The sequence below is a fragment of the Pelmatolapia mariae genome, linkage group LG1, assembly GCF_036321145.2.
Source record: "Pelmatolapia mariae isolate MD_Pm_ZW linkage group LG1, Pm_UMD_F_2, whole genome shotgun sequence".
NCBI classification, from domain to species: domain Eukaryota; kingdom Metazoa; phylum Chordata; class Actinopteri; order Cichliformes; family Cichlidae; genus Pelmatolapia; species Pelmatolapia mariae.
This window is the reverse complement of record NC_086227.1, coordinates 25,712,265-25,821,691: the sequence shown is the minus strand read 5'-3', so window position 1 is coordinate 25,821,691 and position 109,427 is coordinate 25,712,265. Positions and strand designations below refer to the sequence as shown.

The 109,427-nt window shown below is 39.4% G+C and overlaps 6 protein-coding genes and 1 long non-coding RNA gene across 9 annotated transcripts; 1 reads left to right on the top strand and 6 right to left on the bottom strand.

The window, feature by feature from the left end:
- Positions 1-16,964: 16,964 nt before the first annotated feature.
- Positions 16,965-18,929, bottom strand: LOC134615800 (uncharacterized). Of its 2 annotated transcripts, none has more exons than XR_010091363.1 (3): positions 18,651-18,929; positions 17,292-17,387; positions 16,965-17,067 (listed from the first exon to the last, which is right to left on the bottom strand). It is a non-coding gene; the product is annotated as an uncharacterized LOC134615800 (long non-coding RNA). The 2 variants fall into 2 exon arrangements; XR_010091357.1 differs by having other exon boundaries at positions 18,713-18,929.
- Positions 18,930-20,728: 1,799 nt separating this feature from the next.
- Positions 20,729-29,633, bottom strand: vps26a (VPS26, retromer complex component A). Its single transcript, XM_063477195.1, has 9 exons — positions 29,547-29,633; positions 28,354-28,503; positions 27,622-27,697; positions 27,192-27,348; positions 26,379-26,543; positions 26,158-26,264; positions 25,829-25,930; positions 25,530-25,639; positions 20,729-23,696 (listed from the first exon to the last, which is right to left on the bottom strand). The coding sequence occupies exons 1-9, from the start codon at positions 29,547-29,549 to the stop codon at positions 23,580-23,582; spliced, it is 987 nt and encodes a 328-aa protein (XP_063333265.1). The 5' UTR covers positions 29,550-29,633; the 3' UTR covers positions 20,729-23,579.
- A 2,863-nt stretch (positions 29,634-32,496) lies between these two features.
- srgn (serglycin) lies at positions 32,497-38,768 on the bottom strand. Of its 2 annotated transcripts, none has more exons than XM_063460301.1 (4): positions 38,609-38,768; positions 36,914-37,055; positions 33,334-33,569; positions 32,497-33,222 (listed from the first exon to the last, which is right to left on the bottom strand). In XM_063460301.1, the coding sequence occupies exons 1-4, from the start codon at positions 38,661-38,663 to the stop codon at positions 33,122-33,124; spliced, it is 534 nt and encodes a 177-aa protein (XP_063316371.1). In that variant the 5' UTR covers positions 38,664-38,768; the 3' UTR covers positions 32,497-33,121. The 2 variants fall into 2 exon arrangements, with proteins under 2 accessions (XP_063316371.1, XP_063316456.1); XM_063460386.1 differs by having other exon boundaries at positions 33,373-33,569; positions 38,609-38,767.
- Positions 38,769-44,144: 5,376 nt separating this feature from the next.
- kifbp (kinesin family binding protein) lies at positions 44,145-52,982 on the bottom strand. Its single transcript, XM_063477185.1, has 13 exons — positions 52,503-52,982; positions 52,117-52,215; positions 51,886-51,965; positions 51,740-51,798; positions 51,467-51,591; positions 48,728-48,821; positions 48,366-48,478; positions 47,954-48,103; positions 47,613-47,687; positions 46,240-46,402; positions 45,958-46,132; positions 45,695-45,880; positions 44,145-45,530 (listed from the first exon to the last, which is right to left on the bottom strand). The coding sequence occupies exons 1-13, from the start codon at positions 52,956-52,958 to the stop codon at positions 45,392-45,394; spliced, it is 1,914 nt and encodes a 637-aa protein (XP_063333255.1). The 5' UTR covers positions 52,959-52,982; the 3' UTR covers positions 44,145-45,391.
- Positions 52,983-55,203: 2,221 nt separating this feature from the next.
- On the bottom strand, positions 55,204-58,614 carry mpc1 (mitochondrial pyruvate carrier 1). The gene is made up of 4 exons (XM_063460190.1): positions 58,416-58,614; positions 56,913-57,009; positions 56,491-56,623; positions 55,204-56,140 (listed from the first exon to the last, which is right to left on the bottom strand). Exons 1-4 carry the CDS (start codon positions 58,488-58,490, stop codon positions 56,116-56,118), a joined length of 330 nt encoding a protein of 109 aa, XP_063316260.1. The 5' UTR covers positions 58,491-58,614; the 3' UTR covers positions 55,204-56,115.
- A 14,361-nt stretch (positions 58,615-72,975) lies between these two features.
- ddx21 (DEAD (Asp-Glu-Ala-Asp) box helicase 21) lies at positions 72,976-82,360 on the top strand. Its single transcript, XM_063477171.1, has 16 exons — positions 72,976-73,125; positions 74,422-74,655; positions 74,883-75,011; positions 75,111-75,186; positions 75,542-75,720; positions 75,812-75,929; positions 76,430-76,615; positions 76,951-77,096; positions 77,445-77,594; positions 77,708-77,869; positions 78,778-78,897; positions 79,277-79,350; positions 79,613-79,772; positions 80,048-80,182; positions 80,713-80,757; positions 80,889-82,360. The coding sequence occupies exons 1-16, from the start codon at positions 73,042-73,044 to the stop codon at positions 81,144-81,146; spliced, it is 2,256 nt and encodes a 751-aa protein (XP_063333241.1). The 5' UTR covers positions 72,976-73,041; the 3' UTR covers positions 81,147-82,360.
- A 2,029-nt stretch (positions 82,361-84,389) lies between these two features.
- Positions 84,390-106,989, bottom strand: chs1 (chitin synthase 1). The gene is made up of 34 exons (XM_063501391.1): positions 106,943-106,989; positions 101,407-101,542; positions 100,466-100,651; positions 99,783-99,984; positions 98,706-98,866; positions 98,502-98,577; positions 97,585-97,697; positions 96,880-97,060; positions 96,463-96,556; positions 96,116-96,212; positions 95,778-95,899; positions 95,186-95,281; positions 94,351-94,515; positions 94,108-94,255; positions 93,330-93,395; positions 93,066-93,241; positions 92,791-92,849; positions 92,245-92,445; positions 91,943-92,111; positions 91,626-91,741; positions 90,241-90,420; positions 90,041-90,145; positions 89,819-89,936; positions 89,204-89,285; positions 88,889-89,124; positions 88,486-88,592; positions 88,250-88,331; positions 87,930-88,083; positions 87,668-87,772; positions 87,200-87,310; positions 86,893-87,030; positions 86,676-86,755; positions 86,295-86,361; positions 84,390-84,769 (listed from the first exon to the last, which is right to left on the bottom strand). The coding sequence occupies exons 1-34, from the start codon at positions 106,987-106,989 to the stop codon at positions 84,692-84,694; spliced, it is 4,254 nt and encodes a 1,417-aa protein (XP_063357461.1). The 3' UTR covers positions 84,390-84,691.
- Positions 106,990-109,427: the final 2,438 nt, after the last annotated feature.

Here is a 109,427-nt window from a genome sequence, read left to right as displayed (position 1 = left end):
TGAATTTTAAGTTAATAAGTTGTGTGTTTAAGTGAATATGTTACGTGCTTAAAGTTAATGTGTTATATTTGCCGACTGTGACGCCAGCCAAGCAGGCATTTAGATTAGGGTATTTGGCTGAGGGATTTTATCCCCGTTTTGACCAGCAGGATCGCGGATCCGGGCATCATATAACGAGTTGACAAGTGAGGTCCGCTTTGATGCTTTTAAAAAGTATATAAATTAGTCTAGGACCGGAGTTGGACTCCGCGGAGCGCAGTTGCTCAGCGTGTGGCAACGACCGGTAACCGTGGACGCACGGTTATCTCTGGCGGCGTCCAGTTAGCTCGGGGTGGCCTCCCGCGGGACTTCGGGCACCCGTTAAAAGGCTAGGTAGTCTAGGATTACCTTTTACTGCGCTGATTGAATGACAGGTTGGACCGGCCGTGACCATTCAACGTGGGTGACTTATGAGCTTTAAGTATAGCTGAAGGCGTGAGTGTGAGACTAGACGCCGGAGGTGGAGTTCTCTGTCAAGCTGCAGGAAGCGGTTATAAATTAATTAGGGCCTAGAAATCTGGCCGCTGTCGGCGACGGCGTTCCCGAAGCGGAATCAATTGGGCAGTAAGGTCAAGGTGGACCTGGGCTTAGAGGCTTTTAAATTGGTCAAAAAGTTAGGTGTGATGCTACAGAGGTTTTAAAGAAGTAATAAGGATAAGAAGTGACAAGAGTAAAAATAAGAGTACAAGAGTAAGAAGAAGAAGAAGAAGAAACTGTTGAATAACCTGTCTTGGCATCTGGCGTTTTTTCGTGTCTATACAGGCCTGTGTATATAAAATAAAGTGTAAATTAGCTGTGTAAATTGCTTATACTGATTATAACGGGGTGTGGTGTGAAAGTGATTTACCATAGAGGCTGAATGTATGAGGATTAAACGTAATAGTGTGTGAAAAGTGTGGTGTGAAATCTGCTGGTGAAAAGAAAAAGGCTTAATATTATGTGGCTGGACTGTTTTAAAGAGTGGTGAAGTGTTCAAGTGTTTCTAGAGGTGAAGCTGTGTAGTGGGGAAGCATTGAAGAGGGAGAGTGTGAGAGATTTGGATGTTGTTTAGTGAAGAAAAGAGCATAATAGAGCTTTTGGTGATTTTCTCAGAGGTTGTGTGTATTGTTTGAGTATATTGAATAAACCTCTAGTCTGGTGTCTGAGATTTTGCATTGTGAGCATGGGTGTGGTTATATTTCATGAGGAGGTCAGTAAGAGGCCTCCTGGAAAACTCCTGTAAAATAGAGTTGTTGTTTTGTTGTTCAGTACATAAAGTGCAAAAGAATTAATTGTGTGATTTGTGGTTGATATTTCTGTTTAGCCTAAGGAGGCAGAAGTGTGTGGGTTATTTTTTGACATTTTATTAAGTGTGAGCTGGTTGATGTATGTTTTCTCCCTATTAAGAGTGGGAGAAGTGGAGTTATTTTTGTTTTAAATTTTGTTATTGCTGGGTGAGGTGAATGTGAGAGTGAGCTTTTGCTGGCTTCGCGTGCTTAATTAGTTGCAGTGGGTTTTTTGAGAAGCTTTGTGTTTTTGTGGTTTAGGAGAAGTGGTGCAGTTGACGCACCGACTGCGTGTGTGTGTGTGTGGAGAGAGAGAGAGTCTGTGGGTGTGTGAGGCGGCTGTGAGAGCTTAGAGGAGGTGCAGCTTAGGCAGACAGGGCGCCTCTGACTGTAGAAAGGGAAGTACGGCGAGGCAACCCAAAAGGAGGAGCTCAAGAGCGGCCATTTTGTGGGTGAGGTTAAATACAGAATGGCTGACAGCGAAAGGGCGACCCCCAGTGGGGAGAAGAAGTATAAGCCACTGAGGGAGCAGATTCTACAACTTAAGAAGGCCATCAAAATTACCTCTGAGGGAACTCCTAAGGAGATTGCCCGAGAGTGTAAGAACATGGAAAATGAAGTGAAGAAATTATGTGAGAATCAACAAAAAACTTTGGAGGACAGAGTACCCCTCCATTTGATTTTTCAGATTGGAGGTGAATGGTGTGAAAAGAGGATAAAGCAGTTGGAAGATGAGCCGGAGGGACGCTTTCTGGGGAGAAAAGTGATGGCAGAAAAGAAGTTGATGATGGAAAGACAAGGTAAGTGTTGTAAGTTCATGATTATGTGTCAGGGGGTGTCTCATTGGATGAAGGAAGAGGAAGTGGTCGAGACCAGTCCAACACTGACAAAGGAAGCCATGGCTGAGGGGACATCAACGTCAGTTTATCCCAGCCTGACACAGTTCTCGAGTGCCCCTCCCCCTCCGTACGCCTTTCCAATCTTGGCTGTGGAGGGTGGTACTCTGTGTGGACGAGGAGGAAAAACAGGAACAGTGAAGGGAGGAATTGTGGATTTCCAGGAGGACAGCAGGCAAGCGACCCCTACCCAGCAGGCAGAGGGAGTCAACACAGGAGTGACACAGCCTAAATCAGCGGCAGCTACATCAGAGGTGACTCCGCCAGTTGCGGGGACATCACGAGGTAGCATAACTACACCACGTGTGACTTTGCTTCCTGCCTCGCACTTCAGCCCAGAAGAAGCTGTGGAAGAAGCTCAACCTGTGGCTCCTAAGAGTGCAGATAAGGTGACACCAGAGCAGGTCAGCCAGGAAGCGATAACCCTGGATTCATGGACCTCAGAGGAGGATACGCCTGCACCACAACCTCAGAGTTTGCCGGCAAAGGTGAAGCAAAAGGCCTGTCGGAAGCTAGATGTCGGCGACCTGGAGGAAAATCAGTGGCAGGGGGAGGTCCTTGGGAGGATATCTACCAATCAGGAAGCCGTGACAAAGTTGGAAGAGAAGTTGAAAGAGCTGGAAGAGGGGATAGTTGCACAAAGGATCGAAACATTGGAGAAGGAGATTGAGGTGTCAGCAAGAAGAGGACGGAAACCACGGGAAGTGCTGGCTTTGGGGATTGAAGGGTTTGCCCCAAAGTTTAACGCTGACTTGGGTCTGAGGACTCTTCGCTCTGGAAGGGCTTTGGGGGAACCAGAAGACAAGAGACAGTCGATTTTTAAGACAAAGCAGACCCACAGCATCGCCCTGCAAACCAATGAGGGGGAGCTTGACCCAGAAGATGTGGTGCCACTCACTATGCCTTTGTTGAAGGGGCTGAAGGGAGAACCAGACTATCTTCCCTATAATATCAGAGACTTGGAGGCACTGGTGAAGCAATTGCCCCCGATCACAGAGGGAGGAGCCGCTTGGCTGAGAAGGCTGGGCAGTCTCACAGAAGGGGAGGAGCTTGCTCTGGGTGATTTTAGAGCGGTTTCTGGACGAGCCATGAGGGGGTGTGGCTTGGCTGACGTGGAAAAGATAGCAGGCACCACATGTGCTCCAAATGATGTCCCCTATGAAACGGTGCGAAATGCTCTCGCTGACGCAGTGCGTGACAAATATCCAACCCCTAACACTGGCACCACACCTAAAATAGTGTGGAGCCCAGAACACACTCCTAGAGAGTTTATAGAGCATGCAAAAGAACAGTGGATTATGCAGACTGGGGAGCATCCTGGACAAGAAGGGGAACATAGGGCGTGGTTCCGTTCTGCGCTGCTGGCAGGTTTACCAGAACGTGTAAGAGCTGACCTGGAGAAGAATCCAGACTTTGCGGTTGCAAATTCTACAAAATGGGAGCGACATGTCATACACAGACTTGGGTTGGAGAAGGACGAGGCGACCAAAAAGGAAAAGGAGTTGGAGGAGGCGCAAGGGCAGCTGGTGAAATTGCAACTGGCTGAGGCCAGAGAGAAACTAAATGAAAAGAGAAAAGAAAGTAAGGAGGGAGCTAAGAAAATGCTGGTGGCAAAGCCTCAGGGCGATCCGATGCCTGACTGGCCAGATCTGGACCCCGTCTTGTACCCTGATGACCGATGGCCTGCCAATGGACCAAGGCAAGGACGACCCGCGGGGAATTGGGGGGCTAGTAGGTCGCTGAGGGGGCGTGGTGGATCTCAAAGAGGAGGAGGACTAAGGGGCCGTGGTCTGGGGGGACCTATGCTGGACCCCAACATGTGCCGAAAATGTGGAGGACAAGGACACTGGGCTCGTGACTGTCCTACACCATGGCCACAAGAACCGTATTATCCACCCCAAGCACGTGGAGCTCCTCGAGGCAGAGCAGTCCAAACGAGAGGACATCAAGCTCCAAACCCAGGCATGGCGCCGGTGGCTCAGTATCCCCTGACCGACTGGGCCAGGGAGGAGGAGCAGTACTGACGGGACCCACAGAGATCCGGCAGCATGGGAATGGCAGATCATATGTTGTCGATGACCGTGGAAGGGACTGAAATGACCTTCCTAGTGGACACTGGAGCAACTTACTCAATGCTGAGACAAAGACCAAGCAGTGCAACACTTTCCAATCACACGGTTAGTGTAGTTGGTTTCTCTGGGGTTCCGATGACTCTGCCAATGACCAATCCAGCCCTGACAGAGCTGGGAAAACAGACATTGAAGCACAAATATGTGGTGTCTCCTCACGTGCCAGTGAATCTGATGGGCAGGGACCTGCTCATTAAACTGGGAGCCACTATCATGTGTTCGGCTGATGGATTAACAGTTACGCTTCCGGGAGGAAAACAGTTCCTGTGCCTGGGGTCACATTCAAAGAACCAGTATTTGCTACAAGACTGTGAACAATCGACAGCTGACATATACTGGGGTCGGTTGGTGGACGAAGGCATTCTAAGACAATACCAGCAGTGGAAACCTTGGATTATGGCCTTGGCTGTCTATTCTCCTCCGAGAGATCCCTACCATGTCACCCTCTATTATGACAGGGACGATGATGAAATCTACAGGGACCATTTCCAGTCTGAGCTTGAAGGTCAGACGTGGAATGTGTGCTCTCAAAATATCTATGTCGGTCCTGAAGGCGTCGCGGCAGCTGTTAAATTAACCGAAGAACAACGGCCTTGGTTCAATATGGGACCTGATTCAGTGCCCCACATTACGTTGGCGGTCCATGAGGGTCACCAGGCAAAGGAGATGGGAACGATGGTCAAGAGAGCCCTGGACGAACCCTGTTGGCAAGCCACTCAGATTCCAGATGTTTGGTATTCGCCAAAATGTAAAATTTATCGTATCACCTGCCTGTCCAATGACGCAGTGATATTGGAGCATGAACAAGTCTCAAGAATTCATGGAAGAGAAAGAATAGACCATGCTGATGCAGTGGCCGCACTTGCGACTCTTCCTGACACTTTGTGGTCAGCAGGTTCCACAGATGTGGGCCTGGCAACTTGCTCGCCTGTTTTGTTCCAACTGAAGTCTGATGCACCAATCTGGAAACCGCAGTACAGACACAAACGAGAAGCTGAGGAGGGAATTGCAGAAACCATTGAAGGGCTATTGAGAGTGGGAGTGCTGGAGCCCTCACAATCCAACTGGAACACTCCCATTTTGCCAGTAGAGAAGCATGGGACAGGAAAGTACAGGATGGCACATGACTTAAGAGCCATAAATGCCGTTCTACGTACTGACACTGTGCCTGTTCCAAATCCTTACACAGCACTAACAGCACTAACACCAGACCAAAAGTGGTTCACGTGCATTGATCTAGCTAATGCATTCTTCTGTCTCCCACTGCATGAGTCCCTTAGGGACATTTTTTCATTCACATACAGGGGGCAACAGTACAGATACACACGGTTACCACAAGGGTTTGCATTATCACCTGGGATTTTCAACCAAGTGTTGAAAGAGGCTCTCTCACCGTGTCACCTACCAGAGGGGTGCACACTGGTGCAGTATGTTGATGACTTATTAATCGCGGCTCCGTCTGCTTCGGCATGTACGGCAGCCTCACTCACCATACTGGAGAGACTTGCTGAGTGCGGGTTCAAAGTGAGTAAAGAAAAGTTACAGTTGGTCCGACCAGAGGTAACATTTCTGGGTCGTGTCATTGCTCACAAATCAGTGGGATTGCTTAACACACACAGGGATCAGATCCTAACACATCCAAAACCGCGCACGGTTAAGGAACTGCTCTCATTCTTAGGCTTAACGGGATATAGCCGGCAGTTCATACCAAATTACGCGGGCAAAACAGCTCCCTTGAGAGATTTGGTGAAAGAGGTGGGTGTCCGTAACCTTAAGGCTGAGCTGCCATGGACATCGGCGTCCACGGCGAGTCGGCGTTTATCACACTAAAACAAGACCTGTCAAGATCTGCTGATCTTGCCATGCCTAACTATGATGAACCCTTCTATCTTGATGTTTCAGAAACACACGGGATAGTTAATGGGGTGTTGTTTCAGAAAAGGAGGGGAGGAAGAGATGTACTTATGTATGTCAGCATCAGACTGAATCCATTGGAGACAAGGCACCCTGTATGCACACAGCATGCAATTGGGGTGGCAAAAATCATACAAAAGACAGCACATATAGTGAGGGAGCATCCATTGAAAGTACTGACCACACACAGTGTAGTGGCATATGTTAACTCGCAAACCTTCACTATGACACCATTGACACAGCAGAGAGTGAGCAAAGTCTTAGACGCTCCAAATCTGACATTCACACATGAGGGAATCAACATGGCAGATTTAATGGGGTCAGGAGAGCCGCACGACTGCGCAAAGAAAGCTGAAGTTGAAGAGAAAATCAGAGAAGATTTGAAGGCGGAGCCTATTGTGGGAGCTGAAGATTGGTTCACCGATGGATGTTGTCACAGAGATGAAGAAGGATTAAAGGCAGGCTATGCTGTAGTCTGCAGAAATGGGACTGAATTTGAAGTAAAAGAGTCCAGAAGACTTGAAGGGCAGCAGTCGGCTCAGAGAGCAGAAGTAATTGCTTTAAGCCGAGCCCTGAGACTTGCCAAAGGGAAAAGAGTCAACATTTACACGGATTCAGCTTATGCCTTTGGAGCAGCTCATGTGGAGCTAGCCCAATGGAGAAGAGCAGGATTTAGAACAGCAGACAATGCACCAATCTGCCACAAGAGGGAAATGGAGGAACTTGAACAGGCCTTGGAAGATCCGGAAGAGGTGAGTATTATAAAATGTAAAGGTCACTCTTCTGGGACTGGCATGGTGGCCAGGGGAAATGAAGAAGCCGATCGAGCCGCAAAGGAGGCTGCAGGATACAAAGGACCAAGGCAGATGGTGCAAATAAGTGTGGAGGAAGAATCAGGAGTCAACATGTTGGAGGAGGCCAGGAAGGCCCAAGAGGAGGAGGCCCCAGAGGAGAAGGGGGTCTGGAAGAGCCGAGGAGCATGGGAAGAAGGAGGTCTCTGGCGAGGACCCGACGGACGACCTGTGCTGACTGCAAACCTGGCAAAACAGAAGATCACCGAAGCACATGGACTCGGTCATGTGGGTGTGGCCCAGATGGAGAGACATCTGTGTCATTGGTGGCACCCATTCTTGAAAGATATGATTAAAGAGAAAGCCAGGACGTGCCTGATCTGTGGGAGGCACAATCCAAAGCCAGTGATAAAGCTAGAAGCAGGTAAGTTTCCCATTCCAGAGAGACCAGGAGAAGAGATTGTCATCGACTTCACCGACATGATCGACGTGGGTCCAGGAGGAGTCAGGTATTTATTGGTAAGTGTAGATGCTCTGACCGGCTGGCCAGAGGCGTGGCCTACAAAAAGAGAAGATGCGAAGAGTGTAATTAAGTGTCTGATTAATCATTACATTCCGAGGTATGGGTTTCCTAAACGAATTCGGTCAGACAATGGAACGCATTTCAAAAACAAAGATTTGGCAGAAGTAGAACAGAGGCTGGGGGTGCAACACAGGTTTGGAACTGTGTATCATCCTCAGTCCCAAGGGAAGGTAGAAAGAATGAACCTAAATTTGAAAAACAAAATAGCCAAAATTTCTGCTCAAACGGGGCTAAATTGGGTTGCCGCTCTGCCCATTGCATTAATGATTATAAGATGTTCTGTTAACCATTCAACAGGTTTCACACCGTACGAGCTGCTGACAGGACGGCAGTTTCCAGGTCCCTGGACGGCAGTCCCGGCGGAAGAAAGTATAAAAAGTAACAGAACGCATGCAGAATATTGGAAAGAATTAAAAGCTCTTGTGTCTAGTTTCACACAACAGGTTGCAGCAGGAGTGAGCCCGGTGGACAGGACCATCCCAGACGCCAAGGTGGTGTGGTTGAAGGTCATCAAGCGAAAGTGGAAGGAGCCTAGATGGACGGGGCCATTTGAGGTGACGGCTCGTACCACAACAGCGGTCCAGCTGAAGGGGAAAGGCGAGACCTGGTTCCATTGGTCTCAGTGTGCAGTGGCAGACGAGAGCTTGGTGGAAACGAGCTCATCTCCAGAAAACACGGGTGGTAAAAAAGAGGCAGAATAATCCTCTCACCCGTGCAACGACTGACCAGTAGTCTACCTGGTAAGTCGAAGAAAGAAGAGGAGGATCGCAGACCATCACGGCGCTCAAAGAGGAGGTGCCAAAGAGGCGTGGAGTTTGAGAGGCTGGGGCTCCAGTCTAAAGTTACAAGGAGAGTATGGGGATTAGAACCATGAGGTTGTGGGGAAATTGGAAGATAATCAGAGTGTTGGCATGTGTGAATGTTCTAATATGTTTGTTTATCTTTTGGCAGACCGGTGAATTGCCCAGACGCAGAGGTCCAGCCGCTCCAGAGTCCAAATTGATTGAGTCGCGAAGAAAATTCAAGCGTGACGTCTCGAGTGAAGGTGATGAGTGCCTCAGCACCTCTGGCGGGATCGAGTTAGATTATGTTAACGGGTCCACAACATCATTCACGTTCGATTTGTGTGATGTCATTAAGTGTACAGGAGCTAGTAGCAGCTGGAGAGCATATGATGTGTGGGTTTGTAATCACCCCATGATATGCTTTCGTAAGTCGGTTTGGGGCCCTTCGTGGAGCGAACAAGTTTACACCTACATAACAGATCAGTGGTGTGCGTGGGGAGATATGGTAGGTTGGACAGGAATAGGATGGCAGCCAGCGGTGCCGCAGGCCCTTAAGGGGATAGCCATTCAAAGGGATTATTCTGTTTCACATAACCCTGTCACTCTTTCCTTAGGACCGTGGAGTGAACTCCCTGAATCGGGGATTTCAGGAGGCGCGTTCTATCTGGTAATTGGGGTAGATGTGATAGGGTCAGATCCAACAGGGGTAATTCGGGTGAACTTAGTTGATCCAAAGTCTAAATCGCTCGGAAAAAGTGCAGTCACAAATCTGACGGAGCAAACAGTCACTTCAGGTACTCACAAGGAGCAGGAACCGGAAGAGAGATGGCTTGTTACAACAGATTACACTAGACTAAAACCTCAGGATTTAATTGAGCGTGCCACCGGTTTCAGTGACAGTAATCTCTGGCTTGATTGGGTGGCTCAAAATGCTAAAGAACAGGAGGTGTCTGACTGTGTTGCCTGTGCTACAGCTAGACCTCGGTTGTTTACTGAGCCTGCGCCTCTGTATCCAGAGGATGAGTGGGGTTATAATTGTATGCTGAGACTAACTAGAGAAGCTGTGGACACCGGTAACTGCACCACCTTGTCAAGTTTATATCCACCAATTGATAAGCATACGCAAACAGGTTCATTCACACCTAAACGAGATAATTACACATGTTTTGAGTTTTCTACGGACAGCGTGAAATACACTTTGGGAAAAATTGACCCAAGTTGGTGTGCAAGGACGCTCACGGGAAGGACCACCAATAATGTAAGTAACCCAAACACAATAATAGGTACATGGGCTAGAGGTGGATTGTATTATTACTGTGGACATTACACCCTTTTGGTGCAGGTTCCTTTGGGGAGTGTGGGGACATGTGCTATGGTGCGGTTAGGAGCACCATTAATGCTGATAGGGAGTAAGGTTAAAGCCATGCCACAACGTGACACACGTACATTGACAGTCAGACGGAGGAGACACATGTTGAGGGTAAGAAGCACAACGGGTACACATCGTTATGACCCGAGAACGGACTCGCCAACCTGGATTGACTCAATAGGAGTTCCCAGGGGAGTTCCTGATGAATATAAATTAGTTAACCAAATAGCGGCAGGTTTTGAAAGTGTGTTTATATGGATAACTCCAAATAAAAATGTTGATCGCATTAATTATGTTCATTATAATTTGCTGAGGCTCTCTAACCTTACCAGAGACGCGGTGGAGGGGTTTGCGGAACAATTAGGTCCGACGTCTTTGATGGGGGTGCAAAATCGCATGGCTCTGGACATGTTGCTGGCCGAAAAAGGAGGTGTATGCTCTATGTTTGGTGACATGTGTTGTACTTTCATTCCCAACAACACTGCTCCTGATGGCACGGTAACCAGGGCGCTGGAGAGTCTGAAAACTTTATCCAAAACTATGCATGAACAATCAGGTGTGAATAATGTGCTGGGGGACTGGATGACGTCTGTTTTTGGGCAATGGAAGGGTGTGTTTATGTCTGCCATGTTTTCTTTTGTTACTTTTATAGGTATTTTGGTTATAGGTTGTTGTCTCATCCCTCTGACCAGACGAGTTTTGATGAAGCTGGTGGAGAGGGCTATGGATTCGGAACCAGTTGGTTTAACTGGTCCTGGGTCTATGATGCCATTGCGAGAGGTGGCTAACTGGTCTGAGGAGTGAGACAATCATGATGAGTGTTGGCCTTTTCCAAAGGCCAAAGAGGAGGAATGTGGGGAGGAAATTATTTTTTCTGTTACTATTCATAACCAGTATATATGAGTGTGCATCATTTACCATTATCATTTCATTAAAGCATTAATTGAATCTGTTGATGTTATATTACAGTTTGTATTCCAGGTGATAATAATTGCATAATAATCTTCCATTGCAGGTTAAACTGTATTTATGTTATCCACATTGCATTTTTGCTTACAATACACCACATATAACTCTGAAACAGAATAGAGACCTGTGTGTGTATGTGAAGCTGACTAGGAGAAGGTTAACTGAGGACAACACACATCGGGGGCCTGCTCATACACACACTCTATCTAGACTTGTTTTGTTCAGAAGTTGATACGTGACTTGTCCGGCGTAGAAGACTGTTGAGCAATAATGGGAAACATCTGGTGTGGGGTCTTCAGGGTCCACTGTGCTGGAACGTTCTTAGATTACAAGAATTGATACTTTCATTTCCAGGAAATCTAAGTGTTTGACGCCTGTTCTCCGTCATCAACTGTTATATATACCACTCCTTATTATTGTTCGGGGAAGACTGATGCTGTTTTGGTGATCGTGCTCGGCTTCCCACATATATATATGTGTAATAAAATCATTGTTTTGACACATCACTGGGCTCTGTAGTCGTTTGTCCCTCACCTCAAACTACGAATTCAGGACACGGGGTTCAAGCTTTCTCTTCAATTACTATTGATCATTAATAGGACCCACAAAAGATTTGTTACATTATGCCCATAAACAACATGCTTTTATAGAAATCATTGTGACACAAAATATTTACATTCTTGTTTCACAATGTGCATGAACTAAAAATCTTTAGAGTTTCATATTTATAAAGTGTCGCAAAGAATACATTTATACCATTGTATGAGCTACACTTCTTTTAAAAAATAAACTGATTGGTAATGCGTTTGAGAAAAGCTCCTGCTGTGACCTTCCTTCTGTGAGGGCACACACACTCACACTCACACACACACGCACACACACACACACACACACACACTCACACTCACACACCCACACCCACACACTCACACACGCACTCACACACAGAGAGAGAGAGAGAGAGAGAGGGAGATCATTAATACAAAGGATTGGAGCCGGTTTTTGGATTTTCACTTGTTGTTGGCTTAAATATGAACATTCACATAAAATTCACTCCAATTTTATGCCTTTGCTTCAATTAGGATGTTTCTTTAAATCTACAACAGCTTCCTTTTCAAAAAGTTTACTGACATAGTAAGGAAGTAGCTAGGGAACTCAGTAAGTATGAGCAACAATAGCTTAGGGACAGTTTCTACAATAAAGAGGAATTCATCATCTGCAGTTCATCAAAAAGTGGCATTAAAAACAATTCAGCAGACCCTCAGAGTATGGATACAAACTGTTTTCAGCTGTAGAGGTTAACTTTATGCACTTATCAACATGTAGTTTAGAGGCTTGCATTAGAGTGCATTGGTGCTTGGGCATCTTTTATATAGCACGGTTATACCATTGTGAATGTAGCTATATAAATATGCTCAATAGTCTATGGTATGTTTGTCATGGAATTACAAATTCAAAAATTAAATTTTTAAATCAGTAACTTTGTAAAATTTAGAGGAAATGTTTTTGGATAACAAATGTGTCACATTTTAAACAGGGTTTGAATAATCAGCGCTAACACACAGACATTTATGCGCTGGGTATAACAGACATGCTTACCGTGTGAAAGGCCCTCGGATTTCTTGGAGCAGAGAAACATGCTGTATTGTTGCTTTTCTCTATTGTATAAGCAGCGCCCGTAGGTCAGAAACGCGTTGTGCGGGTAGCAAAGTGGGCTCCAACACACATCCAGGAATCCGTGTGAAAGAAAGGTGTCGCTGCAGCTAGGCTCTCAGGATAGTCAGGCTTTTATTTATATTTGCATTCTGGTGTGTTAAAACTAGCAGCGTCTGTGTCCCGCTTGGATCCTCATTCTGAAAATTCTGATATTTAAATAATATGGATGGTAAATTGGCTAGTGATGAGGAGCCACTTAGATCCGTAAAATGAGGTTTGATTAAATTAAACTCTTATGAACAGCTATGAATTCTACCTTTCTGCTGATGTGTTCCAAACAAACGATGTTTTCTACATGTCCAGACTGTGTGCTAACTACCTCACACCGCTGTGTCTGGGATCCGAAAAAATAAAAAGTTAAAACGCTATACCTTGCGGCAGTTGTGAAGTGCTGAGGAAAATACTGTGTATCTGATGGGGTGTTTTTATATAGGCGGATTTGGTTTCAGTTGGCCTCTGAGATGCATATATAAAGGCGTGGGGGTGTAAGCAAAAGGTGAAACCTGTTTGCAGGATCTGTTGGTCAGTAGAAAGTGTAATGGACAGCTAAAAGGTGAAAAACCTTTGGAGGCTTTGTTGGTCAGTTGACCTCTGACATGAAGGACACTGTTTGTAGTGAAAACTATGGAAGTACAGTTGAGATGCTCTTGATAAGGATGACCTCTTCTGCTGACTGTAGGGGGTCTAACTGTAACCCACCTCTGTCTAACTGTTGCAGAATTAAGAATCTGAAGTATCAGAGTTTATTTCTAAAGGAATACCTGCTGTTTGTGGTATTCTGTTTGAAACTATTACCCCCTGTGTGTTTCAGAGCACTAAAGAAAAAGCAAAACGCTCCTAACTAGTTGAATTAAATGTGTGGGAATACATGGTTTTAGAAGGTGAAAAAACGTTCTGTTTAAAAACTATTTGCTCCTGTGACTGTTCGAAGCACTAAAGAAAAAGCAAAATACCCCTAAACTAGTTAAATTAAATCATCTGTCTAAATAACAGTGCTGAGACCTATACAATCCTTTAAAAAAAGAGTGTAATTAAAACATGGAGGTACAGTTGAGATGCTCTTGATAAGGATGACCTCTTCTGCTGACTGTAGGGGTTCTAACTGTAACCCCCCCCCCTGTCTAACTGTTGCAGAATTAAGAATCTGAAGTATCAGAGTTTATTTCTAAAGGAATACCTGCTGTTTGTGGTATTCTGTTTGAAACTATTACACCCTGTGTGTTTCAGAGCACTAAAGAAAAAACAAAATGCAGCAAAATGCTCCTAACTAGTTGAATTAAATGATGTGTGGGAATACATGGTTTTAGAAGGTGAAAAAACTTTCTGTTTAAAAACTATTTGCTCTTGCGACTGTTCAAAGCACTAAAGAAAATACCCCTAAACTAGTTAAATTAAATCATCTACAGTGGGGCAAAAAAGTATTTAGTCAGCCACCGATTGTGCAAGTTCCCCCACTTAAAATGATGACAGAGGTCAGTAATTTGCACCAGAGGTACACTTCAACTGTGAGAGACAGAATGTGAAAAAAAAAAAAAATCCATGAATACACATGGTAGGATTTGTAAAGAATTTATTCGTAAATCAGGGTGGCAAATAAGTATTTGGTCAATAACAAAAATACAACTCAATACTTTGTAACATAACCTTTGTTGGCAATAACAGAGGTCAAACGTTTACTATAGGTCTTTACCAGGTTTGCACACACAGTAGCTGGTATTTTGGCCCATTCCTCCATGCAGATCTTCTCGAGAGCAGTGATGTTTTGGGGCTGTCGCCGAGCAACACGGACTTTTAACTCCCGCCACAGATTTTCTATGGGGTTGAGGTCTGGAGACTGGCTAGGCCACTCCAGGACTTTCAAATGCTTCTTACGGAGCCACTCCTTTGTTGCCCGGGCGGTGTGTTTTGGATCATTGTCATGTTGGAAGACCCAGCCGCGTTTCATCTTCAAAGTTCTCACTGATGGAAGGAGGTTTTGGCTCAAAATCTCACGATACATGGCCCCATTCATTCTGTCCTTAACACGGATCAGTCGTCCTGTCCCCTTGGCAGAAAAACAGCCCCATAGCATGATGTTTCCACCCCCATGCTTCACAGTAGGTATGGTGTTCTTGGGATGCAACTCAGTATTCTTCGTCCTCCAAACACGACGGGTTGAGTTTATACCAAAAAGTTCTACTTTGGTTTCATCTGACCACATGACATTCTCCCAATCCTCTGCTGTATCATCCATGTGCTCTCTGGCAAACTTCAGACGGGCCTGGACATGCACTGGCTTCAGCAGCGGAACACGTCTGGCACTGCGGGATTTGATTCCCTGCCGTTTTAGTGTGTTACTGATGGTGACATTTGTTACTTTGGTCCCAGCTCTCTGCAGGTCATTCACCAGGTCCCCCCGTGTGGTTCTGGGATCTTTGCTCACCGTTCTCATGATCATTTTGACCCCACGGGATGAGATCTTGCGTGGAGCCCCAGATCGTGGGAGATTATCAGTGGTCTTGTATGTCTTCCATTTTCTGATGATTGCTCCCACAGTTGATTTTTTCACACCAAGCTGCTTGCCTATTGTAGATTCACTCTTCCCAGCCTGGTGCAGGTCTACAATACTTTTCCTGGTGTCCTTCGAGAGTTCTTTGGTCTTGGCCATGGCGGAGTTTGGAGTCTGACTGTTTGAGGCTGTGGACAGGTGTCTTTTATACAGATGATGAGTTCAAACAGGTGCCATTCATACAGGTAACGAGTGGGGGACAGAAAAGCGTCTTACAGAAGACGTTACAGGTCTGTGAGAGCCAGAGATTTACAGTAAAAAAGTACAGGTATATTACTACTTATATTATTAAAATGTATATTACTGTCTCTTGATTACCTTATGCCAAATAAAACACACTATTACAAAACACTGTTCTACATTAAAGTTTTTAGTTCAACATACAAGTGAAGACCTTTGACTGTCTATCAGATTTTATTTAATGTCGTCAGAGAAAAATATCATTTCATTTTCATGAAGGGGACTACATTTCAGTGTTAAAAGCAGAAGCCGCCTGTGATCAACAGCTATCTTATACACCAAATTCAGTTACTGTTTATGGTCCTGAATGTAAAGAGCAGCGTGTAAATGGTCAAAGTAAAGGATATATACACTATTATTGCCAAAGTTATTTGCCTTCACACACATATGAACTTGAGTCCCATCCCATTCTTAATCCATTGGGTTTAATATGAAGTTGGCCCACCCTTTGCAGCTATAACAGCTTCAATTCTTCTGGGAAGGTTTTCCACAAGGTTTAGGAGTGTGTTTATGGGAATTTCTGACCATTCCTCCAGAAGTGCATTTGTGAGGTCAGACACTGATGTCGGACGAGAAGGCCTGGCTCGCAGTCTCCGCTCTAACTCATCCCAGAGGTGTTCTATTGGGTTGAGGTCAGGGCTCTGTGCAGGCCAGTCAAGTTCTTCTACACCAAACTCATTCATCCACGTCTTTATGGACCTTGATTTGTGCACTGGGGTGCAGTCATGTTGAAGCAGGAATGGGCTATCCCCAAACTGTTCCCACAAAGTTGGGAGCATAAAATTGTCCAAAATGTCTTGGTATGCTGAAGAATTAAGAGTTTCGTTCACTGGAACCAAGGGGCCAAGCCCAACTCCTGAAAAACAACCCCACACCATAACTCCTCCTCCACCAAACTTCACACTGGGTACAATACAGTCAGACAAGTACTGTTCTCCTGGCAACCGCCAAACCCAGACTTGTCCATCAGGTTGCCAGACAGAGAAGCATGATTCACCACTCCAGAGAACACGTTTCCACTGCTCTAGAGTCCAGTGGCGGTGTGCTTTACACCACTGCATCCGGCACTTCGCATTACGGTTGGTGATGTAAGGCTTGGGTGCAGCTGCACGGCCATAGAAACCCATTCCATGAAGCTCTCTACGCACTGTTCTTGAGCTGATCTGAAGGCCACATAAAGTTTGGAGGTCTGTAGCAATTGACTCTGCAGAAAGTTGGCTACCTCTGCGCAGTATGTGCTTCAGCATCCGCTTCCCCCGTTTTGTGATTTTACGTGGCCTCCCACTTCGTGGCTGAGTTGCTGTTGTTCCCAATCGCTTCCACTTTGTTATAATACTACTAACAGTTGACTGTGGAATATTTAGTAGCGAGGAAATTTCACGACTAGACCTGCTGGACAGATGGCATCCTATCACAGTACCACGCTGGAATTCACTGAGCTCCTGAGAGCGACCCATTCCTTACAAATGTTTGTAGAAGCAGTCTGCAGGCATAGGTGCTTGATTCTTTTTTTTCCAATCACTTCCTGTGGCCATGGAAGTGATTGGAACACACAAATTCAATGATTTGGATGAGTGAATACATTTGGCAATAGAGTGTATAATGATACCAGTTACATTGTTACATCATTCCTTTGTTTGTTTGTTTTTTTGTCTTTAACTTTCTCATTGAAACAGCCTTTGTTCTTTTTTATCAGTTAATTTTGGATTTACAGTAAATTCACTACAATATTAAATGAGTGTATTCAGCATTAACGGTTAAAATATGGGAAGATTTGTCTGCTGTCACTGGATCGTGCTGAAGTCTGAATTTGAGGGCAGCTCCTGTAATCACAAACAGAAAAGAATCATCAATCATATGTGAAGTTTATTCCTCAAAGCTGAAATGAAGTTTGATCCTTCTCAGTCCTCACACACTTCAGGTTCAGAAGTTCTGATCTTACATTTTTTTCAGTCTACAGTTTTGCTGACAGCTAACATGTGAACTGTTTGTCAAAAAAAGACAAAGCTCTATAAATATAAACAGATTATCAAGTATAATATTTCACCTTCGAGTTGTTGGAGATTTACAAAGATGAGATGATGGGACAGGTTTCCAATCCTGGTTTAGTTGTGTTGCTGCATCAGGGTCATCTGCAGGAAAACTGAAAGAAACATATTGCGGTTTTATGACCATGTTTGCGCTGTTGCTTTTGCATTGAACAATCAGAATCAGAATCAAAATCAGAATATATATTAATGATTCATATTATTTCTCTCAAAGGATGTAAGCTGTAGAGAGTACGGCACATGTAACTGTGTTAGCAACAAACTGAGATATTAGCTACAGACTCGAGCTGATATTACAGGCAGTTTGTGAATGAATTAATACCGTGAGAATATTTTCAATCCCCTCAATAATTCATCTTTGGTGATTACAGCGTTTAATCTGTTCATGTGGGGTTGTAGAAGTGCATGACACGTTTGTTGTGTTTTAGTGTTACTGTTTGGAGAGAGAAAGCTGTAGAAGAGTCCAGCTCACTAATGTCACAGTAATGCCTGATTTAGACTTCCGCAGGGAGTCTGCAGAACTAAGGGAAACACTGGTTTGTGACTGAGCAGTAGTGGTGTGCAGGATTGGAAATTTTGGTATTGATCTGATACCAAGTAATACAGGGTCAGTATTGCTGATACCAATACAGATATGTTTTTAGCCTATAAATGCAACTTATGCAGGGGAGAACAATGTATAATGATTTATGAGCTAAATCATCATTGATTTTCAAATTCCGAACCCCTTTTTTAATACCACTAAATTGCTGTCATTTTTACTTTGCACAATAATTACTTAATACAACAGGGTTTTTTGTAGACTTGGAATGTAAACGTCACTGTTGATAAAATGGGATATATGCTGTAAATAAAGGAGACAATCAACACAAAAAAGTTCAGACATTTGCATAGTGCATGTCAGATGTATATTTTTCCATTTCCAAAAAGATTTATGCTTTAAACACAGTTCTGTGGGCTACATACTGAACTTAATAGAAACAAAGTATCCATTGCATTAGTATCGATCCGATACCAATACTAGCACCAATACCATCGATATTTGGATCGATCCTTCTCCATCCGCCAGTAAAGGCCCAAAGACTTTTCTGTGTTTCTCATATAAACCGGTTCAATGCCTCATCTTAAACTACCTGCAGCCGGTTTGATCATCCTTCAGCTCCGTACAGTCATGTCTGGACTACAGCAGATACTTTAATTAACATCAAAGCACAAGAGAGTGATTTCTGTATTCAGGGTAAATTCATTCATGTGCACAGATTAACTACCGAACAACAGCTTTCTCCCAACTGCTCTTCTTAGCTAGCTAAAGGCGTTTATTACTGATTAGCGTACAAACACACATTTAATTCACCCACAAAGTGCAACTACGCCTCAGGGCCTTCTGTCGGTTAGTCCGGTTTACTGCAGACCGCCTCACCTCAGTTTGAACTGCCGTCGTTATGGTAAGTAAACGCTGAAGCATCCCTGCTCTAGCTTCTTCTTCGTTGGAGGTCAATGGTGGTTGGCAAACCACACTTACAAGTGCATTACCGCCACCTACATGAGTGGATGGTGGACCGGCTGGGTGTTTCCCTCTTCAGTGCAGTGTATAGTATAAACCTGTATGTCCTATTCTCAAGCGAGTAAATAACATCTCTTCCTCTGGGTTCCTTCCATATCCATAGAGTTAAATTTATTAAGAAAAATGTTTTCCCAACAAGTTTTATGCATCAATTTCTCCAAAGACGGAAACCTAAAACAGGGCTCTAGACTAACTTTTTGCCATGGGCGTACCGGCACAAAAGTTAGGCGCACTCAAATTTTTCAACTGTATCGCTTAACACCGCAGTTTTACATGTGCACTTTCTTTGGGGGAAGTCCATACAGACAATATTCATTTCTAAATTATTAACTAACAAACTTGTGCTTAAAGTGCTTTGTCAATATTGTAGAAAATGTTAAACTTAATCATCATCTTGGCCTGACGACCTGTTTGCTGCTGCCTGCTGCTGAAAGGCAGTGGGGAGAGGGGACACTTGGGCAGTGCATTTATCACAGCATATAATGTGTTTTCTGGATACACTGTGCTTTTTCAGCGTTCAAAGATTGATGGCCCGTGTCAGAGCACTGGCTATGAATTTCAGACGAATCAGGCCTTAACTTAACACAAAAGTTATCAATAGTTCTTTTCATCTTTTCTTATTACCCACAGCTACATCCACTTCTGTCAGGCCTAGGCTGATCACTAGGACTGGGTATCATCACTGATTTCTAAATCCATTTGATTCCAGTTCTTAAAGTCCTGATTCGATTCAATTTAGCCTCAGACAGTCAGAAATATTATAATTCTGATCATTTATCAGTACTGATACACATATACTTCATCAGAATTGTGAACATCACAGCAGGTGCCTTTGTGTCAAAGTAACTGAGAATAAAACACAGAAAAACACGAAGGAGATTTTCCTGGTCTGGCGTTTTATAGCAGATAACCTTAAGAATATTCTGCAATATTCTGTAATTTTGCACAATTTTAAGAAGTTTAAATTTCTTCAGTATTGAACAGCAGAAATTAGGCTTTCTTGTCCGAGGTCATTTAAGTGAAAAAAGAAAAAGACAGCGCTGTAAACAACGGTAGACTGGTGGGTAATAAGCGAATGAATAATCCAGAAAACAGAGATTTGAGACGGGAAACTGTTCTTGAAGTACACAGAGAGAGAGAGAGAGAGAGCTGTGCATGAAGTGTGATTTTTATCGTGGTGGAAGCAAAACAGCAAAACTCAGAGCGAATTCATGACGACATTGATCAAATGTGAAGCGCAGTTTGCTGCTTCTTTTTGGCTTGGCGAATTTTGGTTGGAGAGAGACAAAACCTGCAGCTCAGAATCAGCGCAAAAAGACGGAAACACAGCGCGGACCCGACGCATCAGAATCGCTGAGCTCCGACAGCGTGTCCGTGTTCGGGCCGTGGGGTGAGAAAGCCGAGAAAGACAAAGCTGATTCTGATGCGTCGGGTCCGCTCTGTGTTTACGTCTTTGTGTGGAATCCGTTAATGAATCGATATCGCTTTATTCAAGCTATTCACCTCTCTCTTCCACCTGCTCTTTCAACTGGACCACGGCCAATCAGAGAGGTCCCGCCCCTGACTATCTCTGATTGGTTTAGTCCACGATAGGGGCATAATGTGTGTCTGTTGTTGACCACACGGAGAGTTGCAGAGATTTTTTTTTTTTTTTGTTACCCGAAAATATTTGGTCGCACTATATTTTTTTTTAGTCGCACCACTGAAAAATTTGGTCGCATTTGCGACCAAATTGGTCGCACTCTAGAGCCCTGACTAAAAGAATATTCATTTTGTTTTATGGTATTTGGGAAATCAAGTATACTTTTAGCCATTATCAACCTACCTGCAGACAGAATTGAAGAATTTATTATTACACTAAATTGATCACAAAGACAGCCCACAGCATGACTTTGATTTTTCGAAGCTTTATTTTCTTATGTTCTCAACCATCCTATCCTTTTTTCAAACAGATGTGGCCCCACAGGCCTGTCAGATGAACTCAGGTACTCTTTCATCATCTCTCTGCAGAAATGCACTGGGTTAAAGTAATTTAAAACTGAATCCATTACTTGTTTAATAGTATTTAACAGAATTACTTTTAGCGGTTTTAACTGTGCCGGGACTACTGCTGAGCAATTACATTGACAGTAACCTAGCATTTTGATCACTGTAAAAGCTACTGATTGATCCTGTAAATTACCCCCTGGTATATTTGTACCCTTGGTTGGAATTCATTGGTCTAAATGCACTTTCTGTCATCCTAAAAAAAAAAAAAAAAAGTTCAGTATAAATCAACTTTATTTATGATTCCTTTTTAGCTATATATCTGTGTTTAGTGTATATATTTATATATGTATATATATACACATATACACACACACATTATCATACACACGCACACGCGCGCACACACACACACAATGGCATGATCAGACATTGTGTAAAGATAAACATGCAGTAGATAAGACAGGGGCCGAGAGTTTTGGCTTTTAAGTGTTTCTCCTCGTGACCTTGGACAGTCTTTAAAGAAAACCAATGAAACCCTATTTATACAGTATTCAGAAAGACAAAATATTTCTGCCAAGCAAAAAGAAGTGAAGAGAGGATTTTTTGCAAATAAATTACAGTTTTCAGACAAGAGAGAACCAGACTCCAAGGCTGGACAACGAAGAGCTGGAGTGCAGATCAGCATTCAGACTTTTCTGAAGTGAAAAGCAGCACAGCTTCATGATCCATATATGAAAAATGTGGAACTAAAGCTACAAGTATTTTACATATAAAGTCAAACAAAGCAAACAAAAAAAATGTAGTGAAGTATAAATGTGTGTATAGTTTATGTTACAGACTCAGGATATCTCTGAGGTGAAGTTGTCCTTGAGTGATGTTTGCTTTCAGCGTCCATGCCTCTTTAGTACAAAGGTAAGCATGACAGGGGAAAAGTGCAAATGGATCAAAGCTGAAGGGCAAAAATCACCCAACGCATGGGACTGAACAGTGTCTTTAAAGCAGGACCTAGACTACAGGTCTGAGCATCACAGTGGAACATTGTTGGATTTGACAGTATAACCATACCGCAACTCTTCCAGTGCTTACAACAGCTGACGCGAGCCATTCATCACATTAGTATTTCAAGCACACTAAACCAACAGGTTCAGTAAAACAGCATGAAAAAAAGAAGAACAGCAAGTCTACAGGCTGCTGACCATCATTAACCACTTTGTTTCTAATGAATCAAGATGTAAACACAAAAAGTGTCTTTTGATGTAACAGAACTGGTTTTTTTTTTTCAGTCATTTTTTTCAATCCTTGCTTAAAAGTTCAATTCACCCAATATTCAAATAGACATATCTTCTTTAAATTTAACAAGTCTGACTTTTGAGCTTTTTTCCTCTAATAAAGGAGGTCAGAGGAATTTCCTTATAGTGCTAAAGTACTAAAGAGAAAAGACAAAGCTTTTCTTATTTGGAACATGGGTGAACCAAACTTTGAGTTATCTAAGATTACAAGTTAATGATAGAAAGTGCAGTAAAAATTCAAACTGAACGGGTGTCGTAGCAGCCAAAGACATGAACAGAGAAACTACACCTTCAGATATTTGTGGAGGAATTCCTGATGCAAGTTGTTGAAAACTGACATCTTCATTGAAATCTGCATATGTTACACCTGAAATGTGTGAAATGATGTATTGATGATGCTTGTGGCATTAGTCCATTAATCAATGAGAGAATCAAAATCAAAGATAATCAATTCTCCTTCTCCAGTGTGAGGATTTGTTGCATTTTTCTCCACTGTATGATTGTATATTGACCATCTGGCACTTTGTAGTCTTACAAATAAATAACTGCTAGCTGAGGTTCAAAATGATGATTTTATGAACCTGATGTCCACGGTGAATGACGTTTTCCTTAATGAAATGTGTTTTGGACTGGAGTTAGAAATGTGTAAAACATCAAACAAAGGGTAACATTTCTGTTGGGCTGGAAGCAGTTACAGTAACGAAAATGTTTAACTGAGAAATTCCTTCTTTTCCCAGCTCCATGGATGAATAACACCTGATATCATGAATAAATACAGAGCTTGGGTGCTGACTCACATTCTTTGTTCGGGCTGATCCCACCCCACATCATGAATACCTTCACTTACTGGGTCCATCGAGACTCTAGAAAGTGACACTTTGTAGAGTATCTGGGCGAGATGCAAGAGGAAGTCCAAGAGCAGTGCTGTTCAGTAAGCAAACAAAAAGAAGCTCCTGCTGCAGAAGAACAAGATAAAATGGTGCGGCGGTCTGTAGCGCTCTCCTCTTTTCCGTCTTTGCTCCTGTTTTACTCCGCATGAAACCCGACTGTATGGCTTCAGTTGTGTGTGCTTGAGTGTGTTTGCAGTCCGAGACGTCAGGATGATAAAAAGGCTGTCTCATTGTTCGTTACTTGGGTTGGTTTGTTTTGCACGCTTGCCTTGACATGTAGCATTCAGCAGACTCTGACTGTGTGCATCTGTATGCGAGTGTGTCTACGTCCTGGGGCGGGGCGCGAAAGAGAGTGATGATGGGCCGCTCACACCTGAAGCTGTGAAGTGGTGCAGGGGGCGGGGAAGGGGATGCCTGAAGGTGTGTTACGTGTATTTATGAATACAGACATTTCTCAGTCCAGGAAGAGAGTCGGTGCAGGCCTCACATCTCTGGCTGTTCAGCAGTGACGAGCTGTGGTGCGTCTGCATGTATTATCAGTTCTTAGCCCGGCCCTCACATCTCTGGCTGCTCTGCAGTTACCGGCTGGGTTCGGGGCTCGGGAGACTCGTAGCGCTGGTGGAAGTTTCTTTTCCTCAGCTTCTCTGGAGCTTTTCTCCACAAAACAATCTCCTAAACACAGACACAGAGCAGCAAAAATAAAAATACGGTAATGCATGTTTTTAATGTAGAACTATTCATGTACTTATCATATGGAAAAGTTAAGCAAGCTGGAGGTCAGGGTGGAGCTGCATATTGCACATCGGCACAGAGCCACACGCCACAATTAAATTACATTAAACTAAAAACAGCAGTCGCTGAGATTATAACGGCTGCAGGCAGTTCAACTTAATGTAATTTTAATTATGTCAAAATGATCCATCAAAGAGATAATTAATAAATGTGCCTAAGACACTATACGTCCTTTATCCCTTGCGCCCCCCCCCCCATATTAATTTGTGCAGGAATCATATTTTGCCTTGTCTGATAAACCTGCTTCCACTTGCGTGAGTAATGCTGCTGGAAGTCATTACATCAGTTCATGCCAAGTTCAGAGTGTCGTCATTTTCCTCTGCTAACACACACACACACACACACACACACACACACACAAACTATTCAAAGAAGTATTGCTTTTAGAAACGAAATCTAGATGTAATCAAGCACAACTGAAATCCAGTTCATCTTTTTATGCATGATTTAATTGGAGAATTACACTATTCAAGAAAACATGATACATTTGCTGCGAGTCTTAGATTTCTTTACGGCATTCATAGCTCTTTTAGCTCAGTGACCTACCAGCCAATCAGATAACAGTATTCCCGTAACAAAAGGGTTTGAAACAAACAAAAAAAAACAATTACCTTGAAGCTGCATGAAAACAAATCATTTATTAAAAATAAAGTAATTTACGTTTTTCAAACACATTTTGTTTTAAATATCAAAATAATTTCAGTTTCTAATCACTTTTTCAAATCAATGAAACTTTGGACCCTGATTTAGCTCCACAGTCCACAGTCATCTCTAAGAGAAAATATCCAGTGAGCAACAGCTGGTCTGTAAATGGCTCGTTGAAGTCAGAGGAGAACAGACTGACTGCTTTGAAAGGATCAGAAGCAGTAACTTAAATAACCACTTGTCACAACCAATGTATGCAGAGGGACATCCGTGAACACACAACACGTTGAATCTTGAAGCAGATGGGTTACAGCAGAAAGATCGCATTGGATGCCACTCCTGTCAGCTAAGAATAGGAAACTGCAGCTACAATTCAGAGAGACTCACTAAAAATAGTACTAGCAAGGTGCACCTAATAAAGTGGCCAGTGGCTTTAAATACATTAATCACTTTTTGTGATAAAAGCAGGATTTAAAGGTTCCTAGTGTTGTTCTCTGGCCCACTTCTGTTTTCCTTTGTGCACTGCACATCCACAGCCCTGCTGTTCTGTCTAAGGTTACCACTCATTTAGCAATTAGCGTTACAGCATTAGGAATCAAGTGCATCATTATTTTGGTACCGGATCCCCTCAGTTTCCTGATGGAACTACAGATTCTAATAACAAAAATCAAAAACCCTACACCTCTCTCCAGAAATAAATAAATATACACAATATAATTTCACAATCACACATATATAAATGATAAATCATTTTGGGGGGGAAATGTTTTTCAAGAATAAATCTCCTGAGTGCAGTGCTAATGAGCGCATCATCGGGACACACAGTAACACCATGTCTATGCATAAAAATAAAAAAAATAATTCTATGAAATAAACAATATTTTCAGCTATATAAACGCAATGCCCAATGCCTGATATGACAGTAAGTAAAACACAAACTAGCTACAGTAAGTCCAAGTATCTGGGTAGACTTTGATGTGAAATGTTTCCTAATTACGAGCTAGAAGAAAGACACAGATATCAGCTCAGTGATACAGAGCCTGTTTACTTGGAGTGGTGGTGACTTACCTGTTGTTTAAAGTATCTCCTGTCCTCTTCGTCCACCAGCACCAGATTAAGGAAGTAGCGTACAGAGAACTTCTTGTTAACATCCCTCATGGTGGGTGTCAAGTCATATCCTGTAAGGAAACATGAGAGACGATTAGATGTCACGAACAAAAAACAAAACAAAACAAAAAAACAAACAAAAACTGGCCTGTTTGAATGTTTTATGACGAGGGAAGTTAACAGGAAAAGTGATATCCTGATGATAGGAGTCTGGACCAGCACTCAACATAATAGCTGCCAAAGAGGAGATGAGCTCTTACCAGCCAAGAACAGTCTGATGGGAATTGATTCCCCTTTAACTGGGGCTCCATCCATGATCTCGTATTTAGCAACCGTCTCCGTCTCTGTGGTAGTACTGGGACCTGAAAAGGAGGACAAGGACTTTACTACCTGAGATGAAACATTAAAGTGGAGCAAAGTTTCCAGTACTCTTAGTGGGACACAGTTGGTTTACAGAGAAGAAAAGAAACCAGGTTTAAAAGCTGAGAGGAGATGAACTAGAGAGTTAATCCAAGTCCACAATGACTTGTCATTTATGTGCTCTATCTAGGTTACTTTATTTTTATATGTGGCTGCCCTGGATTCTCACCTATGCCTGTTATCTCCTTCTTAATGAGCTGCAGCTCCATGTGTTGGATCTTGATTCTGACCAGCAGGAAATAAATCTTCCCAACAATCACATCCTTGAGGTGGTACCTATGAGAAAGCCATAAATGCAAGTAAAGACAGCTCTTATTTAGATTTGGGATTTTCTGCAGTGACAGAGCATTAACTTGTTCATTTGATAAGTTAAAGTCACATTGCTCTTACTTGGATTTATTGTATTCAAACTCGATGTGGAGACAGTCTTCTATGCCGACCTCCATTTTGATCGAATTGTTAACATCAGGGTAGGTGGCTAACTGATGGACAATTAACTCGTATTCCTTCACCAAGTCAGACAGGCGCCGAACTATTGTCACCCTGAGGAAGTATCTGCAAGTCGAACATGACAACACACCAAGCTATAAAAGTCAGACTGAAATCATACAGATTTTTTTTCTCTATTAGAAATAAAATGCATTTAAAAAAAAAGAAGTAGCTGAACAAAATAAGCTTGATGGATACCATTAGTGCACAAGAGTGATGGCCAGCTGAGGCATCACTTAGTATGTTTTATATCCTGTTAACAATTGTCCATGAAAGCTTCACCTCAAACAAACAAACTTGTGCCTGAACATTTTAACGTAAGTGTTCATGTGTGTCATGTTCACACTCTATCTCAATATCAGGGAAAACAGACAAAGGTTGTTTCTGTCTGCTTAATTTTTAATTAAATCTTATACAGGGTCATTAGTTTCTCTCTTCTGCACGATGTGTGTGTGCCTTTTAATTAAATAGTCTCTGAGTCACACTTGCATGTGGAGAGTACAGTGTGCAGTGGAGGAGAGACAGGCAAACTGAAAATAACACAATTTGAATTGAATTGACATTTGATGACTTAACTGTAAATTAAGAAAAAACAAAAACATCCAAAATCGGTAATCTGTGTCACAGCGAGCTCACAAGCCCTGCACCTACTCAGTAGTAAAGACTATTGAGAAATCTGACAGAAAATAAACATTACATAAAAGGTTGTGTCACCTTAGCCTAACGTTGGCTCCAGTATAGGACTCATAGGGCTTCTCCACCTGCATGAACTCAAAGTCGTAGCTTCTGTTCTGGGTGAGCTCTCCCGGTAAAGCCAACTCTTTGACCAGGTCCACAAACTCATGGGTGTTGCTCTTATCAGAGAAAAGCTCTGAAATATAGCAGAGAGGATTCAGACTGGCTGAAGGTCTGATAGCTTTGAATTCACTTAAAGAAAAAAACCCAAATCTGTATTTATTAGTTTTATTTGAGCATTTCATTCTCTTTCAACACACTGCACTCATTATCCTTGTCCCAAGGCAAATACAGTTGGAGGCGGGGGTTAGCGGTACTAAGGCAGACCTGCACATGATAACCACATGCCCTGTTAAACCTTTCAGTCATGTGATAAAGCCACATTAACATTAGCATCAACCATGCTCACCTATCTGTCCAACAAACTCGATGCGGATGCCCTGGTGCTCCAGCCGCTTTCCTCCCTGCTTCACATTTAGATTCACCTGAAGAGGAAACATTTGTTGAGAACAAGTTTCTTCTCGCTTGCATGAATTGGTGCTATATGAATAAAAGCAGATTGAACAGAAAGATAAGATTCTGACATGCTACCAGGATGATGTTCCTTTAAAGGGTTTTTCTTTTATGATTATTGTGACTATTTCTTTACAACTAGCATATATTCCTATTTGCTTGCCAACTTCCAACAAACCTGTAATAATTTCTTCTCCAAACATAAATCTCCTCACATTTCTCTGCCTGAAACTGTTCATTACAATAAACATCAATGTTGAATATCTTTCTGCTGCTACCACACTAACTGACCTTTTACTTGAGTGTGAGTTGTGCTGGATAACAGAAGAAGTCAACAGTGAACAAGGCACATATCAGACTGCTCAATAGAGCTGATGCACAGCAACAGCAGACGCACATGTGTTAGTCAGTTCTTCCCGAAGCCAAAGCAAGTCTTGCACGCTCATCAAAAGAATCGTAATTTCCCACTGGACTTAAAGCAATGAACCCAAAATAGACTGAGAAGTCCATTATACACTGACTGACTGAAACTATCTGCTGCGCAGAAAATGAGAACAAATTTAAGCTATGCTTCATATGTGTAGGACCCACATTGTGACACGTGATAAATGACGCAAACACAGTTTACCTTTCCAGAAACCGACTCTCCATCGTAGAACAGGTAGTGTTTCTCCACTTTCCCATCTTCTGTTTTCAGCTCGGCTGTCTTTCTGTTCTCTGCATCATTCAGCAGTACATCTATCTCACAAACCGGCCCGAACAATCCTCCCAGGAAACTCTAGAAACGCAAAAACATTCAGAGGATGAAATTCAGAGCAATCAACATGCTATGTGATCAAACATATGCTGCTTTTAAAACAACTAAAGAGAAATTGCAGCTAGCTGTAATAAGAAGCCCTGAGCTGTGTTGTAGCTTCCACCAACATGAATCTGCCCTAAAGACAAATGACTTTGTTTACACACAACCCCAACAAAATGTTGCAGCGATAACAATGACAGTTATAGAGAGAGATGCCAGGTTAGTCCTCAGCTGTGATGGAAGCTCTGACATGAATATCACATGTTAAAACCCACTATCTCACCTCCTACTCATTTACACGAGGAAGACGACATCTGTTATTGCCATAACAACCCATTCACCAGTCAGTATCTGCACAGTCGCATTATTTTCCTCTGAGCTGGCACAAAGTCACAAACAAATGCTTCAAAATGCAGAAGCAGCAAATCACCAAGAATCAGCTCAGTCATCAAGTATTTATATAAGATGAGAATCAACACTGAAGTAAACTCTTCATAGAAACCCCCCTACCCCCAAATAAAACAAACTATCAGCTACCCAATCACTATTGCAAGCCGACCCTCGAATCGATAAGCGAACAACCCTTTGCCCTTAATTAGAAAATTAATTGGCTTAATTTCTACGGTTATTGCAGTAATTCAACATGCATGTGACGGCACAACTTCACTGAGCTAACGATCAGCAACGTCTGCTAACAGTGACATTTGTTTGAACCACTCATCTACCCGACTTTTTGACCGAACTCAAATACTTGCCTTATCAATCAACACGTTTAACTGCTGGCATCATGCTGCTGGGCCATTAGCTAACCAAAACATCACGATCATTGAGAAAGACGGCCTCCTAGCGATGCTAATTCGACCAGCCCAGCTAGCTTTCTTTCAGGGTTGAGTATTAAAATAAATGCTTCCGCAGAAAAACGGAAACTCGTGCTAATGTTATGTTTTTATGAACAACAAACACCAAACACCGCCTCTCATTTTACTGTAGCCTGACCAGCCAATGCTTGTTTTTACACTTACCATCTCGGCCGTCTAGACAGTTTTGCTAACAGCTAGCCTCGCTTCGTGTAGCCAGTCTGTCACTGAACTAGGGCTAACCGTCATGTGACCCGAATCATGTGTTTGTGGGCGGTCACGGGTATGGAGGATTGGGGGTGGAAGGCACTCATGAATACCGGTACCTCCTAACAATTAGGAAAAAATAGCCATTACCTGTATAGGTAAGGCTACTGGTTGAGTTCATGTATTTGCTGTTGGTGCAGACTTTAAAGGTAGTTTTTGTATTTACTTTCTGCACCTTTTAACTAAAACTTTCACCACCAGGGGGCAGCATAATTCTAGTTTGGTTTTTTGTTGTTTTTTTTTTTGTTACCTCAATTTCCTCTATAGATTTAGCTTTATTGCCCAACCCCCATTGTAAATAAAAAACTATTCTTAAAGGTTTGCCTGATTAATTAAAGATTATCCTGACTTACTATAGCTTCTTGTCGTACAAGGCGTTTGCAAAACGTCTAGTTCAGCTATACATAATTGGAAAAAACCCTGAAGTGTGTAAGTCAGTATCAGTGGTGTAAAGCGAGGTGTGGATTTGTTGGCAAATATGAGGCATGTTTTGTAAGGGCAAAACCATCCAAACGATAATGCAACCTTAGAAACCAAGCAGGCCACGTGGCGTGGACATGGCAGAAGCACTGACACAGCCAGTAGCAAGTCTACAGGAAGGCAAAATTTAAATGCGCTACATAGACAAAAGCATTGGCTCGTTAGCTCTGTTGTGGACAATGACACAGACAACTGGAGACTGGATGACCAACTCATTCCTGTTATACTTATACTCATCATGTTTAGTTGGAATGCAATTTCTCGTCAGACAACTCCATGACATCTCAAAAAAAACAAAAAAAACAGAGATGTTGTGGTACCCACCTGTCCACACGGATCTTAGCCGTCTTTGTCTGATGATGAAAACTATGTCTCGATTTTATCCACTACAAACCTCAGCATTCATAATTTGGCATGGTCTGCCACTTCATGGCTGAGGAAATGCTTGTACTTTCCAATAATACCACTTAGAATTTATCGTGGCATATCCAGAAGGGAAGAAATAAACGGCTTAGTGCAAAGGTGGCATTTTAGTACAGTATAAAGCTAGAATTCAGTGAGCTTTTTAGAACAACCAATTTTTTCACAATTATTTGTAAAGGTAGCCTGCATGGCAAGGAAATTGATTTCTGCATTGAGACTAAAAACATATGAATTCATATGAAACATATGAAAATATGAGGAAGCCGTTTTACAGCTGCAAATTAAGTTCAGTGCCACTTGGTGGGCGAATAAATAATTTCAACAGTGTTCTAATATTGGCCACAAACTTATCAGTGGAAAATCTGAAGACAACCTACAACAGAAGCTTGTTTCTGCAACTGAAAAAAATGAATAGAAATGAATAGAAATTTCAGGCTATTTTCTCAAAACGAATAAAGTTAGAGTTTCAAGATATTTCTCCATTTTGATTATTTTCTCACAAGTCTGAAATTTTGAGATAGTAAACTTAATTTTTAATTATGGATGGCAAATGTGTACTTTTTTTTTCTAGTGGAAATAGCTCCTGATGTTGCTCGCAAGTACCGTATAAAAAATAAAACGCTTCAATAATAGAAGGTACCTCAGTTTAAATTACTGAGGAACAATGTTCCCTCTAATTTTCCATGTGTCTGAGCGAACACACAAACTCCCTGAGTGGTCCCTTGGACCACTGTGAGCAACATTAGACGTGTGCACTGTGGTCACGCCAGCATCGAATCCATCCAAGTTACATGGTTTATTAAAATAATCAAATTACAGCATTTACATTTATGTTAGACTACTTTTAATTAACTGCTTTAGCCCACTTACAATGAAATTTAAAAAAAAATCTTGTTCATGACCTGTGTAGTATGTTAACACTATTGGAAGTAAAAATAACTTGAACTCCAATTTTGAAAACACAACTTTCTTTTTTTTTTTTACTTTCTTTTTTTTTATAAATCTCTGACTTGTATTATGAGTCTGTGGTCTGGGAGAGAGTCCTGTAACTCTGTCTGCAAAATACAGTATATAATGACCAATGTTGGGCAATTAATTATATAGTTACTTCTTCAAAAAGTAACTGAGTTATGCAAACAACAAAGTTTTTTGCAGCTGTTTACCTAAAAATACAGCCAAGGCGTTTTTTTTAAATAAACATTTCAAACTATTTACAGAACAATCAGGTGTTCTGAATCAAATCTGATGCCACACAAATTATTTGTGCCACTCCAAAAAAGAATTTCTGTCCACTATGAGATAAAGGAGAACAACAGCCTGATACCTGCAGGCCTGACAACAGGAGATGTATCACTCCTGTAACACCTGTAACATTCAGTGGTCGCCTCATTGTTCTGACACACACAAGAAAACTATTGACTACACTACACACTAACTACACAAGATTTGCGCCAAACGTCGCAAATCTCTCACATCTCAAAACACCGCCGTCACTCCTAAAACTTCCCCCCTTCCTAAACAACTAAATGCCATGTCGCCATATCATTTTTTGATTGGTCGGTGGCTTCACTCCACATCAGCCACGCCGCTTTGCTAGCTAAAACACCGGTGTCGGCACATAAGGACGCTGTCATAGCCTGTCAACGACGTTGATTAGCTGCGTATATACGAATCGCATTATTGGCTGGACTATGGGATAAGGTGGCATCGTTCTAATCCCATAGTGGAGCAGCCAGTCACTTACTGACTACCACTGCAAAACAGAATTGTTAAAGTATTAATTTTAATTTCAATTCAGGTTAGATTTTTTTTTGTGAGCAACGCAGATTTGCTGCGCGCAGAGACCGTGCCAGCAGTGCGCAATTGCGCATGCGCAGCTTAGAGGGAACATTGCTGAGGAACTTGACATATATGAAAGCAGTTATGAGAACAGATAACACAGTAGTAGGGATAAAATAAACACTTTATTGGTAGAAGTTTTTTCAAATCGAAATTACAGAGTCTGTTAAAATGCATGTGTGTTTATAGTACATATTTCGAATATGTTCCAACTCTGGTTAGGACTTTCTGAACCCATTTCTGAGGGGTTTGCGTCTTAAAGATGATCTTGTTCAAATCTTGAGCCGGAATATTTTTCAACATTCTCAGGTTAGGCATAAAATGTTGCAGGATTTGTGAATAAAGGGATCAAATAATTTAAACAAGTGTTTCGAAGGAGCACGTTCCTTAAAGCTCCAAAAGAAATGGCTGGAGTAATGCAATGCATGGACAAAGGCATGTTTTTATTGCACTGGTATTGCAATGATTTAAACAAATATTTTTTGTTATATTTAAAAAAGCATTTGAAAGCTTTTTTCCATAGGAAAGCACAATACTGGCACAATTATTTTCACATTGTTTATAGTCGTTGTTTTGGCCTTTCTGAAAATAATTAATAACAATAACACAGAGAGTACAAAAAAATGGCATTTGTTTTTTCCCAGCAGGTGGAGTTTTACTATCAGCCCAGACAGGGAATCAAATTAGATGCCAGCCTTGTTTATGTGCTTCAGAGTGGGTGGCGGTCCAGTCTACAGCTGCAGAAGGTGGTCTTCTTTGTAATCACTCTCATCGGGTTTTACCTCATCGCTGGTATGCCTGCTGGCGAACAGCCTCCTCAGGTCACTCATATCTTCAGAGGAGAAAGATAAACAAAGAGAAAGACCAAATTACATGGAGCAAACAAAAGAGAAAGCACATGGATTCTACTGAATCCATGCAAATCCTGTCCTACAAAAAATACCTCCACTTTCTTTCCAGAGCATGCCAGAACCAGTCTCACCAAGGTTGCTCTTGTCCGCCATGTATGGACCTTCAGCTGCAGAGCCTTCGTAACCACCAGAACCTTCCTCGCCCAGGAATATTCCGGTTGACTCGCTCAGTTTCGATTCCTCCTCCTCTGCCTCCTCCTCGTCTTCCTGCTCTTCCTCATCGTTCTCCTCCATTGGTGAATTCTCATCCTCCACAGGCTCTGCCTCCCTGAAAACACATAAGAAGTGAGATAGAGAGATTAGCTGATAAACGTCTCTTCTTTCTCTTTCTGCTGCTCCTTTTACGGGTCGCCACAACAGATCATCTGCCTCCACACGTCTAAACCATCTCAGCCTTCCTGCATTTACTTTGCAGGCAGGCTGAATTTTGTGAAGCACTTTGGCCACCTCTGGTTTTAAATGTGCTATACAAATAAAGTTGTACTTTGTCTCCCAGCTCCTCTCCCTGAGCTGTCCCTCTGATGTACTCCTTTCTAATCCTGCCCAATGGAAACCTTCACCTCTTCAACTGTGCCTCCTGTTTTTTTGTTAGTGCCAGCATCTCCAAAACATATATAATAGTAGGTCTCTCTACGTTTTGGTAAGCCTTCTCTTTTGCTCTTGTGGCTGTCTTTGCATCTCCAAAATTTGCTCTGATTTGAGACTTTAATATTTGTGTGCATGATAACAACTCCATGAATAGGGATTGAACTGTACTAAAACATCCACATTTTTTTTCCTGGCTAAAAGTTTGGGATTTTACTCTATTCTTTATTTTTTTCCTTACAAGCAGTACAGAACGTGGGAAGCTGTTTGGCAGCAGAGAGTGTGAAAAGCATTTGAGATCTCTAAGACAGCAAAGTGTCTGATAACAAAACTATCGACTTTACGACTTTGAGCTGCTGTTGTTAACTTGCTAACTATATCTCCACCACTTCACTCGTGTTATTTCCTGTCCTCTTCTGCTTTTACACACCTACCAACAACTTGAGTTTCATTCTGATTGCATCATTAAGAAAGTATCTACAGTCTTGTAGAGCTTGAGCTTGCTTTGTGTATATCTTTATCAAATGAAATTTACAGACCTCACATTTTTCACCATGCTAGCAAGTATAGGTGAAAACTCCTTTGTGTGTCCATTTTTAGGATGAAACACTAACGACGACTTCACAGTAGTAAAAGGTATAAGTGTATTTTTTCTAGAAAAAGTCTATAATTCAGTTTGAGAATCTGACTTGAACTGCTTCGTCAGTGGGCTTTCTTTTCCGGGTTGTTGAAATAAATAACTTCAAGATTAACTAATGATATAAGTAATACATATATAATCCTGTGCTTCTCAGATAGGATTATCCAAAGAGCTTGGCACATACAAAAATACAAAACAATAGACCAGAAGCAACAGCCCACTTCCTCTGTGCACTTCCTCGTGACTTCCCGTTCAAGGCGTGCTGTAAAAAGGACGGCTGCTGCGGAAGCTCCGGTGATTATAAGCAAGCTTCAGCGAAAAGACTCAAACAAGCCAGACGCTGTTCATATTTAGAGGTTTTTCATATTTTATCACAATGTTAACAGCTGAACCTTTTTACCTGCTACCCTCTAACTCTTGTTTTTGTGTGTCTGTAATGAGTTTATAGCATGTTTTCTATACACATCTGTGAAATCGCGGAACATGTGAAATTCATCCCAAGTTATCTGAAGGTTTGTGTTGTCATAGACGTTTCAGTAACACGGTAGAAGGACTCTTACTGAAAAAAATGTAATCTGGGATGTTCACTTCTGAAAGATTTCCTTTATTTTTTAATATAATTTTGTTAACTGAAAGGATTGACATTAAGAGGAACTTTAAAAGAGGAAACTGAGGGCGAAGACCAAGATTGTGATACTCTTACTTTTTTTTTTAGAGGTCAAGCATATTAAAATATCAGTTTTTTCACAGACACATTATAAGCTAAACAGAAATACATACACATGCTGCTTTTTTACCAGCTCATTAATTAATTTCTAAAGTTTAGTAAAATTTCACTAAGTAGATTTTTAATGTATGTTTTAGAATCTTTATACATAAGCATATGTCCTCCTAGGATACACAGTATACACACATATTACACACGAAAAATGAATAGTTTTAACAAAGCAGCAGCAAAGATTATAGTACCTGCCAGATAATTTATACAGAAAGTGCAACAATGTAGCAACTGAACTGTTAAAATGTTTAAAAATTAATTTGATACTAAACTATTTAGCTCACTATAAAATTGTGACAATCGTGAAAGAAAATCTTCGTGTGTTAATGTAGCAATCCATTGTGGACCTTGTGAGAGGAGCACAGCTGAGACTTTTTATGTTTGTATTTTTTTAAAAGCATAACAAATAATATTTGATACGATTATATCGGAAACTGTAAATATGGAAACTTATTTATTTACTTTTTAAAGTCACAAAAGTGGTAAACCTATCCTATCACACACCAAGTGAACGGGAAGCTAATCCACACAGAAGTAAATCACAGACAACCTTAAATTTCAATTTTTGATGCTTTTCTGCCATTTTACATTTTTAAGTCTATCATCATACAACACATTTAAAACCATTGATGCCACCAGTCAGAGGAACAAGTCACTGAGGACATTAGCGATTTTCATTTTTAATAAAAAAGACTATAAAGTGTGGGCTGAAATCCTGCTGAAATATGAAATTCATCATAAAAATGATGAAATGAGCCATTTTTCCTCCGAAAACTACCCACAGTGTCTCCGCATCTGTCTTAATACCCTGTTGCAACAAGCGATGCACTTCCTCTGTGCTGAAGTCTGCAGTAAGCAGAGCTCAAGACTACCTCATGTTTGGAGTCTCTTTTATGATCAAATATATATGAGTTACTATGTTGATATAATGCAGAATGCATTTTTATTAAAATGTATCTCTTTATACCATAAAATACAATTTATCTGGAAGTGTCTTAATGTTTTGTGCACTTGGCAACTCTGTCTTCTCCAGGGTATGTACATTTTCAAGATATGTATACTTTGGGTAAAGTTAAAATAATCTAAATTATTTCCTGTGCAGAGAAGGAACCAACATTCCTTGCATTCATTTCAGACTATCAGACATCAGCTCATTTAAGTTCTAAATATTTCTGTCTTGTGAAGAAAAAGATCATCAACTATTCTGTTGTTTTTTTTTCTTTACTCCAGCTGTAACCTCCCTGCCCTTTCTCTGGTTACTCTCTTTCTTTATCCCTCCACGTTGTCTTCTATTTTGGCTTTTCTTGGCCACCTACCTCACACTTATATACTCTCAAACGCACAAGACAAGAAAACACACAGGCAAGCATGCAGAGAGAGCCTGCACTGCTCACCAAGGTGACAAAGCCAGTGCAGCATCAGCATTTTTCATATTTAAAGTCAGCTTTTGTCTAAAATCAGCACTCTCTTGTTTTTTTCAGACCCAACTGAACATTGACGTGAACTCGCCGCCACCTCCATCCTCTGAGCAGCTCACAAATCAAAAAAAAAAAATTAATAAAATCTTCACATACCAGATGTGAACAGACTACGACACATGACTACTTACAGATACTCTACAGTAGAAGCAGGCAGTTTTGATGGCAGATCTGGACTCCACTCCATCTCTGGGCTTTGTTGAGTCACACAGTTGGCCTGGTCACCATCAGGGTTACATCTCACAAACTTATACACAGCAGTCCTTGGTGCTCCTGGAGACAGACAAGTGTAGATAACATTTTATTATTTTGCCCCGTTAATAGTACATTTTACCTTTATTCACACAGCTCTTGGGGAACATTTCTGGATATATTTAGTGTTCGTGATCTCCACGTTTGGACGTTTTTAAGATTACAACATTAGTCTGTGACAGAGTAAAGTAACGGTTTTCTCAAAGGCCTTCAGAGCTGTTTATTTTCTTAAGAAATTAGTTAAAACAGGAAGTACGAGTATTGCAACTTTTTCTCCACGCATTGCAGCACGTTGATCATGGAGGTTGTGTGATGCTAAAACCATTAAGAGTTGTGTCATTCCAAATATTAAGTATTTGAGAAACTGTAACAAGTATTTGGTTGGTCTGACGATTTGTTTGCCCTCTCTAATTCTTTTTGTAAATTTTTATTAGAAAAGTACCTGTGCTGCTGAAGCTGTACTGATAATTATTTATTACATCTATACTACTGGCAAAGATAATCTATCACTATCTGTTATTCAGGCAATTAAGATGTGGAAGTTAGACAGCTGGGTTTTTTGCACCACAGGCTTCCTGTCATAAGGCTGTCACAGTAAATATACATGTGAACACTCAGTAGCCACTAATGATAATCTGATGAGTATAAGTGATGGTGTCAGTGCACATAGTGCTTTTGGGTGTGTTACTATTGAACACCCATAATAAAATAAAGTCTAGTGGGGGGGGAGGGGGGGTTATAATCATGCAGCCAAAAGAAAGAAATCAAATTCTTAGACGATCAACACGTGAAAATCTGCTATGACTGTAAAATTACTTATCAAACTGTTAAAGTATTTCCTTCAGGGGATAAAAACATGAAAAGTATTATTGCTATCATAAATACTATACAATCACGTGTACACAGGAAAATATCTAATAGTGTCTGATTAATTGGGGCCTCAGGGGGGTTAAAATGTGGCTATTTAGTATCGGATATATTTTACGCAAAAGGGTTTCTCCATTCCGTTTCACTATTCTCTCTCTCTGTCTCCACATTTATATTTAAAAAGTGTTCAAGAAGTATCGTCGAAACTTAACTCGGAAAATGAAACGCCTTTGTTTTTTTTTTCCGATACCTGGAGTCCTACCATTACATCATGGCCTGTTACTGTAAAGCACGCAGCATCTAAGTTATGTATATGTATTTTCTTTTATATATACATATATTCGATTTTATAGGGGTTTTGAAGTCTAATGCTCAACTCTAGGGGATGCTGATCGACTCTGAGAACCCTGGATTGATTAAATGAGTCATAGAGACTTACGGTAATCACAGTATGCTGACGCAGAGTTGTATACCAGTGAAGTGGAACAGTTCCTATTTTTTTGCTTGTCAATCAGAAACCCCCGAGGGCCCTGGGATTCCCAGTGACTTTCTATGTGAGGTTCCCGGAAAGCACTTAAGCTGTCAGGATGGTAAACATGTCCACTTGTTGTTTCCACAACAACCTGACCAGATAAAGTATACTGCGACATCAATCCCGGTAAAAAAAGAAAAAAAGATCCACAAAGTAGATTTAATTGTCGACTTACCCTTTGTGCTATGTAAGGCGAGGCAGGAGATGATGAGGAGAAGAATCAGTTTCATCTTGTTCAATTTGTCTCTCTTTAGTAAAACAGGAAAATGTCCTCCTGAACGCAGTCCCTTTCTGAGCTCAAGCTTCTTTGCGTTGTGAAGTATAGCTGTAAACTGCCTCAGACAGCCAAACTCCCCCTGAAGAGGCTCAGCCCTCCGTGTGCGTCATGGTTTCCTGAGTCTTCTTGTGTAGAAAATAAGTGGCTGAAACATCTTCCTGAGTGGAAACTTTTGCATTAGCATCAGATATGAGGTCTGAGTTTGCGCAACTGCAAACTTGGACGAAGGAAATGCCAAATGATAGCAGCAAACATTCAGATCTGTACGATTTTTTATAATGTGAAAGGAAGCGATATTTTGCCCTAATTGACTGCCGAGTCACTTCATGTAGAGATAAGGACAAGATAGCATCAGAGGGATCTTCTTCTTTCAGATTAACTCCCTCCACTTCAGTTGACTCTGTTCTTTTTACTTCTCTCAGTTCAGTTCACCTCCAAAAAAGTAATTTTACGCTACCTTGGCGCGCCTATGTGCGCGTGTGTGTTTGTGTAAGTGTGTGAGAGATGTTAGTGCATCACCCCTTTTCTTTCTCACTTTTTATTTCACCCACCTTACTTAGCTTCACCTAATTTCGCAGAAGCGGAGAAATGGAAAGGGAGACAGAGGTATCATTCAGCAGCTTTAAACCATTAACAGAACCTTTGCTGTGTTAAATTATTTACACTCCAAATGCCACAGCAACAGCCTCATCTCCCGAGATACCAACAGTACTCCCATTATCACTGACCTGTCTGCTCTTCATATGTTTAGCTTGGCTCCTTCAGTGTGAGTTAATGTGGCCTGCCATTCTTTTGATTCTGTGCCTTTTATGTGCCTCCACATGTCCGGCAGATGCTTATGTTTGTCAGTAATGCAATTAAATGCATTCACTGTTTTGTTTTTTCTTCTACAATTTCATGGACAATTTTCCAGAGGAGGAGAATTTGCTCCATTGTATGTCAGAGGTGTTACATACATGTTTTATTCAAATAAAATATATTTTTTAAATGATGTAGTCCCGATAACATGTGGATGATCATTATAACACTGAATTGAGCTACTTGTTGAACTTTAAGGATCCACTCTATGTGTTTCTCTTTACTACGGAAGACTGTACAGGTTGAGACAGTTTTGGTTGCTAACACCTGGTGCATTTCTTAGCCTCAAGCATATAAGGGGATGACTCAGAAGCTAATCAGAGCTGCAGGTAAGACATATATAAAAAGTTTGTGTCACAAGCTTGTGAGGAGAACACACGTGATTTTAAGAAAGAGTTGTTTCTTTTGAACAAGCTGACATCACTGAACAAATTTTGGATCAGGACGTCATGTCATATTTCAGGACTGATGAACAGCAAAGATAAGTTAAGATAAGATAGATCTTTATTGTCACTGTTACCAGAACAATGAAACACAGATTAGTAAACACAAGATTAGTAAAAAATGTTAGAACATTAGTGAGAAATGTGCAAGTCCGGTGACTCTAATGCAGGTATTTTGGGGGAATCCAGGTATTAAAATCACGAATAGTAATTGAATTAGAGCTCTCAGACCATACACGTTTGTTGGATGAGCTTTACCTTTGTCAGAAAATAAAAGAAGTGAGAGTTGAGAAGAGTTTAGTTGTGGCTACTCTAAATGTGAAATGAACCAGGGATTGTTAACATTTAAAATTACTTAATCATTTTAAACTGGTAACAAATCATTAAATATCAGTTTTAGTTAAAAGGCAATATTCAAACACATTCCAAAGGTTGACCGTAACACAAAGAAGAAATGTAAGCTTTATTTAAGTCATACTATACTCTACATGTACTGCATGTTTTGAGTACTTAACCTAAATGTAAAAGCAAATTCTGTGTTTTTTTCATGCTGTGCTTGAATTCTGGGGAAATTATTGAGGGTTTCATGGAAGTTTATTGTAGCTTCAAATTGTTCTTGATGAAACAAACTGATAACATGATTGTGGTATCATTAGTGACACAACATCAGCATGTTACCCCGCCTTACTGCATCAGATGGTGTTCTAATCCCATACACGTTTTCTTCTAAATTAAAAACCGTCCTCAGTTGTATCTGAGAAAAGAAAATAATGAAGAGACTGGATTTCTGCCATTAACAAAAAAAAAGGGGGGTATTTCTTCATCTTCCTTGACTATGCTGACTTAAAGATTTGATTTCCTCATGTGGGTTATATGGAACATCACACCGGGTTGAATTTGTGACGTCTGGATGGGTGTTTTGTGGAACAGCCTAACCCAGTGACCCAATGCGCATCTGTGTGGGTACATCCGTTCATGTTACTGTCAGCAGTCTCACTCAAATATTTGTTAAGTTCTTAGACAAAGGCAGAAGTGGCTCAGTGGGACAAAGACTGCATTCCTTTCTTTGACTTTGTTGTGTCAAAAAACAAGGGATCAATCATTTTAATTCAGTTCAGTTTAGTGTATACAGTCGTCAGCTTTACAGCAGTTTACTCTTTCCTTCTTCTCTCTCTTCTTTTTCTGCCTGTTTCAGCTGACACATCAGTAGGAAGTGGTAACATCAGTTGCTATCATTTTCTTCAGGAAATGACACACTAGCCTGCCCAGCCTTGCCTCAAACACACACATACGCACAGGCAGACATGAACTTATTTATGAGGCTCATATATCCGCTTATACACAATCCTTCCCTTCTCTGCAATACTAAATATTTGAGTTATTTGAAACAAACCACTGTCTATACATTCACTAACATTTGTTGCAGTGCATGTGTTCCCCTGCACTAGCCAGTATGAACTATATCTATAAACAGTCATATTTTACAGTCAGCTTGGTTTCTATCCCCACCACTATTGCACTGTGTGGGATTCGAGTCTATTGTCTGGGTGACAAGAGTTTATGGCAACACAGACTGTCTTATTTTTACACTCTCAAACACAGACAGACAGCAAATGCAAACACAGCCATTAACATATGCGCAAATCGACCAGGATCATTTTACCAGTCCAAGTCGGGGTTTGCGTAGTTACTGATAACCATAAGAACCGATTAACCCATTTTCTTTATAGAAATGCTTCTGCTTCTGGATTCGTGAACCATCTCTGTGTCGTAGACAGTCAAAGACAAGAATCTGCAGCGCCATATTGCCTTCCTCTCCTCCTGCTTTGTCTGATCCCAGGAGCATACGTCAGGTCTGTGAATGCAAACTGAAACTTAACAGTTTAAAAGAAAGAAAACAAAAACAGTCCTCATCAGTTTTGCAAGTTCACACACACATATTAAAACACACTCATTGGCTTTTGTTTGCTTTTTTTTGCAGTGTCGCCAGTCTCAAGCTCAAGCTTCAATCGCACCAATAGAACCAGAGAAAAACATCAGAATGAATCAAATGTTAAAAAAATAGAGGTTTAAGGCATTCACTGGGATGATACATTTGAATTATAAATAAATGAAACTTACTTAATTTTTGTGCATCACATTTTTTTTAATTGTATGAATGTTTAACCATTAACTAAAATTATTTTCACAGAAATTCTTTCCACTTCACAAAAAGTGAACAATCTTTCAGACTTCTTTAGGTGTCTTAATTTATATTCGAATGCTTGGCAATCCTACAAATATATAGTCATGTGAAAAAAAATGTTTCCACAGCACTCTTTGCAGTCCTGTGGAAACTAAATACACCCCATGATTCAGTAGCTTATAAAACCACCTGCAGCAACAATAATTTCAAGTAACTGTTTTCTATGTGACTTAATCAGCCTCTCACATTGCTGTGGAGAAGTTTTAGCCCGCACTGTTGCTTCAGATCATTGAGGTTTGTGGGCATTTGTTTATGTACAGCACTCTTAAGGTCCCACCACAGCATTTCAATCAGTCTGAGGTCTGGACTTTGCAACATTTTGATTCTTTTCTTTTTCAGCTACTCTGTTTTAGATTTGCTGCTGTGATCTTCGTGCTGTTGCAGTTTCAGCCAAGCTTTAACTGAATACTTTGGTACACAGAGGAGTTCATAATCGACCGGGTCCCGTGGCTGCAAAACAAGCTCAAATCATCTGCCCTGCATCGTGTTTGACCTTTGCTATGTGTGCCGTTTGGTTCTCACCAAATGTTGCATTAACTGTGCATTATAGCCAAACAAACATCCGCACTTTGGTCTCACCTGTCTAAAGGACATTTTTCCAGAAGTCCTTAGCTTTGTTTAGAGTCAACATTGCACACAAAAGTCATATTCTGCTTAGAGAGAAGAAGCTTCCAAACAAGTAATACATGCTCCCAAAAGGTTGATTCTGTTCATCTGGATGTAGCGTTTTCAGTGGGGAAAATGTTTCGTCACTCATCCAAGTGACTTCTTCAGTCTCAGCTGACTGCAGGTTTCCCCAACCTTATAAACAGTACATTTACAAATAACTGAAACTAGCCAACTGAATGAACAATGGACTGTGAGGTCAGTTCCTTGACCATGATCGTTGATCACCTCACAGTCCATTGCTCTTGTCTACATTTGATTAGCAGCACCTTGCTACTCCTGACCCTCTTGATTCCTCTGAAAACAATCTTGTAAAAACTTTCTTTTCACATGAATGTAAACAAGAACCTGGAATTTCTATAAGCCTGAATATTTCTCCGTAAGTGTGCAGCATTTTCCGCTAAGCGCTCTTGAACAGGTTCTTGCTCACAGTCTATTAGTGGTAATTGTGTGATGCTGAGCAGGTTTGCCAGTGCATGTTTTGACAAGTATTAAATGGGGAGCATGAAATCACAAATTGGGCTGTGGTATGCTTTTACATAATGTGATAAAATCACAAATACTCTCTTATGGCAAAGTATTTTTATTTGCATGCTTGTGTACGTGGGTTTGTATAAGGAGCTGACGCAGAGGGTAAGGGATGTAACGATGTTTGTTATTTCCCAAAATAAATGTGGTAAATAGATGTTGGTTCTTTGGAAATATTACGACATGGATTTGTGATACATAACTTTGTGAGGAAACCTATTCGTTGTGTTTCTTTCCATTTGTCTGAAACTATGTAGAGTAATGACAAGATATTTGATGACTTAGTTAAACTCAGATTAACAGTTTAAACAAAAAAGTTAGTCATCAGTTCTGTGACTGCCATATCGCTTCACTGCTAGGGAAGATACATAACTGCATATCTAGTTGGCAATCAGTGGTTTGACGGCCCACACATCTGACCTCTGTTGCAACACATTCTAAGGATTCAGCTAACTTCAGTTAACCCCAAATCCATCATGTTTACTGTAAATAGCTTCTAGGAATGAAGCTGTGTCGCCTAACACACTTCAGTTTAGCTGCACATAGTGGTAAATATGTAGCCCTGTAACATGTATAGAATGTAAAACCTCTTGAGGTAAATTGGTAATATTGAGGTATAAACTGACTGGAGTGCAAATGACAGGCGGAAGAACAAAGAAAGAAGAAATACGAACTCGACAAAAAGAAGAGCACATGCACTTTTCTTTTTTTATAGGCCATCACATAGTCACAGTGAAGTCAAGACATTTTAACAGACACAGCTTTAGACATTTCTCTGCATTAAGCAATTGAATAATCTGGCTTAATAGTATAGTCCTTAAAGTCATCGACACCCAAAATTGAGATAATTTTAGTTTGTTACTCAGAGCCCCACCTTGTGTTAAAGCAGCCTTGTGTTACATGAAGGCATACCAGAAAAAAAGTCGGTTTAACACTTAGGTTCTCACTGCAAGTAAAAAAAAAAAAGGAACCCAAAACTCCCCCAAAAACTCAAAAAACAAGAACATGTTGCTAATGTGGTACAAGTGTGAATTAGCTCATTGGTTTTATATCACTAATCGCTATAGGTTGTGCATAAAAACTGGGTGATAAGGTTCCTCAGACAGGAAGAAAAATGAACCTCACATTATGCAAATTATAATGTCTACTAAGCTAACACCAGTGTGATCAAGTCCACTCATTAATGGTCGTCTTGTCAGTCAGTAGCACAAAATAGATGAACTCTCTTAACGTGACCTCAGGCTGGTCGCAGTACGCCATCACACTTATTTCACCATCAGACACTTGTAGTGCACTGAGTGCTTTATAGAAAATAAAGCCACAATAAATTAAAACCAATATGATTAACATTAGAAAGCGTGTATTAATCAGACTAGGGTCAGAGGCCAGAGGGTGCTGGAATAGTAAAAATTTAAAACAAATTACAATTTAACAAAATAAAAAAACAAAACACTGTTTTGCAATAGCAGCATCTGATATTTTAGTTTTAAACCTACAAAGGCTGCGGCTGTTTGGTTTGTTGTACTCTCTTCCACTGCAGTTAGGAGGAGAGAAATGAACTAGAGTGAAAAATGAGATCAGATTGTCACCCATTTGATCCAAAGATGTTGTTTTCATAACATACCCATCAGTTTCAACTTATTAGTAATACAAAAGAGACACTTGTGTTTTCTTATTAATGTTTAACAGGATGCATTTTCTTTGTAATAAGAGTTAAAGGTAAATTAACCACAAAGGTTACTTCACAGCGGCGAGCAGGTATTTACAGCCGGGTATGTATTCAACAGTGAAAGCAGCATGCCCACTGCACAAAAAGAAGCCAATATAAACACAGAAATCAGTCAGTTTCCATTCAGTTTTTAGATGGGAGTGTCCGATGAGCGCCTCAAAATGATGACTTTAACCGGATTAGTAAGCAAGTGACGTAAAGAGTGGAGTCTTTCAGTTGTTTGAGGCCATCCTTGCTTTGAGGCGGTTGATTTTGAGAGGGAGGAGCCCGACCATCTCCTTACTCAGCTCCAGCTCTGTCTCCACGGCGGCTCCTGCCTCAGGGTTGGCCTCACAATACTGCACCACATACCTACACAACAGGTGGAAGATGGAAAATCAAACATCATGGCAACTAGCAGGATGCAGTTGATCTAAATAAGTCTTATTTTCTATTTTATGTTTTTTGCTCTAATCTTAAAGTCCTGCCAACTAATTTTATATCTGACTGCCAAAGTGCTGGATGAATAATCATACTTGTAGTTTTCTAGAGATTTGTTTAGGTTGTCCAGTTGAACAGTAGGTGAGGTGCTGATGAGTCGGCTGTGTAGTCGAGCCACTCTGAAGCGTGCGACCAGAGCTGGTCTGAGAACCTCCTCCTCCAGGCGCTCTGGAAATTTCCCTTCTGGGGAACACAGAGAGTCTAAGAACATCTGGAAGTACCTGAAGAGAAGAAGATACAGAAATTACTCAGACATGAGTAATACAGACCCACAGAGAACGAATAAAAAAGTACTTACTTGGCAGAGGCAGAGCAGAGATGGTTAAATTTCTTAATGGTGTGGTTATCTAGAGACTGCGTGTCTGCTTGTCGGTTGGCCAATGCAAGTTTTAGGTCCATCATTTCATTGTAGGTCTCAGCCAATTCGAACATCAACTGTCTGCGGATCATTAGGTAGTACTGTGCGTTCAAGTCTACAGAGAAGGAAAAAAAAGTTAAATCAGCTAATTGGTTATTTGCCTCTGTTCTTCCTCAACTAAACTTCATTAGAAAAGACATGACAGTGTCTTTAAAGAAGTACCGTTGCAGATCGGCTCCAGCATGTCCACCCTTCGTTTGTGCATCTTACAGCGCCGCTCCAGATCCTCTTCAAAGAAGGCCAGGGATCGGAACAGAGCACTGTGATCCTGCAAAATCTCTATGTGGTCTGTCACATAGCCATCCATCTGAAAGTAGTCCTTGGCCTTTCAGAGTGAAACAATAGAGATACAGTCAAAAAAAGAAAAAAAAAATTCACCTAACAAGAAAAAAAATTCCCTTCCTCATGCTTCTCTTTATGAGTGAATCTGGGTGGGGAACTATTGCTTTTTCTATAATATAAAAGCAACCTTAAAGCCAACCTCACACATTAACCACTGGGTCACAACACCCACGTACACATTTCAGGACCACCAAAAAGTACGGCTTTAAATACACGTTGTGGGTTCAGTGGTTGCCGTTTCTTTCTCACACGTTCACAGCAGAAAATATTTAAACGAGGGTAAACACGAAACTTGGATCAAATCTAACTCAGGATTTTTAGTCTTTAAGATGTGCACTTAATTTTTGCGTCAGTTAGAAATAAAATGACAGATCAACTGTAATGTGAAATAAAGTCTCATTGGATACAGTAAGGGTGTCAAAGTCATTTTAGACAGTGGGCCACATCCAGCCTACTTTGGTTTTAAGTGAAACAAGTGAAACTCCCTTTTCTGTCAGTGTACAGCCCCATTGAATCCAAGAGTTTCAACAGAAAGTTTCAGGTTTTCTACATGATGAAGAAAGATCGCTGCAGCAAATCCAAGAAATCTGTCAACATGACTTTTTATGACTAAACTGTAAGTGATAGGCATGTAAAATTACAGAAAAATAGGTTGTTGATTGTCCTGTTTTTGGTTCATTTTTTAAGTGAGGACACATTATAAAAAACAAAACAAAAAAAATATATACTTCAATCATAAATAGTGAAAAAACAGGTACTTTTTTTTTTAATCATTTCATTGTTTATTTATTACTTAGTTAGTTTGGTTTTGGTATTAATGGTCTTTACCACAGAAAGCTGTAAAACATATGAAAATACCACTATGCCATTCTTCAGATTTTCCAAAGCCGTCCAGTGGGCTGTATTTAGAGGGTCAATTCTGACCCCTGTGCCTTATGTTTAACACCCTTGACATATACAGTAGTATCTTGGAGTGCTGCTTGGGCTTATAAATGCTAGCCAAAAACAAAAAAATGTGTATGTTTGTATGCTGCATTTTCGTATGTCACAGAGTTGAATGATTATCTGTACATCTTGTATGGGATTATAGTGAATTATTGTGGAACCTTGTTGGGTGTGTCTGTTTGCTTATATGATCTTTTCACCACTGTGTGTGTGTGTGTGTGTGTATATATATATATATGTACACATACCTGTGTGACATGATTCTGTCCTACCAAGAATACAGATCTGGCCTCAGTGAAGTCCAAGGGGAACAAACACATCACCTGCAAATAAGAAAGCTAATTAATTTGATTGCTCCTTCTGTATTAGCTGGATTATTATTTTACAAAAGGCTATGCTTCATTCTTCCTTAATAGCGAGATTTTTGAACTCTCCCCTCAGTAAAAAATGAGTGAGACTCTGTAAACACACTGTCTGCAAGGCCTGCAGCACCATGCAGAACCAGTAGCATTATTCTTCTTAACAATAATACCTACAATATTTACAGTTTTAGTATCAGCAGAAGAATTATCTGGCACAAGATACAGACCTTCTCTTCAATGCTAGCAATAGAGTCAAAGGTGTCTTCAGAGCCAAACAGCAGAGCACTCTTCCTGCCCTTTTCTTCTTCCTCCTCCTCACGTCGTCTAGCTCTCTTCAGTTCCTCCTGACGATCGGTATCCAGCTCACCGATGTTGTCCTGAATATGCAGAAACACATGCAAACAGACTGCATTTTAAGATAAAAACAAAACACCAGTGCAGATTAAAGATGCAGAAAGAGATAAACACACAGAAAAACAGATGTTCCACATGACAAAATATTCTAAGACCAAGAACGGTCAACTTGACATGACAGTGCTTAAAAAAAATGTTTTAACTGAGACATGACATTCTGCTGATAAAGTTTTTGTGGTTGGTGTCACAACAAACACAATAAAGCCACACACATCTATGAGGTACCTCTAGCTGCTTCTTGGCATCCTGCAGGAGGTTCAAACAGTATTTTATCCAACATCTTGCAATCTCTGCTCTCTTCTGTCTTAGATGTTCCCTGCGTTCACTCTCTGCCTCATCTGGGTCAGACCAGAAGAGAAAAAGATGTTGAGATATGCCACGAGATAGAGAACAAAGAGGAAATATGTCTGTATGATGTAAGGACGGCATGACGGGTTTACACGGACCATGCCGAGGACAAGAATTTTAAGTTGTCCACTTTGGGACACAGTTGCATTTTCTCCTGTTTGACTCAGTGTAGCTGATGATGGGTACAAAAGCAAATGAGCATTAATAAGTATTTCAATTAAGTTGGTATAGATAATTACTCTCTTGTGCTGCAGCCTCAGAAGGAACCTCGCCCGCCAAATCAGAAATAACAGTAGCTGCTGAGAGGCAGTGTCTGCCTTCCATGTAGCGGCCCTAGAAAACACAAAAGCACAGATAACTACATACCCATTTCTCATCACTTCATCTAAAACAAACTACTGTGACAGGCATGGCAATTAAACCAGGCATTAAAAATATGCTTCTGTACATCTGAACCATAACAAAATACATAAGAGCTGGAGAACATTTTTCAAAAAAAGCAAGGTAAAGGTTTATTCTCTTTGAACAGAATAAACCTTTCAAGATGTACTCCTTTTAACCTCCTAGGACCTGGCGTCCACATATGTGGACATCACATTCTGGGACGTCTAGACCAAAATACTTAATTTTTCTCTACAAGGGCATGATATGCACTTACGAGGACATTATACTGCCACTGTTCTGTCAAAATTTGAAACAAATGTCCTCATATGTGGATCTCATTTTTCTCAAAACCAAAAATTAGGTAAAAAAAAAAAAAAAATCTGGTAATTCTTTGTTTTTACATTCTTTGGGTCCCAATCAACCCAAATAGCAAAGAAAAATTAAAAATGCATGCCATGAAAGAGTTCGGGTCTTAGGAGGTTAAAGCTTAATCTTGGATATTTCTATAGTAGCGAACGACTACAAAATATGAAGACTGACTCATCTTTATTCAAATAGAAAGTGAAGCTATTGAAATTAGGAATGTCGTTTGGTGCCCGGGGTGGAGGTAGGCAGCATTAACCTGGTGTGTTTTATGTCTGCAGGAGAAATCAGAGCTCCTGGAAAAAGCACCAGGAGATAATGGAAACACCACACAGAGACTTGCTCGCTGTGTGGAAGCAATATGAGCCAGTGAGCCACTAATGCTGCTTAATTTTACCATGCCGTGCAAAGAGTGGAGAATAGATACGAGGATAGCTTATCAAGTCGATATTTTTGGCTAACAGGGCCCTGTATAACGAAGCACTTTAACATATTCAGGGTATCTTTCTGTTATCTGAATTTACTTGCCCAGGCGATAAGGATAAGAGCTCAAAACGAGGCTAGTTATCAACCCACAAAATTAATGCAGAGTGTCCCCTGCATTTGGTCTTCTAACCAACGAACTAATCTAAAAGGGACATTTCACAGGTCACATGACTTTTGTTCCACAAAAGTCCCTATGACTGCCGCTTACTCCGGAGATGTTATCAAATGGTGATTAAGAAGCTATAAAGAACAAATAAAATCTAAAAACTGTGCCAGTAAAATCCAACACTTTTGCAAAAACAACAAAAGATGAATGTTGCAGCAATTTGTTAACAGTTAATCGTTAGCGCACAGAGCAGTAAAATAATCATTTTGGTTCAAGTTTTTTAGTTGCCAAGTGGCTTCATAGTGCTGTGTTTATTTCTTAGGTGACAGCTGCACATTATAGCTCTGAAACTTAAAGTTTACTGACCTATAGCCTAATTAAGCCGATGTGCTTAGTTTTTTCGGCAGATCAAATAGGTACTCTGTAATTCAGTCCGTGTAAAAGAGACTTAGCAGCAGATTAGAATCAAGTATAACAACATTTATACATTTTCTAAATCAATAAATTAACATGCATATTTCTGTGACAATGCGAGACTCAGTTTGAACTTTCAGTGGTTCTAGTAAGGGATGGCTTAAACTGGACATTATTTTCTCAGCTGCAGACTCAATACTGTTTAAGGGTTTGAGAATAAAGATTAAATATAAAAACAGAAATCAAACATAGACTTGATATGATGTCACCAAGGGCAGTGTAGGGGTCCTGCTTTAGGATCAGACAATAATGCTTACACAACAATGCAATAGTTTTAAAATTGTTCCCTGTCAACAGAAAATAATACATACAGTAAATCTGCATGTAAGAATCTATATTTATTACTGAATCAGAAACACAATGACTTTAGATGGTGATGAAAAACTTTAGACCAAACCTACTCTCCCTGCAGAGATCCAAGGAATTTTAGGAATGGTGACGCTATGTTCTGGAGAACTGACTGATCAGTACGCAGTGATTTTAGAGCTGTTGATCTCTAATCTGGAACTTAGCTGGCTCCAGACGAGGTTACAGTATAAGCTACCATGACAAGTTACCCCGGTAAGAAGTGAACCACCTTTGTAGTGCAGAAAACTCAGGATTAGTGCTGAAATTAGCTGGATAAGACACAATCTTCCTTCTTACTACAAGCTTCTGATCTGGCTGTGTGTGTACGCTATAGTATATGAGTTCCTGTTAGCTTTCCACACAACTCGTGACTTTCCACCCTGCACTTTATAAACAAGATGGCAGAGTCCAGACCAGGACGCTAAAAAATGAGATTTTCATCTACACCATATATAAATCAATAAATTAACATGTCCTGCACGTGTCCAAAGCATCTCAGCCTTGCCTCTCTAACTCAAACCTGTATTATATTCATTTCTAATCATGTCCATACTGCTGATGAAAATCTGAGCAGCTTCCACTCGCCACTGCCATCAGCTCCAAACACAGCAGGTCTCACTACCATCTTGTTAAACCCTCCCTTTTTACTCTTGCTACCATCATCTGTCACATTCTGAGTAACTCTTATGTGACATCTAGTGGTTGTGAATACTGCATGCAGCACTTTTAAAAGAAAAAGCATTTTATATAACATGCAGAATATCTTAGGTTGCAGCTCAAATGTCTATAAATGACTTTAAATTGGCGATATGCTTACCTTAGTGATGTAATACTGGGATAGTGTAGCAGCATTTAGAGCCCACTCCATTGGAGTAAACTGATTTAACTGTAGCTGTCTCTGCAGGGTTGTGTGGCAGTACGTAGCGGCACGCTCAGTTTGACCTGAGAGACAAAACTATAGTTACTATAGTTATTACAAGTAATTTACATAGCTAAATAAAGGTCAGATGCAATTTCCTGTTGTTTCATCAGTGTAATTTTTTTTGTGTGTGTGTATGTGTGTATTATCCTTAAACAATCTCATACTCACCCAGGTTTTTATAAACTTGAGCAAGGTAGTACATGGTATGGGTGTAGGCCAACTCAAACCTATACACAAGGAAAGCAGAGAGAGACAAAGGGACTAAATATAAGCAAGGAAATAGCAATAATCTGGAAATCTGCTGTGGAAGTTACCTCTTAATCCTTTCCTGGTGAGTCAGCAGGTTCTCCTCAGCAGCAAAGTACTCTGTCATATCAGTGGGAGGACTACCATCCTGAAAAAAGAAGAAGAAATTAAATGATGAAGAGGATTTACCTATTGTGATTGCAGCCATACTGTGGGGGCAGCATTACCTTCCTGAAAACTAATATTTCAATCAGTCCTCATTTTTTTAAATAAACTTTTATTCAGGAAATCAGCCTTGCCTCCTTCATGTAACGTTGATAGATGGATTCTGCAGTTTCGAGGAAGCCCTGTGCAGTCTCTGTCTCATCCCGGCCTGCCCAGAGGATACCCAGCTGGTTCTGAAAACACAAGGAGACAACACATGAGCATGCATCATCTGATGCGCCTACTATAGCAGTGTGACTCTTAAAAAAATGTAGCAGTGCTTTATTTATAACGCTTCACAAACACTCTGATGGAGTGTTTTCAAAAATCATCCTTAGCATTATAATCACATGTCACAGGTTTAATACATATTCTTATCAGTGATCATAACATAACTTCTGTATGTAGTGTAATTTTTATTTATTTATTTGTTTTAAATAGCAGCTTTGTACTACTGTAAGAAAGAAACGATCAACGTTACCCTAACGTGGATAAACAGGGACACATTCGGGGACGACACTCTGCATCTCTCCAGCAGCTTCATGCAGTTCATTAGGTGCTCCTGCCCGGCTGAAAGCTCCTCCGTGTCCACATGGTTGACGCCCAGGTAGTACTCCACAGCTCCGAGTCTTGCGGCCCGCAACCCGGCTGGTGAATCACCGCTGAAGCCCTGGCCGAACAGGTCCTCTCTCTGCCCGTCCACCGGCTGCTCTGTCGGCCGTTGGTCGCCGCTCTCTCCGCCGCCCTCCTCCTCACCTTCGCCCGCTTCAAAATTCTTTAGCGAGCAGTATATTTCTCTGAGAAGCTCCCTGGCTTTGTATTTAGAGCGGAAGGGGTCATTTTCTGGGTCGTTTCGTGATTCTATTTCTGTGAGATTTTGGGCGTTCGTGAATTTGTCGCAGATAGCTCTCCATTCGTTGCTGTTGAAGGACGCCATGTTGGTCCTCTTCGGCGTTCTGGCGCAGCTGCGTGCTTCTTGTTGCGTTGCTGCCATCTACCGGAGGTTGCTCTCTCTGGCCATGAGAGTTTCCTCCTTAACCGAAGCCTTAGTTATTCCTGTTTTACTCCATTAAAAGCATTGCTTGCCTACATTTCGGAGTTCTATTGCAGCTTTAGATTTTAATTACAGTTATGGTCAAATCAAAAGGTCACTTCACTTTAATCATTTTAGAAGAAACAAGGATTTTGCTGTCACATTAGCACATTCACATGAGGTGAAACACAACTTTGCACTCCTGTTTATGGCTAACAAGAATAACACACATCAAGCATAATACATACAAAAGATCAATAAACAGATTATTTATTTATTAATATACATATGATTTTTTTCATGTCATTTTTATGTGTAGTGTCAGTAGCTGTGTATAAGTTGTGTAATGAACAACAAATATAATCATTACCATTATTACATTACCATCCCTACTTATTTACAACTTCTCTAGAGGTAATGCATATGATGTAGCTGTAGGCATAAACATAAATTATGTTTTAGAAGGATCTTCACTGACCACACCATCTGTCACAGAGGACTCATCTCCTCTGTGAAGCGAACACGGAGGAATCTGGTGCTCTTCACTCGCTCTACTATGACACCAGCAGTGCTGAGCGGGAGATGGACAGCCTTCCTAAAGTCAACAATCAGCTCTTTTGTTTTGTCAACATTGAGACATAGATTCTTGTCCTGGCACCAAAGTGCCAGCTGTTGCACCTCCTCTCTGTATGCCGCATCACCATCATCGTCCCTGATGAGTACCACCAAGTTCAACACCAGTCTGGCCAAATCACAGATAAGCTGGGTTTCTGGGCTGCAGAGCACAGCTGTATCAGAGACTCTCTACATCAAGCGTTAAGGATGGGGGTCAGGACGGGGAGCAATGGGTGCACTAACGCAATGAAACTATGAGAGTTATCGTCATTGTCTCTATGCTCTTATCCGCATTATTGCAACCATATTCCTATTCTAGCTCACCCTAAAACACAGTAATATTTTAGTGCACAAAATGTTCACATCATAATTGCATCCATTTTGACATCTCTAACACCACTGGCTGAAAGGCAGCCCCAAACCATGATGGAGCCTCCACCGTGCTTTATAGATGGCTGTAGACACTCACTGCTGTAGCTCTCTCCTGACCTTTGCATATGATGATGATGATTTAGACTAAATTTGGAGTCATCACTCCATCAAACCCTTTGCACCTGATTTTCAGTCCAGTTCATGAGTAACTTGGCATACCTCAGCTTCTTTTCATTGTTTGCATTCTTTAACACTATCCCTGCTAATGATGACATGTTCCAGCAGTCTGTTTTCCCGCATCAAGCAATAGTGTTAAACTGAATCTCCCGCGAACGCAGCCATTTACTCTTTGTCTTTGAACTGTTACCAGTGAATCTCTGAACTCCTCTCACAATGCAATATATTCAGTTCAGTTTTAGAATTTATATTCGGTGTTAACTGTAGCTAGGCTCAAAGTGTTAATGCTGTCTTATTTTAGTAAACAGCACTGTCATATGCAAAACTAGGGTGGCAAGGGATCATTTTAGGGTGGCACATGCCACCCGTCTAGATCCGTTCCTGATGTAGGACTGCTTTCACCTATTTATGCAGGTTTCTTAATGTTAAAAGGAAATGTTTCCTTCCCATTGTCAACAAGTGCTTGCTCATAGTGGTTCATTTGATCGCTGAGATTTTCTCTGCATTATTGTAGAGTCTTTATCATATAATATAAACTGCCTTGAGGGGAATGTTTTAATTTGGTACCAATAAAAATGGAACTAAAAGATCAGAATGCCACTTCAACCACTGGTTATTATAGTGCAAACAAGCTATTTGTTCAGCATTAAATATGGACAAAATGTTATTGCTTAATATAGTATATATCAACTATTTTCACTGAAAGCCTTGGGTGTACATGTAAACAAAAAGGCATAAAGAATTCACGTAGTTATTCTGATTTGTACTTTCTAACTTTGCTGAAAAAAAGTGTCTTCTGTTTATTCAACAGTGGCAATGCTGAGTGTAAATACAGAGAGGTGACTTCTTGATTTTTCCATAGCAGAAATATCTGATGCAATTAAATGTCATTGGATCACCAAGAGTGACAGAGGTCATGACTGAGACAAACAAGAAGTTCAAAGTCAAAGTAAAAAAAACAAAACAAACAAACTCAGAAAATAAATCAATTTTGTCATAGTCAGTTTATTTTAACAAACTTATAGAATCCAAATATTAATCAGGGAAAATAATGCGAATTATTCAGTGACAATAAATTAATGGGAATGACACATAATAACACACAGTGCATGTTTGAAAAGCACCGGCAGAAGCAGCAGCTCCCCTTGTCTGGTCATGCCAGATGATAACCTAGCCAGTCTGAGTTTGTACCATGATTATACTGCTTTATAACGTGGACAGTTTCACCACATGAAAAGATGTAACTATTGATTTTGTTTTAAACATTTGTTTGAATGTATTTTGACACTTGTGGGAAACTAGTTTGACAAGTTTTCCACAGACATACTCATATATACAATTTACAGAACAACTTCTAACTCAAAAGACAAACAGCTTAACCCCTGTGTGTTCTAAATTTAACAAAACAAACAAACAAAAAAAAGAATATTGTGAGGACATATTTGAACAGCGTGACCTCAAGTTTGCCAAAATTAGACAAATAATGGTTAGTTTTGTTTAAAAGTGTGCCAAAGCAAGTAGATCCTGGGTGCAAGACATCTTACTTTCAGGCTGCTTAGCCTTGTGTACATTCTTCCACATTATATTTTGGTGCGTCATATTGAATGTTGCCCAAAAAAAAAAAAAAAAAGAAAAGAAAAGAAAAGAAAAGAAAAAAGGAACAAATAATTCACACCAATTGACCTTAATTTATAGAGCAAAGCATCAGTTTTTATCCCTGTTTTTAGTAAAGTGGCTGAAACTTAAGGTACAAATCATGGTAATGTCAAGTTTTTTTTACTAAAAAGAACGGAAGTGCAGCAGTTTACTAATTAGATAAGTTCAGAGACAAGATTTCAAGGTTTAGGTGAGTGTTGAAGCAGCACAGTGCCACTCTGGAGTCCATCTGCATCAGGGACTAAGAGCCCATCTTCTTCTCCATGCTGAAATAACAGAAAGGTAAGGCATTAATGTTTCCATTATCATATCTAATGTTGTTGGGTTTTTTTTGTTTGTTTTTTAAAATCTAAAGCACTGCAGTTAAATGATGAAATACTGATCTGGGTTAAAAGTCACAGTGGGAAAATAGCAAAAGTAAACAAAGGCTGTACCCTCAGTCAGAATTTGAACCAGGGCTCTTGAAACAGAGCCCTGATATGTGACATCATGTGCACAGACTTTGCCAAAAACACAGTCCTCATATCTTGCAGAGTTATGATCTTCTATGAACGGGTGATTGAAAATTAGAATGTACTTTAAAAGAAACTAACCCCAGAACAGAAAAGTTTCTTACTTGTATTTGATGAGACGGCTAGCCTGGATCAGTTGGGCTGACTCATTGGTCAAATGGCAAGCGAACAGTAGCCAGTTGCGGGGTTGCACTTTGTAGGCAAACCTCATGAACAGCAGCGAATAACAGCACAGAGCTGAGGAGAGAAAGCATACATTTAATAGAACCATATTTTCTTATATACCTACTACAGCTCTAACGTTAAGTCTTTATATGAGACTATTCAACATCTTAACAGGAAAGCATGCAGATCAAAGAAAATCTTAAAACAAATCAATAGACCAGTGCAGACATCACGCCTCCTCTCAAAGCCTTCTTAGTAGCCCTGAGATAAAAGAACCACTCACAGCCCAAAATGCATCAATGCTAACTAGAAAATTATTAGAATATTGCATGTATACTGGATGTATCTGTGACCATCTTACCAAAGGTCATTCTGCCACTGATAATTTCAGGGCTCTTCTTCATATCTGTGATGGCAGCGATAGGAAGACCCCAGTTTGCTACAGGACCCCAGAAATGCTGCAAAAGTCACAACAGTCATGTCAATGTACAGAAGATATAGTTACTAATAAATTACATCAAAAGGATAAAAATAGAAAAAGGGAAAAGAAAAAATAAGCCTAAATCTATTAAACAAGACTTTTCGAACACCACAAGCAGGAGAAATAATCAAAACTAGCATAAAAAAATATTTTCAACCACTTTTCTAAAGTGGGCTTTAACTCCTTCAAACACAAAATACATTTTAGTTTAACAAATGGACAAAAAAATGCAAAAAGGCTCTGCTGCATAAGGTAGCACAGACTCATTGCCTTAACTATATGTGAATCAGTCAAGCTTGTGCACTTTAAGCCAGACATGACGGTAAGATAAGTATCTAAAAGCTCAGTATCATATTTTTTATGTTAACACTGTATATGACATACAAAATCAATAAATAGTAAGGTACAGATAAAACTACAGCCTGTCAATGAAAAGGATATACTAACAGAAAAGATGGTAACTTACTGTGCTGTTTGGCGTTTGTTTGTTTTCAGTTCCACATAAAAAAGAAAACAAATAAAGATAAGTCACAATGACATGATGTCTTTCACACATCATTACAACTTCAAGTAGGTATCAAATGTCAATATAATTTTGCATTTCTTAGTAAGGATATAATGAATGAGGTAGCATATCAACACCCGCATAATTAGGTGTCAGCTGTAAGTCCTTAACAAAAGTAAGCAGTAAAACTCGTTTGTGCAGACTGCCAACACACAGTAGTTTTGATTTAAAAGAACAGATATTGCGCAAGTATACACCAGACGTCATAACGTCTTGCCCATCGATGGTTTTAAAGTGTTAAAACAGGCAAAGCTCTTCAGATAACAGCGATAACAACTGTGTATATTTGTGACAAACGCAAACAATGCTGACCTATCAAGATGCCAAAATTTGGCCTTTACTCCAAATTTCAGACCTGTGGCTAATATGTGGTACGTAAACACTCTGACACATTAACCAATATCTTGACAAGTAGCAGATTTCTCCGCCAGCTTTTGACGCAGATTCAAACTTTTAAAGCAGTTCACTGCCATCTTAAGAAGCTAACGTTCTTTCACCGTAAGGGTTCGATCCACTTTCTAGGTTACCTGTTTGTTTTAGGAGCTTCCTTATAAGTTAACAGTCAAGCTCATAATGTGGAGAAAACACAGGAGACATGGTCGCCCTTGAAAACAAACCAACTTAAAACGAAGTAGAAAACTATGCATGAAGAGAGGTATCAAAAGAAAAACAAACCGTTTAAAATGTTCATAAAATTTTGTTATAACTTTAGTTACACAGTAAACTGCACCAGCAGGTGAACGTTAGCTAACTCTGCATGACTAGCTGTAGCTAGCTTAGCTGCCGTGCTAACAGAGAAATGTTCCGGCTTCTGACACAGACCTCATCAAGTAGTCTCTGAACTCCTTGCTCTTCAAGTGGTCAATAGCTTTCCGTGCAATCGTGCCTGCCATGGTTTCACGTTAGGCTGGTGTCTGTCTTGGGCGAGAAGAGCGGTCTTTATGTTTCTTTCTGTCGGCTGAAGGGCGACTGGGAGCTCCGCTCAGAGGACGGTCAAATTTCCAACCAATAACATTACGTTTTACGACGCTGACGTAAATACGTGGCTGGACCTCAGACGGCTGGGTGCTGCCCAGCATAACAACCAATCACTGGAGACCGGCACTCCTGTTAAAACCAACGCCCACTATGGCAAACAAACAAACAAACAAACAAACCAATAAATAAATAGAAATTATAAGATCAGGGCCCTGTTTCAGAAAGCCGGTTTAGTGCAAACTCTGAGTAAGTATACCCTGAGTTAACGAAAACTCTGGGTTTTCGGTTTCACAAAGCGAGTTTAGATTAATTCTGAGTGAGTTACTATGACGACACACTCCGTGAAGCTAACCTGCCCCCTAGCAGGTTTACTTCAACTAACCCTGACTTTCTCCGCCTCTTTGTCGGAAACCTGACTGTAGGAAGTTTCAGACATGGCGTGCCCCTTCCTTGAAGAGCCAGTAGATGTTGAAGCCCAAATTCTCCGCAGAGCTCTCCGCCGGGAGAGAGTGATTAGAGCGCGTTTGGACATTTTATCATTTCCTGATGATTTTCTCTGTGAACGTTACCGTTTGTCAGCACAATCTATAATTTATTTGAATAACATCCTCAGGCCTTATATTGCTCATGTGACACACCGCAGACATTCTCTCAGTTCTGTACATATTATTTGTATTGCACTTCGTTTTTTTGCAAACGGGAGCTTTCTGTATAATACTGGTGACGCTGAGCACGTTTCCAAGGCTACCGTCTGTCGGGCAGTCAGGAATGTTACAGTTGCACTGAAACGTCTCCTGTACTCGTTTGTGGTGTTCCCCGGTCATAGACCCACAAGATTTATCAAAGAGGGATTCCACAAAATTGCAGGTATCAGGATGAACAAAACCTAATTCATGATGTGGTGATACTTGAACTACTACTTAGATTTTACATTTATTTTCAGGGTTCGCAGGCGTGATTGGCCGTATAGATGGCACTCACATTCCAATCATTGCTCCTTCAGTAAATGAAGGAGACTATGTGAACAGGAAGTCTTTCCACAGCATTAATGTACAGGTACATAGTTCCCTGTAGCATTTCAAACTAACAAATTATTTCATTAAAGTAATGGAGTATAGTAATTAACCTCTTATGTAGGCACTTGTGTCTTGCGGGGTTATTGACTCAGAGGATGTCCCCGCAGAGATGCCTTCAGCCACAGGGCGCCCACTGTTTTGGCTGGGGTCAACTGCTCAGCCTCTGTGAGTGGTGGTGGTGGAGGACCCCCACCTGTTTTTCGGGCCTCCGCTTTTTTTCTGTTGGCTATAACGGGTCACATTTGAGCATACTGAGTAAGCAAATATGTACTTGTAATGTGCTCAGATAATTTCAATAAGTGCTTACAGAAAGAAAAATAATGTAGCCTCTAACTGCAATTGATTTACATAGGACAAACAGACCAAGCACTATGGCTCATAATACAATTACACCTGTTTGGACTATATTTTTATAATTCATTTTTACTTGCTGCCAGGAACGTTTGGGGCCTGTTGGGTTGCACCTGCGCTCACATCACATCACAAAATAAAATGTATAAAATAAAAAATAAAATGAAATATAATAAAATAACGTGTTAAATGGGTGGAAATCCCTAGATCAATGTTTAAATTAACACTCACGCATTGACTCTGTCGGCTATGTTTTGCCATGCATGCTCCCTTTCTTTTGCAGCTGAGGCTGTGTTACTTTTTTTCCCGGAAAATTTGCATGTTATCGGCATATGCTGCCATCAGAATTTCGGCCTCAAGCGCTGTAAAATACATTGACCGCGCCCAGGGCCCTGTTTCAGAAAGCCGGTTTAGAAAACTCAGAGTTAAAAATGATACTCAGGGTTGAGTAACCCCGAACTGTCCAACTCAGAATATTCGGTTTCAGAAAGGCTGATAACAATTAGTTCAATCAACCCGGAGTTGCTTTAACCCCAAGTTAAGCGCGCGCATAAAGCCCTGATTAGTGGAGCACAGATTAAGCGAGTCACCATGGAGACGGAGGGAAAGAAGGCGCGGTCAATGTATTTTACAGCGCTTGAGGCCGAAATTCTGATGGCAGCATATGCCGATAACATGCAAATTTTCCGGAAAAAAAGTAACACAGCCTCAGCTGCAAAAGAAAGGGAGCATGCATGGCAAAACATAGCCGACAGAGTCAATGCGTGAGTGTTAATTTAAACATTGATCTAGGGATTTCCACCCATTTAACACGTTATTTTATTACATTTCATTTTATTTTTTATTTTATACATTTTATTTTGTGATGTGATGTGAGCGCAGGTGCAACCCAACAGGCCCCAAACGTTCCTGGCAGCAAGTAAAAATGAAATATAAAAATATAGTCCAAACAGGTGTAATTGTATTATGAGCCATAGTGCTTGGTCTGTTTGTCCTATGTAAATCAATTGCAGTTAGAGGCTACATTAATTTTCTTTCTGTAAGCACTTATTGAAATTATCTGAGCACATTACAAGTACATATTTGCTTACTCTGTATGCTCAAATGTGACCCGTTACAGCCAACAGAAAAAAAGCGGAGGCCCGAAAAACAGGTGGGGGTCCTCCACCACCACCACTCACAGAGGCGGAGCAGTTGGCCTATACTATACTCCATTACTATAATGAAATAATTTGTTAGTTTGAAATGCTACAGGGAACTATGTACCTGTACATTAATGCTGTGGAAAGACTTCCTGTTCACATAGTCTCCTTCATTTACTGAAGGAGCAATGATTGGAATGTGAGTGCCATCTATACAGCCAATCACGCCTGGGAAATCTAAGTAGTAGTTCAAGTATCACCACATCATGAATTAAGTTTTGTTCATCCTGATACCTGCAATTTTGTGGAATCCCTCTTTGATAAATCGTGTGGGTCTATGACCGGGGAACACCACAAACGAGTACAGGAGACGTTTCAGTGCAACTGTAACATTCCTGACTGCCCGACAGACGGTAGCCTTGGAAACGTGCTCAGCGTCACCAATATTATACAGAAAGCTCCCGTTTGCAAAAAAACGAAGTGCAATACAAATAATATGTACAGAACTGAGAGAATGTCCGCGCATGTCTCACATGAGCAATATAAGGCCTGAGGATGTTATTCAAATAAATTATAGATTGTGCTGACAAACGGTAACGTTCACACAGAAAATCATCAGGAAATGATAAAATGTCCAAACGCGCTCTAATCACTCTCTCCCGGCGGAGAGCTCTGCGGAGAATTTGGGCTTCAACATCTACTGGCTCTTCAAGGAAGGGGCAAGCCATGTCTGACACTTCCTACAGTCAGGTTTCCGACAAAGAGGCGGAGAAGGTCAGGGTTAGTTGAAGTAAACCTGCTAGGGGGCAGGTTAGCTTCACGGAGTGTGTCGTCATAGTAACTCACTCAGAATTAATCTAAACTCGCTTTGTGAAACCGAAAACCCAGAGTTTTCGTTAACTCAGGGTATACTTACTCAGAGTTTGCACTAAACCGGCTTTCTGAAACAGGGCCCAGGTCAGAACTATTACTCCAGGTAAGGTGAAGTAACTAAAAAGGTGGTGAATGTGCCTTTGTTCAGTCCCACGTAAAGGTTGGCTGACGCTTTAGGAATTGGTGGAAGACGGCATGTTTGTGAGCTATCCTGACCTCTAGAACTTTAGACTACCAAAATATAGTTAGCAAAGATGTTGGTGTAAACATGTGTAAGTCAGAGAGGATATCAGAGACAGATATACTTTAGATGCTTCAATTTTTTCAGTAACAGTAAGTAAGTATAACTTCCATGGGGGGCATCGTTTTTGGGGACATCAGTTAGTTTATGAAAGTTTTTAAAAAATACAATTTGGCTCATGATCCTGAAGATCAAGGTTAAATTAAATAATACTCCAAAATAACTGCCCATTGCCAATGGTGTTTCAAGATGGGTTCAAAGTTGTAAGGCTCGCGTTTAGAAGCACTTTGCAGAGGTAAACATGGAGGTAACTGAGGTTAGCGTTTACATTTTCATTTAGTACCGTTTCAAGGTGATATGCAGTAGAAGCCAGCTATTTGTAATTAAAAAAGAAAAATAACGACATCTTCTTAGTTAGGAGTTTCATGATAAAACAGCTTCCTCTTCTCTGTGGAGATTTGGGTGAAAACAAGATAAACATTTATTGAACACACTAAAACAATGTTTTTTAAACATAAATATGAATAAAAACAGACAGGAATATTATTCCAGATTAAATAAACTTAAAAAAAACTTTAACTTTAAATATTTTGCTCTTCATAAAAATATATCCTGTCAAAATTATGCAAGTTAGAAATATGAACATGCTGCCAAAAACCCCAGAAAAAAATAAATGAAAGCATACACAAGGTTCGAGCCGCATGTAGACGGAGCTGGGGCATTGCTTCAGGAATGGAACTAATAAACTGTGTGGGCCATTCAGTGTCGTACTTTCCCTTGAGTGTATCATTACACTGCAGCTCCATCTGAATCTGCACAGGTGCAGTTCAGCAAAGTCTGCTGACTTGGTTCAACATTACTTGGCAACAGGGAAAGTGAGGCAGGTTGCACTGGTGCATTTGTGACAGCTTCACTTGAAATGCCTTCACCGCATCATACATGCCATGTCCATGAACTGACAGATTTCCTTGCTGAGCTCAAAAACTCTATTGAGAATTTTTATCCCAACTCAGCCAACAGACCTCTGTATGATGGCATGTCGGCAAACTCTGAATCTATTTCCCACATAAAAGACTGAAATTGACGGTGATTTAAACTTTTAGCTCAGATAAAATTTACGGTTTGCGTTACGGTGATCATTACATGCTCCATTTTTAGGACTTTACCACACAGCCTTTCCTGGTGTATGATGCAGTGATATGCTGTTAACTCACCGGTACATTTCTCCTCCTGCATCTTTACTCGCATCCTGCTGACTAGTCCGCTTTTTTCACCGCACAACACCGGCGCTCCATCTGTTGTAAGTCCAACAAGTTTGTCCCAGGGCAGTTTCATGTCGGTTACACTTTGACATACGTTTTCAAAAATGTCTTTTCCTGTCGTTGTCCCGTGCATCGATTTAATGTTCAATATTTCCTCTCCATGGATGAAGATGGCCAGCTGTGCAATGTCCATCATGTCTATACTTTCATCCACAGCAAGAGAGTATGCAATAAAGTTTTTGCTTCTTTCACACAACTGTGTTTTTAAATCAGTGGCCATAAACCCGATCAGCAATCGTATTTCTCCTCAGGCTCATATTTGCCAAAATCTGCGTTTTGTCTGGACACAATACGTCGCACAGCTTCATCATGCAGCTCTTCAGAGTGGTACCGAGCTGATTTGGCTATCTCCTCTGCTACAATAAAATTTGCTTTCACGACAGCTTCACTTTGTGATTTTTGCTCTGGTGAAAAAGGTCTGCTGAAATGTCAGATTCTTCTTTAGACTTCTACTTTCTGTAGTTTCTGCTCTGCATTTAGGTTTTTCAGCTTATCCTGACGTTTTGTCTCGTAGTGCCGTCTTGAATTAAATTCCTTAATTACAGCCACATTAGCTCCACTAATAAGACACACGGGTTTACCAGCAATGTCTGTAAACATATATTCAGTCACCCACTGGCGCTGAAAGGCTCTGCTTTCAAAATCAACTTTTCTCTACACCATTGTGAGCGGCTAGCTTCGCAATAACAGAAGTTTGACTTGATTGATGCGGGAATGTTCCCAGTTAGCCTAGCGTTCAGCAAGGAGGCTGCAGCGCTGCATTATGGGATCTGTAGTTTAATAATAATAATAATAATAATAATAATAATAATAATAATAATAATAATAATAATAATAATAACTTTATTTATAAAGCGCTTTCAAACAAAGTGCTGTACAACTATTTAAAACTAAAAAGATAAGTAAAATAAAAGCGATACATAACAATACAGGTAAAAGACACAATACAAGTTAAAAACAGTAAAAATTTAAAAACTAAAAGCGATAGAATTAAGACATGTATGATAGGGTGAACAAATGTGTCTTCAGCTTTGTTTTAAAAACCTCCACAGAGCATGCCTGCCGAATATCTTGAGGGAGGTTGTTCCACAGAAACGGGGCACAAAAAGAAAAAGCACGCTCTCCAACTGTCTTTTTTCTGGCTCTAGGAACTTTTAGAAGGCCAGAGTCCTGGGATCGGAGAGCACGGGATGGAACATAAAGATGTAAAAGGTCGGAGAGGTATGTAGGTGCCAATCCATTTAAAGCCTTGTAGGTGAGCAGCAGGACCTTAAAATCTGCTCGAACCTGACAAGGTAGCCAATGCAGCGAGTTCAGTACAGGGCTAATGTGCTCAAATTTCCCAGTCCTTGTTAAAATGCGAGCAGCTGCATTTTGCACCATCTGTAGACCTCTAAAACTTTTCTTTGGTAGCCCAGAAAGAAGAGCGTTACAATAATCAATACGTGAAGACACAAATGCATGGATAAGAACCTCTGCAGTGTCGCTTGACAAAACTTGTCTGATTCTGGCTATGTTCCTCAAATGATAAAAGGTGGTCTTTGTTATCTCTTTTACATGAGATTCGAAAGAGAGCACCATGTCGAACCACACGCCCAAGTTTTTTACCTTGTCCATGCAATTTATGACACTGTCTTCAATTCTCAAGATGAAATTTTGGGACAAGTGCTGAAATTTGTGTGGCCCAATGACCATCAACTCTGTTTTATCAGTATTTAGGAGCAAGAAATTATCCGATAACCAGCCCTTAATTGCAGATAGACAAGATTCTAGTTTAGAAACTTCAGCACAATTTCCAATGGTTAAAGGAACATAAAGCTGCAGGTCATCAGCGTAACAATGAAAGGTTACATTAAAAGAACGTAAAAGAACACCAAGAGGCAGCAGGTACATAGAAAACAGCAACGGTCCAAGTACAGAGCCTTGAGGGACCCCGTGCCCCACTGCACAGGTCTCGGAGAGATCATTTTTAAAACTAACAGTCTGAGACCTCCCAAACAGGTAAGATCTCAGCCATGATAAAACATTTCCTGTAATTCCAATAAAATGTTCAAGCCTATCCAATAAAATGCAGTGATCCACAGTGTCAAACGCAGCACTTAGATCCAGCAGTACTAAAACTGAAGTGCGATCGTTGTCTGCATTTACCAGCAGATCATTTACCACTTTTACTAAAGCTGTTTCTTTTGTATATTATTAGCGCCTCACATCGCCGGGCCATGCATAACAATAATAATACATCTATATAAAATGATCTCGCGGGCCAGATATAAATGTACGCCGGGCCGGATGTGGCCCGCGGGCCTTGACTTTGACACATGTGCTGTATCTGATTTAGATGCATATGAAAGTAACCCTAATCAGAATAAAAATAATAAAAAAAAAAACCCAAAAACAATTTGCAATATTCATACTTGTATTTACCCCATAAACCCCAGTCAAATATGTAAAAAAAGAATTGGTCACCTCCTTCATTGTGAATGCAGCCTAAGTTTGGGACAAGCCTAAATGTGTATTATATGTCTGCTGTAGACATATGATTGTGTCATGATCTTGAATTATATAATTTTTCTTTTATTAATTAAACTTGTCCACAAACCCTGTTTTCATCTCTAGTTTAGTTTTAGAAATTTAGTTTTGAGCACAGAAAAATGAGCAGCAGCAGCCATAATCGGGCAATGTTTTGAAAACCTTCATAACACATAGCGCTGTTGTGTTAAAATTGGTCCAGGATGACAAAAATGCACAGGTGTTATTTTTAAAATATCCTAACGGAAACACATCCGCTGATTTCCATTTGAATTTAAATAACAGTTTTTATCTTTACTTGAATTTACAGTCATAAAAAAAAATCACAATTCACATTAAAATATTTTTCTCTCATTAAAACCTCAAATCTGCTCCATTTGTCAAGATTTATGAGTCTAAATCCAGACATAAACTAATCTTTTGCAGTATTTTTGTTACAGGTACATTAATGTAAAACGCACACATGCAAATATTGCACATGCTGCACACATACTCTGATACTTTTCCTTTTCCTGTTTTCTAATGTAATCATAATTAATTTGTTATTCATTTTCAGGGGCACCTTTGTACATAAACAAAGCAGAAATGGCATCATCAATCACACATCAAACATAAGCTCCAGTTTGGTCAATGAACTCATTATTTAATGTGCACAGTGTATAGAATTAAAACAGTTTGACTCATGGTATGTTAATGATGCCAGCATCCCACTGTGGGGGAGGTCCTGCTGTTGTACATGCTGGATCATTGTCGTGGCTTGCTGAGAGACTGACTTGTGCTTTTCCTGCTGTGATGAGTCAGGGGACACTATCTGTTGTCAAGAATCCTGATTAGGTTGGTGCACTCAAACAACACCAGGGGGCAGTATGTGAACATCATGATCTTAAAGCAAGAAAGTAAAGGTTAGAGAGTTTGCCAAGAAAATTCAGATTCTGTGTGCTTGTACCATGAAAAAATTCCCCCATAAATAATAATAATAAAAAATAAATAAAAAAAAGTCGGTAATGAATTCTGATTTCAGAGTGTTTGAATTAAATTTGAAGTCACTTTTTTAAAACCATTTACCCACTGTTAAGAGCTGCCAACTGGTTTCAGTTCTTGAATATTTTTGACATCATGGTTCACGGTTGAGCTACACCTCAGCATAACTCTTGACCAACTGGAAGATCCCAATGACTTTAATGTCTGACCACAGGCCCTCTGAAGACAGCACCTTGGTTTGCTTTTTGTATAAAAGCAGAAACAAAATGCACACACTATACCCACTTAAGTACGAGTGGAGATATGGTGTAAGTTAAATGAGTTAAGAAATTCCAAGGTAGATTCTCTTTTCACACATAAATTAGTATTAATACTGACATTGTACCTGTTAAGGTGACTCTCTCTACCACACTGATTCTTGTCCTCCTCAGTAACAGTTTAAACAGTTTATTCACAGTTTCTGCTGTAAATGCTGTAAATGTAATAGGGACTATGTTTATTTTTATTTAAAAAAACAGACAGTGTTTTGAAGGCAAATCTTTTTTGTCCTTAAAAGGTCTAATTCAAATAAAAAATGGGTTTTGGTACTCGAGAAGAATGTACATGCCCTCAAGTATTCACCCCAGACAGCTGCAATGCAATAACAGTTTCCTTCACCAGGAGAGATGTAGACCTTGAACTGGGAAGTATGAAGTATGCCTCAGGTTAATTTGAGTTTACCAGACATATTGTGGTTTATAACTGAGTCAGACTCAAGACATTGGATATGAAATGTCATCACTTCATGATGCATTGTTATTGTGTAAAGTTTTTTCATAATCAGTATATGCTTATTCTTATGGTCAATGGCTGGACAAACAGGCTGCCCAAAAGCATATTGTTTCTTTCCATGACTATCACTGGCACTGAAGCATAAAAATGTTTAGAGTCCTTTGCTATACATTAAAGCATAGCCTTGGATTATCTTTAGAACATCGGGGTAAACAATGATGCGGTAAATCATACATAGTATAAAAGGTGAAACCATGAGCAAAACAACATAATTAAAAACTTCCAGAAACCTGAGGTACATATGATGCAGGAAAAGAAATTCAAACCTTGTAGTGGCCATGATGAAGAACAGCAGACTACCGACTGAGTGACTTAGCTTCAAAACAGTTATGGAAGAGACTGTACATCATAAAACACAATCTGCCTCATTATGGATCTGAAAACATGCCAAATACAGTGTGAAATTACATAAATCACAGAAAAGCCTGTATAGAATGTCCAATAACTAATATTTAAACATTTACATAATATAAAGTTTTTTATACATCTCAGAGAGTGATTACACATCTGTTCATTAAACCTGCTTATGTTTTTTTTTCCTTTTTTGTACAATCTGGGTACATTGTGACAAAACTGTGCAAGAAAGAGTTTAAAGCATCAGGTGCTATAACTAGAAAACTAGAAAAATCATTGGCTTTCTTGCTGTGTGTGGCTAAACTGATTGTCAGTACTGATGGTGGCAAATTTCATCGTGCTAAGTACCACTTTGTGCAAGCAGTTTGCACTGGGAAGATGGACAACAGAGATCTCGCCTTTACCAAGTTGAAACTAAAGCGATTACAAAAAAATAAAAATAATAAAAAAATTGTAAACAAACAAATGAATTATGCATATTCTAGCAAAATTTACAATAATACCTTCAGTGGCTACTTTATTAGTTACAACTTGCTAGTCTGGGGTTGGATCTCCTTTTGCCTTCAGAACTGGCTTCATTCTTCATGCATAGATTCAACAAGGTGCTGGTAACATTCCTTGGGTCTTGTTGGTCCACATTAACACAATAGTGACATACAGATGCCACAATCCAAGCCAAAATGTACCTATACAGTGGCTGTTGAGTGTATACAGAACAAAATTGTAACTAAATAACTACCCTTCACTCTGCCAAATCAAGTAGAAAATCTAAACCAACACTTTTGTATTTTTAATAATATATAAGCCTAATGTCATGGTGGCAAAGAAAAACAATTATTTAATTTCAATTTATTGTTCCAATGATGTGTTTCATTTGGTCAGAGGCTTATACAAGATTTCATTAAAAGGTTATATGGCACCCTGGAAATAAAAAATTGGCTAAAATCTTGAAAACTTTAAAAGTCTGCCACTGTGTATTCAAAAGGCAGGAGTATGTTGGCCATATCCAGTGGAGGAGTTCTAGCATATACCTCAGATGCAGGATTCCCACAGAGCGATCTATAAACAACAGGAATAGATAAATACAAGGAAAAAACACAACTGTAACTGCATTAGGGAAAACATTTCCATTATTATCTTGTGAGGCTGCTGTGTCAAAAGAACTCTGTGCTCTGTTTCTAAAATTATCATGAAAAACTGTGCTGTCTGTTTATCATGTATGGATTGAAGTTTTTATCAGTCACTGCAGCTGTCAATTCCTGTGCAGGGATTTGGGAGTCTCAAACCCTTCCCAGCAAAAATTAAGTTCCAGCCATGTACACATGCAGGGGTAGTGTGGTAGCAAGGCGTTTAACTGGCAAAGCTGAATCCAGCATGTGCAGATGCATGAGAGCATAGTTAAGGTGTGGAGTGCAAAACTGTAATAAGGGTAAACAAGCAGCAGAGGTGCACCAATTTTTTTTTTTGCCATATTATACATTTATGACACATTTTACTGCCTGATTTAATAATGGTAGAGCACTTTATGTAGATTTTTTTTTTTACAGCATCACAATGGATGTCAAGTGTATGTCAACCAGCTATTAACACTCTGGATTCTCATCTACTTTGCATTATGAGGTCTCCAATCTTCCATCTGCAATAGCCTGAGCGATGCTTTATATATTTATTCTTGCTGAGCTGCTTCACATCTGGCTTGGGGTTATCATTATATGAGCTGCAAAAGCTCAAAAAGGAAACAGTATTTTTTTAATATATGACAAGATGTCACTGATAAAATATATAATAGCAAATTGTTAAACAGGTTCTAAGAATTGATCAAATTCATGGGATGATTCGGCAGTGACAGCAGTAATGAATACATTTCAGTGTGCAGCTTCATTTTAAAATATTACATTGCCTGCTGGGTGTTTGTTTTATTAAATTATAGCTCTGTGCTGCACAATTCTCACTTCACTTACCTGAAGAATGAGATGGTATTTCCTGGGTAGATATAAAGGGTCCCATGAAGACACACAGTGTTATTTGTGTAAGTGTGCTATAGATATGATAATATGATGATCTTTATTTTTTACATGTTTGTGTTCATTAAATCCTTCTTTAGGAGCACTTGTCTTGCGTTTAGGGAGTTGCCAAAGAGAACAATATTTTCTTGCATGTGCTGCAGTCCACTGAAGCCCTAGCTTTGGCATTATTGGGCTTAAGAGACATAAATTATATGGGTTTTTGTTTGTTTATGCTCATTCCCTTAATAATGAGTTGTAGCGAAGTAGAGCAGCACAGTTGGAAATACTTAAATCCCCCATAATGAGAAGAAAACCAAACCCGATCAAACTGTTGGCTCTAGCTCTGCTAGGAAACATGTCAAGTCTGTGGTTATTTTTTAGGGTATTGTCAGATCAAACTGTACCTCTTCTCACCTTTAAAAGCACAGGTTAACATAGACTAAACTAAATGAAGTGGGACCTCAATTTGTTGGTATTGTCATAAAGAAGCTGCATGAAATAGGACGGACAAAGCCATAGGAATAAAATGCACAGTAAAAACAGAGAAGAAAACTACTGCAGTTTTATTCTTGTTTTTCAGAGTGCATCTCTTAAAACTGATGGTCCAGAAGTCAATTTAAACATTTAACTGAGCACACTGTGAGGCCAAGAGAGGCTATATAAAGACCTTCTGCATCTGATTTTCTAGAACATTAAAAACTGCCTCTGTCCGCCAGTGGACTCTTGACTGGATCCTGTAGTTTCTGGCAACAGGATACTGGTGTAGTGAAAATTTCTCTGATAAAGAATTGACAAATAAGTGCTTGTCTTTCAGCATTTTATTCATCACACTTGTAAGAGGTCACAATTAATCTTCAAAAACGGCCTCTTCTCTCTATTGTAATTGTTCAAACAAAGAAAAGTGACAAATGACTGGCAAGCGATGCAAATCAAAGTGTAAATTACTTCTGCTTTTTCTGCTTCAGAACCATGGAAGGTCCTTCTGTTTATATAATCTCCACATGATTACTCCAGTTTCTCCTTCCAGTGCAAGAACACACACTGGGTTAACCCTGCCCACCAGGACACAGGATATTCTCCCAGTAGAGATGAAAAAAAAAAACCTGTACAAAATATTAAAATATATCTTTTGAAAATGTAAACATTTGTTAGACAAACATGCAATCTGTGAACAGTATACTAGTATCTTAAAATCTGCTTGGAATAAGGTGATTGCTCTGTGTGAAACAGTTTGTACATAATGTTGATCAAAAGATTGGCTATATTTAAATAAAACTGAAAGTTGAAGACAAAAAAATGACTTATACTTGCTTCACTGTTGTAACAACCAAGTTTTTGTCTTTTTTTTAATGTCAACCTCAGCAAAGAAGTTTTATTTTCCACTGAGATATCCATATTTATTTAGCTCTTCAAAACAGTGAAGCTGAATAATGATCTTGAGGATTTGATTTTTGTAGTTCCTCTTCACAAAACTGGTCTTTGAACACAGCAGGCCCATATAATGTGTGGGTAGTGTGCATTTTTGAGCACCACAGTTTTCTTTTCCTAAGGAGCCTAATTATGAATTCTCCTTCACATCTTTCCTTCAATTTATAATTATTTTCATTTTCATTATTTTCTTTGCCCAGGAGTAGCAATCTCTCAATGACAAAGTTGTCATGTCCTAAAACACCCTGTTTTATTGTCTGTTTTACCCTAAACAGGATCATAACTTGCACATGCTCGACTTAAGAAGACTTTAACTATAGTTAAACTGAAGTTATAGCCTAAGTTAGAAGTTATTACTTCATTACTTTATAAAAACTGTCTTGACTTTTGCAACTAGGGCTGTCACCTCCTGCTTGCTGTTAAATAAATTCAGCATTTGCAAAAAATAAGACTTCACTTTCCAAACCAAATTTTATAATAAATATTGTTTGTAGAGGGGACAACACGGGGGACTGGCTTTACAGAACATACATGAATGTTGTAGTAAAACAAACTGAGCTGCAGTGGATCATTATGTGACAAGTCCTTTAACCTGTATACTTGTTATCAGCCTTTAACCCTTTCAGGCATAGTGGTCACTACAGTGGACAGCTATTCAAAGGATGTTTTCTTGCATTTGTGTCAGTGTTGATGGTATACTTGCACATAAACCACTACATTGGACACTGATGTGTAACTCCATACCCTGCCACCCACTGGTCATTTAATATTACTATAGATGTATGACGTGTTTCATTGTAATTATTGTTATTTAACCCCATCATGCATGAATTATGACAACCTCCATCAGTATTTTTATTCATCTTTTCATGCCTAAAGACGAATAAAAATACTGATAGGCTTAATAGACAGTGTACCATGTGAAACTACCACAGACTCTATATGAAGTATATAGATGTGTTTGTGATTAAATTCAATTAAATACTGTTAGGGCTGTTTGGCTGCTTTTTTCACCACCATTTCAGTTACTTGATTCTAAGATTTGTTTTCCCTCTTGAGATCCGAAAATATTTTTACCTAACATTTTAATTTGTTTTCATGGTTATAATTCGTTGTGATTACGCTGTAATTATTTCACGTTCGTAAGGAAGTGTTACTAATATTCTTTCTTGTGTTTTGCCTATCCAGAGACTGCATATAGTGTCTATGAGGTCTATTTCTGTACCCGGATCGCGAACATGCGTCGTCGTGCCGCCCTGCGCGTTCCTTTCCGTCCGCGTGCCCGTGGGTTTTACCTGTGTCTACGCTGAGGGTTTCCAACAGGGAAGAGAAATGCCATCAAAAATCATTTTTGAAACTGAGGATCAAGCAATGGACGAAGAAGTAGACACTGTCGCGGAAACTAAAACCCTAAAGGTGAGCAAAGCAGGTCGTCTCGACCTGGAAAGAAAGAAAAATGGTTTTACTCGCGGCTCGGCTCCTCCGTGTTTTGGCAGCATGTGGCTGAACACGCTAACTAGCTAACCAGACAGCTAACTCTACTTAACTGTTAGGAAAACAGAGACAGATAAGATAACCGTGTATAGCGAACTTAGCAGTGACGTATTTTTGCGCTCATATCCCGTGCTGTTTTAAACTTAAATTTTGTAATGAAGAGGAAGAGCAGCAACGTGGTCCGATGGTGAGCTAAGTTAATGTTAGCACACAATGCGAGTGTTAGCCATTTAACCCTAGCTAAGAGAAGATCACGTGGCATGCCCATGTGTCTGAGGGTTGATCGTATGGTCTGACGAGACTGTTTACATTTGAGTATACATCCGCGCTGTAAACACGAACTAAGTTTTGTTTACTTTATAGCTAGATGTTCTAAAGACAAACAAACAAATACTACGTAAAACAGTAAACAACAATTTACTTATAACTGTAGGTGCTGCCGAATATTACTTTGATATGCTAAATGCACTAAATTCGCTAAAGTTTGTATGGCCGCTGACGTTATCGGCTGACGTTATCTGAGGGTGGCAGTGCAGGCGAGGAGCCGTCTTATTAGCAGAGGGCTCATCTCTGGTTATTAAAGTAGTAGTCCCATGATTTTTTATTTCATTAAGTCATAAATTTATTCAATAAAATGTCAATATTTGGTGTCAGTCACGCAGATATCCATATGGAAGTGTTTTGTCTTTTGTTTAATGTGTTTTCGACGTCACTCATTTTTATAAGTGGCTTCAGAGTCCAGCGGTTTACATTAAGTAAAATATTCCTGTTACGATGCAGGGAGAAGACACTAGTTATTTTGGTGTTGTCAGGAAGAGCATCCAGCGTAAAAATCAGCCAGACATGCAGAGCTGCCCACTGAGGTGGCCCCTACTGAATAAGAGAGCAGATGGAAGTAGCTTCAGACCACTTTAATGCCAAAAACCACCCAAATAAATCTATATTATGAAAAATAACTGTAGATTTTTAAAGTCTTTGAATATTTTGCCAGCAGAAAGGTTGTGTGATACAGCAGATGCACATTAACCACTGCAATTTCTAAATGACGTTTTTGCTGATAGTAGGACAAAAAGCACAACATCAGCCAACAATGTGTGGAGGAACTGAACTTTAAGAAAGGTTTTCACTTTTAAACTTTGAGTAGCTACAGAGTGCTTGGGGTTCCTGAATTCCTTACTATTTTGTGTCTTAAAATGAAATTTAAAAAAAAAAAAATAGAACAAGACCAAAGAGGGCAAGAAGCTGAAGAAGCAGCAGCAGCAGCTGGAGGAGCAGGAGGATCCAGATTGTGAACCTCCTGCACCGAAAAAGAAAAAGAAAAAAGACAAGCTTGCGGCGGACCAAGTGAACGAAGACCTCGATGAGGCCACTGATATGAATGGCAACAGTAATGGTGTTGAAACACCAAAGAAGAAGACTAAGAAGAGCACTGAAGAACAGACAGACACAGAGGTCAGTGTTGATTGTCCTTAGCCAAAGGTCTAATTTTGGAACTAATGGACAGTTTATGGGCATATTAATACATCCTGATTATATTAGGGGAATATAATAATTTTGCAGATAAAGTGATCTCTCTGTAATATTTGTAATATTAAATATTTGAATATTTGAAATTTCCCCTTGTGGGACTAATAAAGGTATCTTATCTTATTTGATCCACTTCTTTTCATGGGGATTAGAAAATCAAGAAGAAGCAAAAGAAGGCAACTGCAGAGGCAGCAACCAATGGACATTCCACCCCAAACACCCCAGTTCAGACACCATCCCAGTCAAGCGAAGATTCGGCCAGTGACAGCGAAAAAGAAACAGTAAGATCTGCAGAGAGAATGTTTTTTGCTTTTCCCAGCACATCTTCTGGCTTCAGTTAGAGGTTTTAAAAACAAAACTGACTCTGTTTTCTTGTTTAGGAAGAGACACCAGAGCAGAAAGAAGGTGCATTCTCCAACTTTAGGATCTCTAAAGTCACTATTGACAAACTGAAAGGTAAATGTCAGAGCTTTCTACCCTATTTTTATTTATTTATTTTTAATTATATTTATTTTTATACAATGCCTCAGAATTAGAAGGTCACTGGCACATGTACAGTGCCTGACATGCTTGGTGCGTCATAGTTTTGGGTAATCATGTTGTTAAATCTGACTTCAGCTTTTTTATGTAATGAAGAATTACAGAATTTATTTGAATATTTATAGACTTCTGCAAGCTTTCTAGGGGTAATCTAACATGGGCATAGGAGTTGTTGAAGTGCTTCGAGGTTTACTAAATAATTAACTAATAAGTAATTACCATTGATTCTCTTTCTTTCTCTGTGTTCCACACTATTACTGTCCCTTTTTAGCTCGAGGAGTCTCTTATCTGTTTGACATTCAGGTAAAGACATTTAATCATGTCTATGATGGAGAGGACGTAATTGCCCAAGCCCGAACAGGAACAGGAAAGACTTTCTCCTTTGCTATCCCTTTGGTGGAGAAGCTCCAGAAGGATTCAGTGGACATGGCCAGAGGCCGTCCTCCCAAGGTACATGCCCATACACAGCAGAGGTAGTGAATATTTATGGACGCTGTGATTCTGTGTGACTGAGTTTTTTTTTATTTTTTTTAAACTATAGGTTCTGGTGTTGACTCCAACCAGAGAGTTGGCTATCCAGGTTGCTAAAGACTTCAAAGACATCGCTAAGCGTGTATCTATCGCCTGTTTCTATGGAGGCAGCTCCTACAACCCACAGAGTATGTCATATACAACAACACAGTTTTCTTTAAGTAAAATAGTCTTGGATGTTCCAGTTAGAAAAGAAGGATGTTATACATGTATTACACATTTTAATTTAGCAAAAATTGTGGTTCCATGCACCTTATTTGCTTTATACTGAATGCCTCAAATGCACTACTTTTAACCTTTTGACTGCAGTAATTCAGGGCAGACACAAGGTGGCAGGACTGTATACTGGAACAGCCCATGGGCTTTTTTTTTGTAGTGTATGATTCATGGGACTTTCAAATTAACTTAAGAACTGGGATTGCTTTATTCATGACTTCAGTTTCAGTGACTGTAAAATGTCAATGATAATCAGGGTAACTGAGACTGTTCCTTCGCTGCTGTTTTTTCTAGAAAGAGATTCTTAAGTAGATGTCAGAATATTTTTAAATGCAGTTTCTGTTTGCTGTTTTCAGTGAGCTTTATATATTGTTATGAAATAAAACTCCTTTTATTAACCTTTTCTTTCCAGTTGATGCTATCCGTAATGGTATTGATATATTAGTTGGAACCCCCGGCCGCATCAAGGACCACATCCAGAACAATAAACTCAACCTCACCAAAGTCAAACATGTTGTTCTGGATGAAGTGGACCAAATGTTGGACATGGGCTTTGCAGAACAGGTTGAAGAGATTTTGGGTTCATCATATAAGAAAGGTAAAGTAAATCTCTGGGTTTGTATGTTGAAATATGTATATAGGCCAAAATGGGCTGATAGGTTTTTAGTTTGTTTATCAAACTGCCAAAACTTCTGCCTTTGTAGAGGTGCTCACACTTCCTGATGATCAGTTAATCCAATGTGAATGTGATTAGCAGCACCTTCTGCTATTTTGCCTTTTAAGTGCTAGGTAAGCAGCAAGGGTGTACTTAGTTTCTCACAGGACTGCATAGAGTCCTTTCCTTTCCTTTCCACGACTGTTTACTGAAGTAGTAATTGTTTTAGTTTGGTTATATATGTAAATTAAAATTTTGTGCACATCTCTCCTGTTTAGACTCCGACACCAACCCACAGACTCTCTTGTTTTCGGCTACCTGCCCACCTTGGGTGTATGAAGTGGCAAAAAAATACATGAGACCCAACTGCAAACATATTGACCTGATTGGCAAGAAAACTCAGAAAGCTGCGACAACTGTGGAAGTAAGTGTGTTTGTGTGGGAGGGAGTGTGTAGAGGCTGAGACTGGTGCAATTTAACAAGCGTTACAGCAGTCTTGGGTCTTTGGTTTACATTGCTCAGAGATGCTTGCATGCAGGGCCAGTTAAAGTAACGGACTGTAAAATGAGCTCACATACATCTCCACCAGGAAAACCCAGCAAGTTCATTTGCAGTAAAAATTGCTGTATTTATCATCATCCACTTCAGTGAAGTTGTAATAAAGTACAAGTTTTTAGCCTGCCAGTTGGATTAATGAAAATCTCTCTCCTCTCACGCCCTGCTTTCCTCCACCCTGGTGAATCATTTGTCTCTGTTTCTTTTTCTACTGTAGCATCTAGCCATAGCATGTCACTGGTCACAGCGTGCGGCAGTGATAGGCGACGTGATTCAGGTGTACAGTGGCAGCCATGGGAGAACCATCGTCTTCTGTGAGACAAAGAAAGAGGCCAATGAGCTTTCCATGAATGCATCCATCAAACAGGTAGATGCACATACTTGCATGGTGCACGTGCACATTTAACAGGCTGATGTGTTGCACATTAAATTGGTAATATCCTCAGTAATTTTATTTTATTTTTTTAAATTTTTTTTAAGAGCACCCAGTCTCTTCATGGTGATATCCCCCAGAAGCAGAGAGAGATGACGCTGAAGGGATTTAGGAACGGAGCTTTTGAGGTTCTGGTTGCCACTAATGTTGCAGCCCGTGGATTAGATATCCCTGAAGTTGACCTGGTGGTCCAGTGTTCTCCACCCAAGGTGAGAAGAGTTTCCAGTTATCTATAAGAATTCCTTAATTATGCCTTTATATTTATTTGTTTAATTATTGTAAGAGTGTTGATTTTATACTTGTGAAGATGATGGATGAAAATGAGTGATTAAGTTGCGGTGCATGGATGTTACCTGCACACTTTCACACGATTATACATAACAAGATCACTCGGAGAGCACATCTGCCCCAGAACGGCAAGGGTGTTGCTAACACTTTGGTGTTTTTATAATGTTTTATTACAACTTGCCGAAGTCAGCCTGATTTTTATAACGACGCGCTGATGTCTGACCTTTGACCTATGACCTTGAAGCGTTCCATACTAAAATGGTGTATTTTATTCTTCTCCATTGTTCATATTCTTTATTCTGGATCTGTACACATGGAGTAGAATTGGCAAAAATCTTTGGGTCCTATAAGCTGTTTAAGATATATATGATTGCTATACACACACACACACACACACACACACACACACACACACACACACACACAAATATGGAGTGTGATTTTTTTTTTCCTTTTTTTGTGAAACTTTATTAACTAATTCAAATTAATTTTTGTCAAGGTTGATCTAGGTACTCGTGTCCTCCAAACCCATTTCTATTTGTATATAGTTTATATAATTTGACGACTATCAATAAAAATAACAGTTTTGTAGATTTTTCACATTTGGTGTGACCTTGACCAGATTTTCACTAAAATTAATTCTGCTCCAGCTGTTATTGGTACCTAACATCACATAAAATCTGAACAGAATATCTTGAAAACAGCAGATGCTAGACTGCTAACAAACAAACAGAACTGGCATATTCCATGCCTTCAAGGGAGAAATGTTGTAAAATGATGAAGCCTCAAATCTTTACTTTTTCTGAAGTTTTCTTGTGTTTATTCTCAGGATGTGGAGTCATACATCCATCGTTCAGGACGTACGGGGCGTGCAGGCAGGACTGGAGTCTGCATCTGCTTCTACCAAAGAAAAGAAGAGGACCAGTTGCGCTACGTAGAAAACAAAGCAGTAGGTATCTTTTGAAATGCTCACTTGGGCAAACAGGAGTGACGGGCTTACCCTTTTGTTTTTGTTTTTTTAAAAAAAGAAGCTGTAAAAAAAATCAGAAAAAAGAACACAATCAGTCCTACTCAGTCTTTTCTCTTTACGTGTGAGAAGGAAATGGATAAGAAGATCAAAAGGGAAAAGAACAGAAAGGTAGAGGAGGGTGTTTAAGAGGCACCGGGTAAATAAAGGTGCTTAGAAAACCCAAGTGAATGTTGTCTTTTTCTTAGAGTTGGAAATTGATTCTGATATTGCTTTCCAATATTTTTACACAATCTGTGTGACAATGAGGCCTTCCTGTGTGACTGTTAAACTAACCACTTTTTATTTGCTATTATTTCAGGGCATCACATTCAGGCGAGTTGGCGTTCCCACCGCCAACGATATTATTAAGTCATCAAGCAAGGATGCTGTCAGGTAGGTAATTAAGGGGAGTGAGAGCCAAGGGCAAGCAATTATATTTTGTTACAGGAGTATGAAATGGTTTTAATTGTTTACTATTTGAAAGCTTGTATTCAGTCAGCCACAAGGTGTGATTAATAATCAAGGGCGATGCTTTAGTACTTTGGCAGCTTAGTGGTTCCACAAAGCCTCTGCCTTAATCATGACACTGCTGAATGTGAAAAATCTTTTCTGACTGCGAGAGTTTGATTGTTGACTTTTCCTATACTGTGTCCAGGTTTCTGGATTCTGTTCCAGTCGCGGCTATCGGGTACTTCAGAGCATCAGCTGAGAAGCTGATTGAGGAGAGAGGAGCTGTTGATGCACTGGCTGCTGCCCTGGCCCACATTTCTGGAGCCACAAGTCTAGAGCAGAGGTCACTGCTCAACTCTGATGCTGTAAGTTATTTATGCATGCGTACAGAATTCTCGCTATTATGTCGTATTAGGCACCGTTCACCCTCGCATACAGCTTTCCTAGACAATAGATTTGTGTCTGCCCTTTGTTTTAAAGCCCGTGGGCGTTCTCATGCAGACCTAACATGTTGCCCCTGCCCACCCACTAAGTATAGTGCTTGTCCTCCATCTAGTTAGAAATGCGCTGTGCCTTTAGGTGATGTATAACTGTAATTCTGCCTAATGTATTGTTTCTGTTTTGTTTTGTTTTTTTGCAGGGTTTCAGCACAATGCAGTTGGTGTGTTCCCAGGAGATGCATAATCTGGGTTACGCCTGGAGAACCATCAAAGAGCAGCTAGGAGAGGAGATTGAGAACCACATTCACAGAATGACCTTCCTCAAAGGCAGAACAGTATGTATACACACTTAATATGTAGATATGTGAGCTGCGGCTGGTGTATACATAGATGCTAGACCTTTGTAAAATAATGGGTATCTGTGTGAGAGGGGGAGAGGTTGTGTGTTGATGGATGTCTGCGTGTGTACAGTTACAAAGGACTGGGCTCAGTTTATAGACAGCGAGTGTTCTACTTTCTTATAAATTGTACATTCTTGCAAAATAGTGAAAAAACCACACCCCAGCGTGCCACATGAATGATAGCAATTGAATTGGCAAATGGAAATGTGAATTGGAAACCTACTGGTAAATGAAAATGCAAATTAAGAGAAGTAGTGAGTGAAATGTCTTTTTTTAATTTTTATAATGTATTGTCCTGTTGTATGGGAATTGAGTCTCTCTGGTCGCACAATAAGCACAAAGCTAATTATCCACAGCATGTAAACAGAGAGACATCTGTTAGTATGAGTGAACATGTGTGACCATGTCCGTTTGACACAGACATTGAAAAACTCGCCATCTCACGCTTATTGTTTTTCTAACAGGGAGTTTGTTTTGACGTCCCAGCTGATAAAGTCAAGGAGATTCAGGTGGGAACAACAATAACCCCAACATCTGTTCAACATATGTAGTTGACTTCTTGTAAATGTGAAAATATAAATTTCAACAGATTGGCAGTCCTGTTTGAAATCCTTTGTCTCCCCACTTGTTCCTCCATCAGGAAACATGGCAGGACGGTCGCCGTTGGCAGCTCACCGTGGCCACAGAGCTGCCAGAGCTGGAGGAGAAGCAGTTCAGTAACCGTGGTGACAGAGGCTTTGGCAGTGGTAACCGTGGTGACAGAGGAGGGTTCAGAGGCGGCAGGGGAAGGAGTTTCGGTGGAAGCGGTGGCCGTGGCAACGGGTTCCGGAACGGCGGCGGCTACGGCAACAACAGAGGGGGACACAAACGCACATTCAACCAAGCGTTTGATTACTAAAGTACTAATGTGTGGACTGATAGGACAGACTGTCACTCAGCTGGGCTGGCAGTGGTTCTTATTGGCTGGCTGGTCAACATTCTCCATCATGATACAAGTTTATTTGTGTAATTTCATATAGAATTCATTGAATTACAGAGTTTGAGACATAATTTAAACAAAACGTGCTGTCGGAAGAGTAATACTAAAGCTGCAGTTTACCGTAAAGCTCAATATTTGTTTCCTCTGGTCTGTTGTGCATGTCATCCATCTAGATTTTTTTTTGGCTCATCTGCACAGGTTTGGAGACGTGCAGCAGAAATGTCTGCCTTCTCTTTAATATAATGTGACTAAATTTCACTTAATCTGGGCTGCTGTTTAATGTAGGTAGTGTTTTTTTTTTCTTTTTTTTTAGTTCAGATTTAAAAACAAAAACACAAACCATTTAGGACAGCACAAGTGTCTCTCAGTCCCGTTATATTCAAGAAAAGACGGACATCTTTACACCACACATCTCCAGAGTTTGGCAAAACCCACCAAAATATTCCAGATGGATACATAGCACTGCAGGACAGGGGAGATTTTTTTAGGGGGGTGAGCTGTTACTTTAATTTACAGATAGTTATCTAAAAATGGTTTAAAATGAAAATCTGTGTACCATATATACAAAACTAAGACTGGCAGCCATTTTTGCGATGCCTGATGTGTGTTTCTTTAAGGTGGCACTTTAGCTGAAACTTTTGGAATGACATTGCAACTAAATAAACAAGCACCAAATGTAATTACTGGTTATATAACCTATATTGAAATGTTGGCAATATTCAATAACATGACCTAAAGTTGGAACATGTCATCTATTGGGTTTTAAGTAAAGTGTTCATTTTTATGGGTGTTTGGGGAACAATGGCAGCAGTCACACTTGAGGCTTTTGTCCAAAATGGAAGATGCACAATCTTGTTCACGTCACATTTGATGTACGAGTGTGCTATCAAACCTGTTCAGTATGTTGCACTGTCACGTTTGAGATGCTTCTACTCTGCACCCGCAGAGAACAGCGATGGTGTTGACCTTTACAAATGTGCTCAGTGTCAGATTGCTGCCTTACCCTCAGCTGAAACCTCTCTCCCCAAAAATATGTTGGATGATTGCTTTGCAATCGCCTCTATTTAATAACTTTTCTCTACTGCTTCCATTCATTTGAATGAAATGACTTATTCATTAAAAAGGTCAAGTCATATTGTGTTTATTCCTTCCAAAGGGGTAAAATAAGTAAGTAACATGCTTATGAAATGGTTTAAGGCATTTGTCTTCCGTCAGAATCCGACTGGCAATAAACTACACTCACTGAGCACTTCAATAGTAAAGTATCTAATTAACTAATGGTAAGAAGGCATCTCAGTGCATTTAGGCATGTAGAAATTTTCAAGATGACCCGTTGAAGTTTAAACTGGGCATGAGAATGGAGATTCAAATAACTTTGAATGTGGTGTGGTTTTTGATGCTAAACAAGCTGGTTTGAGTATTTCAGAAACTGCTAATCTACTGGTGTCTTTTCCACACAATCATCTCCATGATTTGCAGAGAATGGTCTGAAAAAGAGTAAAATATCCAGTGAGTTGAGTTCTACGATTGAAAATGCCTTGTTGATGCTAGGTCAGAGAGAAATGGTCCCAAACTGCCCAGAGTTGATAGGAAGGCAGCAGTGACTGTAATAACCACCCTGATAGCCACTCCTATCACAATGGCCAGAATTCACACAGTAACCAAAACTGGGCAACAAAAGCTTGAAAAACTGATGAGTCTTGATTTCTGCTGCATCATTTAGCATAAACGGTTTGAAAACATGGATCCATCTTAGTTTGTATCAACAGTTCAGACTATGGGTGGTGGTGTAATGGTCTAGGAGATATATTTTTTTGGCATGCCTTGGACCGCCATAGTACCAAGTGAGCAACATTTAAATGCTACAACCTACCTCTGTTCCTTTGTGACCACAGCAGCAGGAAAATGCACCAAGCAAAGCTCAAATAATATCAAGATGGCCTCCACAGTCATCAGATCTCAATCCAATAGAGCACCTTTGAATCTATAAAATAGTGCATTCACATCATGGATGTGCAGCTATGTGGACCATAATCTTTGAGGAACATTTCCAGCAACTTGTTGAATCTATGCCGAGAGGTCCAGCCCAGTGCTAGCAAGGTCGGCCTAATGAAGCATGTGCTAAATATAATACTAAGTGCACGGGTGGATTATTAACAGTTTTGTTTCTGCTGTATTTTATGTGCAGTCAGACTTTCACACCAGACTGAGAAGAAACAAGTACACAGAACTAAACGTTGCAGGGTTAGTCCACTGATTCGGTTCCTTTACCTAGCACACAAACCAGAGCAACACTATAACTCTGCATTACACCAAGAAACAGACAACCTGACATCTGCATGATGTACGTTTAATTATTTAAATGAGCCAAACATTGCTATAAGATAACAAAGTTGAGTCACAGTACATAAATATTCATTTTACTGTATTGCATAGTTAGATCAAAAGTTGTAAGGTTATATTGTTGACAGACAGCTTGACATTTTGTTCGGTTGTTATTTAATATTTTTCAATACAAGCATATTATTGCCCCCAATATTTTTTTTAATTTACTTGTACCAATTTTGTCCACTTTGTCTAGCGCATTGCTGTACTTGGCAAACATAATCACAATATACTGACACAATATTGGGAGGGCAACACAGTTTAATTACACCACAATATAAAATAAACTAAAAGAATTTCTTAACAACAGTCTATGTGCAAATATTGCATTACTGGCATTGTTTCCTGCACATTCAAGTACCTGTCAATATTTTAATATTGACCAAGGATTTAGATACACACTTTTCATAAATACCCAGACAGATGAAAATATTATACTCCCCTCTACTGTACTGTAGTTTTATTGATTTGGATGCAAGAGTTGAAAAAGAACAATAACCGGATTTACACAGATTTTTCAGTAAACTTAAAATGCATCTTATGCAAAGAGCCCTTTTAATCTGTTTTATAGTGAGATGCAAAATCAGTAAACCTGATGGATTCAACTATAGTTCTGATAGCAAAAACAGCAATCTTACAAGCAGTTATATTAAAATGAAACAGCCGATCATTAAAATCACTCCATCCTTTGATATTATTGTGTTAGGTCCCATTCTCACATGTTAATAATTCATTGTGCAATGACAAACAAAGTTTATTGGATCTGTTCTGACTGATTTCCCCTGTGCCATTTGGCCTCCCCTGCTGGATTATACCGGGAGGCAAAACAGCTGCTACATAATAGATAAAAAGTAAATTATTTCCTGTGATGGAAAGCTAAAGACATGGGATGTCTACAAGGACTGTGTGACAGTGTGTGCTATGATCATGACCAGAATGTACCGTGTTTTAATGCACAGTGAAACCTGAGGAAAATGAACCAGAGTGGAGGAAACAACCCTGAGGTGGGAAAAAGCTTGCTAATGATGCCACTTTCGGCTTGTTGTTGCGTCTCTGCAGCTACATCTTCTTGTTTCTGACTACAGGTCTTCAGTTGTCAGGAAAATTTCATTGTGTGCGGGGTTCTCCATAATGAAGTGGTCATCACCAGTGTCGTCCTGGATGACAGGGAAAAAGGTCAATCAGCATTTTCTAAAATACAGGAGTCTCTATGTTTTAAGCTTTAAGAAGATGCCACGTCTGGATTAGCCTTATGGACAGTTAACAGGTTTCATTGAGACCACACTGTTGGAATCTTGGAACGGTTTGAGGTGCTAAATTCCTCGTCTGTGGCATAACTGTTGTAATTTAGCTTCACCTGACCTTAGCCTTGAACGTGACTGTGTCAGTAGCTGATAGGACTAATACTTTCTTGTATTGCTACTTTTACTTAAGTTAAAGGTCTGATTGCTTCTACCACATCTGCTGATCTCCAGTAAATGCTTTTAATGATCCACACTGTGCGCTGCAAATGCCACCTCATGTTTACTGGTTTAGAAAAGTTTTGCGTCCCAAATTGGCTATTAAGAGGTAACGGTTGTAAGGAAAGTTTTATGCCAAAAAGACAATTCACTCTTCAGAACTCAGCATCATGTACGATCATCAGATTTTTAAGATTTCTTTAGTATTAAAAAAAATTCAGTAATAGTTGTGAATATTACACAAATTACACATTTCTTATAAGTTTATATTATTTAGTTTAGTTTATACTTCTTTCATATATATATTAATAACATTTTTCACAATGGTGCATTATTAAAAAAGTGCATTACAGTTACATCCAGTTTCTCTCGTATAGTAATGATTATTACCCACTTTCACCTTTTTTAATAATTTATGAATCTGTTTTACATAAATACATTTTTTGTCACTTAATTAAGAAACAAAGTCATAAGAAAACACGTTTGTGTGTCTATGAATGCCATATGCTTCTATAAATGTGAACCATTTTTTAATGATTAATAAATATTTTAAATATTTTGCAGTCTATAAAGAATTCATCATGTTTTAATTGTTTTTTTTTCCCTGCAGGGACACAAAAGTAACTGAACTAACAAAAAGCAAGTAAAACCCAAAAGCTCTCAATTTTTATGTTGTTATGTTATTTTTAAATGTATCTATTTGTTGAAAATCATATGGAAACTAGTTAGTTATTTTCATTCAAGTATTAATTAATTATTGTGGCCCTGGTAAGTTTTGAACTGTTCCCAGCAAGTTGAAAACGTTTCATTTCATCCTAAATCGATTGAAATGTACAGAACGATTTAAACAAATACTTAATTGCTATATTGTGATTAAACCGTACTGTATGTGAATCCTGTTTAAACGTCAGCTGTGTTGGTCTGCACTATGTGAAGCTCCAGGCTTACTTTGAATACTTTAGTTTGTATTTAAAAAAAAAAAAGACATTTAATGTTCGTTGTCATGTCTGACAGCCTGATGTAGCTGCTATTATGTTTTTAGCGTTTGTGAAGGTTGGATTTGTGCAGTTATTCTTTAATTTATTTTGTTGTTTTAATCATGTTAAGTCGGCTGCAGTTTTTTCTTGCTTTACTGCCGGTATGTGTGGGGCCCATGTGACGTAGTGGCCGAACATAATCAAGCCTCTTGATTATTTGTATGCTTTTGAGTGTAATTACTTACTTCGTCTTTCTCTTTGTAGTTTTTCTCTGAGCTGCGATAGGACACCACATGGATCAGGGTGTAGACTCTGAAAACAAAAAGGCACAAGGATGAAACACGAGGGGAAAATGTGGGAAAATGAAAATGAAGAAATCGATGGATAACAGTGACAAGGACGAAGTCATTACAACTCTCCATAAAGACAGAACTCGAAGACTCCCTGCTCATGATTGGGGGCTGGGGGGGTTATTCAGTGCCAGATTAATAACTTTGATTAAATTTCTCTGCTTCTCAATCAAGCCTGCTGGATTGTCCTGCTTTGTTTTCAAGGTCACTAAATTTGTCAAAAAGTACAACCTGTGAGGAAAAAAATAAAAGTTTAATGTGAAATGATGTGTTTACCTGTGATATAACATGGCCAGAAACTGCACAATGAGAAGAACAGCAAAAGACAACAGAAACATCAAAGTGAGAGGCTCCACCTGTCAGAAAAAAAGCAATAGAATGGATTACTCATTACATCAGATGTTACAGGAGTTCAAACAATTATTTAAAAAGAATCACAATCCTTCTTTAACTGCAGCACATGCATTTAGGAGTGTCTGTTGTGGGTCCCAACCTTGAGGAATTCATCACTTTGAGTTCCATTGGGATAATACTTTGGGATCTTGATGCTGATGACATCATTTCCAATGGCCTGCAAGAAGAAGGTAGCTACCACCCAGAGCACGTTTATGATGAAATACAGGAAGACCGCCTGTGGAGAGGTAAGAGAATTTAATATTTGATTTAATTTTGCCACATTTCAAGTGGATAATTGTTTTTAAAGGTTTCACTCCCAATCTGCAACCTGACGCATCAGAGTATTTTTTCATAATGATTTGGGATCATTCATTTGTTATCATTGTCATCATCAGATTGCTGACCTTGTTTCGCAGTGACTTTAGTTCTCTGTTGACTTCCTCCTGATGTTCTTTAGAGTGAGTGATTGGTTTCAGGTAGCGCTCGATTAGCTTGTTCCAGAAGTCGTTCTCATTCTAAACACACACACACACACACACACGCACACACACACGCACACACACACAAATGCACACACACACAAATGCACACAGTTCAATAAAAAAAAATTAATTGATCACTTTTTTAACTGAATAGCTCCATTTAGCAAATATAAATTTTATTTTCCTTAGAAGATCAGAAATCTGCTAATGAATAACATTTCAGGACGGTTGCTTTGTTCACTATACCTAAATTACTGAAAACGAACGGCAAAACATTTACATCTACTGTGCATTGTGAAGTAGTAATACTGTGTTTAAATACTCATTTTAAATACAACTTTTTGTATCTACCTCTATCTCACAGACCCGACAGCTGAATAAACATCTTACCTCTTCTAGCTTTTGCACTTGTGGGGCAGCGAGTGTTTTCTCAATGGCTAGCTTTACTCTCTTTTCCAACTTCTCCATTCGATTGGTCTTAAGGGTTTGCCGTGCCTGAGACACAGAGAGAAGTCAGGTCAGTTATGTATTTTCTGCAGCAGAAGTTTTCAGAAGATTAGAAACTCTGGAAATCAGGTTTCCTCTCAAATTAATTTCATTTTGTTTTAAAAGCAACATGTCATTATTTTATTTACACCAAAGTTGTCATCACCTGTCTGTTTAGCGCAAGTTGTAACTCCTCCAGCTGATAGTCTGACAGAACGTCTTCAGGCCCCACTGAATTGAGCTCTACATTGAGTGTGTCTGTTAACATTAGCACCAAGTCTTCGCACACTTCATCATAATCTTTGTTACGGAGTGCATATCTGAGGAGAACAAAAGCAGTTTAACTACACAATTGCAGCTTTGCCATCGGGGTAATTGTACAGCATCTTAAACGTAGTTTTAGTGTAAATGTTAATTATTCTTGTAAAAATGCCTGCAAGTGAACAACAAAAACATGCAAATACTTGGATGATGTTTATTATTTACCGTATTTGTTCTTGTAGATTTCTCTTCATGTTGAAGTATGTCAGCTTTTTCAGAAATTCTTCCTTCACTGGGTGCACCCAGTCTGCATACACATGAAAACACACACAGAGATAGCATCATTACTCTGTTTTATATGCTACATAATGTATAGTATATAATGATCCACAGCTACATGTATAGCTGGAAATTACAGTGTGGTGCACTCAGGACCTAAATGCATTTAGAGTGCTTCTCACCAGCGGCAGGAATCTCTGCCTCACGAATCATATAGTCATCATCATGATCATGATCACTGTCTTCTTCATCAGATGAACTCATGCTCCTGTTTTCAGCACCATCGTCACTGCACACAGCACATATGCACTTATTGTGAGTTTCTTAATTCCAGCGCACGTCTCATTTTGTCCTTATAAACAGCTGTGTTCAGTATGAGACTTGAATGGAACTGTGTTATTTTCAAGGCCAGTATTATATTGGAATTTTGACCTGATGACAGCAAAGATTTCTGGTAAAATAATTAATTAAATTCAATTTGATTTATATAGGGCCAGATCAGCCTGTGACCGAACAACATTAGAGAGAAATGACTGACCAAATAAAGGAGAAGAAACAACCACGATAACAACAACAAAACGCTACCTGCTACTGGAACCCAGGTCACTGCTCTTTGCTGCCTTCTTCCTCAAATCATCAACTAGAGGTCTTGCAATCTCTTCCTTGGCTTCTTCTTTCTTGGTGTCTTGTTTGGTGTGAGGCTCTAGCATTAAGGCTGGGTGTAGAGGTGTTTCATTTTGGGTGATTGCATTGGCTGGGATGAGCTGTGTAATCTGACCTGCGAGCTGCTGAAATATCAGACGCTCTGTTTCCTGGGTTATCTGTAAAGCAACAGAGTTCATTAATCCATTCATCCGTCACCTGCTGTCAGGTATGTCGGGAGCTGTCTGGTGACCATACCTGTATCTTCATGTCCCAGCAGCAGCATCTACAGGTTTTGTCACAGAGAAGATTGTGTAGTTTCTTCTGCTCTGCACCTCCCCTAATGGACAGACAGATATCAGGATGTATGGTCACAAAGAGTGATTGATATGACATGATTAGAAAAAAAAATCAATTCCCTGCTATCTTATTTGTTTTTGTTTCATGGATGAGTGTCAAATATGCAACAGGAAGTGGATGAACTAATGGATTTGGTCAGCTAAAAGTTCTGCACGACTACATAGTCGTATATATATATATACACACTTTCAGGCTAAGACTTCTCTAAAGGCTCAGGCTTTTCTCCTTTTTGATCCTTATGATGTCAAAGACAGGATATATTTTTGATATGGTCATTTTAGGCCCAGAACTCTGGCTGTAAGCACAGCAGCTCCTCCACCGACTGTTCAGATCTTATGAACTTTACACAGTAATGTTGCGTTTTGGGGAAATGCAACATTTCTGTTTGAGATTTTAATTTGTTAAAATTTTCCATTCTTATTTTGATCCCTATAATATTATTGCTATTTCATGATAATTAATTACACAAACAGTGGTCTAAAATAATGCTGCTCTTAATGATAACTGCATTACTTGTTGGTTTCCCTTGTGCCCCAGGACACATTGTTCATGTTAACCAGCGAGTAGATGGTCAAAAGGAGATATCCACTGGGGATGCAGATGAAATACATCAGACCATAGATAATCAAGACTGCAAGAAAGAAAAGGAAACAAAACCAAAAAATGTCACATGACATAAAGCAACATCACACAAAAAATGTGAAATAACGTTTAGAACAATAATAATGAACATACAAAACTCCTCAGGGTGGAGTAAAGCTGTTATCAAGTACATGATTGCCATTGAAATCAAAAACAATCCAGTGGGGGTCAAGAAGGTTTGCTGAATCACCATGTCACCTAAAAGAGAAAATAGCATTTGCACATTTAATGCACATTTTTTTTGAAAGATATGTGACTGCAACAACATACAACCAAAAAACGATTTCACCCACCAATGATGGAAAAGAAGGACGCAGTCATGAGGAATGCATACAGAACACTCATAATGCCAGCAATGGTTATTTGGGTATTAGACTTGGTTAAAAAGCAAATGAGGATGTAGAACACGGGGGGAACGCACGCGACGATGATGGAGAGTGTACCAGTGAGTCTGAAGACGAACTGGAAAGCACCTGGAAGGAAAAGATGGGGGGGGGGGGGGGGGGGGGGGAAGAAGGAGAAATAAATGACTGATGTAAAGTTATTAATGCACAAAAATTATTAATGCAAATGGGCTTGGCAAAGTGAATTTCCCTGTAGTTACCATTACAAGTTATTAATAAGTCTGCCTTCAGTTAAGCCAAGTGTTTAATGAAAACTGGTGGTTCACACTGTAGTTAACTGCATTAATGACTGCATTAAAGTTCAGATTAGAAATATTTGTCCAGGTTTTGCTTCCAGGATACATCTTTACAAACCACGAGAACTCTAATTTTTAAACTCACTTTACACAATTAATGCTTCATCCTTTTTTTCTTGTTCTTTTTACTGTTTTTGTGGATGCATAAAGGTATTAGCATTTGGAATAGTACAAATGTGGCAATTTTCTATAAAAAATGTAGCACAAACATCTGCCCAGATTTGAATTTGGTAGGTAATGGTCAGAGGTCATTAGGACCTCAAACAGGCCACCAAGCCATAATTCAGAATAAATAAATACATAAGTTAATTATGGCAACATTTCCCAGACAAGTTTAAACAAATTATGGAATATTCACGTATGATATTTCACGTACTAAACAGTGGATTGAAACAATGAAATCAGTGTGGTCTACCATACTACACAATGTGAACCCTAATAAGGAACTTTGTAAACGCTAATTCTGGTAAGTGCGGTATAAGGAATTTGCATATAATGACATGCAACAAAGATTATACCATACAGTAAAGATGTTATTGTGTGACATGCAGTGAACTGGATCAGAAGGATTTTAACAAGTCTTGTGCGTTTCTATTTGCCCGTGATAAAACGAAGTTTATTGACACCATAAGGAACAAGTAAGGCATCTGAATTTGGTTCAGTCGAATCTTTAAACAAGTTATTATACAGCTTACTTTATGGGAGCGGTCTTAAAATTAAACCACTATACCATATCTATTGTAGTTGTGTTTGCTCAGTTACTTTAGTTCTGTTTCCTTGTTGCAGAGTAGCATGATTTAAAGACAGTCACAGGTTTCTGAGAGAATCTGTAGGATGTACTTCACTAATGGAACTTTTTATATATTTCAAAACATAAAAAAGTGTTTGAAAGCTGAAAGGATAGGAGATAAACTGCAACTTAATGGCATGAATAATGGTGATAAATGTGTTAGAGTCATTAACTAGACTTAAACCTACTTGCTATCATGAGAGTCACAGAGGCAGGTCCCAGGATAGAAGATCCAACAGTGAACATCTGGTAGAAGACGTAAATCCCTGAGATGGACTCGTTTCTCTTCACTGTCTCTGGACCACTAAGATTCACAACCACAAAAGAGTTAGTATGGCAGTAGAAGTGTTTGTAGGATTTATAGCCTACAAACATGACCAGGAAACCATCAAACTAAGAATCCAAATAAAGATGAAAAATTTTCTCTTTTTTTTAATGTTTTAAGTAAAAAGCAGGATGGCTATAGAATGAAACCCTGCTATTATTAATAACATGTAACACTAGCCTGTGGAGAAGGTCCAGTGTATTAGCCAATGTTGAAGGTCCCCATCGTCTCCTCTGGTTGTAAAACTCTTCAAATTCCTGTGGTGAGTTGGTGTATGCATCTGAAGCAGCATTATACTCGACTCGCCAGCCTTGTTGCAATAGCAAAGTACACAGCCATCGATCCTCCCCTAGAAGAGCACACACGAAAATGGAACATTTTAAAAAAGAGATTGGACACCAAGAGTTTAAATGTCAAAACACTAAGAGTACAAACTAGGCAAGGTAAAAAGTCTACTGATCCTTTTGGTTGCGTTTACCAACCTTGATCATACTGCACATATTCTTGAGCTCTTTGTGCAGTTGTTGAGTATCTTTTTAAAACATGGTCATCCATCAAGGCTGACCCTCTGAACAGACTGAAGCATCCCGGACTGCACAGCACAGAACCAAACACATGCTCTGCTGTCTTCTGGAGCCAGTGACCTACTGCATACTCAAATTTCTGGTACCACACCATGGGACCTGGGATGGCAGAGAGGCAGATGAGAGGAGAGGTGAAGCAAAGGAGGTTGAAGAATAATAGGCATTTGGAAAAAAGTACATGCAGTACGTTGTTTCTAAGTTAGTCCATCATATATAGAGAGCTTAAAAGAACACTGCAGAAGCAAAAATCCCACTAAATGCTGATGTAGGGAATGTCAAGAACTAGAGTGGACCTATGAAATATACACAATTTCCAGTTTATCAAAAGGTTTTCTTAAATGTTTATTTTTTAAATTAAATACATTTAATGATACATCGGTGGCAACACATATGCATGTACAAACAGACATTTTTGATGCTTTTTCTTTTGAAATGCCCACTCACCCATGCCAGTAGGATGGATTCTACCACATGCTGCACCTACATTGTCATACATCCTCAACCTGTGAACACAAATATGTTTTATAAATTCACATGTTTGACAAGCAACAATAACTAAAATCGACACTAACTGGATGACTAAATAGCTGATAAAATTAGTATTTGTTGTATTTGTATTTGTATTTATTGTCTACAATAGCATCAGTGATTTATGGAGGAAAATGATCTAAATACTGAGCCATGACAGATTTTAAGAAGTTGACTGGTCTGCTGCTCACCTGTCTACAAGCAGAATCACAGCTTTAGGGTGGAAGTCAGTGTCTCCGTCAAGAGCAAGAATATATGTGTTGTCATCTGAGATGAACTTGCGTTTGTTGTCGTTGTCATACTGAGGCAACACGAAAGTCTCACTATCCAGAGAGACCAAACTGGCTCTGGAAACGTTATTCAATTGCTAAAAAAAAGAGAAAGGTCATTGAAAAATTATAATAAATTATAGACAATGCCAAAATAAGTTGACTCGAACAGCTGAAAAGTCTTACTGGGATCTTTGAAGGGTTCTTCACAATGTAGCCTTTCCAGCCAAGCAGGTAATACATGTACATTATCTGAGAAAAAAAGAAAAAAGCAGCAATATTGAATGTTAAAATCCAAGAACAGCCTTTTGGAGACTCACTGTGTAATAGTCTAGATGACTTGACAGAGGTGATTTGTCAAATTAATTAAACTTTTATCACACAGGTAGAAAATACAGAATGATTATACCTGCAATACTAGTAAGCATGTTTTAAATTTTAACTAAGCATTTTCATACATTTACAATTAGAGTTGAACACACATTTAATTAACAGCACTTCCAGTATCTCAGTATATTTACTACAGTCCAAATCATTATTAATAATTGCATGCAGCACAATAGAGCAACACAGTTTCTTATTTTGAAATACTGAACAGCACTGAAATGATTTCAGCCATTTATTTTCATGCCTAAGATATATAAAAATTTTTAGTTTTGGAGTTGTTGCTTTTCTATCCCATATTCAATAGTAAATAATTTTTTGAGTAAAACATATATTTTTGACACATTTGAGTAATAATAACAATGAGTGTTGAAGAACCCGTCCCATTGTGTGAGGTTATAGAATAGTAGAATCAGAGCGTACACATGATGGGTCCATTCAAGCTCATGAATGGACCCATCATAAAAAAAAGAAAACAAGTCTGCATGTTTGACTGAGAGAACTTGGTTTTTAGTGTATTCACAATCACATACACATAAATAGGGATATAGAGATAGAAACTTTCACAGCTAATCTGTACCTGGGACCATCTTTTTTTGTTCCTGATGAGTAGTTTGTCTTTTAGGTGAACATAGAGCATGTTCCCTTCTGGCAGAACAAACATCAACCTGCCACCGTAGGGAGTCTCAATGATCGACACATCGTCAGGCTCTTTGTTGGTGAAGACCCTGAACGGAAGGATGTGTAGGTGATCAGTTTGAAAGATGGAGAAAGAGAGACATGCAGATGTATGCACATATATTTAACTGTGGGGTTATCTCACCTGTAAACTTCAATGACAACATGGATCAAGTCATTAACATAACTATTAACCAGCCTCTTGTTTGTGTCATCGTCAGTCATGAAGGCATCGTCCATTAAAATGTGACACTCAAAGTCAAAACAGTCCTTGTGTTCTTCCTTTGGATCCCCTCGATAACGGTCCAGCCTGAAACAATAACAGATGACTGTATAACACAGCAAAAGCCTTTTCATTTAGGTCTTATTTTTAAGTGTGAACAGTCAGTGCACAGCAGGAAATAACAAGAATGACAGGAAAATGCATTTTTTAAATGTTAAGCAGCCCAAACACTTGGCATTTTAGGCCTTTGAATATATTAGGTCATAAGCTAATGAATTTGACCTTTTATTTACATTTTTAAGAACCACTTTGCATCAGACTGAGAGGCTCTAAATGCCTCTCTGGTTAAAAATTTCACCTGTGTACTGACACCTGCCTTGTGCGAAATTAAACAGGTGGAGTTAAATCAAACCCAGATTTTAATATGCTGTTATATTGCTCTTTAAAGATATGTAAAAGAGAAATTAAACCCACGCTGTGTATGTGATACTAGTACACCTGGGGCTAGATGCTTTAAACTCAAACTCGTTATTTTCATCAGAATTATAAAGCCTTGCTTAAGCATGCTTGTTGTTAAATCTCAGTCACTGTGGATTTGTATGCAGCCTGATCTACTTTATGACTGTATGTGCAGATAAAAAATTACATAATGATAAGAAATGTGATAAGAAATTCTCATCATAGTGACTGGGGTATGCACATGCATGTTTTTGTGCCTACACTGGCCCCTGATGTCTTCAGAGGTACTGGCTCTAACCTGAACATGGAGGTGAGAATCTTCAGCATCTCGTCGTAGGTCTCATGCCACATGGTGGCGCACAGATAGATCACACACTTCTGCATTTCATCATGGCTGTTAAGGAGAGGAGAAGTTGTAGCAGAATTTTTAAACATTTCATGCTGTGAACACGCACATCTTAGAAGCATCTGCTATGGAGGCTCATTAATGTTACACACCCATTGTGGAAACGGTTTCATAAAATGTGCCACATGTGCAGCTGCAGTGAATTTGTGGATGCAAATAAGCGAGTTTCCAATTTTGTTGAGATCGTAGACCAACATCATTTTTTTTTGGGTCATGTCTATGTGGATGTCTTTACACTGAGACGTGCTCTGCTAGCGACACACAGTTTGCATGAATTCAACTTCAAATGCATTATTTTCTACCTATGCTTCAAATAAATTATTCACTGCATAATTGCATACTGCATTTCCTGTTGAAGAAATGTCTGTGCCTCTACTGCATTTGAAAAGTTATCACCCATTATGATTGATTTTTTTTTTTAGGTTAATTTATGACCACATTGAAATAATGTTCAACAGGGAAGCTATTCTCAGATCACACTGACCTTTCTTGGGTTTTGGCTTTTGGAACCTTCATCTTGGTGTTGAGTAGCAGAGACAGGTCAATGAAAGCAGATTCATACAATCGACGAACAAAGAGCTGAGATGTTCTTTCTATACGCTGGACCTAATGGAAGGTGAACCACAAAGCTATTTAAGTGTATGTCATTTTTTTAAAATTAGATTTCAAAAACAATATGCTTTAATATGTTGTGGTGTGGCTTTTCTGGGAGTTTAACTAAAGCTTCCGAATAAAGAAGTGACTGGATTCATTTAAAACATATCTTTTCTCATAGCCGATTGAGTGAAGGTGTGCGTATTTGTGCTGTGTTTTTCCTGATACCTTGATCTTCCATACGTAGTAGGTACATGTGACAAAGCCTGACCACATGCACACTCCCTCCAGTGCCAGCATGGAAAAAGGCCATTGAAAGTAGTGGCTGTCAATCAAATGGTAAATAAATATTTTGAGTGAAGTGTGCAAAGATAAGATGCTTAAATACAGAAGATGTCTGTACTTAATATATTGCTATAGGACATGGCAGATGACGTTGGACAATAAATACTTCCATTTTATTCGCATTAAAAAAATTATAAATGACCAGGCTACTTGAAGTGCAAGAAGAATTAGTGACTTGAAAAACTCACATGGTTCGTTTCATTCACACATTTCTCAGCATAGAAACACACCTGTTTAGTGAAGTCCGACACATGCTCCTAGTAAGCTCGAGTAAGATTACAGACGTGTTTTTGGAGTTCAGATAGAGCAACTTGTCACAAAATTCTGCAATTAAAACAAACATTTTTTTTTAGCTTTATTACATGTAGTTTAAATAACTAATTTATTCATAATTATAACAATTTATACATATAAATGATACAGTGCATCAGAGGAGTCATGGTGTATTTTTTAAAAGTGTATTTTCATGATGAAAATATTGAGCTACTTAAGTAGAAACAACGTTAAAATTCCTGGAAACTTCCCTGTGCTGAAGCTACTCATTAAACAATTAAAAACTGAATGCAAAACTTATTGCAAGTGAATTTTTTATAAAGGTAGTTCAATTTCTCTTGACCTAACAAAAAGAATTAAGAAAAAAAACTCACCTATGATGCTTTCTGATTTTGTCCCATTATCCAGTTTCCATCCCAGTGTAAAAAACAGCACTATTCCCAGCAGTAGCATTGCAGGTCCAGTGCAACATAGAGGAAGGGCAAAACTCATCCTGACAGAATGAATCTTACAGGCCACCACTCCAAACCAGTGGCAGGCTGCTGAGCAGAAGGCCTGAGACGGGAGATGAAGGCAATATTTATTAAGTCTAATTTACTGTCATAAGGACAAAATTAAGATTTGAATGTAATTAATTTAAATGTTAGACCATACTACCACCATTAAAATATGTTTCTGAACCAATTCTTTGTGGAAAAGAAAGAAAGAAGTGCAAGAAAGTGCTTTACACTTCAGAACTCAGATCATAATTGGAACATGTGATCATTATCATGCCTCGGGCAAGTAAGTAGTGGATACAGAGACCCCTGACTGATTAAACCTGCGGCTGCTAAAGAGTCTGTGTGAATGAGATTTGATTGGTTTTAGTAAGTTTTGTCTTATTAAGTAATTAATCTAGACTAAACCTGCTGAGAGCCATAAAAAGACAATTATCAAATGTAATAATGGGGAAAAAAGTGCTTTTTGCTAAATCAGTTTTGTCTGCTACATGCAGTGATAAATCAGATTCTACATTTATGGCATCTATTCTTCCTACAGTAATTTTAATACATGTTGCATGTTCTCTTCCTTCTACTTACTTGTAAGAAAAACAACACTAGTCCTGTTTTCAGGAGTTGTCCGTCACGCAGGATGAAATTGTCCCATATGATAGTATTCGCAATTAGCTTGTGGTAGATCAGGTATACGGCCCCTAGAACAGACAAAAATAATTTTACATGCTTGCCACATTTAAAAATGCACCCCTCTTTCACTCAAATCATTTATTTCACAATGAAACTATTTTTTATGACTGTTCTTTGTTTGTTGTCAAGTAAATATTGTTATCGTATAGAAATACATTGATTAAAAAATTACTGTAAATAATAAGAGTGGTAACGTTTTAAATTTCTGCAAGGATAGAAGAAACAATTTAATCTGCAACGTGTACAGAGATACGGTACAGATAACATAAACCTGTACTGTTCTGTAGATTGGGTCATCTACCAATCGGAAGCTTGCGTTTAAGTATCCGTAGGCAAGATACTGAACCCTGAACGCTGATTTGGGTGTAACTGGGTCAGTAGCTTGCAGTGCTTAGTTACAGTAGAAAAACACTTTATAAAAATCAGCCCATGTATCAGAACATTTGCAATAATAATTTTATAAGTTAAGAAATACATTGGATTTTAAATAAATAAAAATAAAAGAGAACATATTAATAGTGGTTTGTTGTGCAGAATAGAAAACCTAGATTTACTAATACTGAAAAGAACAATTGAAGAATTCATCACAGCTGGAGAACATCCTCTGCAATCCATCTGCACCCCTGACATCACAGAAATCTGTTTGTTCTCCAGTGCGAATGTGGGAAATTAGATTTTTCATCACGCGTCCAATGCAGTTATGTTAGATGATGACAACACAATGCAAGGGCGGGTGTAATTTTGCCAGCATGTTTTTTTTTTTCTCCTCTCCATTCATTGCGTCAATACAGACATTGATGGCAAATAATTACCTATCACTAATATCCTCAGAATACTGCTGATGACAAACACAAAGTCTCTGAAACCATCCAGTTGTGACAACGTATCCTGTGGGGTAAGAGAGGAAAAAAGATCCTCAGTGATCGTGTCAAAAAAAAAAAAGTTTCCTTATCATAAACATACAGACTTGGAAGAATGCAAGCTAGCTGAAGCTCCACTATAGAAAAACAGCATACCTGCATGCGGTTGGTTGCTTGTAGTGAATTTTCCCACCAGCACAACGAGACAAGGAGGGAAGAGAAAATTCCAAGTGCCACGTAGATATAGCAGTCAGAACCCTGTCTGTCCACATATGACGTTACACGGACATAGTAGTCAATTCCCAGCATGCAGTAACCTGTTGGTCAAATTAGTCAGTTAATAAATGCATATCTAAACTTTCTCTTATATCAGCACATACAGTGTATATGCAGGTAAATTCCCTAGCTCCCTGGGAGAAACAGTGTAATTTCTAGGAGAAACTCTGTCTATCCAAATGTCCTAAAAAGACACCTATCATTCACATTTTCAGTTCCATATTTTTATTCTTGGACTCTACGCTACAAAATAATCCCTATTTATCTCATTCTAAGCTACCTTCTCTCTTTTTTTCCTGAATAATTGAAACTTTAATATCAGTTTGCCAATATTTATCCATTTTTTATACACCATATTTTTTAAATCAGTCATGGAACTTGGAGCTTGCAAGCTTGGTGCTAGATTTGAATCTTAAGCTTCAAAACTTGACAGAGTTGTTGTTTTGGCAGTTAAGACATTTTACATCATTTATCTGAGGCAGTTGTTGTAATGAGGGTGACAGAATTACTGTGTCAGAATTGGATAAACAAGACAACAATGGAAAGATAGTTTTAAAGAGCTGACAGACAATTAGTAGCAGATCAGTTCAGTCAAAACCTGAAAACACAAACCTTGAGAAGTGTTCAAACAATTGGGAGAAACGGAGAAAAATGAGTGACGTACAGAACTAAGAAAATAACTGTCGACTCTACTGCTTTCTGCTTCATTCACTCCCTACCCCTAATTTGTGAGCAGGTAAGGTTTGCCAACATGGCTGTTAAACCTCCTACTATACCTGCTGTGAGCTAATTATCATAAAATGTAATTAAGGATTATATTATATTTAATTTTTTGTGAAGCAGCTCTTGGTTTTTTGTTTTTTCACCACACCGAATCTATGAATGTTCAGTGGACAAAGCTAAAAAGAAAGCCAGGGAAACAAGCTTGCACATAGAAGGTAATTTAAAAGGAGTTACCAATAGAGGTGAATATGAGGGAGCAGATTGGGAACACAATTTTCCAGTTATCTCGCTGTAGTCTGAATATTATCTGCATAATTGCAGACACAATGCAGACTCCTCCACTGATGAAGAGATTAGTCAGGACGTCAAACTGAGGCATAACCACCAGCACGAGGACTGAAGTACCGAGAGAGACCAGGACCTCAATGAGGCAAATCTGGAAAAGACACAAAACCAGAAAGATGTCCTCACTTATGCAGTGTTTCTATTGGTTTTGGACATGGAAATAGAAGCCATTAAAAATACTTTATATTCACCATTAATTTGTATCACTACCATCAAATGTTCATTTTTTTTTCTTTTCTGTCTTTTGACCTAAACAACACTTTCTGTTATGGTTTGTATAATTTTTAAAGAAATTGCAAAATATAAGTACACAAACAATAACAACATAAATAAAAATAAGACAAAATTCTCTTTAAAGCATTTTGTTGAAAATACTATTAGAACAGGAAGATAAACTAATGATTAATTAACTGCGCCCAATGGGACCTACTTTGTGCCAAAGATTAACAAAAAAACATTATTACCATTTAAGTTTGTAGGTAACGATTTGAAATTTTACATTTTTCTGCTGTCAAGTTATAGGTACATGTAAAGCTGGTGACAATAAACTAAAAATATGTAGAAAAACATACAAATGCCATGATCTTCATTTTGGGTGGTACAAAGCTCTTGAAGGAACATCGCCACAGCGATTTCAAAAAGACCAGGAAGTTGGGGAAGACTAGGCAGAACATCATCATCAGCATGTAGAACTGTTTTTCCTTCGGGGTGCGCCGGGACCTTGGACTGGACAATGTTGACAACACCAGCAGGGAGCCCTGAAAGGATATATGATCATTGTGTGTTAAGAAAATTACTTCATTAAAGAACTTTATAAATTTTTTTTAGGAAAGTGGTTAGCAAGTTAGTTGAATTGATATAATAAGGGTTTAATATTCCCAGGAATAGGAACTAGACGGGGAATCCCAGTAAGGAGAGTGCTGGGTACAAAGGCATTCAGTACTGTAAACTCTGTCCTATCATAAACAGCATGAATCTTCTTCGTGCTACTTTATGATCAGGCAGGCAGAGACAGATAAGCTTGTTTTCACATGATTTGTACTTTTCACATGATGAGTTCTTTGCTGAAATGCCTGAAAGAGTTTTTTTAGACATACAAAACATAAATTGATTTGCAGAGTGCACTCTGATTGATAAACTATGCAACATGAATTGGGAAATATCTAATATGATTTATCAGTCAGACTCTAATACAGTACACGGTGGTCTTATTTTCCATATATGGAACACAGTATAGACTCAGAGTTTAAGAAAGCAATAATACTGTTCAGTGGTGATCAAATTAACCAAAATAATCCAAAGCACTTTCAAGAAAAAAAACAAAAAACACAAAAACAACAACAAAGCCATAGATGCAGATTTTTAAGTGTCTGTCTATGAAAGAAAATACTAGAATCTGAGCAGTTAGAGGAAATTTTGCTGTGTCCAAAGCCAGAGCTTGGACTTCAGCCCCAATGGTAACCAGGTGAATAACTTCACAGAGAGAAAAAGATAAACTCAAGAATGGTCCTACCTTTGCAACAACAGCAGCGGTCAAAACAGCTAACCCCACCAAAACAGCCACCAGATGTTGAGCCAGCTGGAAACATCTTCTCTTTTGTTCCTTCTCAGCTCCTGCGGGGTTCAGCTGGAATGGATCCCATGTATCCCTGGGAAATAGATATTGGTTGACTACAAAAACAGGAAACTAGAACGACTGTTTAATAATGTACTAAGAGAATGGCTGCCTAATAATCTATTAAAGTCAGTTGAAGGATGACAGAGAATTAATAATAGAGTAGAAATATCTTTTAGTTTCAGCTATGTGAAAGAGAAAGCACTGAGCTGTCCCAATTTACTGACATTAAACTACAGGTACACGCGCAGTGCCCTTCCTGATTTTTTAGGTTGTTTTGCATATTCTTTTTATCCTTAAAAGTTTGAGATCATCAAAAGGAAATACAAGACAAAGGCAACCCTAGTAAATCAAAAATGCCCTTTTTAAACGATGATTTCATTTATTCATCAGTTATCATTTCATTTATTAAGGGAAAAAGTTTTCCAAACCAACTTTGCCCTATCTGAGAAAAGTAATTGTCCACTAAACCTAACAACTGGTTACGCCACAGTTGGCCGCAAGAGCTGCAATCAAGCATTTGCAATAACTGGCACTGAGTCTTTCTCGTTGCTATGGAGGTATTTTGTCCTATTTGTCTTTGCCAAATTGTATTAATTCTGCCAACATTTTCAAAACATTAATGGCCTTTTTAAATTCATGCCAAAGAATCTAAGTAGGATTTAGGTTCATACTTTGACTAGGGCACACCAAAACCTTCTTTGGGCTATTCAGTGATGGACTTGGTGGTGTGGTTTCTGATCATTGCCCTGTTGCATAACCCAAGTGAACTTGAGCTTCTTGGCACAAACTGAGGGCCAGACACTCTACGTCAGAAATTTCTGGTAAATGGTAAATGGCCTGCATTTGTATAGCGCTTTAATCAGTCCCTAAGGATCCCAAAGCGCTTCACACTACATTCAGTCATTCACCCACACATTCACACACTGGCGATGGCAAGCTACATTGTAGCCACAGCTGCCCTGGGGCGCACTAACAGAGGCGAGGCTGCCGGACACTGGCGCCACCGGGCCCTCTGACCACCACCAGTAGGCAAACATGGGGTTAGTATCTTGCCCAAGGATATTTGGCATGCAGCCAGGAGCAGCCTGGGATCGAACCACCGACCTTCTGGTTAGTGGCTGACCTGCTCTGCCACCTGAGCTACAGCTGGCACACAAACAGGCATCTAAGCTAATAAATTCTCAAGCAACCCTTTGGCCAAAGAGCAGGATTCATCCATTAGGGCTGGATCAGGTGACCCTGAATCCTCCCTTAGTTATGTTGCAATAGGTGTAGACTGCTGGTGGATTCCCATGATGAGTATTTCCTGTTCAGTCACCTTTCTCACTCAACATGTGTTAATAAACCTCTCTGAATTGAATCATACTTTTTATTAATCTCTAGCTCTCTTCCACAGCATGTCTTTTATCCTGTCTTCCTTCTCTCACTCTAACCGGTCGCAGCAGATGGCCGCCCCTCCCTGAGCCTGGTTCTGCCGGTTTCTTCCTGTCACAGCACTGTTTCTTATCATAATACTTTAACATTTGTATGGTCATGTTTACACAAATACAATCATTTATGACTACATTTATTAGGTGCAAATTGACTGCAGGGACGTTTTTAAATGAATATGTGAGAAACCATGGGTGCATAGTCTATGGATGAGCCTGTAACAATGAGCCTGAATTAAGTGAAGATTTTTACCTTTTATACTTCAAACTATTGCTGATTGTGATCATGGTCTGTTGGGTGTTGGTTACACATAACTGGAGCTCAGTACAAAATAAAGAATCCTCTGTTATCTACGAATCTGCCAAAGCCCTCAGTTCATCGCAAAGGTCAGAGTACAGTTTTTATTGAACAGTATTCTTTTAACAGTGCGCTGCATCTCTCTCTCTTTTTACCCATTTTTTGGGGCTCTGTGTTTATTATTGTCAGTGATTGTCACTTGTCAGTGTGAAATATAGCGAAAGCTTTTAGCATGAAAGGCACAGTGTATGGTTTTGGTGCTTCCAGATTAGAATGTGACTGGCACACAAACAGGCATCTAAGCTAATAAATTCTCAAGCAACCCTTTGGCCATAATTACACCTCTATATCTGTGTTTCCTGGCACATTAAACGTCACCCTCTCTGCCACCCCGGTGATTAATACAGAGTGCAGAATAATTATCAGGGTGTGGGATTTATACCTTGAGATTATGCTACTTAATAACACTGTGATCTCTGGCTTTGCCATAGCAACGGAAATACTGTTAAGTCAAGGTGTGGTACAAAATGGCCAGATTGATGCTGGCAGAAGGTTGTTATATAAGGACTAGTGATATTACACTATTGCTGTTATTATTATTATTATTAGTATCATTATTATTATTATTATTACATTATTATTATGTGACACTTGATCACTATTGGATTTTTAGGGTAAATGACAGTGGCAGTTTTTAAGAAGTAAAAAAATCTGATATCGATATACTGGATGATCTAACTTTTTAAAAGCAGCGAGGAAACAAAAGTCTGCTGTCTTTAGCTTTTCCCCCAATGGCAAGTGACAAGCAGACAAGCCACTTATTTTTTTGTGTATTTATGAAACTAGTGAGTCTTCATTAGACACAATATTGATGAAAGAAATTTAACTTTTCAGATGTTTTTACCCAAAACTCACTAGGATACGCCACCATGGCCCCCTATGGTGAAAACTATCCGAAAAAGACTTCCTGCTTTCTGGAGAGAGCTATTTAAAAAAATAGCTCTCAGCTCCTTTGCTCTGTGACGTCAGTAAATCATTTCCTTATGAGTTTATGGAGGAACTTGATTCAAGTTCTTTTTGTAAATTATCCCTAACCCAATAAAAAAGGAGCATTATCCAAAGCTTTGTTGGTCACAGGGTATTAGTCAAAACCAAAAATACCCCCAAAAACACCAAGATGGTAACAGTGGAAAGACGCAGCTCGAAGCCTTGGTAATCCAGTCAGTGAGGTAGATTTATATGAAGAGCAATTTGTGCTGAAACGACCAGCAAAATCAGGAAAGGGCTTCAGTTCCCCGGACTCAAAAAGCTTTTACAAGAATGACTCACTATGACAACAAACTTCAGATTAGAATATTTACTTATCACACTGTATGATTATCTGCAGACTGTAATCACCCAGACTCAAACAAACCAGATTCAACTTGGCTCCATCACATCATAATGTCATAACTGTCATAAGGCGTACCCCTGTTTAAGAATGCACTCGATTACACGGCCCATTAAAGCTCAAACACCTTTTATTTCAATAAGGTTTTTTTCCCCATAAAAAATTAAAACTGTCACACAGTTTGGCTGCCATATGTTAGGTGTTAGGAGTTTGGAAGCTGGTGTACTGGCTCACTTTGCTGTGACCTTCTAGTCAAGTTATATTACTCTCTAAAGTTGCGTAACATTTAATAAATTGGGAAACAATTAACTGCAATGATTTATATAAAAGTAGTTAATATTTAAAAACTTTATAGACACCATTCCTATCTTTAGTTTATTGTGGAAGTTTAGAGGCTTTCAAATCAAAAGCTGCTGATAAAATATTATTTTATTTTTCTTTATAACTTCATAATCACAACAAGGGTGGTGTAAAAAGCTAAACTCAGAAACAATGTCATAATTTTTGTGTCAGATATACCTACATGGAGAATATAATTACAACTTCAGCATGTATTTAACATTTGAAATGGAGGCCCTAACAGCAGGCAGTAACAGTGGAGATGATATCAGCGACAGCAATAAAGCGAAGCACAGCAGTGCACAGAACAAATTAACTGTTTTCTTGGCTGTGAATTATATCCAATGGAAACCTGGTAACACAATACTTTATGGTGAAAAATAATATATATATATGTAATATCCATTACCAACACATATCTCACCAACAATTAACCTCCTAACAATGATGAAGAGGTTAATAAAACTGGATAGCGTATCCAGGGACAGGAAATTGAATAGCTGCCTGGTTCAAAACAGCATGTGGTGTTGAATATATTTCTGTCTCATTCTCAGTGCAGCAAATAGGAAACAACTTTAAAGCTGCCGTGATGACATGAAACACGTTCCTGCTGCAGCTTGGTCAGTTAAAGAATAACATGTGCTGTCCCTGAATCAGAGAAATAAATTCACTAACTGTCTGACTTCAGTAAGTTCCTGTGGTAGACAGAAATCAGAGGCAATGTTTTTACAGTGAACATAGACTAAACCCCAAAAGCTTACGTTACGATTCCGAAATTTCGATAATAAGGGCAGGAGAAAATGCAAAGATACAGCACTAAAGAAATTTATTAGACCAGCGGTCCCCAACCCCCGGGCCTCGGACCGGTACCGGTCCGTGAGTCCTTTGGTACCGGGCCGCGAGAGTTGAGGCTCAGGTGTGAAATGTATGGTTTTCAGGGTTTTTATCGGTTTTCAGCGTTATTTTGTTATCGTTTTTATCGTTAACTCGGTTTTCCTGGGTCTTTTCACGTGTGTTATGAATAAATCTTCTTTTTTTCGGTACCGGTACTAGTTTTATTTTGTTGTATTTATCCGCGACACCTTAAAGACCGGTTTGTGAAAATATTGTCAGGCATAAACCGGTCCGTGGTGCAAAAAAGGTTGGGGACCGCTGTATTAGACCACAGATGCCACAGATGTCCTAAATTAACAGTACTGCTAATTACTAAACACATTTTTAATGTTTCTGTAAAGGTTAATTCACCACTATCTACAAGCTCTGTAATCAAAATGATATTTTTAAAGCACATTATTATTTTTTTGATTAAAAGGCCAAATTACAGTCATTTCCTTCCATTCCTGAATAGAAAATTACTTTTAGTGGTTAAATGTTATACTCAATTAATTTCCGACTTCTCAGAGAAGTCCAGCGAGCTATTTGGTAATAAAAACATGAATTTCGTTTTTTATGGCCTAATAAATAACAATACAATTTTTCGTTTTTAAACAAGTTTTTGAGATGTTTCTAAAATATTTGTTTTCTTGTTTTTATTTCACCCTATCAATAAAGATGTTACTTTTGATTTAATCAGGTGAAATTGTTCAGTTTCGTTTTTTATTCATATTTTCCTTCTTTTTTTCCTCACACCGCAAGTTATCATGCTTCCACAGCACACAGCCAGTTTTATTAAACACCGCATGGGTCACAAGGCATAAAAGACCCAGAGGAGAAGATGGATTTCTACTGCCTAGAAAGAAAGTGTCTGCAAGACCGCTTTCTTCCTCCATTGTATGTATTTGATCAAGCAGGTTAATTAAGATCAAAGCATGGTTGGTGGACTCATGGCCTGTCACTCATATAAATGTGATTTCCATATTTAAATTCCTCTCATGTCACATATTATGCTCAGTTTCACATTTGTGCCATTAGTTAAAGCAGAAATGAAACCACATAACCTTTATGATGCAACACACACTGTTGAAGATTTTTTACCTGTGCCTTCCTTCTCTTTTCTTTCCTCTTTCTCTCAGATCCTCCATTCTTCTTGTTTACTCCACTGCATCAACCAGGAACCTAAAATAGATCGTTTAAAGATAGTTTAAAAAACTGGCTTTATAGCACGCATTTTAAATTAAACCATGTTCAGGACATAGACAAAAAAAATCTTTAAACAATATTGGCATTGACTTAATCGACACATATTTAAATGTAAAACATAGAGATACTCTACCTTGATAACTGCCCTATGATTAAATCTTTTCTTAAGTGTCCAACTATCCACCCTGCTGAAGCTCTTGAAAACGTCTGCCTTCAGTGCCAACCCAAAATAAAAAATAACATACAAAATCAAACACCAGCTACTGTTTTAAAATGAAGTAAAACATCAATAAAATGATGTGAAATGCCAAATCAAGACTCCACACAGGTGTAAAATTCAATTTAGAAATGCCTATACTAATAATTGGCCTGACCCAGCTGCCTCGCTCCGTTGGTCTGTCAGGGAGTTTGTCCTTTGTACATCTGATTTATTTTGTGCCCTATCACAGTTTATGAAAGTGACACCCATATAGACAGTAAGGCACAACCCCCACATGTATGTGTTCTGATGATCATAGTTTATGAAAGCTATGGAAACCAGGAAGTGTGTGTGGATTTCGCAGGAGACGATATTTAACCACGACCAAAGGTTGCTGTAATCACTCATTATGAGTAAGCTAATCAAACTGGGAATATGTTCCTGCTTGTGTGGGTGATGGAAAGGGCTCAAAGCTTGTCACTGATCAGAAATTTCTGGTTATCTATCCACTTCTTTATGAGGGGCGGTAAAGTGGTACAAGGTTCATTTACGCGGACACACACGCACAAATGTGGACTCTAGCCTGCTTATACTTCTTGTACAGCTGCTTTTGGATCACTGTTTGTGTACACACCCTTTGTGCCTTAAGTAACGTTTATACTTACACTGACTAAAGTTAACCCTGGGCAATAACAATGCTTCACAGAGGGGCACTACTAATATGTTAGAGGGTCTCATCTACATGAGATGAACAAGTAATTCCTCTCAGTACAGCTAAATGTCATCACTGGGATATGACTCCAAGATGTCGGCTATAGTATTTTTGGAATGAGTTTTGTGTACTTATTAGAGGTAAACCTGAATATTTGGTCTGCTGTCAATCCTTTCACTGAAAGCAGAGATCATGTACATAATTTATGTCAGTTCATCCGATTGTTGCCAATCTACTATTTTTTAAATGACCTGACAGAAAATCTGCCAGTAAAAAAAAAAGTAAAGTCATATGTTGCTACCACCACAGCCTGTATATGAAAGATGTCTACAACTACCTTGAAACCTATTATTTTGATGATTTTAAATTAATTACTTTGTTTTGGAGTGTGACATTTTCATACTTAGAACCTGCTAATGGGTCCTATGTAACTGCATGAAAATAAAAAGAAAATATCAGAATTTCACTCAACAAATACAGACTTTTTGGACTGATTGTCTGTCAAAGCAGGCCGTATCATCAGTCAGGGCATGCTTTTTTGTCTCACAATAAAAATGCCTCAAAAAGGCACCAATAGCAGAAATAGGTTTAGTTGCCCAGTTAAGTGACTACGTTTATTGAGGTGAGTAGATGAAAGTGATGGCTAAAACTTCAAAATCCAAAGAGCTGAGTTATCTAAAAAAAAAAGTCACTACCCTACCCTACGGGAATTATGAAATAGGAATCAGCTATATAAATTTACTTATCAGTATCCTGGGTTTAAAATGAGAGCATCCGTGAACTGAGCTGGATGTGGACCAAGCTACAAGTGGCTGTTTGAGGAACTGCAGCTGTTGGTGCCTCCGTGTTTCTGTTTATTACAATTTTTTATTATTTTAAGGTTAAATCCCCGTTGACTGTTACTGCAGCGAGAACTATTCTTCCTGAGGTGCACAGATGAAAACAGTACAGAACATTCCAACTCAAACTACGGACAAAGTGAATAAAAGAACACGATGAAACTCAAAAAGCGGTTTCAACTTCAACAGCAAATAGTCAGATATACCACAAAGCAAGGAAAAAATATTACAGATATGGGCTTCAAGAATTAGGTGCTGCTCTCACCACCGAAGGCATAGGAGAGCAGAAGGAAGGAATAGCAAGAGGCTAGTGTGGAAATGCTACAGTTGCTACTGTAGAAAGTGGCGCCATAAACAAAACAGTGGGTAATGTCATGATTGTGGTTGTATCTAGCTTTTATATACACCTAACTCACATGTTGCCAGTATTTTTGTGAGAGCTGCTCTAATACTTCATAATTAATAAACTACTTTACTTGTAATTGACTCAGTGAATGCCAAAAATACTGATATTGCTTATGTTGTTTTCACCTAAAGCTCAGTAGGCATCACAGGAAGCAGAACACTTTCGAATGTTGTTGTGAACTGATGCTTCTATAAATTCGACTGAATTACACTGTTATTATTTTC

Bases quoted from the DNA above. Each gene is read 5' to 3' on its own strand.
- vps26a (XM_063477195.1), bottom strand. The intron at 26,265-26,378 runs GTAAGAGCAATG...GCTTTCTCATAG, and splicing joins TTTGAATACAATAAATCCAA to GTACCACCTCAAGGATGTGA. The intron at 25,640-25,828 runs GTAAGAGCTCAT...GTTTCCTTACAG, and splicing joins CATCAGACTGTTCTTGGCTG to GATATGACTTGACACCCACC.
- srgn (XM_063460301.1), bottom strand. From the start codon at position 38,663: ATGAAACTGATTCTTCTCCTCATCATCTCCTGCCTCGCCTTACATAGC. The intron at 37,056-38,608 runs GTAAGTCGACAA...GTCTGTCTCCAG, and splicing joins CGCCTTACATAGCACAAAGG to GAGCACCAAGGACTGCTGTG. The intron at 33,570-36,913 runs GTAAGTAGTCAT...ATGTGTTTTCAG, and splicing joins GCTTCTACTGTAGAGTATCT to GGAGGCAGAGCCTGTGGAGG.
- kifbp (XM_063477185.1), bottom strand. From the start codon at position 52,958: ATGGCGTCCTTCAACAGCAACGAATGGAGAGCTATCTGCGACAAATTC. The intron at 45,881-45,957 runs GTAAGTACTTTT...TCTTCTCTTCAG, and splicing joins CTCTGCTCTGCCTCTGCCAA to GTACTTCCAGATGTTCTTAG. The intron at 45,531-45,694 runs GTATGATTATTC...CCTGTTGTGTAG, and splicing joins AAATCTCTAGAAAACTACAA to GTATGTGGTGCAGTATTGTG.
- mpc1 (XM_063460190.1), bottom strand. From the start codon at position 58,490: ATGGCAGGCACGATTGCACGGAAAGCTATTGACCACTTGAAGAGCAAG. The intron at 57,010-58,415 runs GTGTCAGAAGCC...TGACTTTTGCAG, and splicing joins GAGACTACTTGATGAGGTCT to CATTTCTGGGGTCCTGTAGC. The intron at 56,141-56,490 runs GTAAGAAACTTT...CTGTTATTTCAG, and splicing joins AGCCGTCTCATCAAATACAA to CATGGAGAAGAAGATGGGCT.
- ddx21 (XM_063477171.1), top strand. From the start codon at position 73,042: ATGCCATCAAAAATCATTTTTGAAACTGAGGATCAAGCAATGGACGAA. The intron at 76,616-76,950 runs GTAAAGTAAATC...TCTCCTGTTTAG, and splicing joins GGGTTCATCATATAAGAAAG to ACTCCGACACCAACCCACAG. The intron at 78,898-79,276 runs GTAGGTATCTTT...CTATTATTTCAG, and splicing joins GCTACGTAGAAAACAAAGCA to GGCATCACATTCAGGCGAGT.
- chs1 (XM_063501391.1), bottom strand. From the start codon at position 106,989: ATGGAGGATCTGAGAGAAAGAGGAAAGAAAAGAGAAGGAAGGCACAG. The intron at 100,652-101,406 runs GTAGGACCATTC...ATATCCTTTCAG, and splicing joins CCGCTGCTGTTGTTGCAAAG to GGCTCCCTGCTGGTGTTGTC. The intron at 87,031-87,199 runs GTCAGCAATCTG...ACCTCTCCACAG, and splicing joins TAAAGTCACTGCGAAACAAG to GCGGTCTTCCTGTATTTCAT.